General features: G+C 39.4%; 1 protein-coding gene and 1 long non-coding RNA gene across 3 annotated transcripts; one reads left to right on the top strand and one right to left on the bottom strand.

The window, feature by feature from the left end:
• Positions 1–43531: 43531 nt before the first annotated feature.
• LOC145941604 (netrin receptor UNC5C) lies at positions 43532–80147 on the top strand. 2 transcript variants are annotated; one of them, XM_083047771.1, is made up of 12 exons: positions 43532–44057; positions 50683–50913; positions 69227–69637; positions 70226–70507; positions 70746–70910; positions 71531–71563; positions 72133–72297; positions 72739–72783; positions 75950–76087; positions 76532–77029; positions 77517–78471; positions 78937–80147. In XM_083047771.1, the coding sequence occupies exons 2-12, from the start codon at positions 50835–50837 to the stop codon at positions 79106–79108; spliced, it is 2943 nt and encodes a 980-aa protein (XP_082903897.1). In that variant the 5' UTR covers positions 43532–44057; positions 50683–50834; the 3' UTR covers positions 79109–80147. The 2 variants fall into 2 exon arrangements, with proteins under 2 accessions (XP_082903897.1, XP_082903898.1); XM_083047772.1 differs by lacking the exon at positions 71531–71563 and having other exon boundaries at positions 43533–44057.
• On the bottom strand, positions 68048–118252 carry LOC145941605 (uncharacterized). The gene is made up of 4 exons (XR_014426188.1): positions 118212–118252; positions 115664–115830; positions 68242–68523; positions 68048–68138 (listed from the first exon to the last, which is right to left on the bottom strand). It is a non-coding gene; the product is annotated as an uncharacterized LOC145941605 (long non-coding RNA).
• Positions 118253–144179: the final 25927 nt, after the last annotated feature.

Raw genomic sequence — 144179 nt, 5'->3', positions numbered from 1 at the left:
TGGCATACACGACACATGGCCCATTACGAATTAATGTAGCATTTCACGGCGAATTAATTACACGAAGCCGGAGCCTCTCGAGTGTTCTCCGATGAGAGCCCGAAAGAGTCGGGCGAGAGAGCGCCGCTGACTCACTCGAGGTACTCGAGTACCAAATCGTTTTAATGGAACAACTGTTACCCGTTGAACGACCAGCGCACGAACCGTACGTATTTAAGTATCGCGTATTTTTTAAGGGAGAAGACCAGCAAGTAGGTTCTGTGTGCTTAGAATTATGCATGGAATCTGTAATTACGAAGTTTAAAACGAAATTCTACGCATACGATCTCGTAAAATGATATTAGGGATATAAATATCAAGAAACACATTTTTTAAATCTATAAAAATCTATAAGGGATGTCAGGCAGAATGTCGCACGCCCTGGCGAAAAAAGATGGTATGCAGAAGCAATCATAATTATCAATATATATATATATATATATATATATATATATTCGCAGTCTGCAGGAAATAATCGAGGGTGCTTTTTCCTTCGGCAATGGAACGCTTCGCAATAACTATAGCGATCGCAATAACTATAGCGATCGCAATTCGATAAACCAAAATGATTGGCGTGTATCGAGTTACGTGCATTTTTTCCTTTCTTTTTTTTCACTCTTCCGTCCGATTTTTCTCGCTCCGGAAACGGTAGGCTTTTTTTTCCGAATCGTAACAACTGCTATGATAGCCGCACCGTCCAAAAAAAAAAAAACAGGATTACAGCATCACCGAGTTTTTAATTCGATCAGCGTGACTCACGACGGGTGGCTACATGCCAAGTGAAAATCCATAAACTGTACGCAGTTTTGTCATGTCGGATGAACGACTACCAGGCGCGGTGGTGGGTTGAATGTGGTGGGAAAACCGACGGTGACCGAAAATCAAATTATTGCGCTACGGGCGATAAATGTTCGTTAACTCGTAGTAGTTCTCGCGTGTAGCACTGTCCGTTTCGATTTCGATTAATCGAGCAAGGCGCCTCGTTCGACGCCCGGCGTCATTTCGTCGTCGCTGACGCGCGAGAGCAAGAGCGAAGGAAAAAAGAAAAAAGAGAGAGAAAGAGAGCGAAAGGGATAGAGCAGACATAGGTAGAGTTTGGCGTGGCAGCTCCACCAATTTGTTTAAATTGCATTTCCGGCTAAACTGCAGCGGACTGTGACTGCGCGTGAATTATATTAGGAGAAGATTTGCGCTTGTATCTACCTTTTTTATACAGAGTCTCTCTAAAGTCTGACTCAGCCTTTTAGATTTCAGAAATGGCTTTAGATATGGAAAAATGTTTCAGACAAAAGTTGTAGTTGATAGATGATAAAATCTGTCTTCCTTAATATACTACTAATATAAACTTTTGTCTGAAATGTTTTTCCATATCTAAAGCCCATTTCTGAGAGCCAAAGAGCTGAGTCAGATTTTAGGGACATCCTGTACTATCTTTTTTTCGCGATAATCAGCGACTAGAACAAGCGGATATTTTTCTTGTCCTTTCGTCAGGAATAAGTCGGCTTCTTAGCCTCCGATTTTCTTTTCTCGATTCCGATAAACGGAATCTTCTATAAGTTCACTTGCCGACGATATCCGTTCCGTATTTCCTCCGTCCTCGAAACGGAATTACGACGGATATTGGATTAGAATCGTTTCCGATTCTCGTTATATCATTGCGATGCAAATAATTCATACCGACGTCAAGTATTAATTTTCCGATTGCCACTTTAACATCGTTATGATAATCGTGATAACTCATCGCAGCGAATTAAGATCTGGTCGAAGTGGTTGACAGTGTCGTTGAAAGTATATCGCGCAATCGCATAAATTGCACTCTTAAAGAGATAAACAGAGGACCGTGAGAAATTTATGACAGCGTATAACGATGATATATATTCGCGATATTGTCTCTCTCTCGCGTTTCGCAAACGTGAGGGCAAGAAGGTTTTAAACGTGCGCGCACAAAAAGACGGATATCGCTTATAGAACTTTCAGCGTTGTCTAACGGTTTGAATACCACGCACAGGCATTCAATCAGAAGAACGAGGCGGGCAAATAATAACGAGCCGTTGCTCGTGCGCGGAATAATTGGAGCCGTGCAGTTAACCGCGGAGATATACGTATACAAGTTCGGCCAGTACACCGAGAACTTTATATATACTCCTAGTAGAGGAGTTGCAGAACGATAGGTTGCCTAACGAACCAAAGTTCATTCCTATCTACCGGACGGACGCGCGAAACAATCGAACCAGCGTGCGTTCCAGACGTGATTAGCATGAGAAGAGGACGCACGCACGCCATCGCGCATTCTGACCGAAGAAAAAAAAAAAAGAAAAAAGTATCCGGAGAAGAATATCGAAAGAGAGGGGTCCAATAGACGGCGAAGAATTCGCCTTAATTACGCAGGTATTCTTTCAACGGCATTTTTTTTTTTGCGCGCGGTAATGTAAAAAAAATACTTCGCGCGACACGAGAGAGTTATGTAGGCGCAAATAATTCCTGATTTCCCGCAACAGATATTTCGCCGTTTAAGCCATTAATTCACTCGGAAGAGCGCGCAGCGACAGATCGTATAAATAAAAAACGAGGAACGATCTGTCAGACGCCGCGTTGCACGTGGGACGACGCGCAGCAGTCACGGACTTACGCACGGTAAACCGGTGTTTACGATCGCACGATGTCGACGAGGCGAAAAGAAGGAGGACGAAATCGTCGTCGCGGTCCGTAAATCTTCAAAGTACGCCGTCGCGCTTCGATCGTTCCAATCGATCGTGATTTCGAACGAGCGGACTCGCGTGACTCCGGCGTTAACGATTTTCACCCCGCAAAAAGTCGAGGGGACAAGTATAGCCTCGAGGGTCTCGTCCAAGACACGGTAATTTCTATGACCATATCGCTTATTCCTCTCTCTCTCTTTTTCTGTCGCTATCTCCATTGTCTGTTAAAAAGACGACATCGAAGGATGCACCTCTCCTGATGGAAAAGGAAGGAACTCTCGCGAACTTTACGCGTACCACCTTATCAGCGATAGAGCTACCTACGTGGCTATATTCGTTCACCCCTTCCGTTACTACCGCTTTACTACCCAATTTGCCGTGGAAGGAACGCCCGGGAGAATTAGGTTGGTTCCTCTTCGGGAATCTCTTCGAAAATTTGCCCTCGTCATCGGTCCCAGGAGAACCGGAAACGATTCTCGGGGTTCGAATGCATGCTCCTTTCCCTCGCGAGTATCTCGCCTCCTCCCAATCGTTTTTTGGATGAAGTGGATGAAAACGGATTAGGAGGGTACTTTAGTCTTGGAACGGAAACGCCGAGACAGCTCGTCGCTTCAGTATCGCATTATTATACGAAATAGTAATCAACTCCGTAAAGCGCTTAAAATAATTGAATATCTTGTGTGAGAGAGAGAGAGAGTAAAAATAAATATGGATTTTATGAGAAGAAATATAAAGAAATAAAATCTCTTAAATAACGAGCACAATATTAAAAAAATTAAAGTACAAAAAAATGCGTGAATAAATAATATCTTTGCGGAAAAAGAATTTTTCCTCGGTAAATAATTATGCTAAACAGCTCCGCGTTACAAAAACGAAATTCGAATATAATTAGAACAGCCTCGCAGATACACGTGTTAATTGCGAGTGTGTCTCTGGCCAGTATTTAATATTTCCCAAGCCGTAATTACGCCGGTAAGATTGTGCATTTTTATTTGGAAAAAGAGACATTATGACGAAGGCATAACGAGCAAGTAGGCGAGCAATTTTTCAAGCCGCTAATTACAACGGGATTATTTCATTACCATTGTGATAAAAAAATTGTATACGTCTCATGTGCTCTAAGCATACTATTTAACTCGTAGATTTAATCCCGAAGATTTTACATACAATCACCTGGCACACACCTACGCCATATGTACAAGAGATAATTTATTTCAATAAAAATTAATTAATTCACATGCACAGCGAAACAATCATCTGTGCGTTTCATAATGGGATTAAAACAGTTTGCGATGTTAATTATTTCTCGCCTTCTTCGCTCTGCTGTCACTTTTTAATAAGGTTCGAAAAAATCATCGCTGTTCTCGCTACAATCATTCTTCTCTGCGATCGACTGACTACAGTGGGAATTAGCATTAATTAACCTCGATGCGCGACACGAATTTCAACAGCGTTTTTTTCTCGCATGGATGGCGTAATCGAAAAATCGGAGAGCGCGTGCGCTAATAATTAATCAAAACAATGACACGCGGAACAAAACGCTTCCCTAACGAGGTATCCTCGCGTTGTACACATCGGATTGTTTTTTATTTATTTATTTATTTTTCGACAACGGCGACCATCACGCGAATGTCGCAATCCGGAATCACGCAGTACAGAATCGAGCGAAGGGCGGCAACCGCTCATTAGAAGAGGAATTAAATTTTGTTTCTCGAAACGGAATAGGTGAGACTGAAATGCTGGACCGCCGTCTCTTGCGCGATACGTACAGAGCCCCGAGCACGAAACTACGTGTAATTTCGCGCCTGGCTAAGCAGGTGCCCCGGTTGTGCGGGACTCAAATAAAGGTGAAAAGCGGTACTTCGCGATCTGCGAGACCAACGAGATGATGCGCTCCTAGGACGACTTTTCCCTTCCTCTCTTTCTCCTTTGTCTCTCGTGACCGCAGTGGAAATTCGGACGTGCGAGTTTGGACGCAATTAAATTTCACGCGATTGGTCCTCGACGTCGTACAATATTCGTCAAATAAAGGATAGTGCACTTGCAAAGAATGTATGAATTAGCCAAATTCGAATAAAATTTTGTATGTATATAACACGATAATCTCGTACGATTTAACGAAAAGAACACATCATAAGATGTGCCTCACGGATCGTGAACTTTGAGACAATGCTCTAATAATGCATTCAAACGTTGTAACAAAGGATTAATGCACAAAAGATCTTTTTTTCAAATTTCAAATATGATAAAAAAACAATGTAAAAATTAAAACCTGCTGTAACTATATAACGATGAATATAATGGGAGCCCTTTGAACAGAAGATTTAAATAGAAAGCTCGTGTATATATTCTTTTACTTGACAATGTGGTAATTACCAGTTACATGAGATAAAATAAGCACAGAGTAACAACCAAAAAAATTTTCTTTCTCATTTTTAAGAATTCCCTTCATCATTCCTTTCTCGTATCACTTGACAAAGTATGTACCACGTTTGCACAAGAATCGGTTCGTTGTGCAAGCGCACAACGTATTTTAAAACGGTTAATTGTTAGTAAGGCACTCGAGACAGCTTCTAACAGCGTCAACCCGTTTTCGTCGCCGTTTTTCTCCGGCTCTGCCCTCCACCGTCCACTTGTCGCGATCCTTCCTTTCGGACAAACGAAGAGACCGGCTATCTGGACACCGTCAAGTGGTTATAATTAAAGTTTCGCTAACGAGAGAATCCGTTCAGTCTGAGATAACGAGGTCTTCGATTTAAAGAGACCTCGGGGAACACGTGACAAGCGAGAGAGCAAGAGTTAGAGAGAGGAGGTGACTCCCATCAAGAGAGGATCTTTACTACCCGCGCGAGCGATTCGTGTACGCGCATACATTTGCGTGTGTATACATATGGAGGCGATGCCTATACGCAGAAAGTAACGTAAAAAGAAAGTTTATTCACCGAAGAGAGAGAAAAAACGACACTCTCACATACACGAAGGGAGACTCGCGTGCGTCTACCCCATTCCTCCCACCACTATGGTTCGATTGGTCGGTTAATATTTTATTCAGGGCGGAGTCGGATTTGCATACGTAGTGGGGCTCCGTTCCCTTCTTCCTATCTCTCTCTCTTCTCCTTTCGGGAGACGCGTGCATCTGCTTGGGACATAATACTGATGATATTGTAGTCGAAACGAACGAAAAGTGCATCAACCCATTCCAACGCGAATTTCAATTTTGATTCTCTGTGAAAGTAACTCCCCTGCGTATATGTCTCTGACAGAATATAAATTCGTCCGAACGGAAGTGCGATTATAATTAATAAATATTAATCGCACTCTTTCTTTCTCTCTCTCTCAACAAAGAATAATTTAGCCATGCAACCATTAAAATCCAAGATTTTTCATGAATTTTCAGGAAGCAGCGACGACGGTACCAACTTTACAAATGGATAACGCAATAATAGGCGCGCGCTATAATATGGCCTCGTGACATATGCATAAGCGGCGTCTGTGTAACAAAGCTTACTCTATTGTAACAGCGAAGCGCAATGTAAAAGATTAGTACGAGTTAACGCGACATTTCCATACCGCAATGGAATATGCATGAGAGGATGTACTGCAGCATCTGTGGTCCAAATAACGAAAGCAGGTCAAGTGATGTTTCATCTAGATGTATATTTTACTTTATGATTCTTCGCTATAAAGTGCTGCGGCGACGACGACGAGCCGCAGCATACTGATTCCTTTATAGCCGGCTAAACGTTCGGCTAAATTTGTATATACGTAATAAAATCACCGGGGAAATCTCATTAATTCCGCGATTACATTTTTTTTTAAACATACATAGCATATCAATTAATGTAAAACGATAAAAATTTAAGAGCAACAATTTTCGCAGAACAAAAGCAACCATTTAAATTAAATATATGAAGCTGGATTATTACTGGAATCCCCGTATAAAATCTCCCGCCGAATCCAATTAAATTACTCGAATTTATAGCGGTTGGAAAACTCGTGAACAATTTGACTAAAGTTTATCACTGACTTGCCAATTAACTGTGCTTACGCTGCGCAACGCCCTTTCACCGACGATACGTTACGAGAGGGAACAAGTGCACCTATATGTTAAAAAAAAAAAAAAAAATTGTCGAGCCGGATAAGAGGTTCCGGCGGAACGCATCGCTAATTAGTCGATTACCGTTCGCGTAAACGCTTTCACGTACGCCAATCGTCGCGTTCTCGGACTAGCAAAGCCTTTACGCGGCTACGCGTAATCTGATCACGCGCGGGGAGCTGATAACGCGCCCGCAAATACTCCACGTCACGTACCGGGGCTTAAGGCCGGATACGCGCCGACCCTGGGATGCACGACATACAATCGAGGGTCGCGAACACGCGGTCCCGCGTCGTGCGAAATATCCGCGAAACTTGGTGGCCTGTTCCATGAAACTGGCTGTTCAGGCAGAGGGGAGGAATTGCCTCTCGCAGGGTGAGGCGTTACTTTCGGGCAGCAAAAGCATGAATGCATATTTATGGGAATCAATCACGCGACGATCAAATCGTCGGCGGCGCACACGATCCAAGTGATATGAAAAAAATTTAAGAAGATTACGATTCGTGTTTGCGATATGCGTGAATGGAGCCGGCGGGACAGAGAGAATGACACGCGCCCGCGAGAGGTGATAAATTTATCGCACTCGATAGTTCGTTCGCTCGTGGGAAACGTGAAACGTATAACATTATCCGACAACGGGCGGCGGCGCGCCGCGAATACGAAGAGCTATGGATCCGAGAAAATGTAAGAGTGTGTTTCGGGAGAAATGTATCATTCACGATAATCGAAAAGTAGAACCGCGGGCGAACCGATATTTTCGCGCATTGCGCAATTTAATGGCAACAAATACATGGGAATACAATTCTTTAACATTGCATAGGTTGGATGTACTTTGATATTTTCCTAAATTTTTCTTGTTATATAAATTGTTCACCAGAATTGAAAAAAAAGCGTTTTTAAAGTGACCCAAAAATGTTTCGTGAAATGCTACGAGAAAAAAATTATGACAATCAGCTGTTTTGATGTTGACTGTGAAAGAAGATAAAAATAAAATTATTTCGGTTAGATAAATTGGTCGAAAAACATATACATAGTTGAAAACATCATTACGAATAAGCTCGTTAAAAACTACATGTTGATGCTGAGGGGTCCAATGGGATCAATATTGACAATCAGGCCGAGTTATCTTGTTAATCTTACTACCGGTCACGTCTCTATCCAACCTGATCATCTTCATGGCGCACACAAGCATATATGAAGCGGATCTCGACCGGTCTGCTCCGAAATGTCACATCCACCGGCGGAATTAAGCGACAAAAAATCATGTACGAGCTGATCCTTTCTAAGTTCACCTCTTACCACCCCTTCACTTCATCTCGTCCCGCCCTGTCCCCTCTTTCCGACACTGTAATGTCTTCGCGAGTAAGTAGTACCTGAGTACATGTAGAGTCTTGTCACCGAACAGTAGACTGGTTAGAGGAGGCGCTTATCGTAAGGAGGGATCTCTCTGACAGCCGCCAATTAAAACATGCTAACGAGCTGCTGATCCTGCGATATCTCGAAGCGGGGCCTAATTAAACTCGCGGAAGAGAGAAATGGAGAACGAGGCGGAGGAGGGAAAGCAAGAGAGGGAGAGAGAGAGAAGCAGAGAAACAGAGATGCGAACATGGAGCAGGAAAGCAAAGTAGAAAAGGTGAAGGAAGCGGAATCTACGAGATCTCGTAGCATCTGTATACTTATCGTCGATGAGCTTAACGACGATCTCACCTACCACCGATGAACCCTAATGACGCGATTTCCAAGTTCAAGATAGAGTTCTCCAACTGATTTATACGCATATATATTGTACGTGATCGCTGTATAGCGATAGAAGCTAAGCTGAATTCTCAATGAGAATATTCTGGCAATAGAATTTCTGTCAAATTGTACTCTTCTCATATAACTACTTGTATAACTTTTATTTTTTCTAATTAACTAATTATTTAATTAACTTACATATCTCGTCGTTTTTTGTGAAATACTTAAAAATTGTATAAGTATAATTTTTATTTAAATACATGAAGAATTACTTCAATATATAACAAAAATTATAACGAGAAATCTGTCTGATAGGGCGGTTGTATATTTCACTTGAAATCCGCGAGACTTAGAGTTTTCTAAGAGCAGGGGAGTCCCCTGGCATTATCGTGCAAGATGATTTGTAATTCGTGGTAAAAGCGTGGAGGGAACGTTTCAGCGAAAAAATATGTATGAGTTAAAGAAGAAGAATAACATCTTTGCATTCGACCCTTCCTGCGTAGTAGGGAGAAAATCGCTTTAGAGATCGAAACACGTGAGCTTAATGTTTCTTTATCCCATAACGTCGCATCAATTTTATTTAAGATTCCGTTGCTTTCGTTGAGATCTCAAGTAACAGCAAAGTGGGTTAAAATAATTTATTACAAGATTATAAATGAATTTGTAACAGATATTGTGCAATTTCGTATAAGTACCATATATATCGTAAAATAATAATAAATAAAATTATGTAAACATACAGAAAATTATATTTCGTGATAAACAGTATAACAATATTAGTGATAAAAAGCGATATCAATTTTGCTCGATGTTAATATCTACTTTGTTGTCGTAAAAGAAATATCGAAATGCCCAATAGAATGATTGACTAAAAGAATAACGGAAGCGTATACTATCAAGGAATGCACTTTTATTAAGGCTAAGGTCATCGTCACAAGTTTGTACGAAGGTAGGTGTTTCTGATAAGCGTAGAATCTGCGGTAACGGCAATAAGAAGTATGTTGTATCGACCTCACTGAAATCTCAATGCATTTTAAACAGCCATCGCGTGCGCGATATTCTCTCCACGTGAGAGCTTTCACGCTTTTTCATTAATGGCGAACAATTTGTTTCGCAGAATCGAGATCGCGTAATGGAACAAGGATTAAGAGTTCAGTCAGTCGCTTTACAGATGTATATATGTATTTTATCAACACTTTGCTCGTCGTTATCACCGGCGCGCATTATTCAACAGACATTATCTTGAGAGAGAGAGCGAGCGCCTGGACAATTTTCGCGTCCGGGAATCGGTTTGTGCAATCTGCTGCTTCTTAGCGCTATCGGTTTACTACCATCGTCGTCGACCATCGTCGACCAATATATAAATGGGCGAGCGACGACGTTCATGGAATAATCTGCGACTCGCAGATCCGGTTTTCCTTCCGCCATCCGATGGCGATTCGAATGGAGCATTTCGAAATATATAAGTGCTTACTTCCAGCACTCGAGGTAATATCGCACAAGCTAAGACCCGGTCATATCAGCCTTACACATTGAACGGTTCCCGATGCCGCTTCGGCAGTGACTGACCGCCGAATCGTCTTTGCGCGAAGGATAGATACGAGAAGAAGAAGAGCGAAAAACGAACAAAAAAAAGATGAAGGGAGGAGAGAAGACGGTCTTCTCTCTCTCGATTTCGTATTCCCGGAATCGACTGATTTGAAAGTATAACAATCCGATTTCTAAGCTAGTATCGTGTGGCGATCAACGTTAGGATGGTATTTCGATTCATGTCATATTATCGTTTTGCACGTAATGTCTTGAATGACCGCATTTCATTGTCCATTTCGTTGGATCTATCAGATTTTATGGCGGAAAAACTTCGTAACGTGACAGCTTGTTGCATAGCATACTCGTTCATGGCGATCTGCAGAAGCGATGATAGATTAAAGAGAAGATTAAACTTCTGTCTTCATCATAATTTTATGCTATTATATTTATAATATATTCCTTCTTCTTTTAAAGAGCTTTAATTATTAGCATAGTTAATTAATTTTTTTATCATTTTATATTCGCCATTTCATAATACTAGAACAACACAAGCGCGCGCGGTTTTATGTTTAAAGAAATGATATTTAAAAAAAAATATAAAGTTTAAACTTGATTAATATTTTTTCACAGAAATTAGCTGATTAAAGCGTAAATTTGTTAATTAATTTTTAATAATACTTTTTAATAATAACTTTCAATACACTATTAACTCCTCGATGCACACAACTGTCAAAATAATAACAGCCGCTCATAAAATAAACGCAACGACAGAATCAATCGGCAACGCCGAAAAGAAGCAAGAATATATTTCCAGATTTTCGAGAAGACTTCAGTACATTCGAGAATCAATAACATGCCTTTTTTAAAGAAGGGATTATTTAGATATTTAATGAACCAACGAGATATGGCGTTTAATTAAAAACTCCTTGGCTTTTAATAAAAAGACTTTTCGTTTAGATTTGACATTTTGAATTCTTTCTTTATAGTTTGAATGTGCAGGAGATAGCCCGGAGTAATGACTTAACTAATAATTTATGAGCAATATCGAGAAAACGATTGTAAACCACGTGCTCTCGTTTCGTCCGTCGAGTCGTTAAAGACGATTCTTTGTGGCCACATTTATCCGTTAGCAGTTCGTTTCGTTTTCAAACAGCAAATAGGAACCAAGTGTACAAGAGCACGTGTGCCTTTGAAACAAAGAACCGATCTCCCTTGATCTCCGACCTTTTCCTGTTACATGTTTCAGCAATTATCGTTGAGCTATACGATTAAGTCTGCGTATTAGATATTTTTCGGCCAAATATATTCAGCTACATCCATGAAAGCTATCGAGTTTTTCACCGCGAGATTTTATCGAACGTATCGGAAAGTAAGTATCGTTGTTAAATGGTTTTTAAAAATTCTATCGCGTATTCTTCCCCTCTCTCTCTCTCTCTCTCTCTCTCTCTCTCTCTCTCTCTCTCTCTCTCTCTCTCTCTCTCTCTCTCTCTCTCTCTCTCTCTCCCCCTCTCTCTCCTTTTCGTACCTATACATATATACATCCGCAATAGGTACTCTCATTGTCATTCCGTGTTTTACCCATCCCAGAGAAATAACTAATTCACTGCAGTAAGGAGGGAGGGTTGCAGCTGCGTCACTTTTACCTTTCCTCCCTCTCTCCTTCTGTCTATCTCTTTCTTTTGCCTGCGGGATATTCACGGCTGTATTTTCTGAGCTTCCTTTCAACAGTAGTCTTCCTCTCCCGGAAAGAGGGAAGACGGAGTGCGAAGGAAGCCGGAAGAGAGAAAGAGGAGAACGATCGACGGGGATGAGGTCGGAAGGGAAAGGAGTCTGGTCAATGCTCGCGAAAATTGGCTTCTAAATCTTGCGGCCGGAATGAGTGCCACCCCCCTTCGCCCCTTCCTCACCCAATTCCCCTCTCGATGGCGACCTCAACCCACCGCCACCTTCTCACGATTCTTTCCCTTAGGTCCAGCGAATCGCTAAGGTAGAGGGAATGAGAAACTGCTGCGGTCGGGAACGGAGCGAGGATGAAGGGGAACGGAATGGAAGGCCATTGTCGACGACGTGGAGGCTTACGGCCCACCCCACAGGCCGAAAATCCGCGAGGCAACTTTGCGGAACGGGACTTCCATAAGTTGCATTCAATGGGACATCGGTATAAAGAGGGTATAAAAAAAAGGGAAGGAAGGAGAGAGAGTAAGGACGGTCGTATTGTCGCAGCGGTGAGAGGATGTCCCTATATTCCTCGTCTGCGTTTGTATCTTATTCCCACTGCCTTTTGCGCTTTTTGTGCCGCTCTCTCTCTCTCATCGAGGGAGACCATTATTTGCTCATTTGACTCAATCCACGCAATTATCCGCGTGATATTCCTCTCTCTGCTATTTTTTTAATACCCGCGTTTCGCTCTTTTTTCGCGTCGTGGTATCATTTATATTTCCATTAGCGTTAATTTTAACATCGCGCTCGCATTACCGCTCATCCAGCATCAGTTGTTCGTGTAGATAGGCTCGTGCGGCCAGTATAACGATCATTAAAGAACAGAGATTATTAATTCCCTAGTCGTACCGACAGTACGCAATACGATGATTAATAAAGAACAGTAAAAGGGTTATTAATTTTACACATTTTTATGTGCAAAAATAAATTAATCATTCAATTAATTAACGAGTATAAATGAAGATTGCGTATATATATATGATTTTCAACTTTGTAGCGCAGAGTAAATATGGCAGGTGACGGTGACGCGCGCCACAGTTATTACAATTTCTTAGAATTCTGTAAGCAGAAATTTGCATGTAAATAGTTTTTATCTGAAGTTACCGGAAGTCGTTTCGGCTCGACTTCTTCTTCATTGCCTCGTGACGGTCGCGCAACAGGATCGTTACCTTCCACGGAGGTAGCTATTGGTTGCTACTCCGCGTCGACATAATCAAACCTGTCCATCTTGCACGAACTGCGAGCACTTGTTTCCATCCGGATCTTAATGGAGAATTTGCTTTGCAGATTAGACTTGTCTCGGTTACGGATCCGAGAAAGGCGTCAATTATCAACACAAAAACAAAACTAAACTAAAATTCTACTTAATAAGCTCATGATGAATATCTAAGATAATATCGCGGAAAAATGAATTATGTAGCAATAAAGAGTTTCGCGAAATCTTTCTGGAATTTCAAATTATACTTTGTATCTTTAAGTAATTTTCAAGAATAAAAAAAAGTGATATAATACCCCCCACAGTGAAACGAAATTTCAAATATACATTCCACAAGTGCAACGGTGTATTGCAGCTTATAACGCGATTGAAATTCGAGCAAGAACGAAGACGCTAGGATAGTAGACGTACGTGTACGATCTCTCGCTCTTAAGTATTCCAAGTGCATCGGCAGCCTTATCTCGGACATTATCATATCAGGAAGCTCCGAGAAGGATGGGACGCTCACGCACGTGCGTACCCCACATGTAGGCCCGGGGGCAACTAACGCCGCGTGCAAATACTAACAGACTGCCGGGTGTGGTCCCGACCCGTGGAAACGTGATCTCCGTGGCAAACCGCTGTTTACGTAGATAGAGAAGTGGCCTGCCTCCCTTTCACCCCCGGAGAGACGCTGTCCATCGAGTTGATCGATGTACACGCGCGTTAATCCCCGTTTAAGACACGAATGTCTATTCCTTCCGGTTATCTCTGGGGACGGACAGTTTCCGTCGCCGACGCGTGAGAAGTTTGCCAGGCAAATAGATGTCTTAACGCCAGGTGTGATAATGAGAAACAGCCCGAGTTCGATGAAATTCAAATTTTCTTCATGTATCATTCATTAAAATGTAATATAAATACAAGCGTGCAAATATTTAATTTTTCAGATAATAAATATTATTTTTCCAAAGCTATATGTTTGAAAAAAACTACATGTTCTCGATATGATAAAATGTTACAACGCGGCGATATTGAAGTCATTCTACTCCTCTACGCGGTGGTCCAGCGAGATTATACAGAGCAGAAAGAAGGCGGTTATACGCTTTGCACGACAGGAAGTTATCTGTTTGTTGTCTTAGGTCGAGTCCGAATGAAACGCGAGCGCGCTTCGATGCCGGCAGCGTTTGGAATTTCTTGGTATGATCCTAATCCTAAATAAACATACGAAGCGCCAGCAGTTATGAACGGGTTATGAGAAAACAATAGTCGTAGTTTCCGGAAGCACCTGCGACTTCCAATAAAAATTGCAAGTCGATGTTTTCGCACTTGGCGCTCATGTGCGATTTATTTCCGCGTTTGTATCTTAATTAACTCACGAACAAACTCTCTCGACAAAGAAATTTTATTATTTCATAAGTCTCAATATTTCTCTCAAGTCGAACAAATATTTCACATATTGTTAAATAATAAAAAGAAAAATATTTCTACAGCTATTAATTAATATATATTCAAAGATGGTTTTATCATTTAAAAATCATTAATTATTTGTCGAAAAAATTATGTTAATAGATAAAATGTTTAAAGTTAGGCAAGAGAAAAGAATTATTAATATCGTCTTTCACAAGCGTTTGCGTGGCTGAATATTAACACGAGAACTAGGCGCCAGTTGTATAACGCGTACAGATAGCATTACGTCTCATATATAAATCTTTGCAGAAACAGCTGTGCGTTCAAGATACGCCTATCAAAACGTTTTCCTCTTTGCGATAACTTTCTTCTCCTCCCATAAATTTTCTCTTTCTTTTGCTCTGTGTGCGTAACAGAGAGAGAAATTTGCTATATTTCAATCCCCTTCAATCCCCTTTATCTCTGCGCATCGTCACAGCTTCGCTATGTGATCCTATCGGGAGAGAACTCGGAATTCGGCCAGGGACAAACTTTTGTCAATCTAACGAAGTCGCTCGAATTATTTTCTTTTCCTCTTAGGTAAAACGATCATTTGATATATAACGAAATACATCCTGTGTTGGACTAATAAAACTTTTTCGGATATATATATATATATATATATATATATATATATATATATATATAATTCCAATAAATTAATTATATTTTTGATTAATTATTTAATTGATTTGTTCGCATCGTGTTGATTCGATCAAGATTTGATTCGAGGGTGATCTTATATATGATTTGCTGAAATGCATGATTTTAAAACGAGATCTCAATCTCAAATTTTGACATGATAATTTTATAACTATAGCATTTTACAATATTTTTTTGCAATTAATATTAAATTATAATATTTTTCGAACGTCATCTCACACCGGGTCCAAAGTAAGGCGCGATTAGATTTGTAAACAAAAAGCAAAAGGGATCGGCACAGCTGTTGAGATGCTATTACGAGGCTGCCGTTTACATGTTACGGAAGGATCCAGCTCGAATTACAACACTCGTTACGCAAACCACCGGCGTCTCCAATTCCGGAGCGCACTTTTAATGAGTCTCTGCCACGGTCAATTAGTTCTGAACTCCGCTGCCCTCGCAAGGCCGGAAGATTTGGATCGTTTGAGTGTTGGAACTTGCTCTAATGCGACGAGAATTGTAAGATAATCGTTATAACCTTTATAGCGTTCCGGAGAAATGGCGCAATCGTATTTAAATGGACATTTAATTAGTGGCGAAAAATTGCTTAAGACAAGATTGAGATTAGAAAGTAACGTTTTGCTTTCCTCAAAAAAATGTTGCTAAAAATTTAGAATATGAATCAATTGCTCGTTAAATTTATTCTTGTCGACAAACTAAGAATGAGATATTTAGTCTAAGAAATTAATTGCATGATATAAAATATATAGAACAAGTTATTTCACAAAGTTTGCGCAATATCAATTAGTATGCTAATCAAGATTATCATATTTTATATAACTAAGTTTAAAAATAAATTCTTTTATCAAAACTACTATCATAGTCATAGAAAATAACAAAGTTTCTCAATATTACGAATTATACTACTCCTTGCAGATGGCAAGAGCGACATTATTTATAGAAGAGAGTGCAATTTTATGTCAGAAAACACGAGAAGGAGGAAGGAGCGATCCGATATCGTAGTCACGACCGTATATATATGCAATGGTGCTTTTACGGTAGCAAGTAGGCCGACCATGCAGAAGAAAGTAGAACAGCGACATAAAGGTTAACGATCCACAAATGTCTGGGCGTTGATGAGAAATGCCAGTCTCGAAAATGAATAGCGCAGACTTAATGAAGTACGGGAAGCTGATAAGACCGGAGAGTTCTCTCATTCAAACAGCGCTATCGCGTTAAACGTACTTGTTCCGTACGTATGATATGGTATGGTATGGTATATACGCGATTCGACATCCGAGAAATGGGACGATAGGAATAATTTACAGCAACGCGTTCTGGCAACGATGACGAATCGAACGGGCAACAGATTGCGCTCGATTCCCGTAATTAGAATAACGAAGAACGCCGACAAAAGAGCGACACATGTCAGCGCGAGAAATATTCTCCGACTAACATGACGAGAGCGAGAGAGCTTCTCTCTCTCGTCGACGTTCTTCCGCCGATCTTTATCATCTAACAATGCGATAACGAGGACCATTAGCTTTTTGCTTTATTGAGTTCCTGCGGCGTCAACGACACGAGGGATCAAATAACCCTCATTAAGACAAACGGCTTAAACAACGCGCAAATCGCGTCCTATAGTCAAGCGACTATACGTCGGGCGATGGCCTGAAGCCATTCTCGAGATTATGCCGACACATTATCGACATTTTCTTTCGTTAGCGAACAATCGGCACGTTTATAATTAAGATTATCGATTAACGCCACGAGCCATCTAATCAAATTCTAAACTTTTCCAGGAAGCGATCCAGGAGGCCTATTCGCCATGAAAGAAACCGTTACCATTACGGCAAGAACGTGCTTTCTCATCTTATTTAATCCGACACTGATCGCCAAGCAATCTATCAAGTGTCAGCTCTCAATATATCTTACCGACAATCTGCATTTTATTGGGTCTCACTTTTATTCGAAGTCATTTCATGCATGTAACAGTGCAAAAATTAAAAAAAAAATTGTGAGAAGAAATAATTAATTGCATAGTCGCTTTTTATAATGTAAAATTTTTTAGACTCTCATGTATATTTTCGATAATTATATACAATACATATATGTATATAGCGAATGGCTCATCTCTCGTTTCTTTACATTCTCTTGTTTTTCGACGAATAAACATATTTCATGTGTCAAAATTATCATATTATCGCATATCCTCTGGAGTCTGTTTCCAAGCTTATCTAAAGACGGACAGAAAAACTAAATTTCTTCTTCTTGACAATACAGATTACACTTGAGAGAATACTTGACATCACTAAAGTTGTTTCTTTAAAAAAAAAAACTTTCTACAGAAGCTTCTTAGAAGTTGTACGAACAAATATACATATACGAATATTGATAGCGGAAATGGATTAACTGGTGTGACACTATGCTTTCAGTCACATCTTAATCATGTGTTCTTCTCTTCATTTCCTTCTAATTTTATTAAGAAATTTTTTGTCTAACTTTTAAAATATTCAAACCAAAATTAATATTAATTTATTATGATGATGTCGAGTCTTATCTTGTTATAATCAAAATTTAAGCATCAATGATATCTTCGAAGCTGACAAAACAGCGAGATCTCGCTCAATGCCTTTCTTTCGTTAAAATCATATCTAAAATGATCTGCTCGTTTTTCCGTTCTCTCGCTGCCTAGTCTAGATTTATTACAACGATCTCATTTCGAGGCACGTATAACGTTAACGTCAATAGTAAATCACAGTGAGTTTGTGTAGCGCTATAAAGCGACGCGAAGAATAATTATTGGCCGAAAATTTCGCTCAAGGAACAAGCGGTAAAGTTATGATTCTTTGAAAAAAATGACGCTCGTAGTGATGCAGCGAGGGCTCCTTTTTTCAGAGCTCCTTCTTGTCAGGGAGAGGAAGAGGGGGAACAGTACAACTAACGACGTGGCAGACTGAGTAAATCAGAAGGGAGAGTGACGATAAGTTTTTGCTCGTTACAACCGGCCTGGGAAGCTCATTACGCGGCTCCCGCGCTAACCCCACCAGAAGGGCGAGATGAAGGTGGAGGATGCGGGGTGGGTAGAAAGGGCAACGCGGAGGCAGGCTTCGACCTTTTCGCCCTCGACCAGCCGGCCGAACCAGAGAGTGGTGTGCTCGGAAAGGCAAAAGTTTCGCGTGAGTTTGTTACTTCGTCGGAGCTTTCGGTCCGACGAAAGCCAGACGAGAGGAAAAGCCGCCGATGCGCGGCTTCCTGCGGCGCGCAATTGCTAGAAATCTCGTCTCTAAAACTATGGTTAAGCGAGAAATGTAAAAAAAAAAAAAAAAACCTGGCGGGAGATTGATGCGATGGTGCAAGACGCCGCTGTTCGTCGTTCGTGAGAGAGAACGTACAGCATGATCGTTGCGGACGGAAGCTACAGGAGGGTGAGCGCGCTCCGTAATTGGATCTATCCGCTTTAAGGTAAACACGAACATCGCCGGCTCCCCAACAATTAGCAGAGCAATCGAACGGAAACATGCTATGCCTATTCTGAGGCGTACATAACGGTAACATGCTTTTTTGACCACAATTATAACTCTACATCTGTTACTGAACGTGATTAAACATTAGTAGGATCACCTTTTCAACCGCTAGTGTTTTAATAAAATTAATTATATACGCAGATGTGTCGCAGAAAATCTCTCAGCGGGTCTACATATTCATTTTGCATGAATTGTATTTATAAAAAAATAATTACAAAATAAATTTCATCCTCGCGGAATACCGAAAGAATGCGCGCTCGTCAAATGAGCGAAAGATATTCCAGGATACCTATGTTCCAGGTTCGTCGGCCGAATCAGCGAAAATTCCAAGATCGAGGCAGTTAAGTGCGCCAAGTTAATGCGCGGCAGGCAAAGGGTCGACAAAATAAATTTGGCGGTGACACCAGAGACTTTCCCATTCGCGGTCGTAGCGAAGCCCAACGACGGACGCTCATCGTTGTCCGTGCTCGGGCTTTAACGTAGGTTCGAGTCGCCTCCAATTACGTCCCAAACCAGTTTGCGGAAGGGTTTGCCAGCCGCGGGGACTGCCGACCGATCGGTGGCTCGGTGGCAAACGGCGAGCAAAGAGTATCTCGCGTATACCGGCGTGTGTTTTTTCAGGGACGATCACGCGCGCAAAGTGTCCCATCGTGAGTCGTTACTTTTAATTACGCGGAGGGGAATATCCGAGAGATTCACGTCGCGTGAGAAACCCCGCCGATCTTCTCCATCCTCTCCGCTTTCCTCCACCGTCACAGATAAAACGGTTAATAATTAGGAAGGTTGTTCTCTGGTGCGGGAACTGCCGGATCCTCGGCCGATGCCTCTCTCGGCGAGATGCCAGACGCATCTTCCTACTTCGTTCTGCGCCAGGATTTATAATCCACTTGGCGGCCGATTAGCTCTACTCGTGTCTTCCGCAATCGGGAGATTAGGGACACAGAACGAGGGATGCGCTAATTTTCCACGAAAAGTCCGACCATGTTCCCGCGCTTTATCCTGAGAAAAATTATGTCCGGCCGACACCGCGACTCGCGCTAAATTAGAGGAACTTTGACTTTTTTTCCCCCTAATTTTTTCTTATAATTACGAAAGTTTGCCACCGTTATACGAGAAATCAGAAAGCAAAATCGAAAAAAAAAAAACGATATTAAATTTTATTTTCGTTTAGTTGGAAAAATAACTTTTTTGCGCATAATTTTTTTCTTGCTCAATATTGCTGAGATAATGAGATAAGTGAAATGAAATAGAATAATACCTTCCTTCTTCATTATCAGATCCGAGCGATAATAAATTAATTACATCAGATTATAATTATTTTATCACGCGAATTGTTTTTATACAATACTACATATGTGCAGGTTTTAATAAAAAAAAATATAATAACCCGCGATATAAAAAAATTTGTAATTTCCTGGAACGTTTCCGCAATAGCCGTTTCTACGTATAGCGTACAATCAAATACCTACACATATACAGAGCCTTTCGCGTCGAACGGCGACATAAAGGAAATAAATTGCGGCGCTTTTGCGGAGCGAACGACAGCATCGGGAGGAGGATCGATCGATCGTCAGTCGGAGAGTAGAGAAATATAGCGGGAGGAAGGGCCACTCTTCCCCGAGCATGTCATCGAAACGTAATATAATATTTTCGCGAATGCGCGTCGCGTTTGGTTCCGGCCGAGTCCAGCGATCGCAAACAGTCCATTGTCTTCTAATCGCCTATGCACCCCAGTGGCTATCTCTCCATGAGATAATAACGGGAGCGCGCACCTGACGCGGGGACGCCCGCGGAAAATTATCCGTCGACGACGACGACAACGTATGTACGCGAATATCAAGTTTTCCCTCTGTCGCGACCGACCGGACGGTCTTCACCGACTGGTTACCAATTTATAGCGTCTATCCGACGGTCAGACGGCGGTGTGTATCCGCGTCGTGTCTACACGCGTTCGCTACAAGCGTCTAACATGCGTAGTCCATTAATCGAGAGAGCATACCGCTCGCGGTGGCCCGATGATACCCTCCTCTAAACCCTCGGGGCCGAAGGCCTTGTCCCTTCCACCGCACCGGCTCGTTTCTTCTCTACCTCGACCCGCTGAAACGTCGCCGTGGAAACGCAAGCCGGGCATATACGTTTTCCCTGAAACTCGAGCGGTGTTGAAGGTAGGATAGGCGTCTCGAGGACGAGCATGGGAAAGTGGAGAAGTAGAAACAGCGAGGAGACGAGGCAAAGACTACCAGACATCGTCTACGTTTGCTAATACGGAGATTTTCAGGGTATATGCGCTTTCTCTCTCTTTCTCTCTTTCTTGGTAAATTGTGCAAATAGATACCTGTCCCGAGGTACACAGTGGGTTCTTTAAAGTGGGACTTAGACTTGTTGTTAATAAATTATTGAGAGAAAATATCCTCAGATGAGACTCAATCATGTAAATTGATATAACTGGAAACACACAGCGTAAATTGATGAGACCGAGTAAACATCGATAGACATGTTTATTTAATTTATAAAATTAATAATAATAATGTAAATAATAATAAATGTTTTTTCTGCATTAAAAATTCTATTAGAAAAATTTTATTAGAAATGGCATGTCAAGTTCGCATAGATATTACCGATGACGTTAAGATTCTAATTCGCTATTTGACAAGACAAGAGTGTCCGCCGACTATGGCAGAAGAGAATCGCTCTTAAATTGAGTCATCTTATGTGGCCCGTGCTAGTAACGACGCGATCGTCGACTAGGGTCACGGTGGTACGAATACATTCATTAATCCAAATCAAATGTCGTGTCACAAGCTACTCGTAAGAGGGCCGGCTCGCTCTTTGTGCTTATTACAAAGCCATAACTTATCCCGCTAGTCGCGCTTATTATCGTTCAATTTAGAATAAACACACTATGAGCATTTAATTGACTTTTCGAACTGTTTCTTTCTGCTTCTTCTCCTTTCTTTTTCTTTCCGATTGCATAACTTGTAACTTCTTTGCACGGACCACCGCGAAGACCGTCTGTAAAAGTTGCCGCAATAATGGATTCTTTTATAAAGTATATATATATATACTTCGCCACTTGGATAGCCCGGATTCAGCGAAATCCTTTATAAAGTATTTAGACGGATCTACGAACACTCCGAGCCGTATCCGGCACGATATCCTCCACGAAGCGGTTGCATTATCTCGAGAGCAATTAGCTAAGAATACCGCTCTTGGGATGCAGGCCGCGTCTTATCAGTCTTTAGAATAAACATCACCGCCAGTGCTATTTATTATCATGGGACAGAAGAAAATGCTTGTCGCTGTAACTCCGAGAACTAAATAATGCTTCCTAGAGCAAATCCTTGTCTCGCGATCTATTTTGAGTCCACTGACTGACAATGAGTTTATATCTTTATTCGCGTACAAATGTCGTAATAATTGTTCCGTAAATGTCGCACGATTATAATTTGTACTTTAATTATATTATCGCTATGTAATACCCAACGAGACTTTGTTTAAATATAATAAAAAATTTGCACGTACGCGCATATAAGGTGACGAAGCGAAAATCCAACATTTCTCGTTACGAAGAACGAATTTAACTTGCATAGGGCGTTACAAACCCCTGATGACAGCATAGTTATGTGCGCTAGGTAAACAATCACACGGTTCGCTTCGACATATTGAATGTGTTTCGATAATGCACGTGTACCGTTTCCTTTTGTACACACATGCAAAGGGCGACGCATAGCGACGTTGCAGCTGGTGTTCGCGGCATTTCCATATATCGATCGTCTTATCCGGTGGAGAACCGCGAATAAAGCAGCCGGAGAAAACGATTTTCGACAGGCGGTTCTTCATAAAGAGCTCTGACTGGTATATACGAGATATCGATCTCACGGATTATAAGTTATCTGCAAACATACCGGGGCATAATTGATATAAACGTTAGATAAAAAATTTGTCCGCGCAGCTTCATGGAAATCGAAGCGTTCGCTGAGAAACCGGTTGATGTCAGTAATAAATTGAGACTCGGTTATGTATCGCGTAGCTAGTTAGCGTTAGAATGCAAGTGTCATCCGTTTGAACGATTCCACGTAATATATATATATATATATATATATATATATATGTATATATCGACCGTTTTAATAGACCGCGTTTCCCGTAATACGCGAGATAATAACCTAAGATACGTCACTTCGAATTAGATGCGATTACATGGCTCCAAGACGCATAATGTGCGCGTCAATTAACAATCGCACGTGTATATACTGTGCGGAATTTCAAACTGATAAATTAATTCGCCGAGTCGGGATGCAACGAGTTTCGCGTTTTTTTCTCTCGAAGTGAATTTTTTTTTAATCTCGTGGCACGCGCGCTAGAATGTCGAAGAATGAACGTAACTGTCCTGTTTAGCTGCTTTTATTTATTAATGAGAACCGGCCTCGTCGAGTCAATTAACCCGAGTCCGTGGAAAAACGCGCTCCCGTTTTATCTCTGGTTTATGCGCTCGCTTATCAATACGATACAAGTCGCGTGATAGGTATGTGTGTATTCGCGACCTGGACTTCCGAACGCGAATAAATAATGGAGTTAACGAGCGCCGTGCGTTGCACTCGGCCGACTTTCTTTCCGCCGTTCGATCGTGCCCAGTCGCCGATTTATTCGGAGCCACGCTGGAATCCACGGCGGGAACGTGAGCGAATTGGAAGAAAGGATCGATCCGATCGATCGATTGATTTCGATATAGACTGACAGATCACCGACGGCGGCTCGATCGTGCAGGGAGATAAATGGAAAAGCGCGGTTTTAATTTGCGCAATTTTTTTTCATTACGCGTGTAAAAGAATAAGAAATATATATTTTTATTTTAAATTCTTCTCTCAATTTCAAGAAGAACTGTAAGAACCTTGATATATTTTTGGCTTAAAAAATTTATTGATTCATCTTCTTTGTAATAAGAAAATCTATCTTTTATTTCACTAAAAATTCTAATAAAATAATCGAATATAAAAGTGATAATAAAATTATAAAATTATTGATAAAAATAAATTTACATTTAATCAATACATTATTTTCACAATTAAATCTTTCGAGTAAAATCCTATCATATATAAATATAAAAGTTTATCATCTTTACTAAAGGAGTAAACTCATTTAATTTTCCACAATATTGGACATCTTGATTATTATTTAACATAATAAAATATCGGCTAATCGAATATTATACATCTGCGGAGAAGATGCTAGTTTCGCGACAGTGAAATGTGCATCGGGAGACGGGAATATTTTCGAGAGTACAAAAAAGTAGTCTCTCTGTGGCCCCTCGGGCACAACCGTGCAGACGTGCGAGAAGTATGTACAACGAAGGCGGTTCGCGCGCCACGCTCGACGAAGATACGTCGGAATTTTAATATTTCTCGGCTGCGAGAAAGGGCCGAGTGTAATCCCCTTGACAAACGGTTGCCTCCTCCGTGATGCCTCTTGACAAACAGGGGCCATCGGTTTCGCGCGGAGCTACGTAGAGACAAGGGCGATGGAAGAGGAGAGACGAGAGTATCGCGGAGCTCGAACGGATCGTTCTCTTGCTGTTCCACGCGCGAGAGAAGAAGAACGGAATAAGGAGAGAGCATCAGCCGCCTGAAAGAGGAAGAAGAGAACGAGACGGTGAGCTCGCGCTTGGATGGGATCCAAGAAGTTTTGCCGCGCTTTGTCGCCAAAACAAATTGCTCGGGTCTCGTCGCGCAGAACGAACGTCGCTTTCGTTCCGTCGTTTTCGCCATAATTATGCCGGTCGATCGATTCTCCCTGGGCTGATGCGACCTGCCGCGGAAAAATACTCATCGCTGAATTCTCGCCGGGTTCATTTCACTCACGTTGGTGCGTTGGAGAACGCTTGGCGGAAGAAACGATTCGCCGCGCTAGAAACCGCGTATCTCCACGACGAGAGAGCCTTTCATATCGCGCGTGGGCATTATGGTCCCCGACTTTGAACCACACGCGTTCGTGGCGCGCCATTAATACGGGTCGTCGGATATACTCGACGAGCGACGACGACGATGACGACGGCTACGTTCCAAGATTCCGACTCGCGCTTGCTTGCTACTATTTTCGACTCGACTCGTCGCGACTCGCGCAAGTCGACTGTATCCACTCGAGAGAAAAACCAGACGTTCATCTAGTGACGACTGCCTGCGGCCCGTAAACAGCGCACATTCAGCTCGAAATGCGGGGGCGAATTTTATTTTCGCGCGGTACAAAGGAAATATTCAGACGAAAATATGTATGAGATAAACTGTTAAAAAATAATAATAATTTTCTCCATCGAGTGATTCGTTCCTAGAATTATAATTATGTGCGGTGTTACTCGTTTCAAGAGAAACAGTAGATTCATTAAATATAGAAAAGTACTTTGCGTCAAGGAAGTATTATTTGTATCATAACAAGCTGATGAATAACGGCATGCAGCAAATAAATTCTCTCGTGGAAGGAGTAGATTGATCTTCGAGCGCCAAAGTACCGTACAAATGTGCGCGCGTGGGATTATTAATCGACATCGCGATCGATTACACGCGGATTCTATTTTTTTATCATAGAGAACTTTCCAGAGATTAGTATCTACATACATTGTAACTCTCTCTTTCCTCTTTCTCTAGCGCGCCGTAATAAATATGTTACCGCTGATGCAGAGGTCAGCGCGAAAGGTTGGCCGACAACGTTCGTGGAATGCGGCGCAGCGTGGTTTAGTCGAGGGGGAGAGCACGGAACGATGATAAGGGACCCGGGAAAAATATAAAAAGAGCTGGTAAGATAACGCGGGAAGCGGGAGAGGGTGGAGAACTGCGGAGGGGGAGGCTTTGGGGAAAAGAATCGTGGCGGACAATTAATTTCGAAGCGTCGCGTCGAGGAAACGAGCCTGGGCGCACCTCGGCGAGGATCTGCATGCAAGAACAATTAGCTACACCTCCTCGTGGCTCACCTCCGCGATAAATCAGCGAACCGCATTACCGCAACGGCCAGCGCACACAATGCCTGTAATTCTCGCCCACTCTGGCAGCACCAGGATAGAAGACGTAAGGAAGAAGAGGAGAGATGAGAGACCCGGGCCGGCCTTCTCAGGTCCCCCTGATCATCATCCACCAAGACACGGCCGAGAACGAGGTAACGAGAATGTACACTTTGCGCCCGCCCGAGATTCGTCAACGCGCCTTCTACTCCTCGCTGGCGACAAGAGATTAATGAGAGGACCTCGCGGGATCTCTCGGTCATTGCGCCGAGACACTTCACCAGAGAGAGAGCTCAGCAAGAGCGGCGTAAAGCGTGAAACGAAGTCCCTAATAAAAAAAAAATTCGTCGTCGTCCCGGTATGAAGAAGGGACATTTGTGGCGGACCGAAATGATGTGGTTTCACAGGTTTCTCGTTCTTTATTGCAGCGCGATATAACGAGCGTTAATCTTTTTCCGTGCGCACCGACGAGAAAGAGAGAGAAGCGTGACATTGCTATAATTTTCCGGTGAGATTATAGTCTCTCGACGGACATTTATAGTCTTTAGCAATAGGAAAGGCGAAGTATCTAAAATGTGCCCGTGAGTCTAATTTTACGAGTTTGTTTACGAGTACGCACACTCTCGCAAAGGAGAGAAAAAAAAATTTTTCGTTATCCGCGTAATAGCACTTTACTCCGAATCCCAGTGTTAATTTTTCACCGGACCATAGGATACGCGACAAGAGTAACTAAATCATCCCTGGGTCGTACATATATGTTTTTCCAATCAGAATGTTTGTCGCCGTAAATCAGAGAGACCGAGATGTGCGTCAGTCGTACTTCTCCATTATCCGATCGTTATCCTTTCGTCCGCCTTTCGCGACGCGAAATACGCGCGGGGCTCCGGCTTAATAGGTTGACGTCTCGATCGTTCATGTCTCGCGCGAGAAACAATGAGGGACTCGGTGCTCGTAAACGCGGCGAGGCATTCGGACAGGACGATAAAGCCTCTCGTCGAAGAAACGATAGAGTCTCGAAGGAAGCTGTCGAGCCGTGGCGGAAAGGAGGAAGGAAGTACCGGTTATCGGTGTATCGGTACATCGAGCACCCGCGCTTACAGCTGATGGAGCGGAAACCTTTACTGCGCTCTCGGCCCGCCTTCGTAAATCGTCGCGGCGCTTACCGATTTTATTTACGCGCCGCGAGGAATGGTATACGGCACGTAGGAATCCTTCAGGGGTGGCCGGATATAGCACCGGCGGAATGCGCACACGGCATGGCACACGGGATTTATCGTCACGCGGATATATAATACCTACCACGCGCGCGACGGGGGAATCAGGGCGGAACAATGGCCGGGATAATGGGTTCGAGCAGTTTTCGTGGAAATGAAATCGCCTCTTTCTCTCTTTATGCTGGTCTCTTCTTTTTCTTATGTTTTTCTCGCGCTCGCGACCTTCCTTTCCGAAAAATGCGGGATTTTCGACGATGACGAGATGTTGCGAGAGGCACTCGTCGCCTCTCGTCGCCTCTCGTCGCCTCTCGTCGCGCGGCAAAAAGTTTAATGATGACCGCGGCGCGATTGTACAATATACTTTGAACGCTCGCAATTTCACGCTCAAGCGATTCGGCGAGAGGAAGAGAGAGAGAGAGAGAAAGAGAGTCCGAAGTACCCGATAATGTATCGTTAAGTGGTCAATGATGTTGAACACGGACGGCAGTCCAAGTATGTATGCGTTAATGCAGCGCCTGGCATATCTGGTTCCGCGCAATGCCATTTTTTGCAATATCGTTTATTGCATTAATGTTATTACAGCATCATTCGTAATTAGTTCCCCGCGAATTCACACTCGAGCAGCATGTTAAACACTTAATTGCATATGCAGAATGCTAAATGTATTTTCGCTGAAAATTACGTTGCAAATTTACTAGCAACGAGCGTTGCCGTTCCTAGCAAGTTATATCCTCGCGGACTAATATCCTGTATTAGATAAGAAACTCTAAGTTTGCGAGTTAATTTAAAAGAAATTGCAATGTGCAGGCTGTGCACGCTGGAGATTAAAGCAACTTGTTGCATGATAACGTGTTTGTTATCAGAGAAATAGAAACTACTCTAATCTCGCGCACAAAATTATGTTATGTATATCTTATAATTATCTTATAATTGTAGTAATATTTATAATGACATTCTATTAATTTAATTTATTTTAGTGCTTTTCGCATTGACTGAAACTTGTAGCACAAGTGACAAAATAAATAACAAGCTTATCAAACGAGTGACGATAATACCGGAAGTCCGAAAACACTAATATCGATGCTTATAACAAGTGGTTCGTATTATCGCGATCAATCAATGTTTCATAAATGTATCGCAGTAGAGGGTCTCGCGCAGACAATGAACGGTTTTCGACGATAGCGAAATTCCATCAGCGATCCATCAAGGAGATAAAGGGCCTATTGATTCGCCTCTAGGTGGAGAACGGGTTATCCGCGGTAAGAAGAAGCGGCGGACTAGATTCACTTGATCAATCATTCCGACAGTTGAAGGATGGATCGACTCGACCATGTTTACGAGAAAAATATCTGGTTTAAATTCTTCTCTCTGGTTTAAAGTCTTCTCGTTACCGAAGCTACGCGTTCCTAGTCTCGAGAGTATCCCGCTTCACCCCTTCAGGAAGTAATTTTTTCGAGTTGATCATTTTCGAGAACGGTCATCAGGATGGAAATTTTTGTGAATCACTAGGGAACGGAAAAAAGCTCGTATTTCACGAGAGAAAAGGAGAGAGAGAGAGAGAGAGCGCACAAAACGAGAGCGACAGACCGCGGGGGCGGTGAGACGCATTAAAACTCGTCCCGCCGATGGTGCGAGAAGTCCTTCGTTCTTGCAACAGACCCGAGAGGCAACAATTGGAGCGTAATTATGAACCGAGGCCTCTCGACGGCTGACTCATATTCAACGGTCCCATGATCTCCGTTCCTCCTCTCGTATTTCTCCTTTCTCTGTCGTCGTAGCATGATTCCACGAACGCTAGAAAAAGTATCTCGCTCTGGGCGTTTATCCGTGCGAGTTTGTGGTTTCTGACCACATGTTGGGATAGTGAGGTACTTAGAAGCTCGCAGGCCTGAGGCATCGTCGGCATCAGGCGCTTGCACGGTCCAGAGACTCGTTTGGAAATTTCGATAATGGCCCTATATTAAAAGCGGTTTAGTTTTATGAGTGTATGTCGGCTGTAAATGTATAAATGATAGGTTAAAACCTATTATTAGATGTACTTTAAAATTTCTTTTCATCTGCGAAGAGTCCAAGATGTTATCTGCCTTTTTGACATAATTAATATAATTGATAATATGAGAATTTTTATAGAAATTATATATAATCAGGATTTAAAAAAAAATGTATTTAATATACATTTGGAGAACAATATCATTTTCTGTTTCTTTCCCTCCGTGTTATGGACATATAAAATACTTAAAAAAAGCTATAAAAGAAAATTAATACATGGGGAAACTTATGGCTCCAAAGAATTTTACGTCGAAGACGTGGCTGGATAACATTTTCAGGACGATCGTAATATTGCTAGACTTAGTACGTTCCTGGACAGAGATATGCTAACGCCTCCCTAACAGAGGTTACAGAGCGTAACGCAACCATTCATCCCACACCCCGTCGCCGGTGTCCGGGTTCCGGACCAGGCCGGCGACCTGGTTGCGGCAGCACGCGCCAGGAAGTAACGGCTGCAACGGCGAATATGTTCATTGTATAGCGTGTCCGAGAAACCACCAAACGAAAAATGATAGAAGAAAAGCGGAAGAAAATGGTGCTGCGATATTATGCATCGATATTTTTCGTCGAATTATTTATTAAGAATTTAATTTTTTATTAATGTTAAATGAATTCATGAGATTTTTTTCATATGAAGTTTATTTTAATCGAAATCGAGGAAAGTGCGTAACTTCTACGGCATCCGGTAAGTATATATATGTAGGTATATCTTGGGCAATATTCACGCTCAAGAGGCGCCGACGATATTCATTCGTAAGCTTATCGGACTTCCTCGATCCGTGTAAATACGCCTCGCACGACATAAAATATCCGCTATACCGCAGACACCAGACAACAGGCTCCACATTCGCACAAGAACGTCGAACTTCGGGTCGATTGTAAATCACGATCGCGAACGATCGACATCCAGCTGGTTGTGGGTAAATCGATTCGGGCTTGATAAAAGATAGATCGCACGCGGAACTATAATAAGTGAGCCCAAGAAGGTGGATGATGAGGCTGTGTGTGGGCAGATCGTGCCACGTGCGAGAAAAATCGCGATCGAGCGTAATCGTATACGATTTCCCTTTAATAGAAAATTGCGATTAGTAATAACAGGATCGCGTGTGGCGCGTCTTGCGTAAGATGAAACCTTATCTGTACGTTCTTCGCACGTTTGTAAAAGATATGCATGACACAAATATAGATAAATAATTGTATATTGTGTTCAATGTGTGTATTCCGTTCACGAGCTATCTCTTATTGCGACAAGAATGTATATTCGAAGAAAGCAACTGCAGGAAGAATCGTATGCACATAGATAGAGAAAAATAAAAGGTGTATATGTCATTTTTATATTATATGACATTTATTATTATTTATTTGCCACATAAAATCGAATATCTCGTATTTAAACCACGAGGAACTATCAATTTTATTTCACGAATACAGATATCGAAAAAGACGCATCTTCAATGAAGATACGTATCCTCATTCATTCTTAATGCCGCAGTATTAAGCATTAGAGACTAGATTCTCACTCGATACAGGAAGTAACTAAATCAAAAGCGAAGAATCTTGGGTAAAATAATTTACTGCTGCCGTCTGTCATTTTTTCGTCAGTTTCTCGGGAACCCTCTGAACAATTAGACCTTTTATGAGCCGCGAAGATTAACCGGGGATGCCGCAAAGAAGACGCGCCTCTTTCACATCCCGTGCCATTGGCGTAACGGGCGGGGGAGGAAAGAAAGGAGGGAGGGAGGGAATGGAGTAGAGAGAAAGTCGTTTAAAGTGATGCCCGCCACGTGTTTCCATGCACGAAGTACCGTGGGTAAGATGCATGAAGCGACGGAAGCCGCGGAGGACGAACGCGCACCGTCTAGATAGAGGAAGAGAAACGACGACGCTGACGCCGGTAATAAAAAATTCCTTTTCACTTTTTTTTTTTACGGAAAATCCATTAGAAACAACGGTGCCATCGCGACATTATTAATATCCACCTCCACCTACGGGAAGTCCATTATATTTCGGGGAGATTTAAGCGCACTTTTAACCCCGTCGTCGTAAATATTTATGATTTGTTATTTGTACATGTGCACATATCACACATGTGTAGAGTCTCGGTCAGTGGTCCATTACGTATCTGTTTGAGATTCGAGATGGGATCGACGACTTGTAGTATGCTACAACTCATCGGGAACGATTCCATCTGTCTATAAGTATAAATAATAAAGTATATAAATAATTATATACTATATAGGCTTGGAATATTTATAGTATCTTGTGTGACGTCCACATAAAATTAAATAAATTAATATGGGGAGTAACAAATGGATCGATACGGATCCATGTAGTGATTGGCACGAGTCAATGAAGGTGGGCAGTTGATAAGAATATTGATTCACTATTATATTTCACCGTGGACAAGAATGACCTCCCACCTTAAAAATTCTTTAAGAAACAAGGGCGGGAACCTGCGCGGGGATTCTTGCCGCTTGGTATAAATAAGAGAGATAATGAGGATAGTCTTTAGACTTTTGACATTAGTCCTCAGTTAATTGTCATTAATCAGAAAATATAAACTTGTGTTTAAAACCTAATAAAAATAATTCAAATTAATCTGGAAAGAGACGTAGTCCTTTTAATTATCAGAATTCCAATAAAAGTTGTCGCTGTCAATAAGAATGGCAACAACAAAATTAATATTATAATAATTTGAATTTTGACTAAGATTGGCGCTGTCGAAGAGCATGGCGAAAATCGTCATAAATCGCTGACAATAGTGTGGCGACTATGATTAAACAGTCTTAATTCAAATTCTAATGTTTCTCAATTTTTATTAGATGCCCAAAAAAGCAGGCAGACGTGTTCAAATTAAGAGGATTACGTTTCAAATTAAGGAAGCTATTATTAAAAATCAAGATCCTCTACCTCTCTATCTAAAACTCCATACTCTCAAATCTAATCCAACTCCTAAAAAAATAGAATATAAATTAATTCCAATCCACTTTAACATCAACTATCCCCATTGGAAGACAATAAACAAAACTGATCCTCGTCGCAAAACATATAAAATTCGGTATTTATTCGGCCCAGAGGATTAAATAATTAAATATTAACCCACAAACAAGGTCTAATCCCGAGTAAATTTCTTAAATGATTTGACCCAAAATAGACCAAACAATCTTAATTGTCCGGACGTGACAGTATCTTGTAACATTGAGGAAGCAGCAAATGTCATCTGATTTTACGTCATGCGAGCATGGCAAGAAAGTTTCATGTATTTAGTTAGAGCTTGACATCTAATCCGATCTTCCCGCGGATAAAAATTATCCTCTCACCGATACGAGAAAGGATATTCGTCTTCCTTCGCTCTCTCTATCTCTCTCTCTCTCTTTCTCTTTTTCTCGGAAATACCGCGGATCCTTCGGATCCTTCCTCCTTGTTCCGTTCGTCATCCTACTACTATCTATCACTTGCCTTTCTCCTTTTCATAGGCAACGTTGCCGCAATAGTTACTATAGACGTATAGCTTTGTACATGTAAATTGCATCTCCGAAAAGTTTTGATAATTAAAACAATTAGAAATTTTTTTAAACAATCATTTCGCCCAAAAAGACTATCTGCAGATATAGAGATGAGACGCCGGTTTAAGATAAATTCCAAATAATTGAGATTCATTGTTTTAAATATAATATTTAGATAAAGTTAAAAGTTACTTTATTAGATTTTAAATACTATAATGTTATAAATCTATGTAAACCTGACGCCTGACTTTAAAAAATTTAAGATTAATAATATAGTTTGTGCTTTGTGCCTTTCTCGTTTGCACCTGCTTGTATTGCATTTTATTTCCATACTTTATTCTTTATTCGTACCTCAAAAAGTTGAAAATTGACCAGTATCTACCTTTAAGATATTTTAATTTTGTTAATATTTTATTCTCGACAGTTATTTATACTCATCTGTATAATCTGTCTTTAATACATTGGTATCTTCAAGAACATAAAACTACAGTATTTTTTTATTTGTAACTATTCTTTATAGAAAAATTAATTGGCAATTGTTTTACGATAATGTAAAAAAAATTCGACAAATTTGATTGTAATCCATTATCAAGGGTTTTTTATTTTTAATTACTACTTATATAAAGGATAATTTGACTATTTTACAAGATATTTTTAAACTTTAAATATCCTTTATATAAGAAACTACTTTGTCGTTTCTAAAGATGTCGTAAAAAACAGCCAACGGAATTCGACAGAGAACTGTTCGTATCTGCGTCTGTATTATTTTTTATTTGGTTTACATTTTTAAAGGATATAAAATTATATGCATTTAAAAAATTTTTTACTTCTTATAAAAGATAGTATAGCCATTTTTTAAGAAACTGTTAAACAGTCAATGGAATATAACAGAAAGTCAATAGTTTGTAATCATTTTTTATTTTGTTTCTTAAAAAATAACTATGTATATAATTTTTTATATTCTTTATTTTATATATATATATATATATATATATATATATTTCTTTTCTTCTTTCTTTCTTTCTTTTTTTTTGATACAAAATTATATACATTTCTTAATTTTTAACTTATAAAAGATAACAGCCGTTTCGAGATATCATCAAATGGTCATTTAACAGAGAATTGTTTGTATTCATTTGTACCACATTTTTTTTTCTTTTTCTTTTCTTTTCTTTTTTTCTTTCTTTTTTTCTTTTTTTTTTGTGGATACAAAATTATATACATTTTTTAATTTTTAATTACTTCTTATAAAGGATAACTTAACAATTTTATTAAGGATATCATTAAACAAAAAACAGACTTCAATAGAAAACTGTTTGCAATAGTCTGTAGTTAGAGATATAAAGGATATAAGAAATATAAGGAATAACTTAGTAATTTCTTCAACAGAAATTGATAACAGAAAATTATATCTGTTGTTATTTCATTTGTACTTCGAATAGTACAGAAGTACAATATTTTAGGTTACAAGGTTATATTTTTTAACCTTTAAATATTTTTTTGAAGGAATAACAAGGATATCGTCCCATGAAATTCGACATAGGTCAATGGGATTTGATAGTCTTTTGTATCCGATTGTATAGTGTTTTTTTCGCCTATACACATCAAAGGATACAAAAAGAATATAAATAAAATACAGGAAGATACAGAAAGATACTGTATCATTTGTACTTCAAATGGTACGGAAGTACAGTATTTTTTAGGATACAAGGTTATATTTTTTAACCTTTAAATATTTTTTGAAGGAATAACAAGGATATCGTCCCATGAGATTCAACATAGGTCAATGGGATTTGATAGTCTTTTGTATCAGATTGTATAGTTTTTTTTTTTCGCCTATACATCAAAGAATACAAAAAGGATATAAAAAGGATGCAGAAAGATACAGAACTATAGAATTGTTTATTAAGTATCCTTTATAAGAAGTAACTTGACCATTTTTGAAGATATCGTGAAACGGTTAAATTTGGCAAAAATGATTCAACAGAGAATCGCTTTTGATTTTGTGTTTTAAGAAATATAAAATTGTAGCATTTTTTAATTTTTAAATATCTTTTATAAGAAGTAACGTAAGTGGGCGTTTATGGAGACATCTTGAAACGAGAATTAAACGAGAATCGAATTTTAATTTTGTTTGTGCTTTAAGGAGTACAGAATTATAGCATATTTTTAATTTTTTAAGTATCCCCTTATAAGAAGTAATTTTGCCGGTTTTTTTTTTTAATATCATAAAACTGCCAACGAAATTTTTCAAAGAATCATTTGTATCCATTTGTACTGGTTTTGATTGTGTTAGCATTTCAAATAGTCATATTTTATAAAAATGTTGGATTTAACATTTTAGTGTTAATTCATAGACATAGGCTATATCTAAACAGAGTGTTTGTCTTTATTTAAAGAATAGGGATATAAGTGTACGTAGAAAAGGACATATTCTGTTTTGTGCCCCTTGCCTTCTCTCTCATTCGAACGAGAGTATACTCGAACGCATGTAACATGAGAGAGAAGCAAAGGGCGTCTACGTGCACCTTTACCCCTACCCCTTAACACTCTGTCTAGATATATTATTATGTCTATGGTTACATCAGAAATTTAAAAATGTTATATATTTTCGAACTCTTTGAGAAAACGAAATAAAAAGTGATACAAATGATTCTCTATCAAATACCATTAACAAACCTAAAATATCTTTAAGTCGCCTGATCATTTTTTACTATCTTGTATTTTAATTTTTTTAATATGAATGAAATAAAATGCAATACGCGCAGTATTTATGAAGTCAGGCGCCAAGTTCACATCGATATGCTACATTTTACCTTAAAAATACGTCTCAAACAATTTACATGCCAAAACCATACAAAAACTTGCTGCTTTAAAATAAGCAGAACTCTCAAAAATCGATTGCGGTCTGATCTCTATATTCGTAGATCGTCTTTTTTGAATATATAATATTTAAATATTTAATTATAATTATTTAAAATAATTATTTAAAACATTTTTTAATTGTTTTAATTATCAGAACTTTCTGGAAAGGTAATGTGCATGCCTAAGTATAATTCTCGAAAATCGACTAGCGTTTCACTTCAATATCTATAGATATCGAGATACGGTTATCTTTATTTTAGTTTCATTAATTTGTTTTCCCTTTTAAAAAACTCTTCTTAAAACTCATGTAAAACTCATGTAAAACTCATGTAAAACTCATGTAAAACTAAGAATAATCGACACTAAGGAAAATGCCGTAGGACAAAGTGAGACGCTGCGTGAAGTTGGCGTAACAGTTTATAATAACAATAAAGCATTTTCACAACATAAGGCGTAGCTTTAATGGTCGTATAATTACTTATTTAAAATATAAAGAATTCTAGAACTATAGAAAATTAAACAAAAACTCTTAATTATTTATGAGTTTCCACGAAATGTGGAGACGCCAACTTCACACACACGAAAGCTTTTGAATAAAAAAAAATATATCAAATATATGAGAATACAGAACAGTTACTCCGGAGGTAGCGCTCAAACTCGGACGATATTGGCGAGATTGCGGCGGACAAGTTGCTCAACCGGCAGTAGCCGCACGTATTGCGCCTTGCGAAACAATAGAAGCCCTTGAGCGTGTTGAGCGAAGGACTTCCGGCAAGTCGGGGAGTCTGCTGAAGATGGGAATGTTGCGGGGAAGCGCCAGTATCTCGGTGCTCGAAGGATAACGCGAGTCGTTGTCGAGTTGAAATGCGCGGAAGTTGATTGGGCTGTTTCTCTCGTTATCGAGAAGTGAAAGTGGACGAGAGCGACGGAAATGGGGAATGCGAAAATTCAACATTTGCAATTAATATCTCGATATTCGCGAAACACCGAGATATTATCAATAATAAAAATATCATTAGTCGCGCTCTCGACGATAAATTATATTCTTCCTCTTTATTCAACTCGGCGTACGATTACTCGCGTTAATGAGGCAATTAATTGATTCGAATGACTTTCATGTAGGAATAACAGACAGCAGCATCGTCGTTCTTGAATAAAACGCGAGTATATTAATACGGAATGATACGAAAATTAATAGTCTGTGCGCATCGGCGGTCCATTATCCGATTTTTCGCTGGAAATCGATTAATCTGAAAAACCTTCTGAAACCGTAAGACATAATTACTTATCTTAATCCGCGTAAGTGGAAGTTTTACTTCGAAACGGACGATGTTTCTTCTTAATGACGTGGGACGAACGATAATCGAGTCAGCCGGTCGACTTAACGTCAATCAATCCGAGCAACATCGCTTCCTCGGCACGCTTTTATTTTGTCTCTCTCTCGGCTGACTATAAATCAGTGTGTTTTTACGGATGCGCTTTTTCCGTTGGAGCTCCGACGCGCATGGGCCTGATTAAACGGGTTATTAATTACAACCTGCTGACGACGTGAATGAATGCGGTACGCTCGATAAATTGGGGAACCCTCTTTTTTTGTATATTTTCTTATCCTAGAATGCCCCTGGATCACGAAATATATTATATGTCTGTCTGTAATGCAACAAACTGTAATATACGATAATATTTTCGGATGGTTTGCTTTATGGAAATTTGATGAACGTTTTGATTTTAACTTTTTGCTACACAAATAGTTAGAGACAATTATTTATTATTTATATTAATGCAATTTTTTGTGACGAGACTAAAAATTTAATCACAGATTTTGAAGTTATAGGAAAACAAATATTTTCTCTTTTAACAATAATATGTTCATTGCAATGTTCTCTTTGCAAACATTTTGAAGAAAATTCATTACGAAAAAACAACGAATCAAAAGATGATATTTGAAACATAGTGGCAATAATTGGTAAAAAATCTGTAGCTACTCGTGTTCTGAGAGAATTTCGATTGATCCAAAATGATAAAGCTCGCGAATAAACTATAACAACGTTTTCTTCGAGATTGGGCAAGGAACGGTTTCGCTGACGAATGAACAATGTCGCGTGAGAGTCTTAGAATGCTTGTGGAGAGCAGAAGGACGAGAGGAGGAAAAGAGTAGAGGAAAAACGTGTCGGAGGCCACGAGGGTTGCATACGAAGAGATGTGAAAATCGGGCACGCTGTCGTCTGATGCCGAACAAAAGCGGAGATGAGAGTAACGTCAGAACGTACGCCGGAAAGCAACGAACTCGACCAACTCCGTCTCCGAGAGGAGATCGAGGACATACCGGCGAAGGTATATAGAGACACACGCGAGATAGATCCCATTCAATTTTCATATGGCCCTCAGGAACCGCCTGAATCCAGAACCATGAATTTTCTCGAGATCTCGTGACCGGGCGTAAATCCTTCGAGGAATTAAATTCCGCGCGCGGTACCCGCGAGAGAGCCCCGGGTAGGTTCTGACCTTTTTAAATCCATTATCAAAATTACACGCCTGCCACCGCCGAGCTATCGACCGCTATTCCACCGCTTGCGGTCATTCGGACAAGATATGACCGTTACATTATTGCTCAAAAAAAAAATTATACTGAGAAAAGATCGGACACGCAAGAAATCTCGCGATATCAATTAAAATTGATGGATGAAAATTTATCGGCGATTGATCGTCTCTATCTGCAACTATGCTCGAGATAGATGATGAGAACCTTCGCAATAAGACGATCTTACGAGGATACAATTTATTAGGCGAAATGTAATTAAGAGAGATTCTAAAATGTTTATCAATTAATTTGCAATTATTATAAATTTAACAATAATTTTAGATTAAATAAGAAATTGTATAATAGAGAGTTTCATACGCTCTTTTAAGATTGATAGAGCTCGTAAACATTATAGAAACACTAATTTAAAAAAAAAAAAAACTCATTTGCATATCTTAATATGTAGGATCGTTGAATAAGAAAAGAAATGTGTTTTATGATAAATTTCCGCCGAGACTCCATCAGCGTGTAGTCGTAAGCGATGGGAAACTTATCTCCGAACTTACATCGAAAGACAAATTATCACATGAAGACATCGATCTTCCTGATTGATATCTGCGGACAAGCCGGAACAGATGCGAGCGAAGTAGCCGTTTCGGTAGGCGCGGGAATAAACGAAAAAAAAAAAAGGAAACTAAAGCGGATGAATGAAGACGAAATCTCCAGAGAGAGTGCAGAGAAAATTCTGTCGTAAACCAACGCTTTACGTTCGTCGTTGGTGAGCTGGAAAACGTACATCTATTGTACATTATTCGCTGAAGAGCGAATTAAGGCGAATAGATTTTTCCATCTATCCTCGTCTCTCTCGTTTAAAAGAGAGAAAGAGAGAGAGAGAGAGAGAGAGAGAGAGAGAGAAAGGACGACGATGCCGAGTACCACGATAGGCAGAAAGAGCACGCGTACGTGCCGGCGTTGCACAAAGGGCCCGGTGTTACACCGATGCATTGTGCAACGGTCCTGCAATCCATTGCGAGAGCCACGGGACTGTCAAGAGAGCAGTTCCTGGCCCTCTCGACTCTAAGAAAAGTAGAGAGAAGAAAAAAAAACAGTGGCATGAAACTGTTCCGTCGACCACACGACGACGTCAAGGTAGACTGAGCGCCGGCCAGAGAGTGAATCGCAGCGAATCTGCGTCGGCGGAAGAAGGACAACGACTTCTATAGGTCTGCAGCTGCCAGATAGAGCGGTCCCCATCAGAGCGCGAAATGAACAAAATCTACACCTGCAAACCCGTGAATACAGGTTTGTGGGTGTGGACGTGGAATTTTTTCGGAAGAGGGATAGAAGGGGTATATCGATCGGGCTTCTCCGGCGCACTCGGTTCTTTCCAGAGCTCTGTCGCGTCCATCCCTTTCTTATCCTCGCTCCGACGAAGAACTATCACCGAAAGGACAGACGGAACGGACTTCGGACAACCCCATCCGTCTATTAATCCGACCTTTTGTACCTACTATCGATCACTCCCTCCGCGCTTTGGGGGGCACTACGTATCTCTCTGAGCCATCCTTGATATTCTTTCTCTTTCCGTATCCAGTACTCTCGCCCAGGTAAAGCCACACGCTGCGTAACCGAAAGTTCTGCGGCTTGAGCCAGGAATTGTTGCGATCGTGCCGTGATATAATGGAATTGTTGCGAGATTTTTTTTCGACTTTTCGAGTACTCGATCTTGAGCGCGAACCCACCAATTTTAAAACCTCGGAGTTGAAATCTGGGTCGAATGCTCGCGGCGGGATGTATTATTATTTTCCGAATGTGTTTCGCAAAATAACTACGAAATATAGTTACGTAAGAGAGAATCGAAAAGTCTCGCTTTCATATTTATAGATTTGTGAAATGTTCGAATAGTTAGCGCTGCATTGTGTCTGATTCTTGCACGTTAACGTTAATATCTCTCTACATTACGAATAAAATAGAAAATTAAATGGTGCTAAATTTAGCGTTCAATGCGACGCTAAAGAAAGCGAGAATACGCGATCTCACGTATATCCTCTTGCATAAGTTCATAGAGATACATATACGGAGCTGATACACGTAATCTTCGTTGATTGTTGTCGGAAGAATTCTCCGACTACCATACATACATACGTGTTGCTCCTTCGGGCGCGTTGCAAATAAAGATCCAAGCATTGTAACACGAGCATGAGTTTATGATTCGCGCTTCTACGCGCCTATATAGAGGCGAACAATGGACTATCCGATGGTGTACAAAAGTTGTCGTCATTAAACTACCATATGCGAGCGCGTGCGCACGTATATATGCACGCATGTTCGCATCCGAACTTTAACTCGCCGCAAAGTCCCATTGTATCGACGATGGTTTACGACCGTGGATAATAATAATCAGGAAAACCGACGTGTGCGCGCGTGGAAAAGGGAGCTCTCGGCTCTCTTCTTGCACGACGAGCTCTTGCGAGGAGCTCTTCCATGGAATTCCATTCTGAAAACGTCGAAGCAAACCCCCGCAATCCCTGTGGTGGATATATTCGTGCTATTACACGGCAGTTTGCGAATCGCTCGTGTGTTCAAGAGGGGTTGGAAGGGGAGAGAAGGGAAATAGTAGGCACACGCAACGACGACACAATTGTGAGCGGCGGCGAGTAACTCGAGTAGGCTCTCTCGGCGATCTCTCCCTGGTCTCTCTTCGCTGCGGGATATGCATTTGTGCAACAGGCTTTTATACCGAGCCGTTGCGCTACTTATGCAATCGTGAATGCGTCGGTATCCCTTTTCCCCTCTGCCTCCCGCGTACTACGTTTCAAATACGTCGTGCATACTCGATGCTTTTGCCCGCACGAGATATCCGCCTCAAGGAGACGAGGAGACTATTGGTCGAATACCGGTGCAATTTTCCCCCGAGTTACGAGGGTTCGTGCCGCGTTGTCGTTAGTTTGGAATTTAACGAAATCATTTTTTCTTGCGCCATACGACACGCGAGAATCAACAAGGGAGACAGAAGTCTAGTATTTCATAAGAGTTGTTGATAAAAAAAGCTAGATATAAAATTTTTTTTGATGAATTACACGCCGCATTTAAGAAAGATACATATTTGACAGTCTATTGCACGTTTAATTAAGTCTCAAATTTTATGATACAGAGATATTACATATTTCGTTTGTTTCGATTCTGTTGTATGATAAAGTCGAAGCAGGAATTCCGAAATAGCTTCGGATGGAAAGAGAGCCCGAGAGCGACGTAGAAGACAGGAGGAGACTAAGTCTCGATCCTCGATCCGTCGTCCAAGGACGAGGAAACGACGCGATGCTCTCGTAACGTACGTATAGGAAAGGAAAAAGGACTTGTCCCGAACGATTCGACGCGCATTCTTCGGACGCATGCTCGGCAATTTGCGGTATACGAGGGCGCTTTACAATTAGTGGTATCTTCCGAAGCAGCATTCTTTACCGAGCTTCTTGGTTTCGATCCCACGCACCACTCATCGCTCTAGCGAGGGTTCTCTTCTCGATGGTTTGTCGTTAAGCATTAATTGAGCTCCGGACCGAAAGATTACAGAGAGAGGATCCTCTGCGCAGAATGGTATCCGTGAAACCGAATGAATTTGAGACTCCGACATCCTTCTCTCGTCTTTCGCGGCAGCCCTTCTCGGTGTATCGTTTCTTTCTCTTTGTCTTTCTTTCGCTCTCTCTCTCTCTCTCTCTCTCTCTCTCTCTCTCTCTCTCTCTCTCTCTCTCTCTCTCTCTCTCTCTCTCTCTCTCTCTCTCTCTCTCTCTCTCTCTCTCTCTCTCTCTCTCTTCTTCGGGCGCGGTTGCTGCTCTTCCGAGACGAAGCCGAGGCCAACCTGTTATTAAGGGACCCCCGACGATTAGATTGCGCTAATGGCGAACCGCTGTCTCCTCCCGAGAGAAGAATCGGCCTCTCGCTTCTCCCGTCCTCCCCTGACGTCCGGTCCGATTCTCAGGAGTTGCCGTCCTCGCGGAAGATCGACGGGAAAGCGTTCCGCCGACGAAAATTCGTGCTATCGCGCCTGTATCGAGTTCTTGCTTCGTATCCTGGGTCTTTGGCGGCCGCCGGGTACTTGACGCTAATTCCATTAGGAGAGGGAATCTGCGCCTGATCCCTCTCTCACTCCTTCCCGTCCCGCGAAGAGACGAGACTGAGTCTTCTCGTCTCCTCCGCCGTCGGTACTCATTTAAGCGCTTCGTATTTCCCATGGGAACCCGACAGCCCCAACAAAGGCACGAAAAACGTTTAATAAATAAATTGATCAGGTTTCTTCCCATCCCGCGTCGCGCTACCCCTCGGTCTCTTTTTTTTTCTCCTACAAACGTCCGTCCCGCTTCTTCTTCCTGTTTGCTGCTGGCAGAACACGCGGCGGTAGAGACGACCCCTCTCAGCTTCCGGAAACGCGATACCACGGACTCGAATCCAACTCACGTTTCATTAGCTCGCTAATACCCGGGAGATGAGAACGTTCCGCGTAAAGGAACGCTTGTTTCTATTATCGCGATTGTTGCGATCGTGCCGTGATATAACCACGGGAGGTACTCGTCGGTCGTGTACCTCCGTTAATTGAAAATCGCGATAGCGCGGCACGGAGTGCGGAGAAGTAAATAGCACGTTCAGATTGATTGGGTTTATTGAGTGAGTAGACTCACGATGTAATGTTCAATGATACACCCTGAATGGGAGTTTGATTAGTAGGCATTCGGAGGCTGCGCGAAAATACACGGTCGTTAAGTCCCGATTCTGATAATATGTAATCGAAATAAATATCGTTTCACTTTATCCCGTGTGTGTGTGTGTGTGTGTGTGTGTGTGTGTGTGTGTGTGTGTGTGTGTGTGTGTGTGTGTGTGTGTGTGTGTGTGTCTGTGTACTCTTTGTCGTCTTTTCAGAAGCCCGTACTTAACGAGCGATTTTGTTAGCCTTTCGTAAATGCGTAAGGAGAGTATTGTTATTATATAATATCGACGTGAGATGGGTTATTCGTTAATCACGTAAAAACGTCTATATTTCGCGGACCTTTCTCTCCTTTATAATACAAGCTATATTTTTTCCTCCCTTGATATATAAAACTTCGAGTGAGTCATCAATTTAATTCGCCCGCAAAATTTTCATTCGCAGACTCGACGCGCAAAATAATATATTCTCTGTCAATACTAATTATCCGCGATCCTCGCCGTGAATCTCCAACATGCGTAACCAAATCAAATGCTCGGAAATTCGAATGTCCCCCGAGTAATCGGGGAAACAAGCAGGTTGGACTAACATTCCTCCTGCGAGGGTATGCGATGTACCATCCGTGACAACCGGATGGGATGAATATTTAACAAAGTCTGCGGCCATCTCTCTGTATACACGGAGAGATATATACACTCCGTCTCGTGCGGCAGTTCGGACAGTACTCTGCGGCATCCGCGTGTGCACAGCAACGACTGCAGAGAACAGCATCCAGGCTCCCACCAGAGCGCTCTTTTCCTCTTAGCTGCCTCTCCGCCTCCGTCAGTACCTACACCATCACGGCATCGCCTCCGTCGCTACTACTGCCGCCACCACTACCATCACCACCATCACCATCACCATCGCCACCACCACCATCACCCTCACTACCACCACTACCATCGCCATCACCGTCGTTCTGTCCGCGATACCTCCACCACCACCGTCAGCGACCTCCACCACCATCGCCACCACGTTCGCCCAGCACCGGCGCTCAAGAGGCGAAGGGCCCCGAGATCTCCGCGCTAGACTACGAGTCAGTTGGCCGACATGAGCCGCGCGTGCTGGGGCTCCCGGTGTTTATCCGCTTTTAACGGCTAATCCCAAAAACGCGTACTCTCGTATATATATATTAGGACGTGCGCGTGCACGTACCCCGCTCGTGAAACGTACACGAGGGGTGAGAACGACGGGTTTCTCATACAGTTTGTACCTGTGAGGGGAGAGAGAATTTTTGACGTACGGATCTCTGGCTCCAATTTTTTTGGAACGGCGTGAATAGCTTCCGCGTGACGGAGAGAATTTAGTGTTCTTTGTTGCTGCGTTGCCGCGGGATCACGGATACGAGATATATCGATGTGAAAAATAGTTTATCCTTGAATTGACGCGAACGTATATGTATATCGATAGTCGCGATCCGGGAGTGAAGAATGACGTTACGACGCGCAGTGTAACGAACTTGCAACGATGATAACGTCAGTGTCAGTGCAGTGGGGTTAAAGTGCCAGCCGGTTTATGGATAACCATGCTTCGCTGATTGGCTGCACGAGTAAGTGATATCCGGCATTAGTTGCGTAATGCGTCGTGTAGCGAATTTTTCTTCGACCTAGGAAATGTGTCCCGATAGCATATGTAAAATAGTCGCTCCTAGTCGAAACGTGCGCGGAATACTATTTGTAAAACGCTATCTCTCACGAGAATATCACAAATCATTTCGCAAAGCTGCGAAATAAAATAATAAAATTGGAGCACTTGTGCATTACGATATTTTGTTACAAAAAAATATTTTTTTTTAAATTAAACTTGTCATATATTTTTAAGAGAGCATAATTTTTTTAAATGTTTCTCCTTTAAACGTGATTTAAATGAACGCTTGAACGCTGACAGTCTCTCGCGACATTTTAGACGACTAATCGAGATAAATTCTCTGTATGCTCCCGAGCGACTACGAATATTTCGACGATTCATTCCGGTGACTGCACATTTTCAAAAGCCCGCTAGGGACCAAATCGAAAGACGAACGTTAGCATTTAACCCCTGCACTCCCGCTGGGCCACATCTACACGGTCCAAGAGTCTCCGGGAGCCTATTAAAAACTCGCGGCGTGTCATAAACTCATGCTCGTCGAACTCCAACTTAGTCCTTCCCTCTGCACGTTCGGCCTCTTCCAAAATACCGGTTGTTACGAAGCTCGATTCGGTGATCACCTCGCGATATCAACTACCGGATTTGCGCGAAACGACTATAATCTTCAACCCCTGCTGCCGCGCTTTGGCAGGTTAAAGGTACGCCGATATTACAGGTCCGCGCATCAAATAAATGAAGTCGTTGGAAAAATTATACGAGCGGCATTAACTCGAGATATACGTTATTACTTGTTGCTTCATCGGAGTTATATTTACAACCCTCCTAAACAATGTTTAGAACAACTAGAACAATCCAGAACAACCAAAAAAATTGGATTTTTCAAAAAATGGGGGCCGCTACAAAAAACCGTTTTTTTTGCGTTTTTTGTCTTGTTTTTTGGTTTTTAGTCTTATAATTCTGGAACATTATAGAACAAACATAAAACAATCTGGAACAACTAAAAAAACATTTAAAATTAAAAAATGGGGGGCTAACTTCATACACATCAACCCTCCCCTCTTATGTATATGTGCTGCCGGCGTAAAAGTTGGCCAAGAAAAAATAACGAAATATGCGAGACATTTTTTTTTAAAGACATTTGCGAATTTTATCTTGAATCAGCTGTTTTCCCAGCTTCACCGAACAAATGAAAATACATGTGGGATCGACTGCAACTCGTGTAAATAAAATAGCGTCGAACGCACGATAAATGGCTCCCGGGTGATCGGGGTAAACCTACAGAGAGAAAGACTGCGCGCAAAGAGAGTACGCGTAATCATAAAGTATCCTCCCGTATGCACCATCGAATAGAGATTTACAAGTACTCGGGGGCACTTACTAGGATTACGTGTACAGAAGCACGTTCTTCGATACGACTTAATGGCAGTAATACGTTGCCGGCGATTTACGTCTCACGTGTATGCCTACATCTTTTATCCGCGCTTTAAAATTTTCTACTATTGCGCTACCTATCTCATATCTACACGAAGGGAAGTTTTTCCGAAGATCTGTAGATTACATACGATTCTCAATAATACATCGTTATTAGGTTGCTACATTGGTTAGATCGTTGACGAGTGATTTGTACAACGATCGATTCAATCATCGGCCTTTTCGACGATATCCTGGTAAGAAGGATGATGGTATCATACATTTGCGCGTTTATAACGAGAAAAACGACTGTTGTAAGCGCGGCATTATCCCCTCAACAAATCGGTAACATTATGCTTCCAACTATTTACGGCATTTATTGGCTGTGAATCGTTAGTCGTGACACTCACGACCTCACAATCGCTCGTAAAGATCGCGTCTTTGTGGCACGAGTAAATCTCTTGGAATGGAAAACGCTCGATACAATACTCGATGCATTCGCCGAGTGAGCGCGAGTCGTTAATTAATAATATCGCGCTATCTCTTTAAACTGCGACGGTGGAACGTATTAATCATATTAATGGCACCGTACATTAATAATTATCGCTTTGTTTCGTTTCACGGCCGTCATGTTCGTTAAAACAATTTCGCGTATCGTGCTCGCAGGAAAATGTTAACTAATTATACGCTCATAAATTTCGCGATAATAATAAACGCGAAAAAAGATATTAAAAATATTAATAGAAATGATAGGAAGCTCTACTCGCGACTATCCCGTCGCAAAATTATTTACACGCGACCGGGGGGTTAAATCGCGGATCGATAAACGCGATCTCGAGTAACCCGGCGACGTACGTACATACATGTATGATTCCATCGTTATAAATAACTTTGGAACGCGATAGTGTGATGTCGGTCTCGAAACGATTACAAGAGAACAGATCCGGCCGTTGACTAAACATTTCGACCCTTTTATGAGCCCCTTCGAGGCAGGTAGGCGCTTCGATGTTCTCACGGAGGCCCCCCCAATGAATCGACCGCCACAGATGGGGCCTTACGCGTGCCAGGTGGGCTCCTTTCGACGACGTTGAGGTCTTCTCCAGCCAATGCAACAACGACGTTTCCTGCGAGCTGATCGAGACCGCGATACCGTGGCGTTTCTGCGAGACCGGCCCAGGGGCCCCATTGATCCTAACGTTACGATAACGAAAGACGAGCCAAAAGCGAGTTTTTGATGGTCGGAGCACGGAAAGCACAGAGATCGGCAGGGATCGGCGATGCTATGGGCAGTCTTCGGGGTACCAGCCGTCTTTCACGCACTCGTAGCACGTACGCACGAGTTTCCTGTCTTCCTCAACGGAACTCCTCGACCGGGCACGTGTATGACGTATCATCGTATACGTACAGACGCGAACGGAAGTCGGAAAACGCGGGGGTGAGAAACACTCGACGAAGACGCCGGCGGCGGCGGCGGCGACGTATAAAATGATAGACGTCGGCATAAAATCGTCTACCTCCCCCGAACACGAACGTGATCAATGCGCACGAATGTGTACCCTTCCGCGAATAATATCGCGTGTGAATGGCGTATTAACTTGCTTCAAAGTATGTATCGGGCTGGCCGAGCCTGGCCTTTACGCGGATCCCGTGGAGATTCGAGAGTGTAGGTTTCGCGTAATAGTTTCACTCCAGAATATATCCCGACATGATATTTTTATTCATGATGAGGAGGGGGTGGAAGAGGAGAATTTCAACGAACGCATTACAACGAAGCGCGCGATAAAGTTGAAATTGCTCGTTCGGAAAAAACGAGGAAAAGCGGTAATAAGCTTTTTATATGGTTTTAACATCGAAAATGCATCGATCGATATTTCAAATTTCATTGTTGAAAAAAATGAACAATTTCACTCAGTATTATTTAATTTGCTATTAAACATTAAAAAGCAGAGAAAATGGAGCTAATATTTTTTTACATATCTTATCCGTAAAATATTGCATACATATGGCTATTTCATTTCTCATCAAGATTTGTCGAGTCTCTTTTCCGCGCCAAAAGTAGTCTTAATAATTTAAATTCTCGTTGCCTTCGGCTATATATAGAGCGTACATGTGGCTGCGCAAAATCCACAAGCATCTTGCAAGAAACGCGAACTTAGGAATTTATTTATAATTATTTTCGCGTTGTTGCACGAGAGGAAGAGAAGCGAAAGTTGAAAGCGCGACGATACGGAATCCGGCGTGGATGAAGAAGAGACGAGATGTTGGTCGAGAGGCAAAGCCTCACTGTCGGTGACGGCGACATTCAAAGAAGCTCGCGCGTGTCACGCTCAGTCAGTGTATTTACAGAAAGCGACAAACGCAGTAAAGGCAGAAATAAAGGGACCCATTGGCATAAGGCGCCTCGCTCCGCTTCATTATTTTTTTGAGGGCCCTTTTCTGCGCAGGGTTTCTATAGGCGACTCCGGACTGTAGCGATCATTATATGCGACTGTGAAACGCGCCAGTTAGTCGTTAATATCGTCTCCGACAAAGTCAAATAAGGTCTCTCCTCCTTTCAATCGCCAAGTACCACCCAACGCAACGGGCCGAGGGCCCAGTAACTGTGGGTCCCTTATGCGAAAAATATATTCACGCGACGACGAATTTCTGACTCCTATTAAGCTGGCCCCACCACCAACGCCAAATAAAGTCGCACCTATCGATTAATTTAGTGCTAATTATGTGCTAATTTGTTGCCGTAGTCCGGATTTTGTCGCTCAAACCGTTTAGCAGGAATTAACGTGACGTTTAAAGTGACATTAAGCTAGCCCCCCCCCCCCCATAATGAAAAAAATATATAGAATGCTCCGCGCCGTGTCAAGTAAAAGTAACTCTAAAAATGTGTTGATCCTTTGTTTTTGGTATCAAAATAATCTACAGACAGTGTACTAACCAAATAAATGCAAAACTGAATTTGTTGCTCGATTTTAACTATCAAAACGCGACGCTTTGTCGCCACGGAACACATACGTCGCGCGGAAATATATCATAAAATTAATAAAAAAATTAGTTGCTCGGCTGTTTTTGGTATTAAGATGATCTACAAACAATATGCTAACTAAATAAATGCAAAACCGAATTTGTTGCTCGATTTAAACTAATTAAAAACGAGACTTTGCGCGACTTATATGTTCTGCGGCGACAAAGTCTCGCTTTTAAATAGTTTAAATCGTAAATGTAAATTCGCGAATTTATACCATTAAAGTGATAAAATAATTTGTTGCTCGGCAGTTTTGGGTATAAATATAATCTACAGACAATGTACTAACTAAATAAATAAGAAATTGAATTTGTTGCTCGATTTAAACTAATTAAAAACGAGATTTTGCGCGACTTATATGTTCCGCGGCGACAAAGTCTCGCTTTTAAATAGTTTAAATCGAGCAACAAATTCAATTTCTTATTTATTTAGTTAGTTTATTGTTTGTAGAATATATTCATACCCAAAACAGCCGAGCAACAAATTATTTTATCACTTTAATGGTATAAATTCGCGAATTTAGCTTTAAAGTTGAGCTTTAAAGAGTTAATATATGAATGAACGGGAAGCGCGCACGAGATGAAGATAATAAAGATAATCAAGAAACGAGCAATTTCAGCGTTTCATTCGAGTCGAATCTGCGCGAAATGCTTTTATATGTCCCCGAATATAATAGTGTGCAATAAAACTACACACGAATAAAACGCCGAAATAAAAATGCATTTTAACAACAGTTGCACATATATACGCGAAATTTTATGTTATGTAGCTCAAAATGTTTAAACGAAGGCATTGAGTTTCAATTAACCGACTCGGCAGGATCGTATAACAGCTTGGTACTAACAAGCTTTGCATATACGCACGCTAGATATATGTTCGCGATCATAAGTTTGCCTCAAATGTTATGTTTCTGCGCGAAATTTGTTGCACGATATGCACACATCGCGTGGATTTTAAGCATCTCGCTGAGAGTTTAAAGTATCGATCGATAAGCGAGGGAATAATTCTCGTAGTAACATTCGAGGTGTAATTACGAACAGCGATGTTGTTTAAACACAAACGTAGATTAATATATGTGCGGCGAAATATATGTTGCTAAAAGTTTGTTGTAGAGAGCAATTGCGTTTCGCAGGCAACATTATTTAAAGATAAACTCTGAAATCTCATGCAAAGTTGACTCATTTTTGGCCTTTAAATGCATTTAGTTTTAAAAATTTTGGATACCGATAATCCTAAAAAATTAATTATCGAGTTGATTCCAAAAATAAGTACTGTTATAGATATTGCTGGAATCATTTTTCTTTTGAGAAACCATGAATTTAAAAATTTTCTTGCATCAAAACTTCTAAAATTCTTCAAAGAAGAAATTAATAAATTACCGTTTAAATGGCAGAACAAGTTATACTTAATAATGGAGAACACATAATAAGTTAAAATATATCGTAAATAAATAAATATAAAGATTCAGTTTGTAAAGAACGGAATTCATTTACGAATGGAATCCAATACATTTCCAATAGACGAATCACGCTTAATAATTAATTCCGACGGTTATCGATCGGAGAGTCCCTCCTCTCTGAAGAAACAGCAGTCTCGCGTTCAAGGGAGCTATCGAAACATAAGGGGAAATTACCGCCTCTCCCTTCGCAGGCTTTCCTTTCACGGTAGCAACGACTGGAAATGAAGGCGCCGCGAGGAAATTTCGCGTGCGAGAAAGTGTCTGCCGCCGTTGGAATATTTAAATGCCAAGGGCTCCGCCAGCCACGTCGTAAGTGGCACTCTCGACTTTCCTCTAACCGTCTCTCTTATACTGCTTTCCGGTGGAAACAACGTTCAGCGGCGACCCGACCGACGTTAAACCTATTTCACCTCGATACTTTTTCGCCCCGGTTGCGTGCGAGATGGAATTTTCATTTTGCGCAAAGAATATATACCTTCCATACGTTAGAGCGAAGTAGGTTGCTTTATCGCGTTTCTCGAAATCTCACTGAAAGTCGTGCGCATTTTACTTACGTAGCTCTTTATGTCCCAAGATTTATGGCGCGCTCAATTATATTTCGCGTTCGCGGAAAATTATTTTCTCGCGCGTTAACGAGAAAACCCAGATGTGTTGAAATTGCTGTATTAATCATGCGTCGGTACTCGTTTATGATTACAGGTGCGGGCTCGTATCAAGCCGACGAGTGGCCAGTGTTGTGTCGAGTGGCGCCGAATGGTGACGGTTTTTAAGTGTGATATTTCGACTAAGTTCCTTTCGCTAAGAAGAGAAATGAACGAATGATTGGACAGAGGTGATCCCTGATACGCGCGATGAGACCGAAATCTTGCTCGCTGTTCCTCTTATTCTCGGTCCTCCTACCCGGAGTGGTTCCCTTCACGTCTGGCGAAGGTAAGTATAAGAAGTGCAAATCAAATTTATATATACATATATATAAAATTATTATATATATAAAGAGAGAGAAAGCTCAGCCGCGTCGCTCTCTCGTAAAACTTCAGGCTAGATGCGTTAAGACAGTCGAGGAAGAGATCTCGTAGAAGATCGTTAAGTTTGCCATTTAACTCATGCGGAGAGCCTGTAATGATCTCCCATTCCCGTGGATACCTAGAGCCCATGCGGCTAGAATATTCTCGCTCGAGGTACTCGCGCCAAACGCAACGTCCGAGTATTACTTTACGCGTAGTCCTTCCTTCTGTCGGACGTAGGCACCAGAGAGAAATGCGCGAGAGAAATTACTATTAGACTGTAAATTACGTTGTGTCATTACGTCGTTGATGGAACGATCACACCAGTCGTGTTAATTTGCCTCATTTATTTCGCAGAGAGACTCGAAACGTTTTATATATTTTCTTATTTTATGGTCGATAGGAAAAGGGGGGGAAAAAGGAGGAAAGAGAAGAAAAAATTACGCCCTTAATAAAATCCGCGAGAAAGGTTTCTAAATGCATTTCGGTAAATGCACGCGTATGTGTATATTTACACAATTGCGACAAGCCACTTGAAAATATCATCCGTCAACGCTCTGAATTGTAATACACGGAGCGAGATGTAATACACCGTGACTCGGGTGTTTCGCTAACGATCGCGAGCCGGGAAATGAAAACAGAAGCACGCCTTTTGCGGACTCTCATTAACCTGGCACCCCCACCATAAAAAATCGGGTTCGGCTATAATGCATAATTAAGTGCTAATTTGTTGCTAATTAATTGCCCTAAGCGCGAATTTTTTGCTCCTACCGATTAGCAGGAAAACGTAATTAAAGATGGGGGTGCTAGCTTGCCATTAAGCTAGCACCACCCCCACTTCCGGAAAACACTTATAGCGAGTCAAAAATAAAAAAAACCAATACATCAGAATTAATTGCTAATTAATTGCTCAAAGATACTGCAAACAGATTTTGAAAATTTTGAATTTTTAATTATGAACCATTATGCACCAATATGACATACTATAAGAGTAAAGTACACTAACGCAATTAATTGCTGCTATGATTTTGGTCTCAAAATGTTTCTCATGTTTCTTTGGTCTCAAATGAGTGTGACCGAGAGAGAGACCGAGAGAGAGACCGAGAGAGTGTGACCGAGAGAGAGACCGAGAGAGAGACCGAGAGAGTGTGACCGAGAGAGTGTGACCGAGAGAGTGTGACCGAGAGTGTGACCGAGAGAGAGACCGAGAGAGAGACCGAGAGAGAGACCGAGAGAGTGTGACCGAGAGAGAGACCGAGAGAGTGTGACCGAGAGAGAGACCGAGAGAGTGTGACCGAGAGAGTGTGACCGAGAGAGTGTGACCGAGAGAGTGTGACCGAGAGAGTGTGACCGAGAGAGTGTGACCGAGAGAGAGACCGAGAGAGAGACCGAGAGAGTGTGACCGAGAGAGTGTGACCGAGAGAGAGACCGAGAGAGAGACCGAGAGAGAGACCGAGAGAGAGACCGAGAGAGTGTGACCGAGAGAGTGTGACCGAGAGAGAGACCGAGAGAGTGTGACCGAGAGAGAGACCGAGAGAGTGTGACCGAGAGAGAGACCGAGAGAGTGTGACCGAGAGAGAGACCGAGAGAGAGACCAAGAGAGTGTGACCGAGAGACCGAGAGAGAGACCGAGTGTGACCGAGAGAGAGAGACCGAGAGAGTGTGACCGAGAGAGAGACCGAGAGAGTGTGACCGAGAGAGAGACCGAGAGAGTGTGACCGAGAGAGTGTGACCGAGAGAGTGTGACCGAGAGAGTGTGACCGAGAGAGAGACCGAGAGAGAGACCGAGAGAGTGTGACCGAGAGAGAGACCGAGAGAGTGTGACCGAGAGAGAGACCGAGAGAGAGTGACCGAGAGAGAGACCGAGAGAGAGTGTGACCGAGAGAGAGACCGAGAGAGTGTGACCGAGAGAGAGACCGAGAGAGTGTGACCGAGAGAGTGTGACCGAGAGAGAGTGACCGAGAGAGAGACCGAGAGAGAGTGACCGAGAGAGAGACCGAGAAAGTGTGACCGAGAGAGAGTGACCGAGAGAGAGACCGAGAGAGTGTGACCGAGAGAGAGTGACCGAGAGAGAGACCGAGAGAGTGTGACCGAGAGAGAGACCGAGAGAGAGACCGAGAGAGTGTGACCGAGAGAGTGTGACCGAGAGAGAGACCGAGAGAGAGACCGAGAGAGTGTGACCGAGAGAGAGACCGAGAGAGTGTGACCGAGAGAGTGTGACCGAGAGAGTGTGACCGAGAGAGAGACCGAGAGAGTGTGACCGAGAGAGTGTGACCGAGAGAGTGTGACCGAGAGAGTGTGACCGAGAGAGTGTGACCGAGAGAGAGTGACCGAGAGAGTGTGACCGAGAGAGTGTGACCGAGAGAGTGTGACCGAGAGAGTGTGACCGAGAGAGAGACCGAGAGAGTGTGACCGAGAGAGTGTGACCGAGAGAGAGACCGAGAGAGTGTGACCGAGAGAGAGACCGAGAGAGAGAGACCGAGAGAGTGTGACCGAGAGAGAGACCGAGAGAGTGACCGAGAGAGTGTGACCGAGAGAGAGACCGAGAGAGAGACCAAGAGAGTGTGACCGAGAGAGAGACCGAGAGAGAGACCGAGAGAGAGACCGAGTGTGACCGAGAGAGAGACCGAGAGAGTGTGACCGAGAGAGAAACCGAGAGAGTGTGACCGAGAGAGAGACCGAGAGAGAGACCGAGAGAGTGTGACCGAGAGAGTGTGACCGAGAGAGTGTGACCGAGAGACAGACCGAGAGAGAGACCGAGAGAGTGTGACCGAGAGAGACCGAGAGAGAGACCGAGAGAGTGTGACCGAGAGAGTGTGACCGAGAGAGTGTGACCGAGAGAGAGACCGAGAGAGTGTGACCGAGAGAGAGTGACCGAGAGAGAGACCGAGAGAGTGTGACCGAGAGAGAGTGTGACCGAGAGAGTGTGACCGAGAGAGTGTGACCGAGAGAGTGTGACCGAGAGAGAGTGTGACCGAGAGAGAGTGACCGAGAGAGAGACCGAGAGAGTGTGACCGAGAGAGTGTGACCGAGAGAGAGACCGAGAGAGAGACCGAGAGAGTGTGACCGAGAGAGAGACCGAGAGAGTGTGACCGAGAGAGAGACCGAGAGAGTGTGACCGAGAGAGAGACCGAGAGAGTGTGACCGAGAGAGTGTGACCGAGAGAGAGACCGAGAGAGTGTGACCGAGAGAGAGACCGAGAGAGTGTGACCGAGAGAGTGTGACCGAGAGAGTGTGACCGAGAGAGAGAGACCGAGAGAGTGTGACCGAGAGAGTGTGGCCGAGAGAGTGTGACCGAGAGAGAGACCGAGAGAGAGAGACCGAGAGAGTGTGACCGAGAGAGAGTGACCGAGAGAGAGACCGAGAGAGTGTGACCGAGAGAGTGTGACCGAGAGAGAGTGACCGAGAGAGAGTGACCGAGAGAGTGTGACCGAGAGAGAGTGACCGAGAGAGAGTGACCGAAAGAGAGTGACCGAGAAAGAGACCGAGAGAGTGTGACCGAGAGAGAGACCGAGAGAGAGTGACCGAGAGAGAGACCGCGAGAGTGTGACCGAGAGAGAGTGACCGAGAGAGAGTGACCGAGAGAGAGACCGAGAGAGTGTGACCGAGAGAGAGTGTGACCGAGAGAGAGACCGAGAGAGTGTGACCGAGAGAGAGACCGAGAGAGAGACCGAGAGAGTGTGACCGAGAGAGTGTGACCGAGAGAGAGTGTGACCGAGAGAGAGACCGAGAGAGACCGAGAGAGTGTGACCGAGAGAGAGACCGAGAGAGAGACCGAGAGAGTGTGACCGAGAGAGTGTGACCGAGAGAGTGTGACCGAGAGAGTGTGACCGAGAGAGAGACCGAGAGAGTGTGACCGAGAGAGAGACCGAGAGAGTGTGACCGAGAGAGAGACCGAGAGAGTGTGACCGAGAGAGAGACCGAGAGAGAGACCGAGAGAGTGTGACCGAGAGAGAGACCGAGAGAGAGACCGAGAGAGAGACCGAGAGAGTGTGACCGAGAGAGAGACCGAGAGAGTGTGACCGAGAGAGAGACCGAGAGAGAGACCGAGAGAGTGTGACCGAGAGAAAGACCGAGAGAGTGTGACCGAGAGAAAGACCGAGAGAGTGTGACCGAGAGAGAGACCGAGAGAGAGACCGAGAGAGAGACCAAGAGAGTGTGACCGAGAGAGAGACCGAGAGAGAGACCGAGAGAGAGACCGAGTGTGACCGAGAGAGAGACCGAGAGAGTGTGACCGAGAGAGAGACCGAGAGAGTGTGACCGAGAGAGACCGAGAGAGAGACCGAGAGAGTGTGACCGAGAGAGTGTGACCGAGAGAGTGTGACCGAGAGAGTGTGACCGAGAGAGAGACCGAGAGAGTGTGACCGAGAGAGTGTGACCGAGAGAGAGACCGAGAGAGTGTGACCGAGAGAGAGACCGAGAGAGTGTGACCGAGAGAGAGACCGAGAGAGAGAGACCGAGAGAGAGTGACCGAGAGAGAGACCGAGAGAGTGTGACCGAGAGAGAGTGACCGAGAGAGAGACCGAGAGAGTGTGACCGAGAGAGAGTGACCGAGAGAGAGACCGAGAGAGAGTGACCGAGAGAGTGTGACCGAGAGAGAGTGACCGAGAGAGAGTGACCGAGAGAGAGTGACCGAAAGAGAGTGACCGAGAGAGTGTGACCGAGAGAGAGACCGAGAGAGTGTGACCGAGAGAGAGTGACCGAGAGAGAGACCGCGAGAGTGTGACCGCGAGAGTGTGACCGAGAGAGAGACCGAGAGAGTGTGACCGAGAGAGAGACCGAGAGAGAGACCGAGAGAGTGTGACCGAGAGAGTGTGACCGAGAGAGAGACCGAGAGAGTGTGACCGAGAGAGAGACCGAGAGAGTGTGACCGAGAGAGTGTGACCGAGAGAGTGTGACCGAGAGAGAGACCGAGAGAGTGTGACCGAGAGAGTGTGACCGAGAGAGTGTGACCGAGAGAGTGTGACCGAGAGAGTGTGACCGAGAGAGTGTGACCGAGAGAGTGTGACCGAGAGAGAGACCGAGAGAGAGACCGAGAGAGTGTGACCGAGAGAGAGACCGAGAGAGTGTGACCGAGAGAGTGTGACCGAGAGAGAGACCGAGAGAGTGTGACCGAGAGAGAGACCGAGAGAGTGTGACCGAGAGAGAGACCGAGAGAGTGACCGAGAGAGTGTGACCGAGAGAGAGACCAAGAGAGTGTGACCGAGAGAGAGACCGAGAGAGAGACCGAGTGTGACCGAGAGAGAGACCGAGAGAGAGACCGAGAGAGTGTGACCGAGAGAGAGACCGAGAGAGTGTGACCGAGAGAGAGACCGAGAGAGAGACCGAGAGAGTGTGACCGAGAGAGTGTGACCGAGAGACAGACCGAGAGAGAGACCGAGAGAGTGTGACCGAGAGAGTGTGACCGAGAGAGTGTGACCGAGAGAGTGTGACCGAGAGAGTGTGACCGAGAGAGTGTGACCGAGAGAGTGTGACCGAGAGAGAGAGACCGAGAGAGTGTGACCGAGAGAGTGTGGCCGAGAGAGTGTGACCGAGAGAGAGACCGAGAGAGAGAGACCGAGAGAGAGTGACCGAGAGAGAGACCGAGAGAGTGTGACCGAGAGAGTGTGACCGAGAGAGTGTGACCGAGAGAGAGTGACCGAGAGAGAGTGACCGAGAGAGAGTGACCGAGAGAGAGTGACCGAGAGAGAGACCGAGAGAGTGTGACCGAGAGAGAGTGACCGAAAGAGAGTGACCGAGAAAGAGACCGAGAGAGTGTGACCGAGAGAGAGACCGAGAGAGTGTGACCGAGAGAGAGTGACCGAGAGAGAGACCGCGAGAGTGTGACCGAGAGAGAGTGACCGAGAGAGAGACCGAGAAAGTGTGACCGAGAGAGAGTGACCGAGAGAGAGACCGAGAGAGTGTGACCGAGAGAGAGTGTAACCGAGAGAGAGTGACCGAGAGAGAGACCGAGAGAGTGTGACCGAGAGAGTGTGACCGAGAGAGAGACCGAGAGAGAGACCGAGAGAGTGTGACCGAGAGAGAGACCGAGAGAGAGACCGAGAGAGTGTGACCGAGAGAGAGACCGAGAGAGAGAGAGACCGAGAGAGAGACCGAGAGAGTGTGACCGAGAGAGAGACCGAGAGAGTGTGACCGAGAGAGAGACCGAGAGAGTGTGACCGAGAGAGAGACCGAGAGAGTGTGACCGAGAGAGAGACCGAGAGAGTGTGACCGAGAGAGTGTGACCGAGAGAGAGACCGAGAGAGTGTGACCGAGAGAGTGTGACCGAGAGAGAGACCGAGAGAGTGTGGCCGAGAGAGTGTGGCCGAGAGAGTGTGACCGAGAGAGAGACCGAGAGAGAGAGACCGAGAGAGTGTGACCGAGAGAGAGTGACCGAGAGAGAGACCGAGAGAGTGTGACCGAGAGAGAGACCGAGAGAGTGTGACCGAGAGAGTGTGACCGAGAGAGAGACCGAGAGAGTGTGACCGAGAGAGTGTGACCGAGAGAGAGACCGAGAGAGAGACCGAGAGAGTGTGACCGAGAGAGACCGAGAGAGTGTGACCGAGAGAGTGTGGCCGAGAGAGTGTGGCCGAGAGAGTGTGACCGAGAGAGAGAGACCGAGAGAGAGTGACCGAGAGAGAGACCGAGAGAGTGTGACCGAGAGAGAGTGACCGAGAGAGAGACCGAGAGAGTGTGACCGAGAGAGAGTGACCGAGAGAGAGACCGAGAGAGAGTGACCGAGAGAGAGACCGAGAGAGAGTGACCGAGAGAGAGTGACCGAAAGAGAGTGACCGAGAGAGTGTGACCGAGAGAGTGTGACCGAGAGAGAGACCGAGAGAGTGTGACCGAGAGAGAGTGACCGAGAGAGAGACCGCGAGAGTGACCGAGAGAGAGACCGAGAAAGTGTGACCGAGAGAGAGTGACCGAGAGAGAGACCGAGAGAGTGTGACCGAGAGAGAGTGACCGAAAGAGAGACCGAGAGAGTGTGACCGAGAGAGAGACCGAGAGAGAGACCGAGAGAGTGTGACGGAGAGAGTGTGACCGAGAGAGAGACCGAGAGAGAGACCGAGAGAGTGTGACCGAGAGAGAGACCGAGAGAGTGTGACCGAGAGAGTGTGACCGAGAGAGTGTGACCGAGAGAGTGTGACCGAGAGAGAGACCGAGAGAGTGTGACTGAGAGAGTGTGACCGAGAGAGTGTGACCGAGAGAGTGTGACCGAGAGAGTGTGACCGAGAGAGTGTGACCGAGAGAGAGACCGAGAGAGAGACCGAGAGAGTGTGACCGAGAGAGAGACCGAGAGAGTGTGACCGAGAGAGAGACCGAGAGAGAGACCGAGAGAGTGTGACCGAGAGAGAGACCGAGAGAGTGTGACCGAGAGAGTGTGACCGAGAGAGAGACCGAGAGAGTGTGACCGAGAGAGTGTGACCGAGAGAGTGTGACCGAGAGAGAGACCGAGAGAGTGTGACCGAGAGAGTGTGACCGAGAGAGTGTGACCGAGAGAGTGTGACCGAGAGAGTGTGACCGAGAGAGTGTGACCGAGAGAGTGTGACCGAGAGAGTGTGACCGAGAGAGTGTGACCGAGAGAGTGTGACCGAGAGAGTGTGACCGAGAGAGTGTGACCGAGAGAGAGACCGAGAGAGAGACCGAGAGAGTGTGACCGAGAGAGAGACCGAGAGAGTGTGACCGAGAGAGTGTGACCGAGAGAGAGACCGAGAGAGTGTGACCGAGAGAGAGACCGAGAGAGTGTGACCGAGAGAGAGACCGAGAGAGTGACCGAGAGAGTGTGACCGAGAGAGAGACCGAGAGAGAGACCAAGAGAGTGTGACCGAGAGAGAGACCGAGAGAGAGACCGAGTGTGACCGAGAGAGAGACCGAGAGAGAGACCGAGAGAGTGTGACCGAGAGAGAGACCGAGAGAGTGTGACCGAGAGAGAGACCGAGAGAGAGACCGAGAGAGTGTGACCGAGAGAGTGTGACCGAGAGACAGACCGAGAGAGAGACCGAGAGAGTGTGACCGAGAGAGTGTGACCGAGAGAGTGTGACCGAGAGAGTGTGACCGAGAGAGTGTGACCGAGAGAGTGTGACCGAGAGAGTGTGACCGAGAGAGAGACCGAGAGAGAGACCGAGAGAGTGTGACCGAGAGAGAGACCGAGAGAGTGTGACCGAGAGAGAGACCGAGAGAGTGTGACCGAGAGAGAGACCGAGAGAGAGACCGAGAGAGTGTGACCGAGAGAGAGACCGAGAGAGTGACCGAGAGAGTGTGACCGAGAGAGAGACCGAGAGAGAGACCAAGAGAGTGTGACCGAGAGAGAGACCGAGAGAGAGACCGAGAGAGAGACCGAGTGTGACCGAGAGAGAGACCGAGAGAGTGTGACCGAGAGAGAGACCGAGAGAGTGTGACCGAGAGAGAGACCGAGAGAGTGTGACCGAGAGAGTGTGACCGAGAGACAGACCGAGAGAGAGACCGAGAGAGTGTGACCGAGAGAGTGTGACCGAGAGAGTGTGACCGAGAGAGTGTGACCGAGAGAGTGTGACCGAGAGAGTGTGACCGAGAGAGTGTGACCGAGAGAGAGAGACCGAGAGAGTGTGACCGAGAGAGTGTGGCCGAGAGAGAGAGACCGAGAGAGTGTGACCGAGAGAGAGTGACCGAGAGAGAGACCGAGAGAGAGTGACCGAGAGAGAGTGACCGAGAGAGAGACCGAGAGAGTGTGACCGAGAGAGAGTGACCGAAAGAGAGTGACCGAGAAAGAGACCGAGAGAGTGTGACCGAGAGAGAGACCGAGAGAGTGTGACCGAGAGAGAGTGACCGAGAGAGAGTGACCGAGAGAGAGACCGCGAGAGTGTGACTGAGAGAGAGTGACCGAGAGAGAGACCGAGAAAGTGTGACCGAGAGAGAGACCGAGAGAGTGTGACCGAGAGAGAGTGTGACCGAGAGAGAGACCGAGAGAGTGTGACCGAGAGAGAGACCGAGAGAGTGTGACCGAGAGAGTGTGACCGAGAGAGAGACCGAGAGAGAGACCGAGAGAGTGTGACCGAGAGAGAGACCGAGAGAGAGACCGAGAGAGTGTGACCGAGAGAGAGACCGAGAGAGAGACCGAGAGAGTGTGACCGAGAGAGAGACCGAGAGAGTGTGACCGAGAGAGTGTGACCGAGAGAGAGACCGAGAGAGTGTGTACCGAGAGAGTGTGTACCGAGAGAGAGACCGAGAGAGTGTGACCGAGAGAGTGTGACCGAGAGAGTGTGACCGAGAGAGAGACCGAGAGAGTGTGACCGAGAGAGAGACCGAGAGAGTGTGACCGAGAGAGAGACCGAGAGAGTGTGACCGAGAGAGAGACCGAGAGAGTGTGACCGAGAGAGTGTGACCGAGAGAGTGTGACCGAGAGAGTGTGACCGAGAGAGAGACCGAGAGAGAGACCGAGAGAGTGTGACCGAGAGAGAGACCGAGAGAGAGACCGAGAGAGAGACCGAGAGTGTGACCGAGAGAGAGACCGAGAGAGTGACCGAGAGAGTGTGACCGAGAGAGAGACCGAGAGAGAGACCAAGAGAGTGTGACCGAGAGAGAGACCGAGAGAGAGACCGAGTGTGACCGAGAGTGTGACCGAGAGAGAGACCGAGAGAGAGACCGAGAGAGAGACCGAGAGAGTGTGACCGAGAGAGAGACCGAGAGAGAGACCGAGAGAGTGTGACCGAGAGACAGACCGAGAGAGAGACCGAGAGAGTGTGACCGAGAGAGAGACCGAGAGAGTGTGACCGAGAGAGTGTGACCGAGAGAGAGAGACCGAGAGAGTGTGACCGAGAGAGTGTGGCCGAGAGAGTGTGACCGAGAGAGAGACCGAGAGAGAGACCGAGAGAGTGTGACCGAGAGAGAGTGACCGAGAGAGAGTGACCGAGAGAGAGACCGAGAGAGTGTGACCGAGAGAGAGACCGAGAGAGAGTGACCGAGAGAGAGACCGCGAGAGTGTGACCGAGAGAGAGTGACCGAGAGAGAGACCGAGAGAGAGTGACCGAGAGAGAGACCGCGAGAGTGTGACCGAGAGAGAGTGACCGAGAGAGAGACCGAGAAAGTGTGACCGAGAGAGAGTGACCGAGAGAGAGACCGAGAGAGTGTGACCGAGAGAGAGAGAGACCGAGAGAGTGTGACCGAGAGAGAGACCGAGAGAGTGTGACCGAGAGAGTGTGACCGAGAGAGAGACCGAGAGAGAGACCGAGAGAGTGTGACCGAGAGAGAGACCGAGAGAGTGTGACCGAGAGAGTGTGACCGAGAGAGTGTGACCGAGAGAGTGTGACCGAGAGAGTGTGACCGAGAGAGAGACCGAGAGAGTGTGACCGAGAGAGAGACCGAGAGAGTGTGACCGAGAGAGTGTGACCGAGAGAGTGTGACCGAGAGAGAGACCGAGAGAGTGTGACCGAGAGAGAGACCGAGAGAGAGACCGAGAGAGAGACCGAGAGAGTGTGACCGAGAGAGTGTGACCGAGAGAGAGACCGAGAGAGAGACCGAGAGAGAGACCGAGAGAGTGTGACCGAGAGAGAGACCGAGAGAGAGACCGAGAGAGAGACCGAGAGAGTGTGACCGAGAGAGAGACCGAGAGAGTGTGACCGAGAGAGAGACCGAGAGAGAGACCGAGAGAGTGTGACCGAGAGAGAGACCGAGAGAGTGTGACCGAGAGAGACCGAGAGAGAGACCGAGAGAGTGTGACCGAGAGACAGACCGAGAGAGAGACCGAGAGAGTGTGACCGAGAGAGAGACCGAGAGAGTGTGACCGAGAGAGTGTGACCGAGAGAGTGTGACCGAGAGAGTGTGTCCTCCTTAATATCACGTAGTCTCTCATCGGTATCCGTCCGATCGAGAAGGAACCGCGCGTTCTTCTCGCTGCGACGAAAGGTCAGGTCAGCTTTAATTATCGTAAATCAAACGAGCGGCCGCCGCACCGTGCCGAGGAGGCACCAAGTTGCGCAAGCACGATTATTGTTGAAATCAGGGAGAATATTGACGTGGAGGAAGCAGGGAAGGGGACCGAACAGTGTCTCGCGAATATGCGGGAGAACGGCGATCGTGAAATATCGACCGATCGGATTACGTTCCTCGGAGTCGTGATATTCTCGCACGATAAATTTTTTTTAAAATGAGATTATAGCACACGGTTCTTATGATTACCTTCAATTAATTATGTGAAATTATAAATAATGAAACAAGAATATCTCAAGTGAGCTTGAGAAATATTAACGATTTCGAAATCTGTCTAGGAATGAACTTTACACAATGCCCTTTTTCATTAACGCGTCTGCGCACCACGGGGCAAGTATCCGCGTCGCGATAGATAAATACAATCCGTCGTTAACGTTGAACGACAATGACGAGGATACGTCGGGAGCGCTAATTAGTTGTCCCTTCGAGAAAAGAAAGATCGAAGAAAAAAGAGCGTGGCATGGGAGTTTTCATGTGTAGTCGAGAGAGAGACCGAGAGAGAGACCGAGAGAGTGTGACCGAGAGAGTGTGACCGAGAGAGAGACCGAGAGAAAGACCGAGAGAGTGTGACCGAGAGAGAGACCGAGAGAGAGACCGAGAGAGTGTGACCGAGAGAGAGACCGAGAGAAAGACCGAGAGAGTGTGACCGAGAGAGTGTGACCGAGAGAGAGACCGAGAGAGAGACCGAGAGAGAGACCGAGAGAGAGACCGAGAGAGAGACCGAGAGAGTGTGACCGAGAGAGAGACCGAGAGAGAGACCGAGAGAGTGTGACCGAGAGAGAGACCGAGAGAGTGTGACCGAGAGAGAGACCGAGAGAGTATGACCGAGAGAGTATGACCGAGAGAGTATGACCGAGAGAGTATGACCGAGAGAGTATGACCGAGAGAGTGTGACCGAGAGAGAGACCGAGAGAGAGACCGAGAGAGTGTGACCGAGAGAGAGACCGAGAGAGTGTGACCGAGAGAGAGACCGAGAGAGTGTGACCGAGAGAGAGACCGAGAGAGAGACCGAGAGAGTGTGACCGAGAGAGAGACCGAGAGAGTGTGACCGAGAGAGAGACCGAGAGAGTGTGACCGAGAGAGAGACCGAGAGAGAGACCGAGAGAGAGACCGAGAGAGTGTGACCGAGAGAGAGACCGAGAGAGAGACCGAGAGAGTGTGACCGAGAGAGTGTGACCGAGAGAGTGTGACCGAGAGAGAGACCGAGAGAAAGACCGAGAGAGTGTGACCGAGAGAGAGACCGAGAGAGAGACTGAGAGAGTGTGACCGAGAGAGAGACCGAGAGAAAGACCGAGAGAGTGTGACCGAGAGAGAGACCGAGAGAGAGACCGAGAGAGAGACCGAGAGAGAGACCGAGAGAGTGTGACCGAGAGAGAGACCGAGAGAGAGACCGAGAGAGTGTGACCGAGAGAGAGACCGAGAGAGTGTGACCGAGAGAGAGACCGAGAGAGTATGACCGAGAGAGTATGACCGAGAGAGTGTGACCGAGAGAGTGTGACCGAGAGAGAGACCGAGAGAGAGACCGAGAGAGAGACCGAGAGAGAGACCGAGAGAGTGTGACCGAGAGAGAGACCGAGAGAGTGTGACCGAGAGAGTGTGACCGAGAGAGAGACCGAGAGAGTGTGACCGAGAGAGTGTGACCGAGAGAGAGACCGAGAGAGTGTGACCGAGAGAGAGACCGAGAGAGTGTGACCGAGAGAGTGACCGAGAGAGAGACCGAGAGAGAGACCGAGAGAGTGTGACCGAGAGAGAGACCGAGAGAGAGACCGAGAGAGTGTGACCGAGAGAGTGTGACCGAGAGAGTGTGACCGAGAGAGTGTGACCGAGAGAGTGTGACCGAGAGAGAGACCGAGAGAGTGTGACCGAGAGAGTGTGACCGAGAGAGTGTGACCGAGAGAGTGTGACCGAGAGAGAGACCGAGAGAGAGACCGAGAGAGTGTGACCGAGAGAGAGTGTGACGCGCCAGAATGGGAATTATTTATCTACTCTTGGTGCACCCCGCGAGAAAAATGGCCAAAGGAAGATGACGTGCGTGAGAAATGGAAGGCACACGTGTGTATACATACATATGTATGTGAGATATGATTTCTCCTATACCTTCGTTAGGTGTATCTCTCGTACCCCTAGCGTGCGCGCGAGGTTGTTTCGCCTGGTAAATGAAAAGCGGATGTATATGATTTAACGCTAGCGCGAAACGAGGATGCAATTATGACTTGCTAACCGCCTTCTCCTCCAAGATCTAACTATATAATCTTGCCTGCGTCTCTCTCGGATAAGTAACAATTATCTTGCAACAGACACGTCGCGAAACAATGCGGATATAGTAACGCGGTTAAAATTGCGCCAAGACTTATACACATACATTTGCAACGTCGCATCGAAGACCAACTTTGTTGATACATCGATTGGATAAAATTAAATGAAACACACGACTTGGCCGCACCTATGATCGAGCGTATGAAAAAGATGGCAATCTATCTATTCTCTAATAAGTCGTCGCGTGTAACTCGCGGATAATTGCCGCACTCGTTACTATCATCGTGATGTGAAAAACAAGCCTTAATGGCGATACACTTGCGGTTCGCTGATAAATATACAATCACGGCCTATGACCTCGTAATAATTTCAGCGAGAGAGTTACACGGCGCCTATCGCGAAGGAAAGGAACGCGGAGCGATCAGTCTTCTCTCGGTCTCAAACCTCTCTAGTCAACATAAGGCGTAATCATCAACGTCATCATCATCGGACGGGAAGCGAACCGGCGCCTAGCCGTTCTCCGACGTGCAACTTGGCCGTGGCGAGAGAGCGCGACGTATTATAAGACACGCACGCACACTCGCACGTGCGTGAATAATTATCTTGACGATTTATCGCGACGTGAAATCGCGTCATAATTTCGCCGTCTTGCGAACGCGGCCGCCTGCTGGCGTTGCTGAAGAAAAATATTAGCCGCGTTAATAATTAACGCGGGTCGCCCGCGGAGAGGCCGTTGTCGTTCTCACGTTTCGACCGCGGTAGCCGCCGTTTTGTGCAGCATTGCACACCTGGTTTACACCGGGTTGCGTCGCGCAATTTTTCAGCCGCGGGCTCATCGTTATCTCGCGAACGCGCAAATTTCGCGGCTTTTTTTCACATCCGTCAGTAACGGTCAGTACGCTGTGAGAGGTAAGAAATCGCGACGTGGTCGTCTTGTTGTAGACTTTACTACAATAATGCGATTATTATTCGCGAATGTAACCGTATCTATGTGTCGGAAGCTTATAACATATATTCGCTGGAAGAGGAATTGTGAGCATCGAGAGCTGAATTCAAGAGCTGTGTGCGAGAGATGTATTCGACTCTCTCGCGCGAGAGAATTTTTTACGACGCGCGATTTCGCAGAGACGGAAAAGCGCAGACCCGCGAAAGCCCAAATTCGGGCTGGAAGCTCTCCATTTCCTCTCGTGCGCGAGTATTAAATTTATGAAAGCGATAGCGTCGCCGGAGAATTTATGTTCCGCGACGCGCGGGATTATGCGGAGAAATTGATCGTTAATTCGTGCGCGTATATATACGGAGAGTTGCTTTGTGATTTATACCAGAGCTTATACACGAATGCAGCGTATATATGCACGAGAGGAACGCGCTTCGCGCAGCGGCGAAATTGATTTTTCGATCGACATTTTGGTCTCAAAATGTTTCCCTAATTAATTGCTGTTAAGATATGCAGTATCGAATTAATTGCTCCACGTTTTATTTAGAAAAATCGACCCGAAAAGGTGGCGGTGCTAGCTTGCCCTCAAGAGTAAAGTATGTTAACGCAATTAATTGCTGCTATGATTTTGGTCTCAAAATGTTTCTTTAATTAAGTGCTCTTTAGATATGCAGCGTCGAATTAATTGCTCCACGTTTTACTTAGAAAAATCGACCCGAAAGGTGATCGATTTTCGCGTAGTTTGTTTGCAGATCGGATATCCTTTCGAAAAAAAGAGAGAGAAACAAGAGAGGCAAAGAATATATGTATACATACATATGTGTACGTGCGTCATTTTAATTCTTGTCTCGTTTGCCCAACGCGTGCACCGTTTAACAAAGGCATCTCTACGTGGATAAATAAGAAAATATTTTTATGATCTCTCGTTTACGGACTTCTTTATTGACATATATAAATGAAAAAAGGCCATTTCCGAGAAGAGGTATTTCAAGATAATATAATATATATTTATTTCTGAGCAAACGCCATGTCTATGACGATTTTATTAAATTTTAGTTAGTACAATTTTCAAAAATACATTTAAAAGGGGTATTTAGATTTGTCGTAAATGAGAGTACTGAATTATATACTTTCTAGTTATCTTAACTAATAAACAGTTTTTTAACGTATGTTAAGGCATTAAAATGTATGTTAAAAGTATTATCTTTATTATAAAGATTTCAAATTCAAATTAAAATTAATAAAATTATTCTTGTAATTATACGGAATTATATAAAACCTCATTGTAACCTTGTTAAATTTAAACCTACTTAAATTTCCCTGAAACAAAAATTACAAACTCGCTAATGTATGCAAAATAAAAGAAAAATAAAAATATAGAAATAAATAACAAAAATGTTAAAAAAAAAAAATCCCAATTAAATTCAGCCTTATATACGCTAAAAATAAAAATTACTCTCTTTTATTGCATTTTTTAATATAAAAATCTTTTAATAAGAAAAAGTTTAACAAAGTCAGAATTACGAAATTTAGAAATATTAAAAGGCGCTTAATATACATTTAAATATTGATGATTATTCTCCTTGCTCATATAAGAATAAAATATTTATTATCTACAAAATTTTAATGTGCATTCTGATCTTTGCAATGATTAATTAGAAATTAATGGAAAAAGATCAGCCAATCTGTGCGAGTATAAGCACGTGACGAGACAGCCTAACAATAAGAGACAGCCTAATGTTAAACGTTCAACGAAGCGTTGGGATTAATAATCAAGTTTAATTATGTATTACGCCTATAGCAACCGTGTGACAAGTGGGGTCTCTTCTCGTTACGCACTTATATGCGCACAGATTGGCTATTTTCTTTAATTAATTTCTCCTTAATTATTGTGAAGATCGCAAAACGGACTTTTCTATTCGGTTTAATTCGCTCTATTTGCACACGAGAGATTCGGCGATTATTAAATCCTATATATACGGAATATTAAATTATTACAAGTATATTTTAAAGTATAGATTAATTTATTTATTAAACAATTAATGTGTTACGGGTTACGGAACTTAATTTATTTACTCGATCCGATTGTTTTATTGTGCGTCCTCAATTTGAATTATATTTAGATCGTTGAAAAGTCAAACGTTAAAGCGTCGAACAAAATATATTTGACTCTAACTCGATTCTCACAAGTATTGTTGCATCTTTTCCGTGATGCTGATTGACTGTCTCGATTCGCGTTGTGCGTTATACTATTCGTAGCATCGAGGTTGTCATCGCGAGGGTTAGCAGTTTGACAGTTTGTTCAAAATAAAATTAAATAAAATAACATAATATGTTATAATACTTTAAACTCGATTAATATTTTTGACAGTTATCAGCTGATTTCTGCCAAAAAATATTAATCGCGGATAAAATATTAAAACATATTATATTACTTACAAAATATTATTATTTTAATTATAATAAAATGTTACAAATAATATAATATGTTATAATTTATAATATATACTTATAATATATACTTCGTCCGCGATTAATATTTTTTAGCAGAAATCAGCTGATAACTGTCAAAAATATTAATCGAATTTAAAGTATTAAAACATATTATTATTTTATTTTATTTTATTTTGAACAACTGTCAACTTCTAATCCTCGCGATGACAGCCTCTCGATGCTATGAATATAACACACAATGCGAATCGAAACAGTCAATCAGCATCGCGGAAAAGATGCAACAATACCTACTTGTGAGAATCTTAACATGCCTTTTTAAAGAGGAAATGTTATAATATTTTAAATTCGATTAATATATTTTTGACAATTATCAGCTGATTTTTGTCAAAAAATATTAATCGCAGATAAGATATTATAACATGTTATTTAAAACATATTACTTTAATATTTTCAACATATTATACATATACACCCCTATTACAACTATAAAAATGTTATAAAATGAACTATTTCTCACTCACCGATACATAGCTGAGTTATAGTATACAGCACACATCGATCTGAAAACAAAATATTCAAATTATGTAGATACATATGTGGGTGTGTCGAATATACAATATCATAAACAATGCAATTTGGAAAAAATGTTTTTATTTTGCATACCTCACAGTTGCCCCGCTGTCACCCGATGCCTCCCTGGGCCTCCTCCTCCTCTCTTGGTCCATGGTAGCACTCGCGAAAACACGAATAATTACGATTGTCCGACACTGTACTCCCGACACGCGAAACTTTACACGGCACTCCCGACGCGACGCGTGAGACACACGCGTATTTCGCGCATTGCACTTGCAATGAGAAAAAAACGATGCGAAAACTATAATCGCACGAAGCAATACGTTCGGCACTCGAAAATCTCGGTCAACTCGCGCTTATCAGCAATGCTATCTGTAACAAATAAAATACATACATGTATTAGAATAATCTTATTATTTCGCATTACAACATACACAATATAAATATGTAAGCTAGAATTAACGATAGATATATCCACGGATCGCAACACATTCGCGCCCGCGACAACAGATTAAGTTGGGTTATGTTGGCAAGAAATTTTGCACCGAATTTTTCGCGAAATATGCGTTTCGAATAATTACGTCTATTATATTAACGTTGAAATTATGATGTGCGATTGATAAATATTACAATACAAAGGTTAGAAATCGTTTCTAACGATTATGCTTACTAATTAATCACAGCGGGACGCAGCTCCAACTGCCTGATACTCGCGGCGTTTCGGTAATGGCCGAAGCTACAAACATCGGCAACTTCATGCTAATAGCGCGCGCGCGATACTATATACATGACTTAATATTAATAATTAATTAAAACATAAAATCGAGGAATGGCGCGCGCTTGTGTTGTTCTAGTTAAATAAAAAAGAATGTAATATTAATAGATAAAGTAACATCATAAATATTTATTTCTCTCTCTCATTATTATTTGCAAGTAAAACTATTTTTTTATTTAACAACGCGGAAACTCATACGCTAAAATTAATAATTATTAATAAGTATTATGCATTATAAATGTTTCTATAAAAAATTAAAAAGCAGTTATTAAAAAAAAAAAAACTATTTCTTTGTATCAGAAGGTGAAGATGCCGCAGAGGAGGACTCCTATCTCCTAGAGGAAGACGATGTGCCTTCGGCTACGATAGCCAGCGATACCGAGTTAATTTCCGAAGGTGGCGGTCATCTACCAGTTTTTCTCACGGAACCCGTAAACTCTTTCGTCGTGAAGAACAAACCCGCAACTCTACATTGCAAGGCCGCTCACGCGCTGCAGATTTATTTCCGTTGTAATAATGTGAGAGCGGAGGATTCTCTGCAGCAGGATTTCGTAGATCCTCATACGGGAACAAGGATCGTCGACTGCGAGCTCAATGTCACGAGGGATCATATTGAAGAGTACTTTAGCAAGGACAAATTCAAATGCGAATGCATCGCTTGGTCTGGGTCCGGGCAGATTAAGAGCCAGCCGGCAATTATCGATGTCGCTTGTAAGTATATAATATATGTATATAAAAATAAGATCGTATTATTAATTCAATAAAATCTTCTCGAGACGATTCTAAATTTATTTTATCGACAAAATTTTTCAACTGAATAAAATGCAATGTGTATAGCGACAGTCTCATAACAAATTACTTTGTCTTTGTGTTCCCTTGTAATTATCTTGATTCTCCTGCCAGCGAAGTCGTTATTTAATTCTGTCCCTTAATTGACGACAATGCAATGAGCGTCGAGTTTCCAAGAGAATCAATTTAAAGGGACAGCCACTTGGCCGATTTCAGAGTTACATAACTCAAAAGCTACACATAAAAATGCATTTGGAGAGATGGAAAGATACGTCGTATAATATAAATTACCAAAAAATTAAAACGATAATCGCGATAATACAGAAAGATTTTGATATAAAATAGAATAAATTTTTTTCTTTCGCAAATATTATAATCTAAAAAAAAAAAAAAAAAACAAATAAGAAATTGAAGTACTTTATATATAAATTTGATAAATTATAATTATTTTGTCTTTTATTATTATTATTCACGTTTATCAAGACAAACACGTAAAATTATTTTTTTCAGATTTGAAAAAACAATTCGAATCGCCACCATACTCCGTATCGGTCGAAGCAGGCCAGAGTACCGAACTCAGGTGTTTGCCTCCGGTAGGAGTGCCACCACCGAGAGTTTACTGGTTAAGAAATAATATCCCCGTGGACACCGAGTCGGATACACTTTTAGTGTCCAGCGAGGGACATCTACTTATTGGTCAAGCGAAACTTAGCCATCAGGCGAATTACACGTGCGTCGCTGAAAACATCGCCGCGAAACGATTAAGCGAGCCAGTTAGCTTAACAGTATATGGTAAGAATTCTCTGTCTATATATTTTTATATAAAATTATATTTTTATATAAAATTATATATTTATATATATATATTATTTATTTTTTATATAAAATTATGTTTTATATAATTAATAACTCTGTGTATGTACCAATTACATATTTCCCGGCTGTAATATCTAAATATTAATAGTTAATAAAAAAATTCCCTCATCTCTCGTACACGTTTCAAAAATATTTTTTTTTTTGTTTCAATTAGTTAACGGTGGCTGGTCTTCTTGGTCGTCTTGGTCGGAATGCCACTCGCGATGCGCGAAAGGCGGTCAGAAGAGGACGAGAACGTGCACGAATCCTGCGCCCATGAACGGCGGCCAGCCGTGCCTCGGCCCATCTCAGCAAAAGATGGACTGCACAGCTTGCCCCGGTGAGTGCCCTTGAATTCATTATTCGCGCGCGCGTATAAGACTTTCGAAGAAGAGACTCCCTCTCTCTATCGAGGAATCTTCTTGCCTGTGTTTTCGTGTATTTCTTTGTTCTGACCGACTACGGCGACGTAGTCGCGAGGTACACTTAATGTGTAGCAAGCGAAAAAGGTGTCTTCGTCTTACGATAGACGAGAGTAGGTTTTGCCATCGCGAGACGATATTACCGATGCTGAAGAGACAAGACATTCTCGTTTGATTTACGACCTAATCTCTCCCCTTTCCCTCTCTCGCCGCATGTCTTTCCACATCGAAAGCGTGTCTGTCTCTTCGTGAGTCTTTTAAATCGTATTCACCTTTCGAAACGTTTGCGACATCTTAAAAGCTATCTATCCTCGTAAAGAATACGCGGACTGCATGCGAACGATTCAGCCCGCCGGAATTATATTGGAGGAAAATCGGTGTCCGCTTTATATACAATATGGGCGGTCAAGACATTGATCGATCCGATGTTCTTTCGACGTTTTTCACGCGAGAGACACGTTAATCGCCCGGCACTCATATCAATGCACTCACGACGCACTTTTTATTCCCCCTTAACGCTCGCTCACTTTGGGAGTAGCTGGCCCTTTGGAGGAATTCACTAACACCCTGGGTAAGTCTCTCCTTCACATGTGCATGAATCATGGTCCTCGGCCACGGACGGGAAAATTAAACCGCGACCGCAGCTACGACCGCGTATATAAGGGCGTTTTAATAAAACGTAGTAAACCAAGGGAAGCAAGGGAGCGCCGGGCTGTTTATCCGGTGGCGCTTAAGTGCCAATAAAGCAGCCGGGTTTGGTGAGAGCGAGAGACCGTAGAATGTGTAAACGGGTTCGGCGACGGTGTTAGTCACCAATCCCGGTTCTCTCTACTTTTCTCCTTCGCGCGCGATGACTTGAAGGGAAAAACGTGTCGATACGAGTCAATTATATGAAAGAGAAATAAACGTCGTTGTTAAGAACCAGTAACAACCGGCAGTAAACGTTAACCGAGTTGACAAGTATGATCCTCTCTCAACAACGAGACCGCAAAGGAGATTCGTGCGGAGTTACGAGCCCGTTTTGTTCGGTCCGAGTTTTTTTTTTATCATCGCTACACGTCGATCGAACGCGCCTTAACGACCCTCCAAACGAAGCGAGAGAAGTCTCCAACTTCCTCTTTTTTTTTTTTTCTCGCCCAGTTGTGGACGGCGGATGGTCCAGATGGTCGACATGGTCCGTGTGTGGGAGCGACTGCACGCACACGAAAAGAAGATCGTGCGACGAGCCGCCACCCAGCCACGGCGGGCGATCCTGCCAGGGTAAGGACATCAGTGTGGCGAATTGCACCGGCGGCATGTGCAACGGTAAGTCACCCGCTAAACTTTTCTTTACGTCTTGATTGCGTTTTCACGCTCGTCGCAATCTTTTTGCGTACCGTAAAGTTTCCGATGAAAGCCATCGCGCTATACCTCGGATAAGTTTTCAACTACGGATGTATACTCTTCGTTTCTCGTAATGTAAAAATAAGTGCCATCTTCGTTTTACAAACTTTTTAAAGTAACAATGATTTTATCGAAACATGATTTTATTCTCATTCTCCCTTTATATCGTTATTTTAATTATTTAAAGAAGTTTCTTTAAAATCGTTCTTCTAATTGTAAAATTAATAGATCACGGCACATAATCACGACGTAAAATAGGATTAACTAGCAGATTTACGGCAGTTTTCCAAAGTAATTTATCAGAAGACTTCGATAGTATCGAAATCCTTTAATTATCCAACTTACCGGCGCTTCCTTTTACAGTCAACGGCAACGTGAAGGTGGGCGGCGCTCATTTCACCGAGGAAGGTGAGTTGGGCAAGCAATAAAGCATTTTCTCGCTCTTTTAATCTCCGTCGATTCGTTTCCTTTTACGATTTTACCCCGCGTCGTTTCCCATGCCCGTTCGCGTCGGTCTCGGTCGTGTTTTGCGCAAAGAGAAAAGTTTCTCGATTAGATAAGCCGTAGGATCTCTCTCCGCGATGTATTTCGAACCACCACCTCCGATTCGTTCCGGATTTGTGTGCTCGCGAAAAAAAAAGGAAAGGATCAAATGAGAGATGAGAGGAGAAGAGTAGGAGGTTCCCTCGCGCACGCACCAGGGCGCGACCAAGGAACGTTCAACCGCGAAGCAAATGTCCTTAACTCGTCGTGCGACATTCTTGGATGGATTCTTCACGCCCGGTGCACGCCATTTATATTCCCGGCGACACGGCGCTATATCCCGGCGCGATCTGATACCATTCAAATCACGAGTTTTATGCGCCTCGAGAAAAGATGGCGCAAAATAGAAAGCGCGAATCGAACACAGGCGCGGTGAACATTAGCATTATTCATTAATCCCAGTATAATAACGCGGTATCGACGGCGCCCCAGTGTTGCATCGGACTCGTCGATCTCATCCACGCGTTTATGCTAAAAATATAATTCCCGCGGATGTGAAACGAGAGAGCTGCCCCGATCGAGAGACTCTGCCATCGCTCGCTTTACCTCGACGTATTTGCCAACGCGTTTTTCCGCGCCAATAACGAGCGCGCGGAGCGCTAGCTCTCCCGCGGTACTATTTACTTTTAATTACTCGACTGGTTAATTATTGACGCTCCCGCGAAGGCCCGGCATGATCGTCGCGACCCCTCGTCGCGTCGATCCAAACAATCGTAACAATGAGGTAGCCAAGGGTGGCCCACTGGTCCGCACAGACGCCATTCCTCCCCCTGCTCGCGCGCCACCCTAAGGTAGCCAATTCTATCGACCGAGGCACATCAAAGTTGCACGCGATACGGCTGCACCCTCCTCTCTACCCCCTTTGCGCCGAGGGGCGGAGAACCGGCTTTAATATCGAAGAAAATTATGTAATCGGTAGCCGTTACGCCCTCGTCGCGGAAGGGGAAAATTGATCGCGTATGCAAATAAAGTGCCATTATCCCGTAGCGTAGTAGCGACCCGAGCGTGTACACGATGTGGATCTCTCCTCGAGGGGGCTGGATCCCCGAAACGGCTCCCCCCTTCCCCCCTTCTTGAATCCAGAAGTGAGTTCGATTTTCCTGAAAGCGGCGATAAAATATAGATGCAAGATACGACCGTGGCTGGAAGGAACGTGATGCGATTTACCGCCTTACGCCGACAGGCGTCTTGCGAGAACCTCGAGTCATCCCGGAGACACAGGCGTCCCCGGTTTAAATATTTAAGACGCGATACCTTCAATCGAGATAACATTTAAAATGGACAGCTCATGATGATCGATATTAAGTGCGTTGAGGTAACGAATTATTATAGAGCTTTATCTCCGCGACGAAAAAAAAAAAATAAATTTCCAATAAATATAAAAATAAACTAAATAATATGAAGAAATATATAATTAATTATAATAAAATATTTTATTATAATTATATAATTATAATTCTTCATATTATTTATTTTTATACTTATTAAAAAGTTTATTTATGAAAGAAATATTTTATTATAATTATATATATAATTACAATTTGATAAATTTTTATTAATGACAGAAGATTTAAAATGTGCCCAATATATGCAACCTCTCGGAAGTAAAAATAAAAAATAGCTTCAGATACATTAGGTTCGGACGTATACGAAGCGTTATCAATGATCTCGAGGAAAATAAATCCCAATGTCCCAGCGAAAAGCTACTTTTTCATACTGTCTTCAGAAGGAGGGTGGGTGTCGCACGCGTTTCCGATCTTTGCCACATCCCGCGGAGTAACGACGTGGAACTATTGCGTTTTCGAAATCCTTCTCCTTTTTCCGAATTCGTATGCATTTTCGTCGCTGTCGTTTATATTGACGTGCGAGGCACGTGTCGGGAACACGGCGCGCGCCAACGAGGCGCACATGATCCTCGCGAAAGGGAGTTTGAGCTCGAAAGTCACGTAGCAGGGTTACGACCTACGTATGGCTTTGACATTCTAAAATTGGAAGAAGCTTAAGAGTGTCAGGCTCGCATGGCAGGCAGTTGAGGTATTTCTCGAAAAACTTTTACGACCGCGGGGGGACATTTTCTACGTCGTCGTCTCGTTGTCGTCGCAGAACCGGGGGCGCGGCTTCGTGAATGGTTAAGCACGCGAGCGCAAAAAATAATCCGGTAAAAAAAAGAAAATTGCCCATAATTCAGATAACTGCGCCGCCCCGCGTTTTACTATACGCGACCGAGTTTTATTTTTCGAGAATTTCATTTCCTTCGGTTACATTTACTTCCATTATCCATATATCCGGGACGGTGGTCGTAAAGCACCGCGATGAATTCGTTCCCTTTCTTTTTGCATAAGCGCGTCTCCGGGCGAGCCTCGAGGACGGAGGACGTACCTTCGCGTAATTTAATCTATAACGCCGCATGCTTCGTTAAATATCCGCTACATTATGATGCAGTCTCGGTCGATGGTTTTAAACCGCTTCCCACACCGCGGTTTTCGTCGACGACGGATTTTCTCTTCCCTCTCCCCAACATCAGACGCAACGCGGCAAAGACTCAAGATTATTATTCCGCTCGAAGCGAATTCGTGTCGCAGCGCTTTTATTGCGTACGTTAATGGCTGCGATAATAATGATCGGAATCTTTATAGCCGTACGAAATAACGCGGAGCTGTAAAACGATAAACTGACGCGCTGCTAAAGAAAACGAGCGTGTCGCCAGGCATAAATGGAGAGGAACCTTAAAACTTTTCTACGGCGTACTCATATTTAGCGGGAGCGTTTAACGCTCCTTTGGGCTTCTTTTGTCTCCGCGAAAGGAATCTCGCGTAAAAAGTAAATAAAAGTTACGACGTTAAGTATTCATGGGGAAACGATGCGGTCGTTTTACGCAACGTGTACTGAAAATTGCTCGCAATTTTCGCACCGTTTACAATAATAAGCGTTATTTAAGAAGAAAAGAAATTTTCGCGCGCGATTAGTCCCAATTAAAAAAAAAAAAAAAAAACCCCGGAAGAGATGGAAAACGTCGGAATGATTTTTACAGCGAATCGCCAGATGGATGTAGCCTTGTATGTCGGTCTAGCTGTCGCCTGCATAGTAATTGGTGGCTTGGGGATCTTTCTGGTGAGACTCGTGCGACGGAAAGGTCGCGATCATTCCTTGTACTCCATGGCTCGTAATGGTAAGCATTTTAGAAGTAAAAATCAATGTGTGCATGGGTAGCATTGAATCAAATAAAAAAATAATTAATAATTTTTTGCAAAGATTGGATTGTTTTCACTTTACGTTTAATGCACGCTCTTAAAAAAATGGTTTCCTATATAATTTTCTGTTCAGCATCATTAAAAGCTGAATCTCTCTCGCGTGACTCTCTGGACATTAGAAATGAGCAAGATACTATTTCGAGATCGACGTAAATAATTAACTATTTATATCCTGGCGAGAATATGAACTAAATATTTTTTTTTATTATCTAATCGACACGATACATATATCTCTCGTAAACGATGAATAAAACGCGTTCGATCGTAGCCCATACACGTAAAATCGGAATAGTATCTCGGCGGCGTTTATCCGCAGCGCGCAGAGATACCCACGAGCCGTCCTACGGCCGTGTGCGTTTCAGAATTCCAGCCGGAGTTCTTCCCGGATCAGGACAAGAAATTGAGTCTACAACCGGATGTGACGGCGACGAGCGTGCCGGCCTGCTACGAGTATCCTTTCGATCCGAAACTGTCGATGTCAAGATCCCTCTCGGAGCATCACTACGATGTACCGCACTTGTCGATCGCGCCTCAACCCTCGCCGATGTCGCCCACGCCGAGCACGTCGACCCAAGAGTCCTGCAGCGACAAGCAGATTCATTCCGACAGCGAGAACAGCGTAACTAGCTCCTACCCGTCCTCGGACTCGACGTACAACGTCGCTTCGGAGAGCGTCCGATTGCCGAAGCTGGAGGCCGGAAACGTCGCCAGGGCGGCGGTGAACACGCGCGGCGCCCTGCTGGTACTTCCGGATTCCGGCATCTCCATGTCGGTGCCGGAGGGCGCCGTTCCCAAACCCCTCCGGGCGGAACTCTATCTCGCGGTGCTCAACGAGGATCGTTACAGGCCCCGATTACCCGGTGAGTGCAAATTATTCATGGCTTTGCGCGTGTTACGCGCCGAAAACAGATGCCGAACTGCTTTACGATCGCAGCTGCGAACCTTCCGAGATGTTCGTAATAACGCGATGTTATTTTTATATCAATGCCGTTCCGCACGTGCTTCGGATTATATACCCTGCGTTTAATATTCGATATATACGTATCCAGCGCTACACTGATTCTTTTGTGTTGCAAAGAACGAGGATAAAAGAAAAAATTTAACAATCTCTGATAAAATTATTATTACAAGATCATATGTTTACGCGTTAAATCATGTTAAATATATTAAATATATTAAATTAATCAAGCGCGAAAGTTTAACGTAGCGGAATTTGTAACGCGATAACGATAACATACAATAACGGCATTAAGCTCGATAATGCATGATTTTACATTCGCGCCGTTCATTTTTCTTCACCGTATCGCATACGCGGTTCGAATCTCGACCCCCTTTTTTTCCCCGCAGACGGGATAACCCAGTTATCAGCTGTGGTGACCTGCGGTCCGTCGTCGGCGACCTTCAACAAGCCTGTGATCCTTCAATTCGAGCATTGCGCCATGTTGCATCCGGCAACCTGGGAACTGAGCGTTTGGGCGTGCGACGGTATTAACGTCGACGACGGTTCGTCATCGATGGCGAAAGACCACCAGTCAATTACATGGAGCAGAGTGCTAACTCTAGGCAATGAGACTATCAATACACCGCTGTTCACGCAGCTGGACCACGCGGAGGCGTTTATCGTAACCGAGCAGCTTCGCGGTTACGTTTTAGCCGGTCAGAGTTGCGAGAGCTCGATCGCCACAAAGAGACTGCGATTAGCACTCTTCGCCAGCCAGGCCGGTCAGTGTTGTGTCAGGGTTTACGCCGTCGAGGACACGAGGGCGGCCATGAAAGCCATCGTCGATCGGGAATCGCAGATCAGGGGCTATCTGTTGGACAAGCCGCGCACGTTGCTGTTCCAAGACAACGGGGAATCGCTCTGCGTCAGCCTTGAAGAAGTCGGCAACGAGTGGCAAAGCAAGTCGCCCACGGAACGCCAGGAAGTCTCGTTCCGGGACGTTTGGAACTGCCAGGAGAACGCCAAGCACGTGACCTTCGGCCTGGACACGGCTTTTGGCCCGACCACCACGAGGAGCTACAAGCTCCAAGTCTCGCAAGGAAACTCTGACACGAGACAAGTCTTCAGAATCGTTTACGACGGCGCAAAACAGTTAATCTCCTCGGGTAGCGTCACGAGACCACTCAGGGAAGTCACCGTGGTTAGCAGCGGACACGCTAACAACGCCACGACGGACTCGACTACGCTGCGACCCTTTCGGTTTACGAGATCCTTGAGGAAGCAGCTCTGCCAGTGTTTAGACCCGCCGAACGCTCTGGGTAACGACTGGAGAATGCTGGCGCAAAGGCTTCAAGTCGACAGGTTAGTGGCTTTAGCTCTTCTCTCTCGTCTTGCTTATTATCCATACTTAATTTACGACTTCTCTAGATACGCCGTATGTTTATACAGTAGAGTGTATAAAATTCATTCGTTAGTGCGAGGAGATTTGTGCGCTTCGATGCGGATAAAATAACATTCGATGGCAAATATTTGCTTCAATAATAAAGTCGAAGAATTTCTCTAACGATTAACGACCGATATATGGTTAATAAAGTTTATCCATTTCTTTTTACATAATTTTTTTGCATGATTATAATTAAAAAAATTATAATAACCGCGATAACGTCTAAAAGCGTAATCAAAATTTTATCGCGACAGAGTTTCGAGTTACTCGTCTCGTTACATAAACTTGCTTCAAACGCGCTCTATTTCGGCGAGTGATATATATCCGCTTGTACCACTTTCCTCGGTATAATCACGCAGCCGGTGTCTTCGTTGGTGTAACAGGTACATCAATTACTTCGCGACTAAGGCCAGCCCGACCGAGCACATTCTCGATCTGTGGGAGGCGAGGCACCGGGAACCGACGGCGGTGACGGATCTGCTGAACCATCTTAGAATAATGGGCAGAACCGACGCCGCCACGATTCTGGAGGCGCAGCTCGGCCCGTGGCTCTGAATAAACAGAAAACCGGATCCCGAGGAGCGTTTTCAGCGGTGAGTGAAAGTCGAGACCGTTGTACGCCCACCCGGGCGACGGGCGATCAGTGTGTATCGGTGGGTGATCGAACACGGCGACCGATGAACACGAAATCGATCAGTGAGTGAATAAGAGTGAAGTCCAGATCGAATGCGGAGAGGAAAAGAAGCGAGTGGAGAGAGGCGGGAGAACCTAGGTTCTCCGAAACGGACTCATCGAAACACTGCCTTAATTGTGCGCGACAAACGCGTCGGTACTTTTGTATATATATAAACGTGAGTTAATAGTGGCAAGTCCGGGGGAATTTCCTCTTAAGAAGAGGGAATCCTACAGACGCGAGTTTTAAGGACCGAGAAATGCTTATCCGCGAAGTTCAAGGCGGTGTAATCCGCTTAAAAAGAAAACCGTATATATATATAATTGTGACGAAGTAATTAGGGACTGTGCATTTAGACGGACATACACATGTACATACATACATTAAAAAAGGAAAAAAACACGCGCGCAGATGAATATGTCCATTTTAGATGGATGTTTCTATATAAATATATGTTATATATATAGATATATATTATATATACAGGACACCAAGTAAAGTTCGAGCGGATCGACAATATCCGCGACACCTCGACGCGATGACGCAATTATATTATATCGATTTGTTATAAACACGGACGCACGCGAGCACGAGCGAGTGATTATAATTTTTCTGAAAATCGTGCCAAAATTATCTCGGTTTTTTGTAAGCGTACGTATACACTTCCGTTTTTTATCGTTACATCAGAATTTCGTGAATGCCGTATAATATCCCTTTTATGCGTGCCGACAATACAGAGATCGCGAGAGTACACGAGAGTACACGAGAGTACACGAGAGTACACGAGAGTACACGAGGACGACGGTGCGCGATCGTATAAAACGAGCTAATTATAACAGACATGATTTAAATCGACGATTTATTTGAGAGAATTGTATATTTGTTACTTTCGACGAATAAAATATTCTTGTATACCTCAGAGTCAAACTCATTCGTTTTTATTAATATCTGCATCCTATATATTTTTCCCGTCGAGTAAAATATATATTCCATCAATCAAGTTCATTAATTTGCAAAATTTTGTTTCTCGTACTTAAAACAATGTAATATATTCTCGCGAAACGTCACTTTCATTTCTCGACAAATTTAAGCAGAGTTATATATCCACTTTATATTTATCTCAAAATTATATACGCAAATTATCTTTGCTTAAACTTGAAAAAAATAAATGCGAGATTGCAATATATAATCCATAAGATCCACGCGGCACTTTCTGACGTGAAATCTCATATCAAGACTTGTTCGTATACTGTAAAGAACGTTGTACCGTAATAACTCTGCAAACGTACTTTATCGGCATACTGTCAATAATTTTTTGCCAGCGAAGAAATATCCTTCTCTCGGGGTTGGTATTAAAGGCGCACCTTCTCGCAAGGGCTGTATATTACTTCAATTTCAGCTTGTCTCCGGACGTTCGACAGGGACAAGATATTCTATCTTCCGCCACTCCAGCTCACGATCACGGGGCTCTTCGCGGCAGCCTTTCTCGATTCTCTTTCGTCAAAAATAGAGACATGCGATTTCCACGTTTTTACTTGTTCTATCCATAACTATTAATTCTCCAAGCCTCATAATCAGAACTGTTACAAATTATTTATTCAGCGTGACATAGAAATTTTTCGACGTATGTCAACTAAAAAAGAATTTTTTTTAAAGTTTCTATAGTATTTTTAACTATTTTGGGTAGCACCGGACGAGTTGTACCAATAACTATAATGCTCGAAACGCTGAGATTGTTATATAAAATGTTATCGCAAATTTTCGTATGACAGGTGGAAAAATATCTGGCCTATCTTTTAAACTATAATAAATAGAGACATGCGGTTTCCACGTTTTTACTTGTTTTAACAATAATTATTAATTCTCCAAGCCTCATAATCAGAACTGTTACAAATTATTTATTCAGCGTGACATAGAAATTTTTCGACGTATGTCAACTAAAAAAGAATTTTTTTTAAAGTTTCTATAGTATTTTTAACTATTTTGGGTAGCACCGGACGAGTTGTACCAATAACTATAATGCTCGAAACGCTGAGATTGTTATATAAAATGTTATCGCAAATTTTCGTATGACAGGTGGAAAAATATCTGGCCTATCTTTTAAACTATAATAAATAGAGACATGCGGTTTCCACGTTTTTACTTGTTTTAACAATAATTATTAATTCTCCAAGCCTCATTATCAGAACTGTTAAAAATTATTTATTCACCGGGACATAGAAATTTTTCGACAATAAATAAAAATTTTTTTAATGTTTCTATATTTTTTTTAACAATTTTGGGTAGCACCAGACGAGTTTTATTAACAACTATTATTGCTCGAAGCGCTGAGATTGTTATATAAAAAGTTATCGCCACTTTTCGTATGACAGGTCTAAAAATTTCTGGCCCGACGTAAAATTTGCTAAAAGTGAAATAAATCGATATCTTTTAAACTATAATAAATAGAGACATGCAGTTTCCACGTTTTTACTTGTTTTATCAATAATTATTAATTCTCCAAGCCTCATTATCAGAACTGTTAAAAATTATTTATTCACCGGGACATAGAAATTTTTCGACAATAAATAAAAATATTTTTAATGTTTCTATATTTTTTTTAACAATTTTGGGTAGCACCTGACGAGTTTTATTAATAACTATTATTGCTCGAAGCGCTGAGATTGTTATATAAAAAGTTATTGCAAACTTTCGTATAACAGATCTAAAAATTTCTGGCCCGACGGAAAAGTGGTAAAAGTGAAATAAATCGATATCTTTTAAACTATAATAAATAGAGACACGCGGTTTCCACGTTTTTACTTGTTTTATCAATAATTATTAATTCTCCAAGCCTCATTATCAGAACTGTTAAAAATTATTTATTCGCCGGGACATAGAAATTTTTCGACAATAAATAAAAATATTTTTAATGTTTCTATATTTTTTTTAACAATTTTGGGTAGCACCTGACGAGTTTTATTAATAACTATTATTGCTCGAAGCGCTGAGATTGTTATATAAAAAGTTATTGCAAACTTTCGTATGTCAGGTGGAAAAATTTCTGGCCCGACGGAAAAGTGGTAAAAGTGAAATAAATCGATATCTTTTAAACTATAATAAATAGAGACATGCGGTTTCCACGTTTTTACTTGTTTTATCAATAATTATTAATGCTCGAAGCCTGATTATCAGAACTGTTAAAAATTATTTATTAACCGGGACAGAAATATTTCAAATAAAAATTTTTTTAATGTTTCTATATTTTTTTTAACAATTTTGGGTAGCACCTGACGAGTTTTATTAACAACTATTATTGCTCGAAGCGCTCAGATTGTTATATAAAAAGTTATCGCCACTTTTCGTATGACAGGTCTAAAAATTTCTGGCCCGACGTAAAATTTGCTAAAAGTGAAATAAATCGATATCTTTTAAACTATAATAAATAGAGACATGCGGTTTCCACGTTTTTACTTGTTTTATCAATAATTATTAATTCTCCAAGCCTCATTATCAGAACTGTTAAAAATTATTTATTCACCGGGACATAGAACTATTTCAATAAATAAAAATTTTTTTAATGTTTCTATATTTTTTTTAACAATTTTGGGTAGCACCTGACGAGTTTTATTAACAACTATTATTGCTCGAAGCGCTGAGATTGTTATATAAAAAGTTATCGCCACTTTTCGTATGACAGGTCTAAAAATTTCTGGCCCGACGTAAAATTTGCTAAAAGTGAAATAAATCGATATCTTTTAAACTATAATAAATAGAGACACGCGGTTTCCACGTTTTTACTTGTTTTATCAATAATTATTAATTCTCCAAGCCTCATTATCAGAACTGTTAAAAATTATTTATTCACCGGGACATAGAAATTTTTCGACAATAAATAAAAATATTTTTAATGTTTCTATATTTTTTTTAACAATTTTGGGTAGCACCTGACGAGTTTTATTAACAACTATTATTGCTCGAAGCGCTGAGATTGTTATATAAAAAGTTATCGCCACTTTTCGTATGACAGGTCTAAAAATTTCTGGCCCGACGTAAAATTTGCTAAAAGTGAAATAAATCGATATCTTTTAAACAATAATAAATAGAGACATGCGGTTTCCACGTTTTTACTTGTTTTATCAATAATTATTAATTCTCCAAGCCTCATTATCAGAACTGTTAAAAATTATTTATTCGCCGGGACATAGAAATTTTTCGACAATAAATAAAAATATTTTTAATGTTTCTATATTTTTTTTAACAATTTTGGGTAGCACCTGACGAGTTTTATTAATAACTATTATTGCTCGAAGCGCTGAGATTGTTATATAAAAAGTTATTGCAAACTTTCGTATAACAGATCTAAAAATTTCTGGCCCGACGGAAAAGTGGTAAAAGTGAAATAAATCGATATCTTTTAAACAATAATAAATAGAGACATGCGGTTTCCACGTTTTTACTTGTTTTATCAATAACTATTAATTCTCCAAGCCTCATTATCAGAACTGTTAAAAATTATTTATTCACCGGGACATAGAAATATTTCAATAAATAAAAATTTTTTTAATGTTTCTATATTTTTTTTAACAATTTTGGGTAGCACCTGACGAGTTTTATTAACAACTATTATTGCTCGAAGCGCTGAGATTGTTATATAAAAAGTTATCGCCACTTTTCGTATGACAGGTCTAAAAATTTCTGGCCCGACGTAAAATTTGCTAAAAGTGAAATAAATCGATATCTTTTAAACAATAATAAATAGAGACATGCGGTTTCCACGTTTTTACTTGTTTTATCAATAATTATTAATTCTCCAAGCCTCATTATCAGAACTGTTAAAAATTATTTATTTCGCGGGACAGAAATTTTTCGACAATAAATAAAAATATTTTTAATGTTTCTATATTTTTTTTAACAATTTTGGGTAGCACCTGACAAGTTTTATTAACAACTATTATTGCTCGAAGCGCTGAGATTGTTATATAAAAAGTAATTGCAAACTTTCGTATAACAGATCTAAAAATTTCTGGCCCGACGGAAAAGTGGTAAAAGTGAAATAAATCGATATCTTTTAAACAATAATAAATAGAGACATGCGGTTTCCACGTTTTTACTTGTTTTATCAATAATTATTAATGCTCGAAGCCTGATTATCAGAACTGTTAAAAATTATTTATTCACCGGGACATAGAAATTTTTCGACAATAAATAAAAATATTTTTAATGTTTCTATATTTTTTTTAACAATTTTGGGTAGCACCAGACTAGTTTTATTAACAACTATTATTGCTCGAAGCGCTGAGATTGTTATATAAAAAGTTATCGCCACTTTTCGTATGACAGGTCTAAAAATTTCTGGCCCGACGTAAAATTTGCTAAAAGTGAAATAAATCGATATCTTTTAAACAATAATAAATAGAGACATGCGGTTTCCACGTTTTTACTTGTTTTATCAATAATTATTAATTCTCCAAGCCTCATTATCAGAACTGTTAAAAATTATTTATTCGCCGGGACATAGAAATTTTTCGACAATAAATAAAAATATTTTTAATGTTTCTATATTTTTTTTAACAATTTTGGGTAGCACCTGACGAGTTTTATTAATAACTATTATTGCTCGAAGCGCTGAGATTGTTATATAAAAAGTTATTGCAAACTTTCGTATAACAGATCTAAAAATTTCTGGCCCGACGGAAAAGTGGTAAAAGTGAAATAAATCGATATCTTTTAAACAATAATAAATAGAGACATGCGGTTTCCACGTTTTTACTTGTTTTATCAATAACTATTAATTCTCCAAGCCTCATTATAAGAACTGTTAAAAATTATTTATTCACCGGGACATAGAAATATTTCAATAAATAAAAATTTTTTTAATGTTTCTATATTTTTTTTAACAATTTTGGGTAGCACCTGACGAGTTTTATTAACAACTATTATTGCTCGAAGCGCTGAGATTGTTATATAAAAAGTTATCGCCACTTTTCGTATGACAGGTCTAAAAATTTCTGGCCCGACGTAAAATTTGCTAAAAGTGAAATAAATCGATATCTTTTAAACTATAATAAATAGAGACACGCGGTTTCCACGTTTTTACTTGTTTTATCAATAATTATTAATTCTCCAAGCCTCATTATCAGAACTGTTAAAAATTATTTATTCACCGGGACATAGAAATTTTTCGACAATAAATAAAAATATTTTTAATGTTTCTATATTTTTTTTAACAATTTTGGGTAGCACCTGACGAGTTTTATTAACAACTATTATTGCTCGAAGCGCTGAGATTGTTATATAAAAAGTTATCGCCACTTTTCGTATGACAGGTCTAAAAATTTCTGGCCCGACGTAAAATTTGCTAAAAGTGAAATAAATCGATATCTTTTAAACAATAATAAATAGAGACATGCGGTTTCCACGTTTTTACTTGTTTTATCAATAATTATTAATTCTCCAAGCCTCATTATCAGAACTGTTAAAAATTATTTATTCGCCGGGACATAGAAATTTTTCGACAATAAATAAAAATATTTTTAATGTTTCTATATTTTTTTTAACAATTTTGGGTAGCACCTGACGAGTTTTATTAATAACTATTATTGCTCGAAGCGCTGAGATTGTTATATAAAAAGTTATTGCAAACTTTCGTATAACAGATCTAAAAATTTCTGGCCCGACGGAAAAGTGGTAAAAGTGAAATAAATCGATATCTTTTAAACAATAATAAATAGAGACATGCGGTTTCCACGTTTTTACTTGTTTTATCAATAACTATTAATTCTCCAAGCCTCATTATCAGAACTGTTAAAAATTATTTATTCACCGGGACATAGAAATATTTCAATAAATAAAAATTTTTTTAATGTTTCTATATTTTTTTTAACAATTTTGGGTAGCACCTGACGAGTTTTATTAACAACTATTATTGCTCGAAGCGCTGAGATTGTTATATAAAAAGTTATCGCCACTTTTCGTATGACAGGTCTAAAAATTTCTGGCCCGACGTAAAATTTGCTAAAAGTGAAATAAATCGATATCTTTTAAACAATAATAAATAGAGACATGCGGTTTCCACGTTTTTACTTGTTTTATCAATAATTATTAATTCTCCAAGCCTCATTATCAGAACTGTTAAAAATTATTTATTTCGCGGGACAGAAATTTTTCGACAATAAATAAAAATATTTTTAATGTTTCTATATTTTTTTTAACAATTTTGGGTAGCACCTGACGAGTTTTATTAACAACTATTATTGCTCGAAGCGCTGAGATTGTTATATAAAAAGTAATTGCAAACTTTCGTATAACAGATCTAAAAATTTCTGGCCCGACGGAAAAGTGGTAAAAGTGAAATAAATCGATATCTTTTAAACAATAATAAATAGAGACATGCGGTTTCCACGTTTTTACTTGTTTTATCAATAATTATTAATGCTCGAAGCCTGATTATCAGAACTGTTAAAAATTATTTATTCACCGGGACATAGAAATTTTTCGACAATAAATAAAAATATTTTTAATGTTTCTATATTTTTTTTAACAATTTTGGGTAGCACCTGACGAGTTTTATTAACAACTATTATTGCTCGAAGCGCTCAGATTGTTATATAAAAAGTTATCGCCACTTTTCGTATGACAGGTCTAAAAATTTCTGGCCCGACGTAAAATTTGCTAAAAGTGAAATAAATCGATATCTTTTAAACTATAATAAATAGAGACATGCGGTTTCCACGTTTTTACTTGTTTTATCAATAATTATTAATTCTCCAAGCCTCATTATCAGAACTGTTAAAAATTATTTATTCACCGGGACATAGAAATATTTCAATAAATAAAAATTTTTTTAATGTTTCTATATTTTTTTTAACAATTTTGGGTAGCACCTGACGAGTTTTATTAACAACTATTATTGCTCGAAGCGCTCAGATTGTTATATAAAAAGTTATCGCCACTTTTCGTATGACAGGTCTAAAAATTTCTGGCCCGACGTAAAATTTGCTAAAAGTGAAATAAATCGATATCTTTTAAACAATAATAAATAGAGACATGCGGTTTCCACGTTTTTACTTGTTTTATCAATAATTATTAATTCTCCAAGCCTCATTATCAGAACTGTTAAAAATTATTTATTCACCGGGACATAGAAATTTTTCGACAATAAATAAAAATATTTTTAATGTTTCTATATTTTTTTTAACAATTTTGGGTAGCACCAGACGAGTTTTATTAACAACTATTATTGCTCGAAGCGCTGAGATTGTTATATAAAAAGTTATTGCAAACTTTCGTATGTCAGGTGGAAAAATTTCTGGCCCGACGGAAAAGTGGTAAAAGTGAAATAAATCGATATCTTTTAAACTATAATAAATAGAGACATGCGGTTTCCACGTTTTTACTTGTTTTATCAATAATTATTAATGCTCGAAGCCTGATTATCAGAACTGTTAAAAATTATTTATTAACCGGGACAGAAATATTTCAAATAAAAATTTTTTTAATGTTTCTATATTTTTTTTAACAATTTTGGGTAGCACCTGACGAGTTTTATTAACAACTATTATTGCTCGAAGCGCTCAGATTGTTATATAAAAAGTTATCGCCACTTTTCGTATGACAGGTCTAAAAATTTCTGGCCCGACGTAAAATTTGCTAAAAGTGAAATAAATCGATATCTTTTAAACTATAATAAATAGAGACATGCGGTTTCCACGTTTTTACTTGTTTTATCAATAATTATTAATTCTCCAAGCCTCATTATCAGAACTGTTAAAAATTATTTATTCACCGGGACATAGAACTATTTCAATAAATAAAAATTTTTTTAATGTTTCTATATTTTTTTTAACAATTTTGGGTAGCACCTGACGAGTTTTATTAACAACTATTATTGCTCGAAGCGCTGAGATTGTTATATAAAAAGTTATCGCCACTTTTCGTATGACAGGTCTAAAAATTTCTGGCCCGACGTAAAATTTGCTAAAAGTGAAATAAATCGATATCTTTTAAACAATAATAAATAGAGACATGCGGTTTCCACGTTTTTACTTGTTTTATCAATAATTATTAATTCTCCAAGCCTCATTATCAGAACTGTTAAAAATTATTTATTTCGCGGGACAGAAATTTTTCGACAATAAATAAAAATATTTTTAATGTTTCTATATTTTTTTTAACAATTTTGGGTAGCACCTGACGAGTTTTATTAACAACTATTATTGCTCGAAGCGCTGAGATTGTTATATAAAAAGTAATTGCAAACTTTCGTATAACAGATCTAAAAATTTCTGGCCCGACGGAAAAGTGGTAAAAGTGAAATAAATCGATATCTTTTAAACAATAATAAATAGAGACATGCGGTTTCCACGTTTTTACTTGTTTTATCAATAATTATTAATGCTCGAAGCCTGATTATCAGAACTGTTAAAAATTATTTATTCACCGGGACATAGAAATTTTTCGACAATAAATAAAAATATTTTTAATGTTTCTATATTTTTTTTAACAATTTTGGGTAGCACCAGACTAGTTTTATTAACAACTATTATTGCTCGAAGCGCTGAGATTGTTATATAAAAAGTTATCGCCACTTTTCGTATGACAGGTCTAAAAATTTCTGGCCCGACGTAAAATTTGCTAAAAGTGAAATAAATCGATATCTTTTAAACTATAATAAATAGAGACACGCGGTTTCCACGTTTTTACTTGTTTTATCAATAATTATTAATTCTCCAAGCCTCATTATCAGAACTGTTAAAAATTATTTATTCACCGGGACATAGAAATTTTTCGACAATAAATAAAAATATTTTTAATGTTTCTATATTTTTTTTAACAATTTTGGGTAGCACCTGACGAGTTTTATTAACAACTATTATTGCTCGAAGCGCTCAGATTGTTATATAAAAAGTTATTGCAAACTTTCGTATAACAGATCTAAAAATTTCTGGCCCGACGGAAAAGTGGTAAAAGTGAAATAAATCGATATCTTTTAAACAATAATAAATAGAGACATGCGGTTTCCACGTTTTTACTTGTTTTATCAATAACTATTAATTCTCCAAGCCTCATTATCAGAACTGTTAAAAATTATTTATTCACCGGGACATAGAAATATTTCAATAAATAAAAATTTTTTTAATGTTTCTATATTTTTTTTAACAATTTTGGGTAGCACCTGACGAGTTTTATTAACAACTATTATTGCTCGAAGCGCTGAGATTGTTATATAAAAAGTTATCGCCACTTTTCGTATGACAGGTCTAAAAATTTCTGGCCCGACGTAAAATTTGCTAAAAGTGAAATAAATCGATATCTTTTAAACAATAATAAATAGAGACATGCGGTTTCCACGTTTTTACTTGTTTTATCAATAATTATTAATTCTCCAAGCCTCATTATCAGAACTGTTAAAAATTATTTATTCACCGGGACATAGAAATTTTTCGACAATAAATAAAAATATTTTTAATGTTTCTATATTTTTTTTAACAATTTTGGGTAGCACCAGACGAGTTTTATTAACAACTATTATTGCTCGAAGCGCTGAGATTGTTATATAAAAAGTTATCGCCACTTTTCGTATGACAGGTCTAAAAATTTCTGGCCCGACGTAAAATTTGCTAAAAGTGAAATAAATCGATATCTTTTAAACTATAATAAATAGAGACATGCGGTTTCCACGTTTTTACTTGTTTTATCAATAATTATTAATTCTCCAAGCCTCATTATCAGAACTGTTAAAAATTATTTATTCACCGGGACATAGAAACTTTTCGACAATAAATAAAAATATTTTTAATGTTTCTATATTTTTTTTAACAATTTTGGGTAGCACCTGACGAGTTTTATTAACAACTATTATTGCTCGAAGCGCTCAGATTGTTATATAAAAAGTTATCGCCACTTTTCGTATGACAGGTCTAAAAATTTCTGGCCCGACGTAAAATTTGCTAAAAGTGAAATAAATCGATATCTTTTAAACTATAATAAATAGAGACACGCGGTTTCCACGTTTTTACTTGTTTTATCAATAATTATTAATTCTCCAAGCCTCATTATCAGAACTGTTAAAAATTATTTATTCGCCGGGACATAGAAATTTTTCGACAATAAATAAAAATATTTTTAATGTTTCTATATTTTTTTTAACAATTTTGGGTAGCACCAGACGAGTTTTATTAACAACTATTATTGCTCGAAGCGCTCAGATTGTTATATAAAAAGTTATTGCAAACTTTCGTATGTCAGGTGGAAAAATTTCTGGCCCGACGGAAAAGTGGTAAAAGTGAAATAAATCGATATCTTTTAAACTATAATAAATAGAGACATGCGGTTTCCACGTTTTTACTTGTTTTATCAATAATTATTAATGCTCGAAGCCTGATTATCAGAACTGTTAAAAATTATTTATTAACCGGGACAGAAATATTTCAATAAATAAAAATTTTTTTAATGTTTCTATATTTTTTTTAACAATTTTGGGTAGCACCTGACGAGTTTTATTAACAACTATTATTGCTCGAAGCGCTGAGATTGTTATATAAAAAGTTATCGCCACTTTTCGTATGACAGGTCTAAAAATTTCTGGCCCGACGTAAAATTTGCTAAAAGTGAAATAAATCGATATCTTTTAAACAATAATAAATAGAGACATGCGGTTTCCACGTTTTTACTTGTTTTATCAATAATTATTAATTCTCCAAGCCTCATTATCAGAACTGTTAAAAATTATTTATTCACCGGGACATAGAAATATTTCAATAAATAAAAATTTTTTTAATGTTTCTATATTTTTTTAACAATTTTGGGTAGCACCTGACGAGTTTTATTAACAACTATTATTGCTCGAAGCGCTCAGATTGTTATATAAAAAGTTATCGCCACTTTTCGTATGACAGGTCTAAAAATTTCTGGCCCGACGTAAAATTTGCTAAAAGTGAAATAAATCGATATCTTTTAAACTATAATAAATAGAGACATGCGGTTTCCACGTTTTTACTTGTTTTATCAATAATTATTAATTCTCCAAGCCTCATTATCAGAACTGTTAAAAATTATTTATTCACCGGGACATAGAAATATTTCAATAAATAAAAATTTTTTTAATGTTTCTATATTTTTTTTAACAATTTTGGGTAGCACCTGACGAGTTTTATTAACAACTATTATTGCTCGAAGCGCTGAGATTGTTATATAAAAAGTTATCGCCACTTTTCGTATGACAGGTCTAAAAATTTCTGGCCCGACGTAAAATTTGCTAAAAGTGAAATAAATCGATATCTTTTAAACAATAATAAATAGAGACATGCGGTTTCCACGTTTTTACTTGTTTTATCAATAATTATTAATTCTCCAAGCCTCATTATCAGAACTGTTAAAAATTATTTATTCACCGGGACATAGAAATTTTTCGACAATAAATAAAAATATTTTTAATGTTTCTATATTTTTTTTAACAATTTTGGGTAGCACCAGACGAGTTTTATTAACAACTATTATTGCTCGAAGCGCTCAGATTGTTATATAAAAAGTTATCGCCACTTTTCGTATGACAGGTCTAAAAATTTCTGGCCCGACGTAAAATTTGCTAAAAGTGAAATAAATCGATATCTTTTAAACAATAATAAATAGAGACATGCGGTTTCCACGTTTTTACTTGTTTTATCAATAATTATTAATTCTCCAAGCCTCATTATCAGAACTGTTAAAAATTATTTATTCACCGGGACATAGAAATTTTTCGACAATAAATAAAAATATTTTTAATGTTTCTATATTTTTTTTAACAATTTTGGGTAGCACCAGACGAGTTTTATTAACAACTATTATTGCTCGAAGCGCTGAGATTGTTATATAAAAAGTTATCGCCACTTTTCGTATGACAGGTCTAAAAATTTCTGGCCCGACGTAAAATTTGCTAAAAGTGAAATAAATCGATATCTTTTAAACAATAATAAATAGAGACATGCGGTTTCCACGTTTTTACTTGTTTTATCAATAATTATTAATTCTCCAAGCCTCATTATCAGAACTGTTAAAAATTATTTATTCACCGGGACATAGAAATTTTTCGACAATAAATAAAAATATTTTTAATGTTTCTATATTTTTTTTAACAATTTTGGGTAGCACCAGACGAGTTTTATTAACAACTATTATTGCTCGAAGCGCTCAGATTGTTATATAAAAAGTTATCGCCACTTTTCGTATGACAGGTCTAAAAATTTCTGGCCCGACGTAAAATTTGCTAAAAGTGAAATAAATCGATATCTTTTAAACTATAATAAATAGAGACATGCGGTTTCCACGTTTTTACTTGTTTTATCAATAATTATTAATTCTCCAAGCCTCATTATCAGAACTGTTAAAAATTATTTATTCACCGGGACATAGAAATATTTCAATAAATAAAAATTTTTTTAATGTTTCTATATTTTTTTTAACAATTTTGGGTAGCACCTGACGAGTTTTATTAACAACTATCATTGCTCGAAGCGCTCAGATTGTTATATAAAAAGTTATCGCCACTTTTCGTATGACAGGTCTAAAAATTTCTGGCCCGACGTAAAATTTGCTAAAAGTGAAATAAATCGATATCTTTTAAACTATAATAAATAGAGACATGCGGTTTCCACGTTTTTACTTGTTTTATCAATAATTATTAATTCTCCAAGCCTCATTATCAGAACTGTTAAAAATTATTTATTCACCGGGACATAGAAATTTTTCGACAATAAATAAAAATATTTTTAATGTTTCTATATTTTTTTTAACAATTTTGGGTAGCACCAGACGAGTTTTATTAACAACTATTATTGCTCGAAGCGCTGAGATTGTTATATAAAAAGTTATCGCCACTTTTCGTATGACAGGTCTAAAAATTTCTGGCCCGACGTAAAATTTGCTAAAAGTGAAATAAATCGATATCTTTTAAACAATAATAAATAGAGACATGCGGTTTCCACGTTTTTACTTGTTTTATCAATAATTATTAATTCTCCAAGCCTCATTATCAGAACTGTTAAAAATTATTTATTCACCGGGACATAGAAATTTTTCGACAATAAATAAAAATATTTTTAATGTTTCTATATTTTTTTTAACAATTTTGGGTAGCACCAGACGAGTTTTATTAACAACTATTATTGCTCGAAGCGCTCAGATTGTTATATAAAAAGTTATCGCCACTTTTCGTATGACAGGTCTAAAAATTTCTGGCCCGACGTAAAATTTGCTAAAAGTGAAATAAATCGATATCTTTTAAACTATAATAAATAGAGACATGCGGTTTCCACGTTTTTACTTGTTTTATCAATAATTATTAATTCTCCAAGCCTCATTATCAGAACTGTTAAAAATTATTTATTCACCGGGACATAGAAATATTTCAATAAATAAAAATTTTTTTAATGTTTCTATATTTTTTTTAACAATTTTGGGTAGCACCTGACGAGTTTTATTAACAACTATTATTGCTCGAAGCGCTCAGATTGTTATATAAAAAGTTATCGCCACTTTTCGTATGACAGGTCTAAAAATTTCTGGCCCGACGTAAAATTTGCTAAAAGTGAAATAAATCGATATCTTTTAAACTATAATAAATAGAGACATGCGGTTTCCACGTTTTTACTTGTTTTATCAATAATTATTAATTCTCCAAGCCTCATTATCAGAACTGTTAAAAATTATTTATTCACCGGGACATAGAAATATTTCAATAAATAAAAATATTTTTAATGTTTCTATATTTTTTTTAACAATTTTGGGTAGCACCAGACGAGTTTTATTAACAACTATTATTGCTCGAAGCGCTGAGATTGTTATATAAAAAGTTATCGCCACTTTTCGTATGACAGGTCTAAAAATTTCTGGCCCGACGTAAAATTTGCTAAAAGTGAAATAAATCGATATCTTTTAAACAATAATAAATAGAGACATGCGGTTTCCACGTTTTTACTTGTTTTATCAATAATTATTAATTCTCCAAGCCTCATTATCAGAACTGTTAAAAATTATTTATTCACCGGGACATAGAAATTTTTCGACAATAAATAAAAATATTTTTAATGTTTCTATATTTTTTTTAACAATTTTGGGTAGCACCAGACGAGTTTTATTAACAACTATTATTGCTCGAAGCGCTGAGATTGTTATATAAAAAGTTATCGCCACTTTTCGTATGACAGGTCTAAAAATTTCTGGCCCGACGTAAAATTTGCTAAAAGTGAAATAAATCGATATCTTTTAAACAATAATAAATAGAGACATGCGGTTTCCACGTTTTTACTTGTTTTATCAATAATTATTAATTCTCCAAGCCTCATTATCAGAACTGTTAAAAATTATTTATTCACCGGGACATAGAAATTTTTCGACAATAAATAAAAATATTTTTAATGTTTCTATATTTTTTTTAACAATTTTGGGTAGCACCAGACGAGTTTTATTAACAACTATTATTGCTCGAAGCGCTCAGATTGTTATATAAAAAGTTATCGCCACTTTTCGTATGACAGGTCTAAAAATTTCTGGCCCGACGTAAAATTTGCTAAAAGTGAAATAAATCGATATCTTTTAAACTATAATAAATAGAGACATGCGGTTTCCACGTTTTTACTTGTTTTATCAATAATTATTAATTCTCCAAGCCTCATTATCAGAACTGTTAAAAATTATTTATTCACCGGGACATAGAAATATTTCAATAAATAAAAATTTTTTTAATGTTTCTATATTTTTTTTAACAATTTTGGGTAGCACCTGACGAGTTTTATTAACAACTATTATTGCTCGAAGCGCTCAGATTGTTATATAAAAAGTTATCGCCACTTTTCGTATGACAGGTCTAAAAATTTCTGGCCCGACGTAAAATTTGCTAAAAGTGAAATAAATCGATATCTTTTAAACAATAATAAATAGAGACATGCGGTTTCCACGTTTTTACTTGTTTTATCAATAATTATTAATTCTCCAAGCCTCATTATCAGAACTGTTAAAAATTATTTATTCACCGGGACATAGAAATTTTTCGACAATAAATAAAAATATTTTTAATGTTTCTATATTTTTTTTAACAATTTTGGGTAGCACCAGACGAGTTTTATTAACAACTATTATTGCTCGAAGCGCTCAGATTGTTATATAAAAAGTTATCGCCACTTTTCGTATGACAGGTCTAAAAATTTCTGGCCCGACGTAAAATTTGCTAAAAGTGAAATAAATCGATATCTTTTAAACTATAATAAATAGAGACATGCGGTTTCCACGTTTTTACTTGTTTTATCAATAATTATTAATTCTCCAAGCCTCATTATCAGAACTGTTAAAAATTATTTATTCACCGGGACATAGAAATATTTCAATAAATAAAAATTTTTTTAATGTTTCTATATTTTTTTTAACAATTTTGGGTAGCACCTGACGAGTTTTATTAACAACTATTATTGCTCGAAGCGCTCAGATTGTTATATAAAAAGTTATCGCCACTTTTCGTATGACAGGTCTAAAAATTTCTGGCCCGACGTAAAATTTGCTAAAAGTGAAATAAATCGATATCTTTTAAACTATAATAAATAGAGACATGCGGTTTCCACGTTTTTACTTGTTTTATCAATAATTATTAATTCTCCAAGCCTCATTATCAGAACTGTTAAAAATTATTTATTCACCGGGACATAGAAATATTTCAATAAATAAAAATTTTTTTAATGTTTCTATATTTTTTTTAACAATTTTGGGTAGCACCTGACGAGTTTTATTAACAACTATTATTGCTCGAAGCGCTGAGATTGTTATATAAAAAGTTATCGCCACTTTTCGTATGACAGGTCTAAAAATTTCTGGCCCGACGTAAAATTTGCTAAAAGTGAAATAAATCGATATCTTTTAAACAATAATAAATAGAGACATGCGGTTTCCACGTTTTTACTTGTTTTATCAATAATTATTAATTCTCCAAGCCTCATTATCAGAACTGTTAAAAATTATTTATTCACCGGGACATAGAAATTTTTCGACAATAAATAAAAATATTTTTAATGTTTCTATATTTTTTTTAACAATTTTGGGTAGCACCAGACGAGTTTTATTAACAACTATTATTGCTCGAAGCGCTGAGATTGTTATATAAAAAGTTATCGCCACTTTTCGTATGACAGGTCTAAAAATTTCTGGCCCGACGTAAAATTTGCTAAAAGTGAAATAAATCGATATCTTTTAAACAATAATAAATAGAGACATGCGGTTTCCACGTTTTTACTTGTTTTATCAATAATTATTAATTCTCCAAGCCTCATTATCAGAACTGTTAAAAATTATTTATTCACCGGGACATAGAAATTTTTCGACAATAAATAAAAATATTTTTAATGTTTCTATATTTTTTTTAACAATTTTGGGTAGCACCAGACGAGTTTTATTAACAACTATTATTGCTCGAAGCGCTCAGATTGTTATATAAAAAGTTATCGCCACTTTTCGTATGACAGGTCTAAAAATTTCTGGCCCGACGTAAAATTTGCTAAAAGTGAAATAAATCGATATCTTTTAAACTATAATAAATAGAGACATGCGGTTTCCACGTTTTTACTTGTTTTATCAATAATTATTAATTCTCCAAGCCTCATTATCAGAACTGTTAAAAATTATTTATTCACCGGGACATAGAAATATTTCAATAAATAAAAATTTTTTTAATGTTTCTATATTTTTTTTAACAATTTTGGGTAGCACCTGACGAGTTTTATTAACAACTATTATTGCTCGAAGCGCTCAGATTGTTATATAAAAAGTTATCGCCACTTTTCGTATGACAGGTCTAAAAATTTCTGGCCCGACGTAAAATTTGCTAAAAGTGAAATAAATCGATATCTTTTAAACTATAATAAATAGAGACATGCGGTTTCCACGTTTTTACTTGTTTTATCAATAATTATTAATTCTCCAAGCCTCATTATCAGAACTGTTAAAAATTATTTATTCACCGGGACATAGAAATATTTCAATAAATAAAAATATTTTTAATGTTTCTATATTTTTTTTAACAATTTTGGGTAGCACCAGACGAGTTTTATTAACAACTATTATTGCTCGAAGCGCTGAGATTGTTATATAAAAAGTTATCGCCACTTTTCGTATGACAGGTCTAAAAATTTCTGGCCCGACGTAAAATTTGCTAAAAGTGAAATAAATCGATATCTTTTAAACAATAATAAATAGAGACATGCGGTTTCCACGTTTTTACTTGTTTTATCAATAATTATTAATTCTCCAAGCCTCATTATCAGAACTGTTAAAAATTATTTATTCACCGGGACATAGAAATTTTTCGACAATAAATAAAAATATTTTTAATGTTTCTATATTTTTTTTAACAATTTTGGGTAGCACCAGACGAGTTTTATTAACAACTATTATTGCTCGAAGCGCTGAGATTGTTATATAAAAAGTTATCGCCACTTTTCGTATGACAGGTCTAAAAATTTCTGGCCCGACGTAAAATTTGCTAAAAGTGAAATAAATCGATATCTTTTAAACAATAATAAATAGAGACATGCGGTTTCCACGTTTTTACTTGTTTTATCAATAATTATTAATTCTCCAAGCCTCATTATCAGAACTGTTAAAAATTATTTATTCACCGGGACATAGAAATTTTTCGACAATAAATAAAAATATTTTTAATGTTTCTATATTTTTTTTAACAATTTTGGGTAGCACCAGACGAGTTTTATTAACAACTATTATTGCTCGAAGCGCTCAGATTGTTATATAAAAAGTTATCGCCACTTTTCGTATGACAGGTCTAAAAATTTCTGGCCCGACGTAAAATTTGCTAAAAGTGAAATAAATCGATATCTTTTAAACTATAATAAATAGAGACATGCGGTTTCCACGTTTTTACTTGTTTTATCAATAATTATTAATTCTCCAAGCCTCATTATCAGAACTGTTAAAAATTATTTATTCACCGGGACATAGAAATATTTCAATAAATAAAAATTTTTTTAATGTTTCTATATTTTTTTTAACAATTTTGGGTAGCACCTGACGAGTTTTATTAACAACTATTATTGCTCGAAGCGCTCAGATTGTTATATAAAAAGTTATCGCCACTTTTCGTATGACAGGTCTAAAAATTTCTGGCCCGACGTAAAATTTGCTAAAAGTGAAATAAATCGATATCTTTTAAACTATAATAAATAGAGACATGCGGTTTCCACGTTTTTACTTGTTTTATCAATAATTATTAATTCTCCAAGCCTCATTATCAGAACTGTTAAAAATTATTTATTCACCGGGACATAGAAATATTTCAATAAATAAAAATATTTTTAATGTTTCTATATTTTTTTTAACAATTTTGGGTAGCACCAGACGAGTTTTATTAACAACTATTATTGCTCGAAGCGCTGAGATTGTTATATAAAAAGTTATCGCCACTTTTCGTATGACAGGTCTAAAAATTTCTGGCCCGACGTAAAATTTGCTAAAAGTGAAATAAATCGATATCTTTTAAACAATAATAAATAGAGACATGCGGTTTCCACGTTTTTACTTGTTTTATCAATAATTATTAATTCTCCAAGCCTCATTATCAGAACTGTTAAAAATTATTTATTCACCGGGACATAGAAATTTTTCGACAATAAATAAAAATATTTTTAATGTTTCTATATTTTTTTTAACAATTTTGGGTAGCACCAGACGAGTTTTATTAACAACTATTATTGCTCGAAGCGCTGAGATTGTTATATAAAAAGTTATCGCCACTTTTCGTATGACAGGTCTAAAAATTTCTGGCCCGACGTAAAATTTGCTAAAAGTGAAATAAATCGATATCTTTTAAACAATAATAAATAGAGACATGCGGTTTCCACGTTTTTACTTGTTTTATCAATAATTATTAATTCTCCAAGCCTCATTATCAGAACTGTTAAAAATTATTTATTCACCGGGACATAGAAATTTTTCGACAATAAATAAAAATATTTTTAATGTTTCTATATTTTTTTTAACAATTTTGGGTAGCACCAGACGAGTTTTATTAACAACTATTATTGCTCGAAGCGCTCAGATTGTTATATAAAAAGTTATCGCCACTTTTCGTATGACAGGTCTAAAAATTTCTGGCCCGACGTAAAATTTGCTAAAAGTGAAATAAATCGATATCTTTTAAACTATAATAAATAGAGACATGCGGTTTCCACGTTTTTACTTGTTTTATCAATAATTATTAATTCTCCAAGCCTCATTATCAGAACTGTTAAAAATTATTTATTCACCGGGACATAGAAATATTTCAATAAATAAAAATTTTTTTAATGTTTCTATATTTTTTTTAACAATTTTGGGTAGCACCTGACGAGTTTTATTAACAACTATTATTGCTCGAAGCGCTCAGATTGTTATATAAAAAGTTATCGCCACTTTTCGTATGACAGGTCTAAAAATTTCTGGCCCGACGTAAAATTTGCTAAAAGTGAAATAAATCGATATCTTTTAAACTATAATAAATAGAGACATGCGGTTTCCACGTTTTTACTTGTTTTATCAATAATTATTAATTCTCCAAGCCTCATTATCAGAACTGTTAAAAATTATTTATTCACCGGGACATAGAAATATTTCAATAAATAAAAATATTTTTAATGTTTCTATATTTTTTTTAACAATTTTGGGTAGCACCAGACGAGTTTTATTAACAACTATTATTGCTCGAAGCGCTGAGATTGTTATATAAAAAGTTATCGCCACTTTTCGTATGACAGGTCTAAAAATTTCTGGCCCGACGTAAAATTTGCTAAAAGTGAAATAAATCGATATCTTTTAAACAATAATAAATAGAGACATGCGGTTTCCACGTTTTTACTTGTTTTATCAATAATTATTAATTCTCCAAGCCTCATTATCAGAACTGTTAAAAATTATTTATTCACCGGGACATAGAAATTTTTCGACAATAAATAAAAATATTTTTAATGTTTCTATATTTTTTTTAACAATTTTGGGTAGCACCAGACGAGTTTTATTAACAACTATTATTGCTCGAAGCGCTCAGATTGTTATATAAAAAGTTATCGCCACTTTTCGTATGACAGGTCTAAAAATTTCTGGCCCGACGTAAAATTTGCTAAAAGTGAAATAAATCGATATCTTTTAAACTATAATAAATAGAGACATGCGGTTTCCACGTTTTTACTTGTTTTATCAATAATTATTAATTCTCCAAGCCTCATTATCAGAACTGTTAAAAATTATTTATTCACCGGGACATAGAAATATTTCAATAAATAAAAATTTTTTTAATGTTTCTATATTTTTTTTAACAATTTTGGGTAGCACCTGACGAGTTTTATTAACAACTATTATTGCTCGAAGCGCTCAGATTGTTATATAAAAAGTTATCGCCACTTTTCGTATGACAGGTCTAAAAATTTCTGGCCCGACGTAAAATTTGCTAAAAGTGAAATAAATCGATATCTTTTAAACAATAATAAATAGAGACATGCGGTTTCCACGTTTTTACTTGTTTTATCAATAATTATTAATTCTCCAAGCCTCATTATCAGAACTGTTAAAAATTATTTATTCACCGGGACATAGAAATTTTTCGACAATAAATAAAAATATTTTTAATGTTTCTATATTTTTTTTAACAATTTTGGGTAGCACCAGACGAGTTTTATTAACAACTATTATTGCTCGAAGCGCTCAGATTGTTATATAAAAAGTTATCGCCACTTTTCGTATGACAGGTCTAAAAATTTCTGGCCCGACGTAAAATTTGCTAAAAGTGAAATAAATCGATATCTTTTAAACTATAATAAATAGAGACATGCGGTTTCCACGTTTTTACTTGTTTTATCAATAATTATTAATTCTCCAAGCCTCATTATCAGAACTGTTAAAAATTATTTATTCACCGGGACATAGAAATATTTCAATAAATAAAAATTTTTTTAATGTTTCTATATTTTTTTTAACAATTTTGGGTAGCACCTGACGAGTTTTATTAACAACTATTATTGCTCGAAGCGCTCAGATTGTTATATAAAAAGTTATCGCCACTTTTCGTATGACAGGTCTAAAAATTTCTGGCCCGACGTAAAATTTGCTAAAAGTGAAATAAATCGATATCTTTTAAACTATAATAAATAGAGACATGCGGTTTCCACGTTTTTACTTGTTTTATCAATAATTATTAATTCTCCAAGCCTCATTATCAGAACTGTTAAAAATTATTTATTCACCGGGACATAGAAATATTTCAATAAATAAAAATTTTTTTAATGTTTCTATATTTTTTTTAACAATTTTGGGTAGCACCTGACGAGTTTTATTAACAACTATTATTGCTCGAAGCGCTGAGATTGTTATATAAAAAGTTATCGCCACTTTTCGTATGACAGGTCTAAAAATTTCTGGCCCGACGTAAAATTTGCTAAAAGTGAAATAAATCGATATCTTTTAAACAATAATAAATAGAGACATGCGGTTTCCACGTTTTTACTTGTTTTATCAATAATTATTAATTCTCCAAGCCTCATTATCAGAACTGTTAAAAATTATTTATTCACCGGGACATAGAAATTTTTCGACAATAAATAAAAATATTTTTAATGTTTCTATATTTTTTTTAACAATTTTGGGTAGCACCAGACGAGTTTTATTAACAACTATTATTGCTCGAAGCGCTGAGATTGTTATATAAAAAGTTATCGCCACTTTTCGTATGACAGGTCTAAAAATTTCTGGCCCGACGTAAAATTTGCTAAAAGTGAAATAAATCGATATCTTTTAAACAATAATAAATAGAGACATGCGGTTTCCACGTTTTTACTTGTTTTATCAATAATTATTAATTCTCCAAGCCTCATTATCAGAACTGTTAAAAATTATTTATTCACCGGGACATAGAAATTTTTCGACAATAAATAAAAATATTTTTAATGTTTCTATATTTTTTTTAACAATTTTGGGTAGCACCAGACGAGTTTTATTAACAACTATTATTGCTCGAAGCGCTCAGATTGTTATATAAAAAGTTATCGCCACTTTTCGTATGACAGGTCTAAAAATTTCTGGCCCGACGTAAAATTTGCTAAAAGTGAAATAAATCGATATCTTTTAAACTATAATAAATAGAGACATGCGGTTTCCACGTTTTTACTTGTTTTATCAATAATTATTAATTCTCCAAGCCTCATTATCAGAACTGTTAAAAATTATTTATTCACCGGGACATAGAAATATTTCAATAAATAAAAATTTTTTTAATGTTTCTATATTTTTTTTAACAATTTTGGGTAGCACCTGACGAGTTTTATTAACAACTATTATTGCTCGAAGCGCTCAGATTGTTATATAAAAAGTTATCGCCACTTTTCGTATGACAGGTCTAAAAATTTCTGGCCCGACGTAAAATTTGCTAAAAGTGAAATAAATCGATATCTTTTAAACTATAATAAATAGAGACATGCGGTTTCCACGTTTTTACTTGTTTTATCAATAATTATTAATTCTCCAAGCCTCATTATCAGAACTGTTAAAAATTATTTATTCACCGGGACATAGAAATATTTCAATAAATAAAAATATTTTTAATGTTTCTATATTTTTTTTAACAATTTTGGGTAGCACCAGACGAGTTTTATTAACAACTATTATTGCTCGAAGCGCTGAGATTGTTATATAAAAAGTTATCGCCACTTTTCGTATGACAGGTCTAAAAATTTCTGGCCCGACGTAAAATTTGCTAAAAGTGAAATAAATCGATATCTTTTAAACAATAATAAATAGAGACATGCGGTTTCCACGTTTTTACTTGTTTTATCAATAATTATTAATTCTCCAAGCCTCATTATCAGAACTGTTAAAAATTATTTATTCACCGGGACATAGAAATTTTTCGACAATAAATAAAAATATTTTTAATGTTTCTATATTTTTTTTAACAATTTTGGGTAGCACCAGACGAGTTTTATTAACAACTATTATTGCTCGAAGCGCTGAGATTGTTATATAAAAAGTTATCGCCACTTTTCGTATGACAGGTCTAAAAATTTCTGGCCCGACGTAAAATTTGCTAAAAGTGAAATAAATCGATATCTTTTAAACAATAATAAATAGAGACATGCGGTTTCCACGTTTTTACTTGTTTTATCAATAATTATTAATTCTCCAAGCCTCATTATCAGAACTGTTAAAAATTATTTATTCACCGGGACATAGAAATTTTTCGACAATAAATAAAAATATTTTTAATGTTTCTATATTTTTTTTAACAATTTTGGGTAGCACCAGACGAGTTTTATTAACAACTATTATTGCTCGAAGCGCTCAGATTGTTATATAAAAAGTTATCGCCACTTTTCGTATGACAGGTCTAAAAATTTCTGGCCCGACGTAAAATTTGCTAAAAGTGAAATAAATCGATATCTTTTAAACTATAATAAATAGAGACATGCGGTTTCCACGTTTTTACTTGTTTTATCAATAATTATTAATTCTCCAAGCCTCATTATCAGAACTGTTAAAAATTATTTATTCACCGGGACATAGAAATATTTCAATAAATAAAAATTTTTTTAATGTTTCTATATTTTTTTTAACAATTTTGGGTAGCACCTGACGAGTTTTATTAACAACTATTATTGCTCGAAGCGCTCAGATTGTTATATAAAAAGTTATCGCCACTTTTCGTATGACAGGTCTAAAAATTTCTGGCCCGACGTAAAATTTGCTAAAAGTGAAATAAATCGATATCTTTTAAACTATAATAAATAGAGACATGCGGTTTCCACGTTTTTACTTGTTTTATCAATAATTATTAATTCTCCAAGCCTCATTATCAGAACTGTTAAAAATTATTTATTCACCGGGACATAGAAATATTTCAATAAATAAAAATATTTTTAATGTTTCTATATTTTTTTTAACAATTTTGGGTAGCACCAGACGAGTTTTATTAACAACTATTATTGCTCGAAGCGCTGAGATTGTTATATAAAAAGTTATCGCCACTTTTCGTATGACAGGTCTAAAAATTTCTGGCCCGACGTAAAATTTGCTAAAAGTGAAATAAATCGATATCTTTTAAACAATAATAAATAGAGACATGCGGTTTCCACGTTTTTACTTGTTTTATCAATAATTATTAATTCTCCAAGCCTCATTATCAGAACTGTTAAAAATTATTTATTCACCGGGACATAGAAATTTTTCGACAATAAATAAAAATATTTTTAATGTTTCTATATTTTTTTTAACAATTTTGGGTAGCACCAGACGAGTTTTATTAACAACTATTATTGCTCGAAGCGCTGAGATTGTTATATAAAAAGTTATCGCCACTTTTCGTATGACAGGTCTAAAAATTTCTGGCCCGACGTAAAATTTGCTAAAAGTGAAATAAATCGATATCTTTTAAACAATAATAAATAGAGACATGCGGTTTCCACGTTTTTACTTGTTTTATCAATAATTATTAATTCTCCAAGCCTCATTATCAGAACTGTTAAAAATTATTTATTCACCGGGACATAGAAATTTTTCGACAATAAATAAAAATATTTTTAATGTTTCTATATTTTTTTTAACAATTTTGGGTAGCACCAGACGAGTTTTATTAACAACTATTATTGCTCGAAGCGCTCAGATTGTTATATAAAAAGTTATCGCCACTTTTCGTATGACAGGTCTAAAAATTTCTGGCCCGACGTAAAATTTGCTAAAAGTGAAATAAATCGATATCTTTTAAACTATAATAAATAGAGACATGCGGTTTCCACGTTTTTACTTGTTTTATCAATAATTATTAATTCTCCAAGCCTCATTATCAGAACTGTTAAAAATTATTTATTCACCGGGACATAGAAATATTTCAATAAATAAAAATTTTTTTAATGTTTCTATATTTTTTTTAACAATTTTGGGTAGCACCTGACGAGTTTTATTAACAACTATTATTGCTCGAAGCGCTCAGATTGTTATATAAAAAGTTATCGCCACTTTTCGTATGACAGGTCTAAAAATTTCTGGCCCGACGTAAAATTTGCTAAAAGTGAAATAAATCGATATCTTTTAAACTATAATAAATAGAGACATGCGGTTTCCACGTTTTTACTTGTTTTATCAATAATTATTAATTCTCCAAGCCTCATTATCAGAACTGTTAAAAATTATTTATTCACCGGGACATAGAAATATTTCAATAAATAAAAATATTTTTAATGTTTCTATATTTTTTTTAACAATTTTGGGTAGCACCAGACGAGTTTTATTAACAACTATTATTGCTCGAAGCGCTGAGATTGTTATATAAAAAGTTATCGCCACTTTTCGTATGACAGGTCTAAAAATTTCTGGCCCGACGTAAAATTTGCTAAAAGTGAAATAAATCGATATCTTTTAAACAATAATAAATAGAGACATGCGGTTTCCACGTTTTTACTTGTTTTATCAATAATTATTAATTCTCCAAGCCTCATTATCAGAACTGTTAAAAATTATTTATTCACCGGGACATAGAAATTTTTCGACAATAAATAAAAATATTTTTAATGTTTCTATATTTTTTTTAACAATTTTGGGTAGCACCAGACGAGTTTTATTAACAACTATTATTGCTCGAAGCGCTGAGATTGTTATATAAAAAGTTATCGCCACTTTTCGTATGACAGGTCTAAAAATTTCTGGCCCGACGTAAAATTTGCTAAAAGTGAAATAAATCGATATCTTTTAAACAATAATAAATAGAGACATGCGGTTTCCACGTTTTTACTTGTTTTATCAATAATTATTAATTCTCCAAGCCTCATTATCAGAACTGTTAAAAATTATTTATTCACCGGGACATAGAAATTTTTCGACAATAAATAAAAATATTTTTAATGTTTCTATATTTTTTTTAACAATTTTGGGTAGCACCAGACGAGTTTTATTAACAACTATTATTGCTCGAAGCGCTCAGATTGTTATATAAAAAGTTATCGCCACTTTTCGTATGACAGGTCTAAAAATTTCTGGCCCGACGTAAAATTTGCTAAAAGTGAAATAAATCGATATCTTTTAAACTATAATAAATAGAGACATGCGGTTTCCACGTTTTTACTTGTTTTATCAATAATTATTAATTCTCCAAGCCTCATTATCAGAACTGTTAAAAATTATTTATTCACCGGGACATAGAAATATTTCAATAAATAAAAATTTTTTTAATGTTTCTATATTTTTTTTAACAATTTTGGGTAGCACCTGACGAGTTTTATTAACAACTATTATTGCTCGAAGCGCTCAGATTGTTATATAAAAAGTTATCGCCACTTTTCGTATGACAGGTCTAAAAATTTCTGGCCCGACGTAAAATTTGCTAAAAGTGAAATAAATCGATATCTTTTAAACTATAATAAATAGAGACATGCGGTTTCCACGTTTTTACTTGTTTTATCAATAATTATTAATTCTCCAAGCCTCATTATCAGAACTGTTAAAAATTATTTATTCACCGGGACATAGAAATATTTCAATAAATAAAAATATTTTTAATGTTTCTATATTTTTTTTAACAATTTTGGGTAGCACCAGACGAGTTTTATTAACAACTATTATTGCTCGAAGCGCTGAGATTGTTATATAAAAAGTTATCGCCACTTTTCGTATGACAGGTCTAAAAATTTCTGGCCCGACGTAAAATTTGCTAAAAGTGAAATAAATCGATATCTTTTAAACAATAATAAATAGAGACATGCGGTTTCCACGTTTTTACTTGTTTTATCAATAATTATTAATTCTCCAAGCCTCATTATCAGAACTGTTAAAAATTATTTATTCACCGGGACATAGAAATTTTTCGACAATAAATAAAAATATTTTTAATGTTTCTATATTTTTTTTAACAATTTTGGGTAGCACCAGACGAGTTTTATTAACAACTATTATTGCTCGAAGCGCTGAGATTGTTATATAAAAAGTTATCGCCACTTTTCGTATGACAGGTCTAAAAATTTCTGGCCCGACGTAAAATTTGCTAAAAGTGAAATAAATCGATATCTTTTAAACAATAATAAATAGAGACATGCGGTTTCCACGTTTTTACTTGTTTTATCAATAATTATTAATTCTCCAAGCCTCATTATCAGAACTGTTAAAAATTATTTATTCACCGGGACATAGAAATTTTTCGACAATAAATAAAAATATTTTTAATGTTTCTATATTTTTTTTAACAATTTTGGGTAGCACCAGACGAGTTTTATTAACAACTATTATTGCTCGAAGCGCTCAGATTGTTATATAAAAAGTTATCGCCACTTTTCGTATGACAGGTCTAAAAATTTCTGGCCCGACGTAAAATTTGCTAAAAGTGAAATAAATCGATATCTTTTAAACTATAATAAATAGAGACATGCGGTTTCCACGTTTTTACTTGTTTTATCAATAATTATTAATTCTCCAAGCCTCATTATCAGAACTGTTAAAAATTATTTATTCACCGGGACATAGAAATATTTCAATAAATAAAAATTTTTTTAATGTTTCTATATTTTTTTTAACAATTTTGGGTAGCACCTGACGAGTTTTATTAACAACTATTATTGCTCGAAGCGCTCAGATTGTTATATAAAAAGTTATCGCCACTTTTCGTATGACAGGTCTAAAAATTTCTGGCCCGACGTAAAATTTGCTAAAAGTGAAATAAATCGATATCTTTTAAACTATAATAAATAGAGACATGCGGTTTCCACGTTTTTACTTGTTTTATCAATAATTATTAATTCTCCAAGCCTCATTATCAGAACTGTTAAAAATTATTTATTCACCGGGACATAGAAATATTTCAATAAATAAAAATATTTTTAATGTTTCTATATTTTTTTTAACAATTTTGGGTAGCACCAGACGAGTTTTATTAACAACTATTATTGCTCGAAGCGCTGAGATTGTTATATAAAAAGTTATCGCCACTTTTCGTATGACAGGTCTAAAAATTTCTGGCCCGACGTAAAATTTGCTAAAAGTGAAATAAATCGATATCTTTTAAACAATAATAAATAGAGACATGCGGTTTCCACGTTTTTACTTGTTTTATCAATAATTATTAATTCTCCAAGCCTCATTATCAGAACTGTTAAAAATTATTTATTCACCGGGACATAGAAATTTTTCGACAATAAATAAAAATATTTTTAATGTTTCTATATTTTTTTTAACAATTTTGGGTAGCACCAGACGAGTTTTATTAACAACTATTATTGCTCGAAGCGCTGAGATTGTTATATAAAAAGTTATCGCCACTTTTCGTATGACAGGTCTAAAAATTTCTGGCCCGACGTAAAATTTGCTAAAAGTGAAATAAATCGATATCTTTTAAACAATAATAAATAGAGACATGCGGTTTCCACGTTTTTACTTGTTTTATCAATAATTATTAATTCTCCAAGCCTCATTATCAGAACTGTTAAAAATTATTTATTCACCGGGACATAGAAATTTTTCGACAATAAATAAAAATATTTTTAATGTTTCTATATTTTTTTTAACAATTTTGGGTAGCACCAGACGAGTTTTATTAACAACTATTATTGCTCGAAGCGCTCAGATTGTTATATAAAAAGTTATCGCCACTTTTCGTATGACAGGTCTAAAAATTTCTGGCCCGACGTAAAATTTGCTAAAAGTGAAATAAATCGATATCTTTTAAACTATAATAAATAGAGACATGCGGTTTCCACGTTTTTACTTGTTTTATCAATAATTATTAATTCTCCAAGCCTCATTATCAGAACTGTTAAAAATTATTTATTCACCGGGACATAGAAATATTTCAATAAATAAAAATTTTTTTAATGTTTCTATATTTTTTTTAACAATTTTGGGTAGCACCTGACGAGTTTTATTAACAACTATTATTGCTCGAAGCGCTCAGATTGTTATATAAAAAGTTATCGCCACTTTTCGTATGACAGGTCTAAAAATTTCTGGCCCGACGTAAAATTTGCTAAAAGTGAAATAAATCGATATCTTTTAAACTATAATAAATAGAGACATGCGGTTTCCACGTTTTTACTTGTTTTATCAATAATTATTAATTCTCCAAGCCTCATTATCAGAACTGTTAAAAATTATTTATTCACCGGGACATAGAAATATTTCAATAAATAAAAATATTTTTAATGTTTCTATATTTTTTTTAACAATTTTGGGTAGCACCAGACGAGTTTTATTAACAACTATTATTGCTCGAAGCGCTGAGATTGTTATATAAAAAGTTATCGCCACTTTTCGTATGACAGGTCTAAAAATTTCTGGCCCGACGTAAAATTTGCTAAAAGTGAAATAAATCGATATCTTTTAAACAATAATAAATAGAGACATGCGGTTTCCACGTTTTTACTTGTTTTATCAATAATTATTAATTCTCCAAGCCTCATTATCAGAACTGTTAAAAATTATTTATTCACCGGGACATAGAAATTTTTCGACAATAAATAAAAATATTTTTAATGTTTCTATATTTTTTTTAACAATTTTGGGTAGCACCAGACGAGTTTTATTAACAACTATTATTGCTCGAAGCGCTGAGATTGTTATATAAAAAGTTATCGCCACTTTTCGTATGACAGGTCTAAAAATTTCTGGCCCGACGTAAAATTTGCTAAAAGTGAAATAAATCGATATCTTTTAAACAATAATAAATAGAGACATGCGGTTTCCACGTTTTTACTTGTTTTATCAATAATTATTAATTCTCCAAGCCTCATTATCAGAACTGTTAAAAATTATTTATTCACCGGGACATAGAAATTTTTCGACAATAAATAAAAATATTTTTAATGTTTCTATATTTTTTTTAACAATTTTGGGTAGCACCAGACGAGTTTTATTAACAACTATTATTGCTCGAAGCGCTCAGATTGTTATATAAAAAGTTATCGCCACTTTTCGTATGACAGGTCTAAAAATTTCTGGCCCGACGTAAAATTTGCTAAAAGTGAAATAAATCGATATCTTTTAAACTATAATAAATAGAGACATGCGGTTTCCACGTTTTTACTTGTTTTATCAATAATTATTAATTCTCCAAGCCTCATTATCAGAACTGTTAAAAATTATTTATTCACCGGGACATAGAAATATTTCAATAAATAAAAATTTTTTTAATGTTTCTATATTTTTTTTAACAATTTTGGGTAGCACCTGACGAGTTTTATTAACAACTATTATTGCTCGAAGCGCTCAGATTGTTATATAAAAAGTTATCGCCACTTTTCGTATGACAGGTCTAAAAATTTCTGGCCCGACGTAAAATTTGCTAAAAGTGAAATAAATCGATATCTTTTAAACTATAATAAATAGAGACATGCGGTTTCCACGTTTTTACTTGTTTTATCAATAATTATTAATTCTCCAAGCCTCATTATCAGAACTGTTAAAAATTATTTATTCACCGGGACATAGAAATATTTCAATAAATAAAAATATTTTTAATGTTTCTATATTTTTTTTAACAATTTTGGGTAGCACCAGACGAGTTTTATTAACAACTATTATTGCTCGAAGCGCTGAGATTGTTATATAAAAAGTTATCGCCACTTTTCGTATGACAGGTCTAAAAATTTCTGGCCCGACGTAAAATTTGCTAAAAGTGAAATAAATCGATATCTTTTAAACAATAATAAATAGAGACATGCGGTTTCCACGTTTTTACTTGTTTTATCAATAATTATTAATTCTCCAAGCCTCATTATCAGAACTGTTAAAAATTATTTATTCACCGGGACATAGAAATTTTTCGACAATAAATAAAAATATTTTTAATGTTTCTATATTTTTTTTAACAATTTTGGGTAGCACCAGACGAGTTTTATTAACAACTATTATTGCTCGAAGCGCTCAGATTGTTATATAAAAAGTTATCGCCACTTTTCGTATGACAGGTCTAAAAATTTCTGGCCCGACGTAAAATTTGCTAAAAGTGAAATAAATCGATATCTTTTAAACTATAATAAATAGAGACATGCGGTTTCCACGTTTTTACTTGTTTTATCAATAATTATTAATTCTCCAAGCCTCATTATCAGAACTGTTAAAAATTATTTATTCACCGGGACATAGAAATATTTCAATAAATAAAAATTTTTTTAATGTTTCTATATTTTTTTTAACAATTTTGGGTAGCACCTGACGAGTTTTATTAACAACTATTATTGCTCGAAGCGCTCAGATTGTTATATAAAAAGTTATCGCCACTTTTCGTATGACAGGTCTAAAAATTTCTGGCCCGACGTAAAATTTGCTAAAAGTGAAATAAATCGATATCTTTTAAACTATAATAAATAGAGACATGCGGTTTCCACGTTTTTACTTGTTTTATCAATAATTATTAATTCTCCAAGCCTCATTATCAGAACTGTTAAAAATTATTTATTCACCGGGACATAGAAATATTTCAATAAATAAAAATATTTTTAATGTTTCTATATTTTTTTTAACAATTTTGGGTAGCACCAGACGAGTTTTATTAACAACTATTATTGCTCGAAGCGCTGAGATTGTTATATAAAAAGTTATCGCCACTTTTCGTATGACAGGTCTAAAAATTTCTGGCCCGACGTAAAATTTGCTAAAAGTGAAATAAATCGATATCTTTTAAACTATAATAAATAGAGACATGCGGTTTCCACGTTTTTACTTGTTTTATCAATAATTATTAATTCTCCAAGCCTCATTATCAGAACTGTTAAAAATTATTTATTCACCGGGACATAGAAATATTTCAATAAATAAAAATTTTTTTAATGTTTCTATATTTTTTTTAACAATTTTGGGTAGCACCTGACGAGTTTTATTAACAACTATTATTGCTCGAAGCGCTCAGATTGTTATATAAAAAGTTATCGCCACTTTTCGTATGACAGGTCTAAAAATTTCTGGCCCGACGTAAAATTTGCTAAAAGTGAAATAAATCGATATCTTTTAAACAATAATAAATAGAGACATGCGGTTTCCACGTTTTTACTTGTTTTATCAATAATTATTAATTCTCCAAGCCTCATTATCAGAACTGTTAAAAATTATTTATTCACCGGGACAGAAATTTTTCGACAATAAATAAAAATATTTTTAATGTTTCTATATTTTTTTTAACAATTTTGGGTAGCACCTGACGAGTTTTATTAACAACTATTATTGCTCGAAGCGCTGAGATTGTTATATAAAAAGTTATCGCCACTTTTCGTATGACAGGTCGAAAAATGTCTGGTCACACACACTTATTAATTAAGTAATATAATTTTTTCAAAATGTGAAAGGGTCAGCTTAATATAGGATGAGAGAGCAAAGATTAGAAATAATTGATTAGAGAATATGGGCCAGAAATAAATTATATTATTAAATTATAAATTAAAATATAAATTAAAATATGAATTAAAAATAAAATGAGACGCCAGCTTCGCACACGAATTAAGTAAATAACATAATTTTTTCAAACTCTGAAGAGCCGGGTTATTAATATAGGACGAGAGACGAAAGATTACAAATCATAAATCAGAGATCACAGAACAGAGATGATAGATAGATGTACTCACCAAAAATCGATGAAGAAAAAGAAGATGAAAAAAATCCTGTCCTTTGCGTCGTACACATCCATAGAAATCCATTATCTCTCAATGCTTTTCGATGTTCCTCTATTTTCTTCGATGCATTCAATCACTCGCGAATAATCATTCAGTCGCACAGAATGCGCACATCTGTAAACGAATCGTTCAATAGACGTGATCAACAACGAAATGCGATCGATGTGTCGATGTCGAAAAGTCTATTTGATTAACGCATCATCGCTCGTACTTATTCGACACTCCCGACACACGATTGCAGCGAATAAACAATGTGTTAGAAATAAAGTCTCAACGAACAGCGTTTTGACGGAACGCGATCAATATTGTCATTATTTCACTCGCGGTCGCGACTTTTCACTTTTCGTGGCGTACTGACCGCTGATCGACCGCAGACTGTTGCCAGTTTCGACACGCACAACCGTCGACGCTCGGCACGCCACGTCACGTAATGGAGGGGATGCGCAAGCGCCGTCTTGGCGTGCTGCGCGTCTCGAACGTGGTATCTTATTTCACGTCTCGTCTCGTCGTATTATATTATATTTCGTATTATATTTCGCTGCTCGCGCTTAATGCCGGACGTTTCCCCGATTATAAACTTACATAGATAGCGATTCTCCATTAAATTAAAGCAGCTGCACAAGGACAGCATTTTCATTGCGTCTCTTTTCTTAACATACTCCCGACTTGTTGCTATATTCTGACTGAAATAGATTCGCACGGGAAGATTAGCATACGTCACAAACACGGCGAACAAAATGCGCGTGAAATCATTTACGTTAATTAACTTATTGACAATGATACCTCGATGCTTCCCCGTGCTCCTTTCGTTTCGGATGCTGACACTCGTAACGCTCGGCGACGAATAAGGTCAATATTATATTTGTCGTACGACAAACTTTTCAAGCTCATTGATTGGCTACAAAATAGAGACTCGAGAAGTTGCAGCCAATCAGTGCGCTTAAAAAGTTTGCACATCTGTAAACGAATCGTTCAATAGACGTGATCAACAACGAAATGCGATCGATGTGTCAATGTCGAAAAGTCTATTTGATTAACGCATCATCGCTCGTACTTATTCGACACTCCCGACACACGATTGCAGCGAATAAACAATGTGTCATAAATAAAGTCTCGACGAACAGCGTTTTGACGGAACGCGATCAATATTGTCATTATTTCACTCACAGTCGCGACTTTTCACTTTTCGTGGCGTACTGACCGCTGATCGACCGCAGACTGTTGCCAGTTTCGACACGCACAACCGTCGACGCTCGTCACGCCACGTCACGTAATGGAGGGGATGCGCAAGCGCCGTCTTGGCGTGCTGCGCGTCTCGAACGTGGTATCTTATTTCACGTCTCGTCTCGTCGTATTATATTATTATTCGTATTATATTTCGCTGCTCGCGCTTAATGCCGGACGTTTCCCCGATTATAAACTTACATAGATAGCGATTCTCCATTAAATTAAAGCAGCTGCACAAGGATAGCATTTTCATTGCGTCTCTTTTCTTAACATACTCCCGACTTGTTGCTATATTCTGACTGAATATAGATTCGCACGGGAAGATTAGCATACGTCACAAACACGGCGAACAAAATGCGCGTGAAATCATTTACGTTAATTAACTTATTGACAATGATACCTTGATGCTTCCCCGTGCTCCTTTCGTTTCGGATGCTGACACTCGTAACGCTCGGCGACGAATAAGGCCAATATTATATTTGTCGTACGACAAACTTTTCAAGCTCATTGATTGGCTACAAAATAGAGACTCGAGAAGTTGCAGCCAATCAGTGCGCTTAAAAAGTTTGTCGTACGACAAATGTAATATTGGCCTAAATGTTACGTTAACGTAAAATGAGAATATTAACGTCATTTAATATTTATATTAAAATATTCTTAGTATTTATATAATACATATTTATATTAAAGTTACTACATTTTTACGAACTTGAGATTGGTAACACTTGACGTTTCTCGTATGTTTTGCGTAGTTAATGTTGCGAACTTGAGGTTGGTATCACTTGACGTTTATCGCGCGCTTGAATGTATGCATAGATAATTTTGCAAACTTGAGGTTGGTAGCATTTGATGTTTCTCGCGCGTTTAATATGTTGCAACCGTTGTTCTTGTGTGTCTCGTGAGAAGACTATTGTTAACGATAATGGTAAGAATTCTCTTGAATATGTAATTATAAATATTTTATTGTTTTTCTTGTGGAGGGGGAGAGACGGTCGATTTTTGCTCGATAAAGCACGCACTCTTGTTTACACTTTTTTGTTGTCATTTAGGCGACGAGATTCAAGTGTGTAGGCAGCTAAGCAAATTGTCGCTTTATCTTCCCAAATGTGATTGCGATGAATACAGAATATTAAACGCGATTATTCTTTATGCGATTATTTGAATTAGTGATTAACGAATTGTAAATGCGTTGATGTGATATGTATTTATTTCGCGCGATTCATTTATTTAAGGTAGGAATAATATGTTGATTTATCTCTCTCTCTCTCTCTCTCTCTCCCTTCGTCCCTTCTCTCTCTTTCTCGTAGGATATATATATTTGGCGAGCAATTTGAATTTTGATTGTTTGCCTTCAGGTATTTATTGCATCTTAACTACTTCTATTCGGGTAATATCGCGCGATATCAAGATATACTTTGTGAATTTTTTAATCTTTTAACCGCCGAAATCTTAGAGTATCGAGTGAATTATATTTTTATTTTTTATCAAGTCGCAATATAATAAAATGTGTGTCGCGTGCCTGTGTCGAGAGTCTAACATACAAAGTGTCGCGCGATTGTAATCGTAATTCTTCGTGTATTATTTTTCGCTTACCTCTATTGATGCCTTCTAAATATGATGTTTCGATATACGGCGGATTACTTTCTTTTATATATTCAAATATTCTCTTCTCATCCTTCATAAATTCCATTTGGTGCAGCAAGCCGAGACGATATGGCTGCAGGACAAGATAGCCTTCATGTGCTCTGCCAGCTTCGTGTCTGCAAATCGTGGAACATATCACGTTAGTATATATTATCGTGTAATTCTGACAATTGACGTGAGTAAACATTGAGCTAAATATTATTACGAGATTGCACTGACAAGGATTATGAAAACGTATTAATTTATGTTTTTATGAATGACAATGCGAAATATCTATCAAAAGAGACCAAAAGTTTAAATATATTTTTATATTTTTGTACATACTTGATTAAATTTTACAATAGACTCGATAGAGATTTAGTTATTCGCATATTTTTATTTTATATTATCATTTATTATTTATCATTTGTTTTGACTGTATATTTTATAGATTAAAGAATATTGAAATCTTGCAAATATATTAAGATACGCGTTGAAAAATTATTGTACAATAACAAGATTTTTATGAAATCATAAAATCATTATTGGATATATTTTACATATTCTACAAGTTATTTTTGGACTTTGTTTACAACGGAGAATTTTTTTTATATATATACATAGATCGTACTGACCCGATGGATATGCAAATTATATGTATTTACACCTGTGTATCCCCATCACATAATAATGTCAGACGATAGGTTAAAAAAAGACATTATTTTATTATTATATATAAACAAGAATATAATATAACAAAAAATAAAATATATACATGCACATATAAAGTATATTTAATACTTCATAAATTGAGAGAAAGTTAAGATTTAGTATTAGTTTAATAAATCTATTAAACTTTTTAAAAAAATATTACTGCGTTATGTAATTATCGAAATTTAAAATCTTAATAAAACAAAAATGAGATACGACAGGCTATATCTAATTTTCTTTAAGTAAATAATTAAACATAAAGATTAGAATATATATATATATATATATATATATATATAAGTTCAAAATTAAGTAATATCTTTTATAAAGAGATCTAAGGAAAAGAATTTGAAATATATTTGGGAAAACTTGTTTTCACTTTGTTTAGAACGATTAGAACTTAAAAGCTATTTATTATATTAAAATCGTATTGCAAAAAATAAGATTGAATCGTCCGAATACACGATTCTTTAATTTGTTGGAACTTTTGAACTATTAAAGATAAAGCGACTTCCATTACAAAAATAGAAATTTCTCTAATATTCATGTTTTATACGATAATATAGATATGGATATATTTGACTGCAGATGAATTGAGATGTAAAAGTTGATGCACATCAGTTTTGGCCAATATTACATTTCATTCAAGCTCATTGATTGGCTACAAAATAGAGACTTTAGAAGTTGCAGCCAATCAGTGCGCTTAAAAAGTTTGTCGTACGACAAATATAATATTGGCCTAAATGTTACGTTAACGTAAAATGAGAATATTAACGTCATTTAATATTTATATTAAAATATTCTTAGTATTATATAATACATTATTTAATACATAATATAATACATAATAGTATTTATATAATACATTTTTTAAATAGAGAGAATGTTATAGTACTTTAAACTCGATTAATATTTTTTGACAGTAAGCTGATTTCTGTCAAAAAATATTATTAGTATAAAGTATTATAACATATTATTTATAACATTACTATTTTAATTTTTATAACCCTATTATTATTTTAAAATTTAATTAGCAAATTAACGCTTTAATCAGCTGATGTATGTTAAAAGATATTAATAAAGCTTTAATTTGGTAATTAAATTTTAAAATAATATGTTAAAAATATATTAAAATAGTAATATGTTATATGTAAATAATATGTTATAATGTCAATCAGCTGATAACTGACAGAAATATTAATCGAGTTTAAAAAATGACAACATATTGTTTAAAATATATTATTATTTTAACTTTTATAACAAATTATATTAAAAATTAATTAGCAAATTAACGCTTTAATAAGCTGATTTCTGACAAAAAATATTAAAACGAAAATTTGCTTAAAAAACGTTTAAAAAAAGTTTAAACTTTGAATTCAAAAATGAAGACCTGTGCAAGTCATAGAACATTTTCTTTGTACTCCTTTTGTAGGCCATGAAAAGACCTTTAAAACGCGCCCTCAGAAAATGTTCTACGACCTATACAAGCCTTAATTTTCGCAAAAAACGTTTAAGCTTTGAATTTAAAAATTAAAGCCTGTGTAAGTCGTAGAACATTTTCTGAGGGCGCGTTTTAAAGATATATTATAGATATTATTTTAGTAAGTCGTAAAAAATATATATATCAGCAGAATTAAATTTACATATAAATTTATATAAATAAATAAATTTATACTCGAATTGTCAAATACTGATGATTTGTTATCACGTTATCATGTCATCTTATTATCCGCTTGGAAGCGGTTACGATTTCACAAAAATGGTTCATTTTCGCTAACGATTCCCTTGAAGATGCATAATACTTAACTATAAATACACGCAATTTTCCTCGTGGCGAACCGTTTTTCCCTGGTCCTTCCCAATTAAATCCATCATGCTGGAGGGCTGAGGCAAGCTGTACCGTCGAGCTCGCTCGGGGAAATCGGGCGTAAGAAAAAATGGAGCGAAGAAGAGGAATGAGAGGCGAGGAGGTGTCGGCGAAAACGGAAGTGAAACGTTACATCTGGCTTAACGGACGTAGATGTAGGAGGGTATATAAGGCGTTCTATATTTACCGGATTTCTGTCGTCGCACGATTCTTATATCGCGGCGATAAGCGCTCGTCCTCGACGACAGATTTACTCGGATGAGGGGTATTTCCTGATTCTCCACAGCGGGCCAGACTCTCCCCTTCCCTTTGTGACTGTAAATCCAGGGGAGAGATTGCAGAGGGAGGAAGGGGTGTTTTGCGGAGAAATCTTAATTGGACAGTTTGTCGGAGTAGCCTGAGTTAAAGACGTTTGCGTGATAGAGAGCACCCACGGTAGGATTAATCAACTCGCTGCTATTATCAAGAGCAATACAAGGGGAGAGATACATATATACGAATAAGCTATCCTATAAGCTTTATGTGATTATTATATAGAATCGCATTGCATTATAATGATATATTTATCTTTTTCTCTTTATATACGTAAATTAATAACTGCCTTTATAAAAAAAGATTTTTTATTTAACGAATGACATTTAATATTTTTAATCATTGACAGATTTACTGGCATTAGCAATTTTTAATTCCAATAATTTATCAATGATTGAAAGTATGTATTATATATCATTCGTGAAGTGAAAATTCCTGTTTATCAAGCAGTTATAAATTTTCATATCTATGTACAAGAAGAGAAATATACCCCAGTTACAAAAATATAATCAATAATTGGAATTGCGTGCGAGAGAATTTTCGCGAAATATAATTGGTGATTTGCCGATTTTGTTAATTAGATGAATTCGTTCGACTATTTCAATTATTTCTATAATAATAATATATAATAATATTCTATAATAATAATAAAATTTCTATAATAGAGTATTTTATCTCACTTAATGATGCGGTGCCGCGAATTCTCTGATGTTTGAATTTCGCGAGCGACGCGTAAAGATATATAGCGCGTAAAGTCGAGGCGAGGATTAGCGAGGCAGAGGCTGCGCGATCTTCACGAGATATCTTCTCTAGCAGGCAGGGGTCCGCGGCACGTGCATACGTTTTGTTTTGATACAAATAGGAACACGGCGTCTTGGCACCGCGCGGAGCGGATTGGCTTGTCAAGTTGCCAGGACCTCGCGGATACGGGAGGATGCCCCCGGGTTTAGTCAGTGGCATTCCTAGAAAGCCGGGCGGGGGGGTTCTTGCGCCGCTCACCGCATATCCGATGAATTATTGCGCCGATTTAGAAAGGCCTCCGGCCTCGTGAATAGCCGGAATAGTGACGCGCCTCGCCACTTCCTCGGCACCTTCATCGCCGATGGATAAAGGCTCGTATGCGGTTCGCCTCGTCGCGACGGCTATCTCGGCGCCATGTGAGACTCTTACTCGAGAAAGCAATCCCGTATATATATAAAGGCAGTACTCGCGAGGGAATACTCTACTGCTTCCGCGACAAGCCTTATTCAATTGTATCTCGATCGCTACCGAGGAGTATCGTATGTGATGCTATCGATATATAAACCGCCTTAGGAGAGCTCTTGTTATACGTGCGACTTACGAAACAATAACGCTGGTATGAAGACATCTATCGGTTCTTACGGAATTTTATAGGGGTACTCGGGAAAGCAACGATGCTTAAGATTTATACGTATGTATATACGTGTATAAGTCAACAAGAGAGATAATTATAGATAAGAGATTGGTGAATACGGTGTCGTAATGAGCAATCGTAAAAAGCATAGGATCTTTGAATGTCTGATATCTCGATTCGACGAATCATCGCGATGATTTCGAAATGTTCCGCCGTGATATATACTAGTCGAGATACAGCTTCTTTAATATCGAGTGCTGAGCGCACGAATGTTCTTTTGTTGAAGTCAATCGAAACTTGTCACGTACCGAAAGGGTAAGCATCGCGCGTGTCGTTTGATCTTTATCGCGCTTACGACGTGATAGAATAATAAAGCAAAGTTGTGACATGACGATGGGTGTTGCTGCTACACATTATACATTCGAGATTGAGTTAATTAATTATCAATTCTAATTTAGTAAGCAGCCGAAAATATGTCAGAGAGAAACGAAGCGAATAAAAATAAAATCTAATCATAATTATATTTTAACAATTTAAATCTATTCGACATAAAGGAGAGACGGACATTTCTTGAGGATTAATCGACGTCTATTATTAATTACTCGAAGCTAATGACCTGGAAAGTTTCCAGAGATATATTATTTTAGGACAGATTAAATGATTTCGGAATGTAAATCGAGCTCCGCGCGATCCTCGCCGATTCGCGGAGTTGGCGAATTAGAGATATCGCGAACGTGGCGGTATAAGCGAGAACGTCTTCGGAAAGTTCGACTAACGCTGATCTACATGCTGGAAAGATAATGCATAATACATCTCTGAGGCGGCGGTTGGCGTCGGGCATCCGAGGGGTCTGTGCAGTCATAAATTTGCAATAATGCAAATGCCTCGTAGCTCCCGTGCGCGCAGGCTTACGCTCGGTAGCCTACTTTACTGCACACCGGCGCAATGGCAGACGCAATGGTCGTAGTAATAGGAGAATGCAACGAGATGCGTGCCTCCGAGGAATATCGGAAGAGAAGAGAGAGAGAGAGAGAGAGAGAGAGAGAGAGAGAGAGAGAGAGAGAGAGAGAGAGAGAGAGAGAGAGAGAGAGAACGAGAGAAGATATAAGGTCGGCTTTTCGCTATTATCGGTCCGCAAGTCGTCCGTAATTCTGTCCGCTGCGAGTTACGCGGGTAACCTTTTTCGCATCATTGCGATGCCATGAGAGAATAATTATCCGGTAAAATGTTACTTCGTAAACGATATTTTTACGACAGTTGGTGACATTTGCGACGCAATTCATATAGCGTTTATCGTTACTGCTTGATATTTTCCGCGGTAATAAAACGAGTACGCGTGGGTGTCTATATATAGTTCGACACATTTTCGAGAAAAATCTATATACATATCTTTTTTTCATGATAATCTATCCCTTCTTCAAAACAATCAAATTCTTTTTTTTTGCTCTTTTTGTATACCTTCTATTGTGCAATTTTTTTGTCTTACAATTGATGAGCTTTTCGCTATTTGATCGTGCACTGAACTTTCGTAGACAAAATATCTAGGGTCAATACTCGATGGTCGCTTTACGATCGCTCGTACGGGGGTCTTTACGATCTAGATCGCTCCTTTTCGAGTCGTAGACAATATATAGCCATGACATGCGTCACGTGCGCAGTCAGAGTCGCGGAGAACCACGTGCCATTAGCCGCGTAAGAGTCGAGAAGTGGAAGAGATGCGGGGGTGAGAAGTGGCCTTCTTTCAGTGTTGTGCTGCGCCCGACTTTTCTTCCGCTGACCCACACCGAGAGAATCGCTCGGAATCGCGGTTTAATGGCAGCGAAGATCACAATGACGTTGAAGGGAGAGATGCGTCGAAAGTTTCATGGGGGGTTCCGCACGAGGATGACTCACACAGTGTGTCCCCGCGAGTAGAGATTTATGCGCGTCTCTTTCGCGACACGAGTAAACGAATTTTTCCCTTACTATCCCTCCGCCCCCTCGACTTCTTTTCTTTCGAGCAGAAGAAGAAATGTTGGAAGGGAAGAGATGACGCTTTAATGTTAACGAAGGACTTCGGCATTTTTCCCCACCCTTATATAACGTTGTAACTTCGAGGATGCTTGCGAGGGAGTACGAATTACGATTGATAATACAGTTTTCGGAGAGAACCGACGAATTTCTCGGTAGATCGAGTCCTGGGATAAGAAAGAATAACACAATGTGTGTGCGGGGGGTGAAATCCCGGCGGGATAAGCGGAATAAACTGGTTATTGAAATTAGGTCGGGAATATAACGAAGCCTTGCCGAGAGGCAAATATTTCAATAAGAATTCGAAATAAAATATGTGTTTTATATTCCTTCGCTTTCGTCGTATATTTTTATGTTTCAATTCGACGTTTCGCAACGAAATTATCTCGTCCGATGAATTTCGTTTTCTATTTCGAGAAAGCGCGACTTTTAATCAACGTAAAGAGAAGTTTACCTTCCCATAAAGTATGATGTTAAAAGGAAAATGAGAATTTTCGAGAATGACGTCGCGAGATCTGGTTCTCCTTGTTCCTGGTTTTCGTTCGATAGTCTCTTAAAGAAAAACAGACCGTGGCCAGATGCCGCTAAATTGGCACTCGAAGCCGTCCCGGAGCAGCCGTAGGCCGGAAACAACTGAATTGGGGGACAAATTTAATTTGGCCAAGGCGAGACGCGCCTCGCTAACAAAGCAGTCAAAGATTCTTCTTTCTCTTTATTTTCATCATAACTTAAGAATGATTAAGTCACCAGAAAAAAATTGGATGCGTTTAATTAATTTACCTATATAATATATTCTTCATAATTGTTGTCATTTAATTATTGCAATTATTGTAAATATTTTACAATTCACATTTTAACTCCTCGACATTAAACAACAAACTTATCTCCTCTCCTCCGTCTATCTTTCATATCTGAATCAGGAAGATATGAAAATTGCCTCGATATTATACACTAGGGGGAGAGGAAGAAGAGTTAATATCGAATCGCCCGAGGAGGACTTGGTAATTTTCCCCTTATAGCTAATTAATCCATGCCTCCGCAACAAGTCGCGGTTCTCACATGCAAGCATTATCCGCTATTTATATAGAACGATTGCTATTTACGCCCGCGGAGCATGTCCAAGCCGACAGTCATATCTCGTGCGGTCTCGTGTGTTCGTTCGTTCATTCTAACAAGAGCACTCCCGAGCGGAACTGGTCATCGGTAACGTGAAGAGGGATCGGGCTCGATAAAATGCAAAAGGTCGCATTCGGAAGAGAGAGAAGGATCGCCGCGAGTGAGGACGAAGGACCGAACGGCGAGGGCCCATAAGGTCACCGAGATATTTACATTGGAACGGGGTCCCTTCCACGACCGGCCCGGTATTATCAATATTCATAATCCGGAGCTGGAGACATCCGTGGAACGTGCAGCACGCCGGTTCGACCGCATGCGGCGCACGAACAGAGGCGAACGATGAGGAAAAAAATGAGGAAGGCCCCGAAGAAGCGGGAACACACGAGGGAGCAAGCAAGCGTGTAGAGCGAAGAGGGCCCGACGAGGAGGGAAAGGGAGAACGAGCTGACCGCAAAAGATCCAAATCGACGGGTAAATACGTTGTTGACTCTGCGGAGAGAAGCCTGAAAGCCAAATGGAATTCGGTTCGGTGATTTAGTGGGCGGTCTTCGGAGACCGCCGGCCGCCACGACTGCCTCCGCTAACCCTTCTTCCTCTACTCTTCCTTACGATCTCTATACTGACATCTTGCAGCCGTTGCCGCCGCCGCCACCACGAAGAAGCATCGCGATGCAGGCTGCTACCGTGCGGACGCGTGCGTGCCGATTCCTCTCAAGGACTCGAGTGCCCTTCGCAGGTTCCGTTTGGATCAAAGAGCACGAGACAAAATAAGCTACATGAAGCGAACGCGAAAGGTGAACCAGGAGGAAGATTATAAATCATTAATGAGAAATATTCTGGAACTGTCTATTCGAACATATATGTATATACATATGTATATACCACAGTTTTTCTTAAATATACGGTCAAGAAAGATCTTTATATAGACACATATTTATGCATAGTTAATTATATATATTCCATAGTTTACTTAAATATCCAGAAATATGTGTCTATATAAAGATCTTTCTTGGTCGTATAATAAATTTTTATGGACAGTAATTTTCCATGAATTTTTAAAATAAATATTATCGAACGGGGTATATTTCTGAGTAAAGTATACAGTAAGTAAAGTTATTTCTGTTACATAAGACATAATATCAAGATATTCCTCGTCTTACAAAGTTCAACCTGAATTATAAAATTATACCTCGATCAATATCTTCAGTTTTAGATCTTCAATGAATAAAAAAAAAAGAGAAAAATATATATCGAACAAATTAAGTATAAATAATATGAGTATAAATAATTTTAAACACACTTCAACGTTTCCAGATTAGTGATCTCCGGTTAAAGAAGTCTTAAAAAAAACCTGAGATCTCTTTATTCTTTCGAACGTGATCGTTTTACTCGAGCATACCAACGTAATAGTGGGTCACGGAGAATATCGTTCCGAAAAGTCGTAGTTGTATCTGTGCCGAGCTTCTTGCGGCGGCAAGAGAGATTCGGGGAAGCGAACCAATTAGTGTTTTGCTCGGCTAATGAATCGTCGTCCGGGCCATTCCTGCTCCCAGTTGCAAGCAGGTTAGGCTAGGTTAAAATAGGAGGTATGTCTGGCTCGCTCTCGAAAAGGGGAAGACGGGAGATAGAGAGAGAATCAGGTTTTCAAGCGACCGAGTAAGTCCACGAAGCACAAAGGCCGAGCTACCTTGCCGAAGAAGTGGGTTATTAATTATCAGCGCTACCTCTGTCCCCTCAGCTTCATCCTACTCTTCCTTTACAACCGCCAACAGCTATCTTAGCTATCGTCTCCAGTGCCTGCAGCCTCCGAGTGTCCCTGTTCGGAGTTTCGCCAACGTACAAAATAGAAGCGTAAACGCAATAAACATAACATTCTCTCTCTTCGCGTATTTTCATCAATTATTCATACAAAAAAAATATTGTAATCCGTAAAACTCGCAATGATGAATACGACGATAATTTTGACATTTCGCGTTAATTATGAATAAAAGTTGGCCCATCTATAAAATATATATATAAAACATTTTTATTTATTAGAATTCCGTTGTAGAAAATAATCGACATGGACATAAGAAGCTGTAATATCGCGAATCGTAAGGAATTATTAGGTGATAATAATAGCTGAGAAATCTCTTATTCGCGTTTCGCGAGCGTCATAAAAAATCCACGATTGCTTTCATCGCGCGTAATACTTGCAACACGATTCGCGCGCGTCCCTTCTGTTCTCTTCGAAATTACGCTTTATCACCAGATTGCACAATTTTGCCATTCCGTCGGAGATTAGCCACGAGATATCCCGTAAGTGTGTTGTACACGTACGTGTTTTCCCTCGCTGCTAGTCGTAGCACAGAAGCATTCCGTGGTTAAAGCCGCGATTGCCGCGATACTCGGTAGAAAATGGATACTCGGCAATGTACTTCTTATTGACGATATACGAAGAATTCATAAGATAAAGGCGATGTGTATAAATGATGTGTGATCAATATAAATATTATAATATAAATATTGTAGTGAAAAAATTGAATATGTAGTAAATTAAATATAAAATTAATTAAATATATTTTTCATATTTAAAAAATGAACGGAAGTAGCGAGATTGTGATATTTTTAATATCCCGAAAAAAGTCAAGCTATCAGGAAACGCCAGATTTTTCATTCGACGATGATGCACGGCGCTGCCGTTCTCTCTTTCTCTTTTTCTTTCGTCTCCAATCGCCCGCCACGTAAATATAGACGCTTCTACACAGATATATCTCGCGGCTTGTTGCACTCTCTCTTTCCCTCTCTGGCTTTTCAGACGGATAAAAATACGTCCCGCGAGTCTTAACCGACATCCTTCCAGGACGAGTTCCTCGCTCGCGTATAGATACGTCTTTACCTATATACAAGCCTCGTCATGTCCGACGCCAGCAAAGGTGAACCAAGACGGTGACCCGAACTGACGTAGGTAAGGACACCTATAATATCGCATTACGCATTCCATATCCTGTCGCCGGTGCCGTGTTTGCTTATTTTGCCGTAAGAACCGGTCGTTTGTCACCGCGATGCCTATTTATATCAGCTCGCCACAACGTCTCTTCGTGGTGACAAATGCATCGGGCTCGTGCCACGATCCACAGTTTATATTCCGAGTCGTTATTTCGCTCGCGTCTCGTTCTCGGCGTAATTGTAAGACATAATCGCGATATACAATGAGCGAAACTATGAGAATATTTGCTGGTCCGAGTTGGATGCTACGTAGGCTAATAGTCGCGTTATTCCGCTCGGAAACTTACATCCGCGCAAACAGGAAGTGAGAAAATAATTATCTGTTAAAAAGCGGGTGTGGCTAAGACACGTGAAAAAGGTGCAATCTAATGCGTCTAATGACAACAGTCGATTATCTTCTCAGAACACGTGTCGAAAGAATAAACACAAAAATTGGTGAATTTTTATCCTAGCGCTATTATAAAAACACAATTAAAAAATAATTTTTAGAATTCCTTTTTTACACAGTTATTTTAGAATGCAATGTCAAATTTTTATTAATTTGATGATACATCTGAAATACATCTTGCACAAATAAAAATATGGAATACACTGAAAATGTGTAGATAATAATGTGTAATATAATTTTTGTAATGTATGTATATTATAAATCGCAATCACGCACTAGTAGCTTTATGTTTCACACGTCTTGAGAATGTACACAATGTAAAAGTTCACGTCGACAGTTTAAATACATGTACAGACTGCGTAAAAAGTTTAGGCCAAGTTTAAGAGCAAAGTTACAGGTACTGAGAGAAACTTTTTAATGAAACATTATTTCGCATGATGTATTAATGCACCGAATTAACTAATATCCCTGCTGCGCGATATTATTCATAACGATCGTAATATGTCAAAAACAGAAAACAAAAAGAATTTGACATCGTGTAGAAAATAACACTCGAAAAAGAAAAATACTTCGCGGGATTTTCGTGCCTATAAGCGTTTGCATGTAATGTAAACGACGAACTCTCTCACACCTTACTCGCTCTACCCCATAATTTAATTTTATTATTCCCTACCTCACACGATCTACCTCACAACTTGCCGCAACTTGCCGCGTTAAACTTGGTTTGTTCTTGTCCTACACGAGTTTGGGAACATTTTCCTTTAATCTTAACCCGAGTACAAGACACCTCCCCTTCCCTCCCCCCGCCTCGGAAAGAAAGGGCACCCGAAGTCGTGCGTGCGCGACGGCAGTTCGCAAAGGGTCTCACTTTGCGAGTTTCTCGGACGGCGTGTTTGCTGCGCCTCACGAAGGTTGCGTTACGTACATTTGGAAGGCATTAACGCGTCACTCCGAAAATCCGACAGCGTTGACGAAATGCCGCTCATTAAAATTCCATCGGGAGTCCCCGAAATGCCGCTCGACTTTATGGGTTCCGCGTGTGTCATCCTGTCGCTCTTCGCCGCGTAATGACGTGACTCCTACACCCTCGTACGCAACCGTCTAGAATAGAGTCATGGACAAGAGTCCAACTGCTCTGGTGACAAAGAAAAAAGCTTCTTTCCCGGAGCAAGATGGGCGCGAAAGAAGTCAACAATGTCTAAATAAAATTCATCTCGTTTAAATCTGAAATGCCGCAACCTCCAAATAATTTGACGTGCATATTTACGTATTTTATATTTTTTTTCTGTTTTATTAAATATGTTTTCTCCTTCGTTAACTTAATTAATAGCGAGATGTATCAAAAGCTTTGTAATGACGATATTGTTGTACGTTATATATATAATTTATAAATAATTTATTGTTACAAGGAGTTGCATCTGTTAAAATGTGAGCTTTATACATATATATTATCCCATTAATATATCTTTTACGAATAATGTGATAAAGTACCAAAGGCTAAAGCCGCCGATATAGAATTATTCATACACTAATATTATTCAAAATTCTATTCCGGATAAACAAAACTGAATGAGGTCACTGTCCCTTTATTTCGCGTAAAATAAATTGCGCGCACACTAAAGCTAAATGTCGATCCGTATTATCGTTCATTACGATCCACGTCGCACAATGTTAATTCTATCATTGTTCGACGTTTATGGTTTCACCTACTATATATAGTTTCGACATTTAATTAATTAATCAAAAGACCTTATTATTAGTTATTCGGAAAACTATTCCAGGAAACACAAACTTTCATAAAAAATATAATAATGTGAAGGAAATATTTTATAGCTAAATAATATAATAATACTTTTAAGCTAAATGATTTCAGAAACTATCTCCTAGCCTCATTTCCGAAAATTTCAGAACAATATCCATGAATGATGTGTATAAATGATGTAACCAATATAAGACAAATATAAGGATGTTATTTTTTTTATAATCATGTAGTAAAAAAATGGAATATATAATAAATTAAATAGCCATAACCGATATCCGTGTAACTGACAAATTTACTTAGGAGAAAATTAACTTGTTGTTTGCGAGCAGCATGACGCCGTCAATCTAAGACCGCTCTTGTCTATGACTGTTACTTCCAGCTACCATAATCGAGCGTGTTCGCCGATAAAATTTACGAGCGCCCGCATTGTCCTGTGTGTCTGAAAACGGTTGATACGATGACGTACGACAGGTACGATGACACGCGAATTACGACCAGCGCGTGTCGAACACGAAGAGGTATGAACACAGCCGTCTGTCAAGCAATAAAACTCGCTATATGCATCTCGTAAGACACGCGTCGAGAGGTACATGTTACGGCCATCCTTGCTCCTATAACGTTCTCCGACATTTCTCCTTTTATTCGCTCCGAATGACACGCGAATTCATTTATCGTGCGCGGGAATCTGCTCGATATCTCGTCGAGGCTCGAGAGAATCGCGGAGAATTCGACCGCGACGATTATTGATTAAATGCGATTGAATATTATCGGGATATTATATCTCGGTGTGCACCGAGATTTTAATTCGCTTATTCCATCACCGATGCGTTTATCGAGGGAATTCAGCGATCCGCGCGCGATGGCATAGATTATCTCGCGTTAAAAAATCGACGAAATTGAATTCTTTCCCGCGAATTAGCCAATCGTAAGAACCGTGAGTTCGAGAATTATCACATCCGCGAAGCTGTATATAAGCCAAGGTGATAAATCAGCCGATTGCGAGAAAGACGGTATTATGCATTCTAAACTCTGACACTTTCGCCCATCGATCTAACTAATAGCGGCCCTCTTAGCTGATCATAGGCGCTCGTTACCGCCTTTAGGCAGTAAAAGTCAACTCCATTCGTATTTACGATCAAAGAAGAAAAGATGATAAGAAGGGACGACAACATCGTTCCAAAAATCTTTTAAGACACTCGCGTCTCGGAGTCACGAAATTTTCGTTTCCACATCTCGAGTATTAAATCGTGCGACGGTATTTTTAAATATCATTGCGCTTTCTATTCGCTTTTGAAGTCTAGGAAAGATCGACTCTACAGACAACAATATTTCATCGATAGAAAGTTCCTTTCGGAGGAACGAGCGCGCGAAGTTCGTACGGTCGATTTTAATTGAACAAATCCCGCGATATCGCTACTATTAAAACCCGGCCTCACTTCTTCGCCCACTCGTGTAAGAAATGCGGATCAGGAACGATTAATATCGCATTTGCCGGCCAATCACGGATGTCCGTTCTCGCCTTTGAGGCGCTGGAGGCGAACAGCTCGAATGATATTTACGATCGGCGGGGCCCGAGGCTTGTTCGTAGACATCGACTTTCTTAGTCACAATGTAATAATGCGCCTTACGCTCGACGTGCGCACGTTTACGAGACGTCGTCGGGCGCATTTTACCACGTAAACGTAGGCGGCAACACCTGGAAGGTAATTTACGGACACGAATTTACCGTCCTTTGTCCGGCACTCGGCACTTTTCTACCGTTCTTTGTACCGAGAAATGTTTTGTGGGTAATTTGCGCGAGAACGATCTCACGAAACAATTTCTGCGTGAGTAAGTGAAATATATAATATATATATATAGAGAGAGAGAGAGAGACGTTGACTTTGATTCAAGCTCATTCAAAGAAAAAAACCCCGAGCAATTATCGCGATTATTTATACATTTTCTCGAACTATTTGATAATTTTTCGTTAAATTTTTATTTTATTATTGGCGTTCAGCATTTTCAGAATATACTATCTTGGTATAACGCTAATATCTTGAAACTTGAAATGATTCATATTCGAAGATCAAACGATTCCTCGGAGAGGGAAGCCCTTAAAGTGCCACTTAAACGTACCATTACCTAGTCAATGCAATCGGAATGCGAATTGCATCGTCGGTGTAGCAGTACTATTCTCCAATTTGACCGGATCTCCCGTTTAATTTTAACAACAATGTGACCGGAGACAGTCGGAGTGTACAAACTCCGCAACGATCGAAACAATAAAGGGGGGAGATGGAGTCGCGGCGTAATAAAGGAGTAAAAGAGAGACAGAAATGCTATACAATATATATATATATATATATATATATGAGGGGAAGGGTTTACCATGGCACACCGCGTGACGGCCGGACCCGGAGGGCACTCATTCTCTTAATCTGATCGCTTAGCCCCGGTTATTATGCTATTACGGCGTATGACTTGACGAGTTCGAAGGCAATTATCGGCAGTTAGATTTCCAGGCTCCGACACACCATGGACAATGGCCGGTGAAAGGCGAAGGTTCGATCGATATCTCGCACGGAGAGCAATGCGAGCCACGTCGCTACTACTTTCCGGCGTGGCCCCGTTGCTGGCTGCCGCAGCAATTGCTGATGCTGCCGATCCGTGATTGCCATGGACTTGCCTGCAGGGCCGTCTTAACCGCGTGTATAGAGGAATGTGCGCCACACATGGGCGGCATTTTGGTTGAGAGTAGAAGTTTGGACAGAATAAAATAATTTGCTACTAAAAAAACTAGAAAGATAAATATTGGTCTCAATTAAATTGATAAATTAAATTATGTTTGTTTTCCTGACTTTTCTATAGTAAACCATGTTATGTATGTATGTATATAAACAATAAATTTTGATTTATTTTGACTCAGCTTAACAAGGGAGAGGAAGGAGGGAATTGTTCGCTGGCACACGGCGGTACAATGTTTAAAACGGCCCTGCTTGCCTGCTCTGTGTGCGACCGTCGCGATTACTAGCCCTCGAGGAGCGGTATTGATCGGAAGATCGAGATGAAATGGTAGATAGGAACCTCGCGTTTAACGCTCATGATTATTTAAGTCCCTCGAAAGAATAAACAGCACGCCGCGAAACTTGATGAAAAAACGATTTCGATATTACATAACATTCAGTATCGTAATTATAAGAATGTAATAAATAATCAATTTTTGTTTTAACAAAATGTCCAGAATATATTTTTTGTTAACCAAAGAATATATAAATAAAATATTTATATATAAAACCTATATAAAGATAAAACGTGAGGAACCCGAGGGATCTCCTATGTATATGTGTAGCCGATAAAATCACGAAGAAAATCGTGCCGCGATCGATTAGGGATTACCCGCAATTTCGCTAATCGCACTCGTTTCACGCTTCCTTGGCGAACCGCGGAACGATTCTCAGCCACCCCATCGCATCGGTGCATCGCGATAACGTCGCGAATAAGCAAAGATTCACGACGTCAGGCACGTGCGTGGAACGTGGGCGGTACACACGTGGCATTAAGTCCGCGTGCAGCCTCAAGTTCGATATATAAACGAAACCCCGGTTCTAAAGTCGCTGATCCATCGCGAAGGTCGATGGCCGCCGATGGTTTACGGGGGGGACGTCCCGCAGGAATAATTAAAGGCCTCCTCCTTTCACGGCGGATAAAAACAATGGCATACCACGTTAAGATAAGGTCGTTACGTCGCCGAGAGATTAGCGGAAGATAGCACGAGGGGGGTTCTGCCGTTTCTCTCCTCTCTTCCCGTTATCGCGGTGTCGATATTGACGGACGCGGGATTCCTGATACAAGAGAGATGCCATCCCGCGAACCGGTTGCGCGATCGAATTAATCCGCGGCGACGAATGCGCGGTATCGGGCAGGTACATATGTAGATTGAAACGCGTTCTCTCTTTTTCTCTCTCTCTCTCTCTCAGCAATCGAACAATCGCGCGGACCCGAATGCTCTCCCGGGAACCGGCAGGAAGAGTCGTTTGTTTTCAGCCACCGAGCCCTTTTTGTGTTTTGTGTACGCTCGAGTTGCGGTTCGCAATCAAATCCCCGTCGAGGACTTTGTCGTTTGACGCCTGTTGACGGCCGGCATCCATTTTCCGTAACTCACGGACAATCGCTACGCGATGCCGGTTCCGCGAATGCGATGTATAACACTACAAAGCCGATCAGTCTCGTTGTCTATATAACACTATTCGACCGGGAAAAAATTGTATTGATAAAGATTTAGTTTGATATATAATCTTTAAAAAAAAAAATATGCCGCACGTTTCAATATTACTTCAAACTTCGATCTAGATTCTAGATGATATATTTCTCTTTCCATGTTTCAAATTACATAAAAAGTGTTATGTATCAGCCATGATAATTAAAATTATATTCCGAAGGAAAGACGTGAGGGAGCACAAAAATGAGCAATTGAACAATTTTTGGGGAATTCTTTTTTTTTTAATGCGAAAATACTAGCAGCAACTTATTTACTATTGCAACTATTTGTTGTTTTAAAATAACGAATAAAGATTTTTCGTTTTTGTAATTTTTAGCGACTATATGTATTTTGATATAATTATAAAATAAGATAAAATATTTTCCAAAGTATCAGGTCAGAGGAGGCAATTATTAATGTTGCCTTAGGTGATAAAATATATGGCTCTGATGATTATATAATAATAAATCATTTGACAACATAATATAATACCGCTATAACTGTTCCTTTAGCAAGAGCATAAAGATTTTAGAGAGATAATCATTATGATTATTAGCCTTTTTTAAAGCAATCAACAGCTGTGCACATATATAGACAGAGAGAGTGCGAGCTCTTATTGTTAGAGACAAAACTCAGAGAAAAATACTAGACTAATCGTCTCTTGTAATTTTCGAATAGTTAAGAATTATTATATTAGTATATTAGTATATTAAAATTCTTAAGTCTGAGATAAACATATCTCTGGGACGGTAAAAGAGACTCGCTCTCGAGATTCGACTGGCGCAAAACGAGAATAAATTGCATTTCAACTTCATTGTTCTCTGCCGATTCACAATGCCGACCGGAAGTCGTCGGTAATGGGACCCGTAGAAGAGAGCAGCGCACTTGTCGCAATAAAACTTCTTCCCCTTCCTTTATTGCCCCTTCTCTCTCACTGTACCTCGTTTCGTACCTCAGTCATCTTAACTACCAGACAGGACATTCACACCGGGCGATACAATCGCGAGAGAGGAAGAGAGAGAATGAAATGGAGAGAATCTCTCCTCTTCATCTTACATCCATCTCGTCGGCTACTCCGCCTCATCCCTCTTATCCCACGCGCATAATTTCTCATCTCCGCAATATGCGTACGAGCGCCTTTTGCAATGACTTTTATCGTATCGGATCTATAGTGGAGCGTTCATAGTTTTTATGTTTAAATTATTTTTAAATATTTTAACGAATTATCGAATTTACTTCAGCTTGTTTTTTTGAATGAAATTTTCCGAACGAAATCTATTTTAAATTGGGAAATGTTTTAAATTTATTAAATCTTTATGAAATATCCACGATGATAATGTTATGTTATAATATGTTTTATAAAATATATTTTATAAAATGCATTTATTTGAAAAACAAATTTAAACATATAAAACCTGTGAATAAAGATATTTTATAAGTAGAGTAGCGTTTCAAATACCGTTATATACGCTATATTAACAGAGTGGAGCCCTTCATCGGAAACCCTGACCTTTATCCGCGCGTCCCCAACTCGCTCTCGTGACGGTACGTACGGTAACGATTATCCTGATCGCGGGATTAAGGGCCGCGGCTTGTCGTGCCGAGGTTGAGCTATGGCATGATCCTACAGCTTAAGGCCGTTTGTCTGTCGGCGCGGCGGCTGAATTTAATCGTCTGAAACGTACCGCGCTCTCGGGAGCAGCGCGCCACTGGAATCCTTCCTGTCAGATGACGAGACGTTAAACGGTATCCCTGGAGGTATTACCAGTCCCGAGAACGGAACGCGCAAAGGAAGGAGACCGCGAAGACGAAGAGTAACGCCTCGCAGCTACGAATGTCCCGCGAGTTCAAAACAAACGTCTCCGAGAAGGATGTCATCAGACAAGACGTGATAAACGTCGAGGCGCGTCGGAAAATATGAGAATGCCGCGCGAAACCCGTAAAGTCGCCGAGTAATTTTGATCGCGCATATCGCGTCCCCTTCTTTCGATTTTTTTTTTTCCCAAATTTGTCCGCTTCCATCGTAAACAGATTCCTGCGGCGCAAGACATGAACCGTGTCGCGTATAAAGAGGGAAAGGAACATGAAATTTACAAAGGAAGGAAGAGCATAAAATGCATCGTTTAGCTGAAAAGTTTAAGCTTCCCCATACATTATTCCGTATAACGATCGATTCTGACATTGATGTGGACAGATCCGAGAACGATCAAGGTTCATCGCGGGGAATCCCCTTTTGGTAACACGTCAGAGCGCGAGGAGGCTTCTATATACTCTCGCGAGAGGATGACTCAGACGACGAATGTAAGATCCGTGTGGCTTCCTGGGGAGATGAACGGATCACCGGAGCTCACGGAAGGATTCGCCAACCGCGCCTGTATAACGTATCATCCGGATCGTATCGCGGCGGAGTCCGTTCGCGTTTCGGGAAGTCGCCGAGGAACGGCGAGGTAACATAAACGAAGGTCGAGGATATGTGCGCGACCGCACCTACGCGGCTTAACCTCGCACACGTACCTAGTACGTCGTAGGGCGGCCGGGGCTTTATTTGAGGAACGTGCCGCGGGAACACCCCGAGAAGCTTTTCGGGGTAAAAATAGCGGAAATTACATCTCGACGGGGGAGGTGGTGGATGAAGCTCAGTCGCCGGTCTGTACGTGACAGTCGCGCCGAGCCACCTCGCCACGTGGGCGGGGGGAGACGACAGACTGACACCTTGTGTCTGTATATTGTCGTATATTTGGATGCGGTGTTGACTCTTTACAGCTGTTACGCGGGACCGGCCGTATTTCACCACTCCATCTCGGAACCCGGGATAAAACTGGACCGAGTTCTTTTTTTCCTCGTGCAGCTACGGGGGAGGATTGTTTTCCGCGCTCTATCTCTCTAAAATCTTCATCTAATATACATATGCAAAGCGTCTCTAAATTGCTGCACACACACGCAAAAAAAAAGAAAGAGTTTTTCTTTGTAACATTTAATTAGCCACCGCGCCGTCTCGTAATTACTTTGTAAAATTATTTTAAATATTTCTTGAAAATTATTATACATTTCGCGTACTCTCTCTCCTTAAAGCCGATTACTGCTTTCTATTCGCAAAGTGAGAAGTGTGATTTAATCGTCTTACTAGACGAATCGCGACACTGAGGGCCGATTGTCGTTCCACGCCCTGAAAGTTTCAGAACAAACTCGACAGTGACAACGAGTGCCATCGAGATTCGTCTTTACGACGCTCGAGTTTTCCACTGAATAAATTTCATCGTTATCATCGTCAACGGAACCACCGCCAGAGGGGAATACTCGCGAGCCTCTCGCTGATTGCTCACTCGCGCGGGCAAGAATTCTGATTTCTTAATCCATAATGCATGAACCGTTTAAAGAGCGCTTAGTCGAAGACATAAACTAATGTAGCGGATTGCCGAGCATTGGGATGAAAATATCGCCCGATTCGCGGAGCTTGTTTCTCTTTCAAGAGTTTCGCGTGAAAATCCCAGCAGACTCTGCGCATGATCTGAGATTCGTAAAGGAGTTGAAAAAAAATAACGGCTGGGCAAGGGGAAACGCGTATTGTTGGCCGTGAAATTGCAGCGTCATGGGGTTTAGAACAGATCGTAAAACTAAGAATGGCCAGAGAAAGACCCATATCTATCGGATAGGCAAGAGATTGATGCCAGTTCAACCAGGATATTCAGAGTGTGCGTGTCGGTACGCAAACTCGATCTTCGAGGGTGTGCATTATACGTGTGTGTATATGTATAAGTGCCCTCCCACGCGTGTACGGATAATGGTACATCCGCGTATCTTACCGTGAATACAAGTCGGTATCCCTACGTCTCTTCGTCGGTGCTCGAACGAGCGTAATCGCGTTGCTGTAAACGATTTTCTGCTCGATGTGTTCGCCGGCATTGCCGGACACGCGTTTCGCGTGGTTACTAGAGACTTTATCGGATTTCAAAAGAAACATGATGTCGATCGTAAAGGATCTATTAAGATGGTTTTTAAGAGATAATTTTATATCGCCATTTAAACTTCGCGTTTCACTAGAAACGGAAGCTTATTCAATAAAAAAAAATATATATATATATATGTATATCCCTCTTCACCCTCTCTTTCTTAAATTTAAACTAGGAAAAAAATAAGAAATATTTTAAGAAAAATTATAAAGGGTTTGAAAAAAAAAAAAATGAGTGGGAAAGGGGAAACGCGCACTGTTAACTGTGAAATTGCAGCGTCATGGGGCTTAGAATAGCTCGTAAAACTAAGAATGACCAGATAAAGACCCGACATATAATTAATATTTCTTCGATAAATTTAAAGAGATAAAAAAAATCTTTTTTTTTTTAATTTGCCAATATATTGAATATTATAATATCTTTAAATGATGGTAATAAAATAATTGAGAAAGGTCGATGGAATATCTACTTATGATAAGAATTACCTAATGTTAAAACCGTATATAATTACTATCTGACACAACACATTATAACACATAAGTCTGATTCGTAATTTTCTGCACACGATTCTTTTCTTAAAAATTTCCGTACACGTTGCGCACGAATATTTAACCGAGAGATCCTCGTTTACGGGCAGCGTAGATATATCACGCTATCGAATACAAGCCGCGCTGAAAATAACGGGATTATCTTCAAAACAGACGTGTAATTTTCGTATCTAAGCCGTCCTTTAACTTCGTGTTCAATGTGCTAAGTGGTCTTGTCCGGCATGTTTCTCGCGTGGCTGCCAGAGGTTCGCCGACAATCGTCTTTATTAGCGTTTCAGAGTGAGAGACACTACCGAGCACAGGGAGAAAATTTCTTCTAAAAGAGGGAACGCGTCGATATTTTAATTATACAATACGGAATCGCGTGAGAAGCCGCCGTTAAATGCTCGCATGCGGAATCTCTTTCGTGGCAAACTATCGTAAACACGAATGCGTTCATCATTTTCACGCGCATGTGCGTAATTACATTCGTGTAGACGGGCTTTGCGCTCTGTTTCTTCAATATCACTATGGGCGTATCGCAATGATTAAGTTAGGAGCTTAATATTAAACGTCATTGTCATTCGTAACATGCACAAGGGAATATCAACAACAATCTTATAATTGAGATTAGCTGCTCGGTCAAATGATCACTTAATAATGAAAAATATCTTTAATATTGTAAGTCAATAAGAGAAACGCGTCATTATCATTCATCACATCGGTCAAATGATTGCTCGACGATAAAAAAAACCTTTAATATTGTATTATTTTGTAATTACTTTCGGCGATTCGGCCGTATCGACGCTATGGCAGTAAGGGAAACGTGCAAATCCGAAAATTAGCCGTCCAGTCAAGCCTATCTTTGAACAGGCGTCTGTGAAGCACGACGAAACCGATGTCCGTAAGCATCGTTTCAGACCCTCGGACCGGACCGGAGATGTACGAGCATTGCGCCGTTTTTCGCCTCATCGGAGAAGAAAAAAGTCGTACGGACGGACGGACGGCGAGCGCGCGTTCCACACGGAGTAATTTCGCTAATGGTCTTGAATTGCGACGGCCCGGCCCGGCGCGGCGCGGCGCGTCGGCTCGCTCCCTGCTCGTTCGACCCCGGGTCCATCACCGGACTCCGGCGGTGGTAGAGGTAATTCGCCGCTGGAAATTCGGAAATTAAATTGGTACCTACGAGAAGGCTCCTTTTAATGCGCGTAATTACGTGATTATGCCGCGGAGGGGTTCGAAACGATTTGAACTCGGCGGCTCGCATTAAAGTATATCGCCATGGTGTCGAGCAGGATAAAAGAGAGAGGAGAGAAAGAGAGAGAAAGCGAAAGAGGGCTCATAAATTTGTGTATGTGTGTGTGTGTGAGTTATAACAAGAGGAAATACAGCTTATGCGTTGTTATGAAAACAGGACGTGGACGCCGGTTCATGCCAGTCGTGGACGAATTTTAAACATGACACGAGTACATGCAAATGCATGACTTAAAATATATTTTTTTACTGTGTCTTTCGTGAGGCGAGAGATGGCTCAATATACGGCGTAATGTTCCAGATGCAAAATTGTGTCTCATTTCACCGACTCATTTCATCGTACAAAACAGTGTACAAAATTAAACTATATTTCAACGAAAAAAATATAATTCTATTAGAGACAAAAATAATCTTGATACGTTTTCTACACTTCTTCTTTAGACATTTAAAGAATTTTAAATTGCTTCATTAAGAAATAAAATTATATTAAATAGAGTCTTAGTCACTGTCATTCAGTGTCAACTGCAAAAACTTCTTTTGAAATGTCATCGGAAAAAATGGAATATCTTCACAGAGATGATTATAGCTAAACGATGATTAATCAGTGCCATTAACTGAACATTTCTAATTAATAAGCTCATCAGGTCTATCTAAAATGCGATCGACGAATTCTGTATAAAAATCATATCGCCCAACAATTATAATAAAAAACACAATTCGTGCAATTGTACTAGAACGCGAGAAGATATTGTAAATTATGTTAAAGACACGTGCATGTGTGCATCACACAGATTTTCAAGTGCCACATCTATGTTCCAAGAAGAGATCTTCTCTTCGTCACAATGCCGACGTTCATTTGTTTTTAGCACATCATCATATGTGTCAGAGCGATAAATTACAGAGAGCGTCTGAACGACGGCTGAGAAACAGCGCGATTAATTGTTCTATCTGTGTGGCACTTAACGGGGTAACTGGCAATGAGTAATTCTCGCGTAATATTAGCCATTAATTGCAACATTTGTTTTGTTAATTGACGTGCTATCCGTTTAACGATATGCGCGATACGTTACGCTGCACCGCGAACGATTAGCGTCATGATATGCAATGGCGCGCAATTAATTTCATTCCTAGATAAGCCAGGGGAACACGATGGAATATATACTTCTTTTAATTAAGCGAGAACATTTATGCTTTCACGGGACGTGGGATTACCGCGTTACGCAATCGCCATGGCGTTATGGCTGGTACTTTCGAGGGAAAGTCACGCTTGAAGAGCCTTTACGCGATCTGATGGGACTGATTCCAATCGGGTTACTAGCCGCAATTCCATTCCGAGAAATTCGAGATCTAATATCGTATATGTGAATCGTAGTCCGGAACGAGCGTCGAGTTACCGAGTTTTGCTAAATAAATTTCGGAGGAAAAGAGATTCAGACGTTGCTTCTTCGAGCTCGTTTTCAGGGAGAAATGAGGATAAAGCGGTTTTTCAATTTATGAAGAGTGAAAATAACGATGATACTCTCTTTCCGAGAGCGGAACGGCAAAGGACGTCATTTACAACTGGAATATATGAATGCCAGAGTGGCACAAGCTATCGGGCGATATTATCTCGCGGCGGGTTCGTAATGTTAAATCCCGACGATGTATATTTTGACTTCTGGTACCGCCCATCTTAAGCCGGAAAATATAATGCCGCGTGATTTACAATTCGGATGGTTGGCCAAATCATCTTTTTCTTTCTTCCTCTCTCTCGCTCTTTGTCCGTTGCAGTGACGAGCGGTCCTCTATTACTGTCAATGAAAGGCAAACACTAGCGCGAAATACGTCCTGGCCGCGACGCACGGCGAGGCAGAAACTCCGGAGACGGGTAACTCGCAATAAGAATGCCGTAAACTTTCATTTCCTGCTGCGGACGTCACATTGCGTCATTGTGTTATGCGTCGTCGTGACTTTTCTTATCCGCGTGTGTACACTGCGAAAATCCCGATGCTCGGAAGGGAATAAACGTCAACCGATACCGCTCTCCGAAAGCTCCGACTAATTATCATATCTTACGACGAGAGGCTGCGACGGATGCGCGAAGGTATATTTGTCAAATTGCTATTTATAGACGCGGAATACGTGTGCTTGACTCTTTGCCATACCGATCAGCCAAGAGAGAGAAAGAAGAGAGAGACTCCGACGAGAGCTAAAAGGACAATATATCTTCGCGCGCACCAGAATACGGATACTTAGTTGTCACCGGCAGAAATAGTTTCACGTACGAAGACTTTTATGACATTCGCGACGGAGGAGAAAGACGAGAGGGAGAGAGTGTGAGAAAAGGGGGGAGAAAAGGAGAGAATTATTCCCGTTCTGTTCTTCATTCAGTGACTTACGGGAACCGCGCCAACCTCCCGACCTGCCCATTCGTCGTTGTTCGATCCTTATCCGCGAGATATTATCGAGATGACGGGGCCTGTAATTTAATCTAATTAATCACATACCGCGAACCGCGCGGTATTGTTCACGCGCTCCGTGGCATTAAATTCGCATGAGCGTGGCGGATTAAAATTACCTCGTCGCTTATTTAACCGAACCAGGCGCTTACTTTAATCCCCCGTCCCGAGATACATTGTACACGATACCTGATTATATTCGTTGTACCGCACAAGCCCCATTTGTGTTGCCAGGCACTACACGATTGCGCTATAGCGTTCTCGCAGATTCGTTTAACTGCGTTTGCCCTCGGGACTTCCGGCGACACTGATTCCTATTGTATTAACGCGCGCAATATTGCCTAGCCAATATATAAACTAGATAGTAAATTTTCCGATATATTGCTCTCATTGTTAAAACATGTGTTTAGTAAATTTCACGACAGTACAAAATCAATGGAAAATATATGGAGAAATAAAAACGGCGAGTAAATAATGCAAGATCCTCTTAGAGAGAGAAAACGGTATAATATAAAACCAATTTTTTTTCGCACCATGTGTTTAAAACACCACTATAACTTTTCGATCGCTCAAATGGAAGTGAGACAATTATTCTCAATTATTTGCGCCCAATTACGGAAACTCTATATACGGAAGCTGTATTCGATATCCGGCGAGTGTATCGATTTTGTTTACGCTACAGACAGAAATAAAAATAGCACCCCCCCGACTACTTGTTTCGCTTTACATCTTGACACCACGTGGAAATAGAATTAGAAGCGTATTTTGCCGGGGCAATCACCGGCTGCGTGATGTTCTTTGCACGATGATGTGGAGTCGACGGGCCAATCTGGATTACGGGTCCGATACGTCCGTCAATGCCGGACCAATTAACCTTTCTTTTTTCCTTCCTACTCGCGATATATCCAATCAGGGGAGATTGAAAGGATGGCTTTTGCGCGGGCTGCCAAGCACCGGGAAACGGGGGTGGAATTACGTTGCCTATTTTTCCCCTGGATATTAGACGCCGGATTAACTGTCGAAGCCGACAAACCACTCGACTTTTCCTCGTTCATTCTGCCGCCTTACAGTCGTCCGCAAAATTGCCGAAATCCCACGCACCTGTGTCTAACAGATGTTAGCTGACAAAAGATCTCGTAAATTCCTTTTTTAATTATTTGGTACTTGACAGATTATATTATTAATACTATTATATTTCTTGCATTTTATTAATTTTGCAATTTTATAAAAAAGAATTATGAAATATCTGAAATTATAAGTTGACATGTTTTAATAACGTTTTTTTTTATTTGTTGAAGGATTTAAATATTTTAAATTATTATTTGAAATTTTTTTAATTTATCAATATCTACTTAATACAATTTCGTTTAATCATATTTTATATATAGATTTTTAGTAAGCTCAATTCTTACATTCGAGGCAAAACTCTCGAGATTTCAATAGCATGCTCGGTATAGAAGTTTTGGACTTTTTCCCCGGTATGAACAGGAAGTGGTACGCATTCTCTTTTATCGGAGCAAATCGGTAATATATTCCAGAAATCCAGGATATTTTCCTACGTAAGGGATTTCAATAAACCGTCAAATTCACTAGTAAACCTTTCCGTGTCGTAGAATATTTCCATCTGCTTATTGGACTTTTCCGGTATTCTACTATAATATATACGAATGTATGTGTATACATGCCAAACAGAGTAACGTTTTTAGGTAATATCGAATTGCAGGTAGCTGGATGGACATATTAATGAAAAGGTGATAATTTTGAGGCGCGCGATATTTTATCAGATCAGAGAGAGTGAGACGAGGAGGGAGGGGGGAGGAAAGAGAATGAGAAACAAGAGACCAGAAACCATAGACCAAAGACTAGAGACCAAAAACCATAACCATAAACTAGAAACCATAGACCAAGACTAGAGACCAAAAACCATAGACCAAAGATCATAGACTAGAAATCATAGACCAGAGACCACGTCCTTTCAAAAACGTGTAATCCCTCGAGAGAAATTTTCGAGCATAACTGCTAACATATATTAAATCCAATTTGTTTTAAATATAAAATTCCCTCTATTACTTTATTAAAATTGCCAAATTATTTTACAGATAAATGCAGCAAAAATTAAAAAAAATGTGTTGTACAAATTTTAAATTTTAAAATATTGTTTAAAGATTGTGTAAATATTATTTTTATTCGGAAATATTTTACGAATAAAAAATAAATTGCTCTTCCATCCTTTTAATCAGTGCTTCTTACGGTGCGTCATTTAAAACGTTTAAAACAATATAAATGACGCATAAATGTTTCAACAATGAAAGCGAGAGCCATTTATAAAATAAATTTGTGTGTGTTTACTACTTCACACAAATGATACAGCTGTAAATAGACTATTCCGCTAAAGATATCCAGCTGTGTCGATGTAATCAAACTCACGAATGAATAGGACAGCTGACATCTTTTCTTAGCCCTTTTGGATGATCGGGAAATGTCTGTACCATTTCTGACGTCGGCAGAATTTTATCGACGATCTATTATGACAGTTGAGCGATCGCATAATAAGTTTTATTGATCGAGCTGGACATTAGCGTTCATCTTGATTGCGGTAGCCATGGGCTAGCGAAGAAAGGACGAAGGAAGAAATGTGGGGAGAGAGAAAGAGAGAGAGGAAAATTATTCATTATACACCTGGCCTTCTTCGGTCTTCGTTTGCATACGATTTGAGGAATACGTACACACACACACATATATGTAGGATAATGCTTATATACGTATATACTGTTGCCCGTGTATTATTCTACAATATACATTCGTCTCCTCGCCGACAGAAACACATGGCATTTTTATGCAAATATCGTCCCTCCTGACGACTCTTTAAAGCCAGTCCGACCAGTCGAAGTTCGGAATACGTATATACTCACCTATACGCGCGTTTTGTTTTACGAGCCTTTCGTAATATGCGCTGTTAAATATTTGTCGTGCTAGTGTTCGGTATTAAAGTGGCCACGGTTGACCGACCAGTTTATAGTCGGTATTTAAATGAATGAGAAACAAGAGACCATAAACCATAGACCATAGATTAAACACCATAGACCAGAAACCATAGACCAAAGACTGGAAACTAAAAATCATAGACCATAGACCAAAGACTAGAGACCAAAAACCATATACCAAGACTAGAGACCAAAAACCATAGACCAAAGACTAGAAACCATAGACCAAAGACCACGTCCGCGTCGCGTCGTGCCATGTATACACGCACCTCTACTAGTACCCTAATAGTACCAGTTATTTTTGCATTATATATTCCTTTTGAGTCGTGTTTCATACCTTTAGACGTATAATTTTTTATAATTGACGATAACAAAAAATTTCAATTAACTATTTAAATTATCATTACATTTAATAATTACGAGAGCAAAAAACGTGAAAAATTTCTCCTTTCGAGAAAAGAATACATTTTATAATGAATGCGGAGATACTTTTTATATTAATCGAGTATACGATGCTGGTATAAAATGTCATTTCGCTTCCACTGTGGCGAAACGATTTCGTAT

This window comes from Prenolepis imparis, unplaced genomic scaffold, assembly GCF_030444845.1.
Source record: "Prenolepis imparis isolate NDT839.2.m4 unplaced genomic scaffold, iyPreImpa1.0 SCAF_10, whole genome shotgun sequence".
Taxonomy (NCBI): domain Eukaryota; kingdom Metazoa; phylum Arthropoda; class Insecta; order Hymenoptera; family Formicidae; genus Prenolepis; species Prenolepis imparis.
Note: the sequence above shows the minus strand (reverse complement) of the source record. Positions and strands in the feature narration are given on the sequence as shown.

Excerpts from the sequence above, each read along its gene's own strand:
- LOC145941604 (XM_083047771.1), top strand. The coding sequence starts at position 50,835 with ATGAGACCGAAATCTTGCTCGCTGTTCCTCTTATTCTCGGTCCTCCTA. Across the intron at positions 70,508-70,745 it reads AGTTAGCTTAACAGTATATG|TTAACGGTGGCTGGTCTTCT; the intron begins GTAAGAATTCTC and ends TGTTTCAATTAG. Across the intron at positions 72,298-72,738 it reads CACCGGCGGCATGTGCAACG|TCAACGGCAACGTGAAGGTG; the intron begins GTAAGTCACCCG and ends TTCCTTTTACAG.